Source organism: Chinchilla lanigera, unplaced genomic scaffold, assembly GCF_000276665.1.
Source record: "Chinchilla lanigera isolate Chin_1 unplaced genomic scaffold, ChiLan1.0 scaffold00069, whole genome shotgun sequence".
Classification (NCBI taxonomy): Eukaryota; Metazoa; Chordata; class Mammalia; order Rodentia; family Chinchillidae; genus Chinchilla; species Chinchilla lanigera.
This window is the reverse complement of record NW_004955470.1, coordinates 8,852,040-8,996,218: the sequence shown is the minus strand read 5'-3', so window position 1 is coordinate 8,996,218 and position 144,179 is coordinate 8,852,040. Positions and strand designations below refer to the sequence as shown.

The 144,179-nt window shown below is 39.5% G+C and overlaps 1 long non-coding RNA gene and 1 pseudogene across 1 annotated transcript; one reads left to right on the top strand and one right to left on the bottom strand.

Moving 5' to 3' along the window:
* Positions 1–46,964: 46,964 nt before the first annotated feature.
* Positions 46,965–105,482, top strand: LOC106150286. The gene is made up of 3 exons (XR_001237007.1): positions 46,965–47,056; positions 47,230–47,347; positions 105,115–105,482. It is a non-coding gene; the product is annotated as an uncharacterized LOC106150286 (long non-coding RNA).
* A 25,267-nt stretch (positions 105,483–130,749) lies between these two features.
* On the bottom strand, positions 130,750–132,361 carry LOC102003119 (annotated as a pseudogene).
* Between the last annotated feature and the right edge of the window lie 11,818 nt (positions 132,362–144,179).

The following is a 144,179-nucleotide window of genomic DNA, read 5'->3' as shown; positions in this document are numbered from 1 at the left end:
TCTGAGGGCACAGCGAAGAAATGACCATCCACAAGCCAGGAATAATGTCCTTGGCAGACGGTGATTCAGCTGGCAGGTGGTCTGTGCTATGGCTTCTACGGAGATGCTCCCCTAGTAAGTCCCAGGTAGGCCTTTTGGAGTGACTGGATCATGGGTGTGTAGTACCGATTAGTCTATTGCTTGAGCATAGTGTGGGTGATGCACTTGCTAAAGAGGAAAAACCCATCCTGTGCATGGGCGGCAGGAAACAATTGGCTGGTAGCCTGGGTGGAATAAAAAGAGAAGAAAGGAGTGAAGCTTGTGACTTCCTGTTCACCCTGCCATGGACTGTTTCTCCCCTGCCATGTCAACTGCCTTAGAACCAGCCAACTATGGACTGAAACCTCTACAATCTCTGAGTTGAAATAAATGTTTCCTCCTTTAACTTGTGAATGTTGAGTATTTTGTCCCAACAATGAGAAAGTAACTAAGAAAATCTGTGACTCTGCAGCCATTAGAACTGTAACAAAAGCCATCAAAATGGAATTAACCATACACACATGTTTATATATATATACATGGACTCGTGCATGTCTTAATCCCCTTTTGTGCTGCTGATAGCACCAGAGACTGGGTAAATAATAAGGAAAAAAATGTTTATTTTGGCTCATAGTTCTGGCTGAAAGTTGAGGAAGCACACCTGGTGGTATCCTTTAAGCTGTATAGCTCAAGATGGCACAGCTATCACGTGCCAGGGGATAGGCAGGGCATGAATCACATCCACAAACTGGCTGACTGAGCTCACCCACGTATCCATAAATCAGAGGAACAAATGGCCTATTCAGAAAGACAGAGCCTGAATCACTACTTACGTGTCTCCCCTCCTAATAATGTCATAATAAGGCTAAAATTTCAACAGAATTTTGAAGGGGAGGGAAAAATGATTCATTTGCAATAGGTCTATGTACCAGTTCCCAAAGATGAATGTAATAATCATATATTGCAAATAAAATCTAATAAAAGGAAAGAAGAAGAATGAAAATAAGATACAAAGAGATTCCTATTTGTCTCAAAATCCCACTATTTGTCTCAAATTTTAAAGGTTGTGATTCTCCCTGTATCTACCCAATTACATCTCCACCCACTCAGTTATGACTGCTAATTTTTCTCTCCTTTCTTCATTTGCTTTTTCCTCATAGATTCCCTACTATGAATTTCTCTAATAATATAACATTAGTTTGGGCTCCTATTTGATCTTACAAAATGTTTCTGGCGTCGTACTCTAACCCTGACATGTCCAGAACTCACCCATTCTCATGCTAGTCCATTCCGTTACTTCCACTGTCTACTTGTGTTCTGAGCACCCGTTGATGTCAATGATCTGTGTTGATGAACACAGGGGTTGTTTTACTGTAGGTGCAGTTATGAACTAGGCTGCTGCAAGCATTTTTGTAAGCACTGCTTGCTTTATGTGCATAAGAGATTTTCTAAAGGATCTTCCTGGGAGTGGAATGTTTGGGTCATAGTGGGTCTACATTGCCTGCTTTACTTTTTTATAAAGTACAAGTCTGTGTGTGCCGGCTGGTGACGCACCAAATGTTAGATGTCTCAAACTCCTCACCACACTTTACAGTTGCAGGCACAATTGCAAATCTTTGCTTAGGCAATTTGTAATTGCTAAATTGTGAAAGCAACCCATACACCGAGGATGGATCCAATCCATCCACTGAGGATTGGATAAGAAAATTGTGGTACTTTTATATAATGGAATATTACTCAGCTACAAAGAAAGATAAACTCGAGGCTTTTATAGGTGAATGGTCACAACTAGAGACCATGCTCATAAGTGAAATAAATCAGACCTACATGTGCAAGCACCTCATTGTTTCACTAGTGTAAAATCTGAAAGAGTTAATTTAAACTCACAGGTATGATAGACATTGTGAAATGATAGGAAAACACTCAAGGGTAAAGGGCAACTGGGATGGGGAAAAAGAGAAGGGAAAGAAGGAGAAATTTTGTATGTATGTATATACAGGATAGTTAACATAGTTGTTCTACTGTCTTCTATTTCTTTGCTGAAAGAAACTGTCAATGAGTCCTTGGTTGATCAATACTGCATATCTCTATCTATTTTCATGAGAAACCACTTTGAAGACATCAATATGTAATACAACAAGCATTATTAATTTCCTACCACTTTGTTTGTAACTCTGTATTGTCTGTACTGTTCTTTTGCTATTTTGTAAAAGGCTGTCTGTCTGTTAATGTTTTCCTCCTTTTATTTTTAAATAAACAAACAAACAAACAAAAACAAATCTGTGCTTAGGTTCCCCGCGCAAGTTAGTGAATTCCTTGAGATTCAGTGCTTCAGGTTCTGGATATATAAATTAGATTACTGTTTGTTGAGAGGAGACAGAGAGAGAGAGAGAGACAGACACAGATAGAGAGAGAGACACAGACACGGACACAGAGAGAGGCGCTGAGACAGACAGAGAGACAGAGAGAAAGACAATGAGTTACCGAGAACAGTGCCTGATGTTGAGTGACTGTTTTGTCAAGGTCCACTACTATTTGCAGGCAAAATTTTATTCAACAATTGCTACTTTATTAAGTTTTATGAGACTATGGTAATTTACTTTGTTTTTCAACTAAAATTCTCCCCATTTAGTGCAGCTTTTAAAGGCCTTTTCTCTCCTTCTCTCTTTCCTTTCTCTCCCTGTGTTTTGTTTCTTTGGCTTTCTAATATCCCCCAATCTTATTTCTCAGTCAAAACTTGATGTAACATCCTATGCACCATGTGAAATACAGTCTGTGCTTGTGGACTTTGCTTTCTGTTCGTGTATTTTTAATAAAACAATTTGGCTACACTGACCCAGTTGCTAGTATAAAAACTCACATCTGGAAGTTGCTGTCCTAGAATTAACAGAGTAGTTCAGGAAAAATAAAGATCCACTTGACTTCCAGCAGCTCTCAACTGCCTGACTGTGTGTGCATGTGTGTGCATGTGTGTGCGTGTGTGCGTGTGCATGTGTGTGCATGCACATGTCCCCTGCTCCCTCTACAGTGAAGCTAGAAGCCCACAGAGATGTTCAGATCTGTACCTGTGGTTGTTCTCTACTTGGACACATTTTGGACTAGAATTTAATAGCTCAGAGAAATAATCTTTCCACATCAGGATTCTTTTCTGTCTTAGTTACTTTTCTCACTGGTGACACAAAATACCTGACACCCAAAGTTAAAGGAGGGGAGGTTTATTTTGGCTCACAGATTGGAGCGGGTTCCGTCCATAGCTGGCTGGCTGCAAGGCAGGGTGGTGTGGCAGAGGAGACACGGTACATGGCACATCACGTCAGGCAGAAAGCAGCAAAGTAGCTTCTTTCTGTGCTTTTATATTCCATCCAGACAGTCCAAACTTTGGGTAGTGCCACCCACAGCTAGGGTGGGGCGCCCTTGACCCCAGGATCCTTAATCCCACCCTCACACACTCTACTCCATCCACCTTTGATACTCCCCACCTATGACCACATAAGACTTCAGGGGACATCTAGATACAAGCCATAATAGCCTCCAAATTTTAACATCCTTTCTTACCACTTCACATGATTAAGGATCATTGAGAACTGGGGTTAAACCACTTTCAGGAGACTTCCACCTACACTCACTCACTGTCTCCTGAGGAGCTACTGGCAGCTTTTGAGTGTGAGCTCTGAGCATGCCTGAGCAGCGTAGCAAAAAGGCATTATCTTGGCCAGTGATAGATGAAATGCAAGCACCAAATGATGCAATTCCTTCCTACATATTCTTGTAGCAGAATAGGGTCCAATCGCGTCTCCTGTGCATCTGCAACCTCCACAACATGCTGTCACTGGGAAGCAGATCTTTAAGATAAGATGATGATGATGCCATGCTGACTAGAGCAGCTTAAACCCCATGGGCAGTGTCCTTACAGGAAGAGGAGAAGACATTTGGAGACTAAACACAGAAGAAGAGGTGGTCTGTGGAGAGAAGAGTGTTGGGTGACAGGGACACCAGAGAGGAATTCCTGGAACTGCAAGGTTCTGGAAGGACCCAGGAATCTCCTCCGAGCCCCTAGAGTGAGCACATCCTACAACACACACCTTCCAGACTTCAGCCTCCACAGTGGCAAGGGAGCGCTTTTCCTTTGTTTCAAAGACACCCAGCTTGTGGTAATGTATTGTGGCAGCCTTAGGCGATTAATACAACCAGAGAGCCAACGAGGAAAGTTCTGAGAAAAGAAGGACATAAACCTTACCTTATATACTGTATATTATACACACATGCTTATATGTGAATATATTTACAACTGATGCAAATATTGTGCAATCTCTATGTTTATGCACAGTAAACACATATATTGAAATATACATTATACAACATAATTTGTACATATTACACTTACAATCTAAAATATTAATGTATAAATAATTATATACTCATATTCATTTCATGACTGTATATAACGAACTAGTCATGTAATATAGTGTGGGAGAAAGCTCTAAATTATGCATCTAAGCAGTGCGTGTTTGTATTATGCATATGTGCATGTATGTGTATGTGCATGCATGCATGTGTGTGTGTGTGTGTGTGTAGGGGCAGGGAAATGAGAAATTGCTTTTCATTCTGGACTTTGCTCTAAAGACCCCCTCTGACACCAAGGGCTGGCCCCTTCTTTGCAGCTACTCTTGCAGACTTGTGCAGAATGATTGTTTGCACTCTCAATGTATGTGTGCCACCAAGGCAAAAGATTTCCTTAAAGGATATCTCTGGAGTGTGCAGGCCCGCAATTCTCCCAAACTGCAGAGAGGTTGCATTCTCATTGTCAACAGCCTTGGAGAGCGCAGGTGTGCAGGTGCAGCCCTGATGCTGGTCCAGGGGGCCACAGGAGCTCAGCATCTGTCATCTCACTCCGCATGGACATCCTCACTTTCATTCTCTCTCTTTGAATGGTGACTAAGTTTTTTTTTTTTTGTTTTGTTTTGTTTTTTTTGGTGACTAAGTTTCAAGATAAGACCCACCACTAAGACTGGCACACCAGATCCACCGCTGTCTTCTTCCAGGTGGGCCCTACCTTAACAATGGTGTGCTGGGTTCAGGTCGTTCCCCAGGAGACCCTGTGAGCCAGGCCTGGACACCTGCTCTCATGAAGGCTGCTGGCACTAGAGATTCCAGCTGCTCAATGCCCCCTGGATCCCCTTGCAGGTGGCTCACTTGTCCTCACTCTCCACAGGATGGACTTGTAGAGAGAATAGATCCCTGTAGACCTGGGGATGTGCTACTTCAACAAGAAGTAAATTGCAACTAAGCGCCTCCTCCCCCTCCTGAAACTTTACCACACCACTCTCCGCTTTGCCTTCTTATTTCTTTTATGTCTTAGTTCCCTCTTACCCTTGTGACCTCTAGTATTCCATTATGGTTATGGGCTTTCTAATCCCTTCCTAACAGCTTCTACTCAGCAGGAAGGGGAAAAATGGACCATGTTATAAGCAACACCACGGTGGTGAGCTGTCTGGATGGTGGGGCTCTTCTGTGTGCCTCATTCTGACTCTCAGCAGCTGCAACCTGGACACCGTCGCCAGCAGGAGCATTTGCAAGTATCCAATTATGGGTCTGACACTCTACGAGGGAATTACAGTCCCCAGCACCTGTGCAAATCAAAAGTCTAGTTTCAGCATTTCTTGCAATTAGCAGAGGGCAGTTTTCTCCACGGTGTGTAGCCAGTTGGGGTGATGAGCAATTCCCACCAAAAGCCCCATGAGACAGCTGGTAACCATGCTGGGGATGGCACTGCCTCAGTGTGTGAGCCCATAAAAATGCGAGATGATGGTACCCATCTTGGGCAGTGTTCCCCAGGCTTGTCTGCTCTTGCTTTTGTCGAGAGTCTCAAGGGACCGCTAGGTTTGCACCCTCTTTCTTGAACAGTTCTTCCAACAGAGAGGCAAGTGCACTTACTCCAGCTGTCTTCTTCCATTGCTACACTTTTCTCAACGTAGATTCAGAATTATAAACACTGCAAATGTTCCATGCATTCCTCTGAGTGCCAGCACAGGCTGACAAGTTGGTAGAAGTTGTAGGGTGGGATGCACCTCACAAACGGGAAGGGGGGTGTGAAATCATGGTACAGGGGACAGAATCCTCCCTAGGGGGCACGTGGCTCTCTGAGCTAATCAGCTAGGAGGCCTCATCCCGTTTGTGCCCACAGAGGCTCTGTACCCACACTGCCTGTGCTCTTAGCAGTTGTGTGTTCAGTAGATGCACTCAGGTCAGCCTGGAATAGCAAAGTATCCCTGAGCACAGCACAGACTTTGACTTAGTGATGCCTGTATTGTCCAGGGCAATAAGGTGTCTAGCTTTGCTTTTTTATTAAAAAAATTGTCACCTCTCTGAAATGGGTTATTAAATGGCAAGGGTATTTTAGAAGTCAGACTGCACAGCTAATGACATTGGACAAGTGAGTTTTATGGCTTATATTCTTCAAGCAAGATGAGAGCACCCCAGGAGATGGTCCTTGAGCACTCCATCACTTGCGCCCCATCCTTGTAGTCAGTGAAACTCAGAACGGACTGTCTAGAGCCTCCAGAGAGATCAGTGACACGAATAGAATCTGCATGGCCAAGTAACCCATATTTTTTTGGCCATTTCCTGCCATGCAGCCCCCACTTCCTTTTGGGACAAGAAATTCAATTTTTGAGAAGCTAAACAATCAAATGACATTCCTTGTTCCAGTTGCCTTCTGCATCTCACTAGTCTACCATTTATCTAATTTGGCCTTGGTAATATTAACATACTTAAGGCAGGGAGTGGGACTTAGTGGTACAGCACTTGCCTAGGGTGTATGAAGCCCTGATCTGTACCTAGAACAGCAAAAGACCCCCAAATGCCCACTTTATTCTCATTTAAAACTCTCCAATACCTAGGAATGATAGTGATATCTTTTTATAGTCCCACGTCTTTCAGATAAAAGAACCTCATACTCCTTCATAACATGCCACATGATATCTGATTATATGCTTTATCTTTTTTTTTTTTTTTTGCCTTAGTAAAACCCTATTTGGTCATTATTGTTATTTAAACCTTAAGCCCTAAAGTAAGCTCAAAATTTCCTTCCCTTGGTTAGGATTCTAATACTTAGATGGATGCATCCTGATGTTATACTGACTTATCAATTTTAGTTCTAAATTTATAAATTTGATCATGGTTAGGGTAAAACAATGGAAAATGTACAAGGGCATCAAGAAGATAAGAATTTGTTAGGGTACTGCATCAATTATCTTAGAAGAAGGACCCCAAATAGCAATAGTTTGAGAGTAAGTTGGAAATTTATTTTTCTTCACATCAAACTCTGCATAGGTGAGTCAAGAGCACTGTGGTCACCAGGTATGAGAGGACCTTCGGTCATGTTCTGCTCTGTCACTGTGGACATCTATCTTCCTCCCAAATCAGCTTTGTAAGTCATTGTCATGAGGGCTTAACTCCAGTGAGCAAGAGGAGAGGAAAACAGAGAGATACAGGAAGGGATGGAGGGTGGGAGAGAGGCAGAGGGAGAGAACAGGTCCATTCCCCTATTTCATTTCCTTCCAAATCAGCTTCATTCACTATTGTCATGAGGGCTTAACTCTAGTGAGCAGGAAGTGGGGAAAACAGAGAGAGGGAGAGACAGAGAAAGATGAACAGGTCCATTTCCCGTAAGGGAGTATTCAAATAGCACTTATCTTCACAAGTCATTGCCAGAAGTTGGTCATAGAACACCAAGCCACAAAGTTACTAGAGTGGTCTCTTGCTGAGTGGTGAGGGTTCCGGCTCAAACTCTTCCACATTGGGAGGGGAAAGGTGATGTCTTAACAACTTTTATTAAGCATCGTGTTTTATTTTCCTTCAGAAAATTTTCTTTTTTCCTTTTGCTAGAAATAATTGGAATGATAGTCTGCTTTTTCTTCTACTCAACTGGTATTGACTTGGGTTGATGGAACATCATTTTCTGCAACACGCTGACAGCAAGCTTAACATTGAATTTTCCTTGTAAGTAATAATGATTTAATTGCTTATAGGCACTTAATTTTTTAAAACTAACCATATCCACCCCAAATTCATAATCGATATTTTACCAGTAGAAGGGATTCAGAACAATTAAGATCCTAGGAGTTTTCACGAATCTCTAAAAAGGAGAAAGTTTTTCATTTAAGAAGAATTTCCTATTTGGACATGTATCAATTTCTGTTCCCACCATATGTTCATTCATTATTTTTTCTTTATTTACTATTCATACATAGGATCTCAAATAAAAATGCTTCACCTCATTTAAAAGTAGAAAACTATACCTTATTTTGTTTTGAATTTTGGAGAGTTTAAAAATATCTCTAATCTGCACTTTGCCTCTGTCATGGTTTTGAAGGTATCACACAGATTCCCTGGGCCACGGCTCTTCTGGGCACCGTGCAGGGGTTCTCTTCCTAAATAAAGCATCAGATCTGCCTGTCAAGGCTGTTAAAACCTTGGCAGGGGATATTGTAAACTAACTGAACCTTGAAAGCCCTTTAAAAATATGTGACCGAGAATTTCCAGGGCTTCCCTCCCTCCCAACCCTTCCAATGGTTTGAAAGACCCACAAGGGCTGGGCTCAGACCCCATCCCTGCAGTACTGTTCTTGCAGGCTACAGGGAGTCCCCTCATCAGTATCCTCGCTTCTTAAGCCATTTTTTCCAAGTGTTTCTCCACTGACAGATCATCCTTTATTTGTTTGTTTTCTGTTATCTTTGTTTTGACTGCTACCTCCACTGTAGGATGCGCGTCTGAAAGTAAGAACTGTGTCTCTTTTGATGATGGCTGTCTCTCAGTCTCCTCGACTGGACTGTCATAGTAGACAGTGGGTCATTCTGCATGTTGGAAGACTATTACCTGTTGGGAAAAAAAATGGATTCATCCATTTTCTGTAATTATAATGAAATTCACCGGACTGGGCAATGTACAAAGCTCACATTCTAGAGTTTTAAGGGGGGTGGATTGTTTCACCATTCAGCGAGGATAGCTTCATAATAGCAGAGCACATTAGAGAAGAAAAGTTCACATATCAAGACAGGAAGCCCAAGAGCAGAAAGTAGCACTCTCGTGGCCTCCCCCTACAGCCTGCCTTTTACGGATCCCAGCCCTCTCCTCACTGCTCTTCTGGAGATCAGTCACCATTATTTGTTATAATAGTTTGAACAGGCGGCGTTCTGTGATCCGTGGTAGCCACACTCAAAACATGTCCAGCAGTGGCAGGTCACAGGCATAGGACACACCTTGACGGAGGCCTCCAAGGAACAATCAGATCAGAAGTTGGAGCAACATCTTCCAGCTCTGTGCCGGGGATCAAAGAGAAAAAAACCCACAGGACGATTCAGAAGCCAGAACTCACGCTGGGAAGCTGAGAGGGAGAAGACTAGATCGAGTTGAATTTGGTAATGGGAAACCAAGGAGGCTGAGCTGCGGTTTCAGTGCTGCATTTGAAATCACAAACTATGAGTAATGATGCTGAGAAAGCCGTGAAACCCATTCCCAAATCCTCACAAAGCAGCTTGATCAAATTCAGGTTATTCATCTTATGAAGGCAAAGGTTTTCCCAGCATAAATCTCTCCCTGGTGTTTCCCATGTCTGCTGTGCATATAACAAGTGACTACGAGAAGTCTACAATCAGATGTTTTCATTCTGTTAGTGAAAACATCCTTTCAACTTTCTGCCTGCTGCCTGGTACCTCATGGGTGATGACATTATCTGTCCCTTAGGTCTCTAAGATGCCAGCAGCTTCCTCCAGTATATTCTGTTGCATAATTTTCTGTTCTCCTAAAAGATGTATTTTCCCTTGCAAGCCTATTTCTTTTTTTTTTTTTTTTTTTTGCAAGCCTATTTCTTGACTGCACTTCTTTCTGTTTGCATTACGGTATCTAATTAAGGAAAGATATTCATTGCTATTCACCACTACCATGGGCAAGACAGGTGGGTATTTCATTACATGCTTCTAATTTTTTTGTATCTTCCTTGTTTTATGGACCCTTTGGGGAATAGGATTACTTACAATGTTCCAGGGCTTGGAGATGGTTTATAAACCCAAACTATTTTTCACTTTTTATAACTCTTTTCCTTTGAAGAGGCTGTGCACCAGAACCACTACTTTTCCAGCTTGCTAAAATGTTTATCCAGAAATAAATGAGTATTCGTAATAGATTGAAATTTTATTTGAGAAAACAGCCGTATAGAAATTAGGCTGTAGTAATTTTGACTCTTAGGGGTCATTAAAGTGGAGCTTGCAGCTATTTGATTTCATTTGTAGAAGCAGGGGCCATACCGACTTGCAGGCTGGAAGCAGTCATCTCAGCGTTTTCTCCCCGTAAATGCCTCGCTGAGCAAACTGATCTCAGATAAACACGGCTTCACGGCCTGCAAGCTTAACAGTGAAACAAAACGAGGTGAAGACATTTTCATAAGACATATTCATAAAAGTTTACTTACAGATATTTGGATTTCAATGACATTCATAAATAAATGAATCCTTCACCTCATTGGATACATTTTCTCATTACCTTTGGTCTTCAGTCTTGAAGTAGCATACCTATTTCTAAGGAAATAGGCCACAAAAGTTATTTTCCCTCCTAAAATGAAGGTATAGCGATGCCATATATTTATACAGACCATAGAGTTGGATCACAGCTACCTTCCTTATTAATTCTAATGATTTGCTTGTATAGTATTTGGACTTATCCATCTCGAAAACCGTATGATCTCTGGATAATTCCTTCTTCTTATCCATTCCAGTCCTTAGACATCCTACTTCTTTCTTGCTCCTCTGTGTAGGATCTATATTTCATTGATAAACAGAAGCGGTTGTTCTTTCCTTGCTCCTCTGTTATTACATTTTCACTATTCAGGGTGTTTCAGGTTCAGAGTGGGACAGAGCAGAGGGCACAGACGTCCTGCACACCCCTACGGCCCCCAGGTGCACAGCTCCCCGTTCGTCACCAGGCCCTGGCAGAGTGGTGCATCTGCAGTCACTGACGTGCCCGCCTTGGGGCACATTCCCCTGCTTTCCATTACTGTTCACTCTTGATGCTCTACTATCTGTGGGTTTACACACGTGTAGCATGCCATAGACTTATCACCGCAGTGCCAGGTGGAGCATTTCCCTTGCCCTGTAAAGCTCTGTGCTTCACCTGTGACACCCTTCCTACCTCCAACTCCTACCAGCCGCTGCACTTCCCACTGTCTGAGGCTTTTGCCTTTTCCAGAAGGCCTGCTTTCCAGATGGACTTCTTTGTTTCACCCATGTCTTTTTTGGAGCTTGACGGTTCATTTCGTTTAAGCCCTGAGAGAATAACTGTCCACGGCATGTGTGGCAGTCTATCCATTCACCCAACAAAAATCATCTTGGTTACTGTTCAATGCGTGCAACTATGAATAAAGCTAGAAACATCAGTGCGCAGGGTTTTATGTGGTCATAGGTTTCTAACTCCTCTGGGGAAAAGCAAGAAAGGCAGTTGATGGATTCTATGTCTAGATTGGTAAGAAACCCACAAACTGCTTCCAAATTTGCTGCACCATTTGTCATTCCCACCAGCAATGAACTAGAGTTCCCATCACACCCACCCACCCTGGCATTGCGGGTTGTTGGCATTCAGTCTGAGCTGCTTTATTCCATGTGCAGTAGGGTCTCACTGCTAGACTCTGTGCTTCTGTGATGTACAGGATACTTTTAAGTATTTTTTTTATTTTAAAAATAAAAGGAGGAAAACATTAACAGACAGACAACCTTTTACAAAATGACAAAAGAACAGTACAGACAGTACAGAGTTACAAACAGAGTGGTAGGAAATTAACAATGCTTGGGGCTGGGGATTTAGCTCAGTGGCACAACACCTGCCTGGCAAGCGAAAGGTCATGAGTTCGATTCCCGGTACCAGAAAAAAACAAAACAAAACAAAACAAAACAAAAAAACAATGCTTGTTGCATTACATATTGATATCTTCAAAGTGGTTTCTCATGAAAATAGATAGAGACATGCAATATTGATCAATCAAGGACTCATTAACAGTTTCTTTCAGCAAAGAAATAGAAGACAGTAGAACAACTATGTTAACTATCCTGTATATACATACATACAAAATTTCTCCTTCTTTCCCTTCTCTTTTCCCACATCCCAGTTGCCCTTTACCCTTGAGTGTTTACCTATCATTTCACGATGTCTATCATACCTCCTAGTTTAAATTAACTCTTTCAGGTTTTACACTAGTGAAACAATGTGGTGCTTGCACATGTAGGTCTGATTTATTTCACTTATGAGTATGGTCTCTAGTTGTGACCATTTACCTATAAAAGCCTCAAGTTTGTCTTTCTTTATAGCTGAGTAATATTCCATTATATAAAAGTACCATAATTTTCTTATCCAATCCTCGGTGGATGGACATTTTGGTTGCTTCTACAAATTAGCAATTACAAATTGTGCTGCTATGAACATAGGTGCACATATATTGCTGTGATATGATGTTTTTAGATCTTCTGGGAAAATACCCAGCAGGGTGATAGCTGGGTTGAATGGGACCTCTAGACCTAGTTTTCTGAGGAATCTCCAAACTGATTGTCTGGGTTACTTTTTTCTCGCTCCTGGGACAAAATACCTGATGCCCAAAATTAAGGAAGGAAAGGTTTATTTCGCTTACAGTTCATGGAGGTTTCAGTCTGTACTTGGCAGATTATAAGGCAGAGTGGCACATGGCAGAGAGCTACAGCTCATGGCGGCAGAACACAGCAAAGCAACAAACACACACCAGGGCAGAATGGGGCAGGAATGGCCTCAAGCACCCTTTTCCTCTCCCTTACATATGCAAACTATCCACCCCAGGGCGGGTGTAGCTCTCACACCCTTAATCAAACTTTAAAAGCCTGCCCCATGGCCGCATGAGGCTTTGGGGGGACAACCAGATACAAACCATAACACTGATTTCCACAGTGGTTTCACCAGTCTGCATTCCCACCAGCAGTGGAGAAGGGTTCCTATTTCTTCACAACCTCGCCAGCATTTGTTATTGGTTGATTTCCAAATCCTAGCCATTCTTACTGGGGTAAGGTGGAATCTCAATGTTGTTTTAATTTGCATTTCTCGAATGACTAATGATGTTGAACATTTTCTCATATATTTATTTGCCATTTTTATCTCCTTGTCTGAGAAGTGTGTATTCATCTCAGCTGCCCATTTTTGGATCAGGTCTTTGAATTTGGGGAGGCTGATATATTTTAATTCTTTATATGTTCTAGATAGAAGCCCTTTGTCTGAGGGACAATCAGCTAAAATTTTTGCAAGTTTGTGGGTTTTGTTTTTACTCTGCTGGTGATTTCTTTAGATGTGCAGAAACTTTTCAGTAAGATGAGATCCTAGTTGTTGATTCTTTCAATTGTTTCATGTGCAATTTGGTTTAGAGGATACTTTTAAATGATTGTCATCTGCATGCAAGTACCTGTATCTTCTTTGGTGAGATGCCAGTGAGGATTTTAGCTCAATTTTTAATCAGACTATTTTCTTTTTGTAGAGCTTTAAGGTTCTTTTTCCCCAATTTTCAATACCAGTCCTTTATCCACATGTCTTTTGCAGACATTTTCTCTCAGTCTATGGCTTGTCTTTTCATTCTCTTGATGGTTTTTATTATTTTTAAGCTAATTGCAAGGAGAGTGTTTCTAATATTTCCACATTTGCTGTCATGTTTTCATGAGACTTTATTCTATTTTGTTTTTCTAAGATAATTTTATGGAAGTAAGAAAATCCCTTCTGTTCCATCAAGATAATTGCTTATGTAAAGAATGCATGTTGAAAAGGACCAAGGGGTTTGTTTATATCTATTACAAATTCATACACTGCCCTTTTTAATGCACTAACATTAGAACCTATGTGATGTCATTTTAAAATACACAAATTGTGTTCATAAAACCATTTTGAACTCATTATGAAATATTTTCTTCTCTTTCTCTCTCTGGTTTTGGCAATCACTTGCTTAGGAAGGAGTTTCGCCTGTCACTTTCTAACTTTTCATTCACTTTCATTAAAGCACAATTTATAAGTAGTGATATTTACTTTTCTGAGATGTTCAGCTTTATGAGTTTTGACATATGTGTACAATTGTACAATTACCACTACAATACAAATATACAGTGTTTCTACAATTTCCCAAAGAAACATCCTCAAAATTTTCTGTATTGGGCCCATATCCCTGAGCCCCTATGTGGCAAAAGCAATCCTTTGTATCTCTATAATTTTGCCTTTCCTAGCTTTTTACATGTTATTATTTTATGGATTCATCTCTATGTAGAATTTTAAAGGAAACTCTTCACTCAGAGCAATGCTTTTGAGATTCATCATATTGGTGAATTATCAATTATTATTTCTCTAGTATTGCTCAGTAGTATTCCATTGGATAAATTCATTCATCTTTTAACTCCATGCCCCAGAGGACAGCAACTTTTGTTATTTCCAGTTTTGGGCAATTTTTTGAAACTGTATGTCCATTTGCACTTACAAGTCTGTGTGACATGTTTCCATTTCTCAGTGTCTGGGTTACTTTTTTTCTCATTTCTGAGACAAAATACCTAATGCCAAAAATTAAGGAAGGAAAAGTTTATTTAGCTCACAATTTGTGGAGGTTTCAATCCATACTCAACTGGCTCCAAGGCAGAGTGGCACATAGCATAGGGGGTCAGTTCATGGTGGCAGAAGACAGCAAAAGCAGCAAAAGCAAAAAGGGAAGAGGGGCAGCAAGCAGCCTCTTTCCCTCCTTTACACTGTAGGCAAACTACCCACCCCAGAGCAGGGGCAGCACACACACCCATAATTGGACCACGAATCAATCATAACTCTAGAAGTCTGCCCCATGACTGCATGAGGTTCTGGGGGGACATCCAGATACAAACCATAACGTTCCCCCCAAAGACTCATGTGCATCCCTTTAAGCAAAAGGTACTTTAGTCCATCTCTAAGAGTTGCCAAAATCCTAACAGCTTCAGCATTTCTAAAGAGTCCAGGTCTCAGGTCTCCAAGATGTTCGGCAAACTCTTAGCTGTGAGCCCCTGTACAAATGAAAAGAAAGTTAAACACTTTCAACATGCAATAATAGAAGATAAGCATTACCGTTCCAAAAGGTACAAATGGGGATACAAAGGAATGGGACCAAAACAAGTCCAAAATCCAGCAGGGCAAGCATTAAGCCCTGTAGTTCCACACAGAACATCTGAAGCAATCTATAGTAAATTGTGAGCTTCAAAGGGCTTACATGACTCTGCCCCTATAGCACTTCCAGTGCTTGTAGCTCCCAGGGCTTCTCTCTTAGGTGCATTCTGCTCATTCTTTACAGCTTTCTTTAGATCATCCACATCCCTGCTGCTTCCAAACTTCTGGGTTCTCCACTGTACCTTTGGCTTCAGACTCATACATTCACACACTGCCCTCTCAGGGGCATACACCTGGCCTGCTAGGCCTTGTGAAATCTAGGTGGAAGCCTTCTTAACCTCAGGACTCTTGCATTCTGCATGCACCTAAAACCAGTGCCACATAGATGATGCCAAGGTCTGGTGCCAGTCGGAGCAGTATTCAGGCTTTCTTCTCTCTTGGCTGTAGGGGTTGACTGCCTGAATCACTGAGCACTCTGAGCCTGATTTTGCAGAATAAATTCCCTATGCCATTGCCATTTTGGAATCTAGTGCGGCCGCAGCCACCATCCTGGACCATGGCACTCTGTGGTTTTCCCCTCAAAACAAAGTGTTTCACCTTTGCAGTTTTGAGGCTGCAAAGGGTGGGGACTTGCTGCTTTTTGTGATGCCCTCAGGCCACCTCTTGTCCTGTCCTTCTCAGCAATCAAGATTTCCTTAGCTCTATCTTTGGAATCCATAGCTTTACTGGAGCTATGGATTCCAAAGCTCCATAAACTCCAGAAGATCCCCACCATGACTGTGTGAGGTTTTGGGGAACATTTAGACACAAACCACAACACTCAGTGATGAAGCAGAAGAGAGGCACATCTGCGTGGGGAGGCGGTGTTCATCCACTCTACACACATCAAACCAAATTTCCATGTGACTCAACCATTTCCCATCCCAACTGGCAATGTCTTCTCCTCTACTGTAGGTCGGTTTCTTTTCAAGTGCCGTATTTTGTCACAGAAAATTCTAGAAAATGTGTGTGGCTCCACATTTAAACATTTAGGGTGTGGTTAATTTACCTCTGAGTGATTTCAATATCTGACTTCCCTAGGAGTCTGGTTTCATCAATTCAAAGTTGTGGTCACTTATTTCCACATAGGATTGATATTCTTTTCTTTTTTGGAAAAAAAAAAGTAGTTTCTCTTTCGTTATTCTGGGAAAAGGGCAAGGGCATAGATCAGGGTCGCCTTTTCCTGGAGAGTATGTGCATGCTTAGGTGCAGCCTGTCCCTGTCACAGAAGACTGCCTCTGCTTCTTCCCCACACATGTACATGCCTAGGTTACAGATCTCAGGACCAAGGTCTCCATATCCTCAAGAGGGACACTGCACTGCCCACCACAGTGCGCCTGGGTTTAGGTAACTGGGGCTGCCACTGCTACCTCCTCCTCCCAGCTCTTCTCCATTTCCTCTTGTTCTAGCCCTCGAGATGCCATCACCCACATTCCACATGCAGCCAACCTCCCCTGTCCGTGAAAAGATTGGATGAAAATGTCAAAACGAATCCTCGCCAGCTCCTAACAGACAAATCTGGAGCACTTGTAGTGTTCATCAAAACTACCTTGGAAAATAAGAAATTATTGACACACAGATCTCAGAGATACAACCCTGAGTAGGAGATCTCAGAAATAACAAGAGTGTGTATTACATCGCTCCATGGATAGGTAATTCCACATAAGACCACGCTGATGACAGAGGTAAGAGTGCTTGTTTTTGTGCCTGGTATTGGTTGGGAGTAGTGATACAAAGCCTTAGGTGTTACAGAAAAATTACCTTCTCTTCATCTGGTGGGTGATTACACAAGAATAAAATACATTCAATTTCATCAAGCTGTCACCTTAACATTTATGTACTTTACTCATGTACATTGTCTTAATAAAAATAATATAAAACCAACTAGTAGAAAGTCAAAATAACAACACACAAGTTAAAAATCTCTATATTTGCAAATGAATATTCAGTTGAAAACCTCAGTGATAAAACTATTTGAACTCCCTTGGTTTACCTTATTTGAATGTAAATCTGTGTCTGTACCATTTTCTTATTTCACATTTGAGACTCTTGTGAAGTAATTGTGGTTCTTTCTGCTCTGAAATGTACAGACAATTCTCAGAAGTACAAATGACCAATCAATATATGACCAAATGTTCAACATCTCTGGCTATTAGAGAAGTGTAAATTAAAACAACCCTGAGATTCTACCATACCCTAGAAAGAATAGTTATCATCAGAGAAAGGCAGCTTTTTAGAATCTGCTGTTCTAGCTCTCAAAAATATATACAGTTTGCTCCTTTTTCCCAACACAACTCTCAATGAAAGAGCTGCTTACCAATTTTTTAATATGGCCCAACATGGTACAAAGCCAGTCACAAAGTCACCATGCAGCCTTCCCTTCAGCTTGTCTAAGTGCAGTGAGCTAGATACTGATTGCTCCGGGCTTGCATATTTGGAACCCACAAACAGAAGGTCAGTTCCTAAAATATCCTGTTGTGACAGTAATTCAAACAATAACAAGTGCTGGTGAGACTACAGGGGAAAAAGGAACCTTCTACACTATTGTAAACTAGTACAGCCACTGTGTGGAAACCAGTAGGGAGATTCTCCAAAAGCTAAAACTAGATACTGTTTTTGACCCACTTTTCCCTTTCTGGGTTTCTTCCTGAAAGTGTCAAAGACATCAGGTTACATCAGGTTAAAAAAAAGCCCTTTGGAAAGTCTTTTGAAATACAACTAAACAATGAAGCCTCAAATGTGAAAAGAAATCAACACTGCCAGTTTGGCGAAACTCTGAGGATGAGAAAACTCATGCACACCCATGTTTATAGCAGTAAAATTCATAATAGCTAAATTTTGGAAACAGCCTATATGCCAATCAAACAACAAAGGGATAAAGATAATGCGTTATTTACGCCTAGTGGAGTACTGCTCTGTTATAAAGAAAAGTAAACTTGGGTTATTTATAGGTAAATGGATGCACTTTGGGACCATAATGTGAAGGGAAATAAATCAGGTTAAACACTGCATGGTTTCTTTTATGTGGAAAACCCAAAATACAAATAAAGAGCAAAATAAAAACTAAAGTAGGGGAATATTTTTCAAATGGGAAGGGGAAGACAAGACAGCAGGAAAGAAGATGGAGTGGAAGGAACGTGGTAAAAAAGAACTGAAAGGAAATGGACATAACGCTTTTGAAAAAGGAAAAGGGAGGACAAGACAGAAGGAGCAGCAGGCAGGGGAGAGGAGGGGACAAAAAAAGAATCAAGATGTACGGGCACATATGCCAACTCCCCAAGAGGGTAATCACCATGTACTGCAAACGTGGACCAATAACAATAAAAATTTTAAAAAGAAAGTGAATGAGATGAAAATATTCTCTATGAATTCAGAAATTTGGAAAATCATCTTTCGTTGGGAAAATGAGGTTTTTAGCCTTATGCGGGCCGCTGAGGAGTCCTGATTGCAAACTTCATTTACTTTATAAGGGGCCAGCACTGCGGGAGAGTCCTCAAACCAGAGGAGGCGGCAGAACACAGCTGCTGAGGGTTGCATGGCAGGAGGCACCATTTGGCCTCCACGGGGAGACTGAGATTTCCACAGGTGTCTTCCTCAGGATCTACTTCCCAGAGGGATGCTAAGGCCTAGCTAAGGAGGAGAACATGTACATTTCAAAGAATGCCTGAAATAACTTAGGTTTTTGCAATCTCTTGCAAACACTGTCAAAACTTAACAACAAGAATTTTAAAAAAAAGCCCTTTGGAAAGTCTTTTGAAATACAACTAAACAATGAAGCCTCAAATGTGAAAAGAAATCAACACTGCCAGTTTGGCAAAACTCTGAGGATGAGAAAACTCCTCTCTCCTCGCTGTCCATTTAATTTCCCCACTTTTTCTACCAAGTTGTTCCTACTGCTGTCGTGTGTTAAATGAAGAAAACATTAAAGTAATATTATTCCTGTTGAAACTTGGTATCTATAGCTTATACCTTGTGATGTTAATTAAAAACATAATTTTTATGTACTTATCATAAAGGAAATATCATTTCATTAAAATCCAATTAGATTCAGACAATATCTGTAAAGACTACACAATCATTGTTGTTTGAACACAGGGAGCTTTGTTCTGTTTTCATTACTTGAGTAAAAGCAACCACAACAAACAATCAAAGAAAAGAATTATTAATCTCTGAGGTTATAGACACACTTGCATTTTGAGTAGCATTTTGTTAGGGAGAAAAAAATAACAGGGATGATTTCATGTTTCATAAGCCACAACTTAGTTGACATTATTTTTCTCTAATTATTTATTTGTCTCCAAGGAAAATAACCTTCAGCATCTTTCCATATAAAAGGTTTTGCTGTGCATATAAATATAAAGACATTCTAGTTCAAAAGTTGTATTAGAGCTATTTTAACAAACACAAAATTGTAAGGCAATATATTTGTTTTTAAAATACAATGAAAATACAAGCCAAAACCAGGAACACTTTGTAGTGTTTGCGGTTTTTCACTCCGCTGGACTTGAGTCACAACAGGAGATTTTAGGAGCTGACCTTCGGTTTGTGGGTTCCAGGTACACAAGCCTGGAGCAATCAGTATCTAGCTCACTGCACTTAGACAAGCTGAAGGGAAGGCTGCGTGGAGACTTTGTGACTGGCTTTGTACCATGTTGTGCCATGTTATTAAATTGATAAGTAGCTCTTTCACTGAGAGTTGTGCTGGGAACAAGGAGAAAACTGTAAATATTTTTGAGAGCTAGAGCAGCAGATTCTAAAAAGCTGCCTTTCTTTGAGAATGGATGACTTTAACACAGCTGAAACCCTAGCTAGCTGCCTTGCATCAGACAAGTTAACTAGGTGTGTGTAACTCTACTGTCTTCATCTGCAAAATCCTGACAGTGAGAAGACCTATCACAAACAGGATTTGAGTATTGAGTCCAAAAATGAAGAGTGCCTAGAATACTAGCACAGAGCATCCAACTGCCACGCATGATTGGTACAACTATTTTGAATACTATGAAGCATGTATCTGTAAAGGGAAGTGGTAGATAGTCATGATCTAAGTTGCTTTTATGGGGTTTTATGCAAACCATCAAAAATAAGAAGAGCTTTGGAATTTTTTGCCTGAATTACTCAAACAAATATTTTAAGTAAACTCAGAGTTTGTTTTATGTTCCACATAGATATTATAGTATTCTTAAATCTACACTGTGTGTAGAGTATTTCTTTAAACTTAGGGTGAAAGGTGGTGCATGATATACATAGAAGATATTCTGATGTCTGAGGCATAGAGGAAGAGAGAAAGGTTCATTTTAAAATCAATGCAAATATTTCAGGTATTTATGTTAGTAAAATAGTCAATTGAGAAATATTAATTTTCTCTAAAAATTTCTGCCTTAAAAATAAACCAAATCTCACTTTTACATTGACAAATGATTGTGACACATTGTAGTTTGACTTCTTAAGGACTACATTGATTTTTTCCTTCCTTCCTCCCTCCCTTCTCCTCTCCCTCCTCTCTTTGTCTCTGTCTCACTCTCTCCTTTTCTACATTTATTACCTTTTTTTTTTTTTTTTTTTTTGGTTTTTCTCCGGTACCGGGAACCGAACTCACGACCTTGCGCTTGCCAGGCAGGCACTTTTGCCGCTGAGCTAAATCCCCAGCCCCTAGCTAAATCCCCAGCCCCTTATTACCTTTTAAGTAACTCCTAGTTCTGACCCAAACATTATTTCTCCCAGATTTTTATAAAAGAAAACCCACCCATGTTGTAACAGGTTTCTCTGAGGTTAGATCTTAGCTCAGCATTTAACCTGCACTTAAACATCATCATTTTTTTGCACACCCAGTGGTAATTGTGCCCCAGTAGTCATGATGTTATGCACAGGATTTATCCTCTCAGGATCACGCTCACATAGCTATTTCTTGCTGTGAACTTGCAGAGATGCCCTTTATTTCTGATGGCAGTTTTTGTTTATGACTTGAGTTTTAGTAGTCAGCTCTCCTCTTCTGGGCAGGTTTAGAAAGAGCCACCACTTTTCATGGTGAGGAATTAAAGGAAACAATTTGGCAACATTACCTGCCTGCACCGGAGTGGCTCAAACTCTCCCTGCACTCACGTGTTCCTGTGGTCACAGGTAACCGAGAGACAAGATGCCACACTCATTTCGGCAGGAATTGGGGGTTGCGTGCACTGTATCACAGAAATGGAGGGGAATCTGTCTGAGAAATGAAAATGTTCCCTCCTTCCTTCTTGCAAACCACTGCCTCCTACAGCTTAGAGTAGCCAGGCTGTGGAGGTGATGAGCAGCTCACCAGAGTCCTCCTGGGCTTGGTAACATCAACACTCGCCATTCCAAATGGACCACTAGCCAGAGCCTGAACCAATTCCTCCTGGCTCTCATAAGGCTTACTCTGCATGTGACGCTGTCTTGTTTCTTCTTTGACCGTTTTACAGTCTTGCTGTTCTCCCACGCACATTGCAAATACTTTCTCTGGGTCGTGGAACTCATCAGAACTTCAGCAGGAAGCGCAAGGACCACCTCTGAATAAAGTACTTACCCTGTCTTTGGCCAGATCCTCTGTTTCTTTGGAGGCAGTTATGTTTGTAGCCTTTGTTCCTTTCTCAGCTGCAACATCGTAGGTCAAGGATTTCTTCTGTTACATAAAGGGAAGGTTTGGGGAGTGAATAAATGTGTTGGCTGAATTAAATATATAAATGCTGTTTGCAAATCTGTGCCTTTCAAATGAATAATTCATCTCAGGGTCTAAATTTCTTTAAGTCTGTGTAGAATCAGGAAATTGTTAAAAATTAGCAAATATAATTAAGTTTTAAGAGGTCTCATACTTTATCTTGTTCAACTTCCCAAGTTTTCATTAAGAAATGGAAATGGGATTTTAAGTGGTTAACTCAGAGTCAGAAAGGTGACATTGCCTGTGAAGTATACAGACACAGGATACTCCTTGCGGATGACTGGGAAGTAGAACAACTCATTAGCAACTGTGAGACACATCTCACAGGAAGCAGGCAGGTGACTCGTTGGTACACCCCAGAAGTCAGACTGTCACCTGGGATAAAAAGATTGCTTGTGGAGGAGCAGTGTTCTGAAATTCCAGTATAATGAATGGGTTCAGTGGAAGAGGTGTAAGCATGACATGGTCATTGCAGCCCATTTTAGTTCAGAAGGAGAAATGGAGCTGGGTGAGAGGCTGAATGTTGAGAAGCTATTCTTTGTCCCCAAGACAGAACCCAGCCCAACACACTTCAACAGATTTTCCCCACCGCCATAGTAGTGCTCATAGCAGATTAGCAGTGTAGAGTGGTTTTCAATAAAATGTCAGCACATTTCCTTAGGGTGTATTCAACAATGCTATCTCACTCAAGGGAAATACTGTTACTCAGATCTCTAAGGTAAATATGGTGAAATGAGAAATAATACTGGCTGTTGGGTGGAAACATGCTGGTGGTGGGCTTTTTCCCTGCTAGTGAGCTGCCTTAACTGGGTTTATCCACCACTGCTCCTTCTCAGGGACTTGTATCCAGCTGATAGTTTCTCCCAACATTTTTACCTGGGTACCTTGATTACACTAACATCTCTGTGAACACTGAGAGATCCCAGTAACATAGAAAATGCAATGAATTTGCAGGAATTAACTGTGGTTAAAATTCCTGTGTGAGTAAGGAAGTGTTATGGTGTGTGTCTGGGTGTCCCCCCAAAGCCTCAGGCGGCCATGGGGCAGGCTTTTAGAGTTTGATTGATTATGGGTGTGAGAGCTGCACCCGCCCTGGGGTGGACAGTTTGCATATGTAAGGGAGAGCAAGAGGCTGCTTCTGGCCATTTCCTCCCTTGTGTGTGTGCTTGTTGCTTTGCTGTGTTCTGCCACCACAAGCTGTAGCCCTCTGCCTTCTAACCTGCCAAGTATGGACTAAAACCTCCACAAACTGTAAGTGAAATAAACCTTTCCTTCTTTAATTTTGGGCGTCAGGTATTTTATCCCAGCAACAAGAGAAAAGTAACCAAGACAGGAAGGAAGATGGGAATGAAATTCTTTTTGGAACAATAGATGTGTGTGTGTGAATAATTTAAGTAATTGTTACACATACAGAATATGGCACTGGTTAAACCAAGAGTAATATGATTAAAATTCAGTTTCTTTTTTTCTCAAATGAATCAAAATAATCCTGGAAAAATGTCATTAAATTAATGAAGTGATATGAAAATAAAATTGAATGTCATAAATTATTCAATCTGAAAACAAAATAACCTAGCTATAAACAGCAATTAGTGAATGAAATGTAACGGATAACAAAATCTTTACGTTGTCCTCTGGGGCCAGGTGGAATTGAGTATTTTTTTTCTAGCAGGCTTGTGTGCCTGGGGATGGAGCTGCTGGGATACTGTGTGGGTGTGTGACTGTGTGATCAACTCTACATGAAAACGCTAGTTTTCACAGTAGTTGTACCAAGTCGCTTCCTGCAGCTCTGGGTAGAAGGTTGTGTTTCTCCACATTCTTTGCAGAACTTAGTGTAATAGTTCATCCTTATTCACATTTTGCTTTCCATTGCTTCAATTTCCTGTAGTCAAATAGAATAAAAAAATCAGACGGAAATTTCTGGACAGGAACTATTTATGGGTTTTAAATTGTACAGTAGTGTGATGAAATCTTGAGTGTCCTCCATCCTAGGGGATAAGACCCCGCCCTGCGAGCACAATGCGCATGCTCCCTGCCGGCTGGGCCTTTGGTAGAATCCTGGCTCTCCCACCAGAAGGTCCACTAACGTATTACAGGTCTGGTCTTCAATAAGCCCGTGTTTTACATAAGAATGACCCAAAAAATGTAAGAGTAGAGATGCTGGCAATTGCCAAAGAGATGCCTTTAACAGAAAAGTGAATGTTCTAGGTTTAATAAGGGAAGAAAAATTCTGAGTTTACTAAGATCTAACGTCATAATGAAGCTTGAGATCCAGGGTTTGGCGCCATCCGATGGTTTCAGGGAGTCACCCGGGTCTTGGCATCTGCGCCCTGTGGATATGGCGCGACCACTGCATTGTTTGATTTTGCGATTCTGTAAATTACTAAATCAACCTGTATTTAGTGTAAATCAACTTGATTAGCAGTAGGAATGTGCTCTTTATCATGTTTGATAGCAGTGTGACTCTGTTATGTCTCTCTCAGCCTCAGCTTTATACTCCACTTTGTAACTAACTCCTGTTGCTCCCCTTTCCCCACCCTTAGTGATGGGCGGTCTGGTGAGTGCTGTCCTCCTTTTCATGAGCGTGGCCTCTCAGCCCCAGTTCCAAGAAAGGAAGTTCTGGGGTGGGCCCACAAGGCTACAGCAGTAATAAAGACTCTTGAATCCTAACTCGTTGTTCTTGACCTTGTTTTATTATTATTATTATTAATTATTATTATTTTTACATTATACATTTAAATTTCCTAACCAGTTACAGGCATGTCCCCTAGAAGAGCGCATAATCTAGAGGTGTAATTCATACATTGTCCAGCCCAGCATGCTTCAGTGGTTACCCATCATCAAATACTTTGATTTTGATTTAAGTTCCTTCCTATGTTGTAAGACACCCTTACGAATAAAATATTTGCTGCTCTTCTTACCATAAATTCTTCCCATATTCCCTTCTGCTGTTCACCCTTTGCCATGTCTAGAATGACAACTTTTTCATTACTTCTAGAACAATCTGGAACACCCTTTTGTTGTCCTACGTGGGCTTTGAGAGACATTTCAGATCCAAATATGGGACAGGAACATAGGGAAATTACATTAAATAATTTCAATATCATATACTGTGGTACCTCAGTTCACAAAAGCCTTTGTTTGCAAATAATTTGGCTTGCAAACAGATGCACTGGACAAAATTTTGTTTCTGTTTGCATATTCTGTTTTGTCTGTTCTCATTTTGTTTGCAAATCCTTCATCGAACAGGACTGTAGTCATCTTTCCCACACACACAAGCATGGCCATCTCTTCCAAAACGGTAAAACAAATTAAGTTTGTGAACCGAGGTACCAAGGTACCAAGGTAACACTATAAAGCAGTGGCACCTATGAATCACCTACTGTTTTTTCTTTTTTTCTTTTCTTTAAATTTCATTTTATTAGTACATGTTTGCAGTGCGTGTATTTTACAATCATCTTGGGGACTTTAACAGTTTGTAGGGTCCTGCCCTCTGGATAGTTTGTTAGGCCTCCTATCCTTTATCATTTAAATGTTTTTTTCATTTTTCCTCCAAATAATTTGTCCAAAGACACTTACTTCTCATACTAATTGGCAATTCTAGTCCCTATGTTCAAACACAGCTTATGCCAACCTTCCCCCAGCCTACTACCTATTGTACCAACAGCACATACTTGTTTATGTGTTCATACTCCAGCTTCTATTGCACACATAACAGCAGGCACACTTTATCTACTTCTCCTGACAGACTGCTGAACACTCCTCCCACATTCTCTTACATTCCCATTTCACAGAAAGAGATCAGGTGACCTGCTCACGTTCACACAGATGTCAGTGGTAGAGCCCAGGCTGCAGTCAGTCTTCATCCCCTAGAGTATTCAACTCTACTGTCCTTCTTTCTGTGTCACCAGGGTGATGTTACTGAGGTCCCCTTCCTGTCACTTCCCCTCTGTGTTGAATACATGAGGAGCATAGCCAAAAATTATCCCGACCACATCACCCCTGGCTTCTTGCTGTCCTCCATCTGATACCCAAATTCCTATCCAGTGGTTGACTCACTACTGTAAACCACCATCCTATAAATGCCTAAGTTTCTATCACATGGAATTTAACACTCAAATTCTTATGTTGATGGTATTTCCATGTAGGGCCTTTGAGAAAGAAAGAAGGTTCAATGAGATCATGATGGTGAGGCCTCCAGGATGTCATTAGTGCCCTTGTAAAAAGAGGAAGCAAAACATGAGCTAGAGTGCTTATCTTTTTGTCATATAATACCTTCACTAGATGGCAACACCTTGATATTGGACTTCCTGCTCTCCAGAATTGTGAAAAAACACTTCTTTTCTTCTTAACATATGCAGTCTCTGGTATTTTGTTATAGAAACAGAAAACAGGCTAAGACACGTTGGCCCCCTAGCATCTCCTGGACCTCAGCCATTTCAGAGAAAATACTTTCTCGATGGTGTCTCTGCCTCCTAGATTGATGGCTGCTGGCCCAACTTATTTCTGCCATAGTTTCTTATCTTCCAGAACCCTGTGTGATGTTTTGGTGCCTGATAAATTTGCCTATTTCTAAATAGCAGCTGTGGAATATGGTACAATTTATTGTGAGGATTCACTATCTCTCCTCCCTTCTGACACTTCCATTTGAGAATTATTTTAATTTTATGGAGAAAAGGTAAAACAAAATTTCATAACAGAATACTAGGAGAATAACAATAGTCACATCAATGAGTTTTGTTATCTTTAAAGTAGTTAGTCAGAGTACAAAATATGGACATAAAAAGTTCTCCAAATGATGTTAGCACAAACTTTTTTTCCAGTGAAGTAAGCGAAAACAGTATAACTATCTTGCATTTTACTTTGTTCCTTTTCTTTTCCTTCCTTTCCAACTTTGCCCCATCCTAGTTCCTTTGTCCTCTTGAAAAATTTCTTCTCATTTCCCAATATCTATTTTATATTTTGGACCTTATTTATTCTTTCAGGTTTCATATGCAGGAGATGATACAATGTTTACAAATGTGAGTCTGATTTATTTCTTAGGAGTATGGTCTTTAGTTGCATCCATTTACCTATAAAAGTCTTAAGTTTATCCTTCCTTATGGATGAGTAAAATTCCATCGTATGAAAAGGTCACATCTTTTTTAATCATTCCTCAGTGGATGGGCATTTGCGTTGTTTCTAAGATTTAGCTATTACAAATTGTGCCGCTATAAATATGGGTACACATATATCACTGTGATGTGATGTTTTTAATTCTTCAGGAAAATACCCAAAAGGGAAATAGCTTGGTAGAATAGGACCTCTAATCGTAGTTTTTTTTTTTGTTTTGTTTTTTTTTTTTGAGAAATTTCTATATAGATCTCCACAGTGCTTGCACCAGTCTGGACTCCCATCAACAGTAGACAAGCATTTCTTCTTTACCTCCAGGATTTGTTGTTGGTTGATTTCTTGATGATAGCCATTCTTTCTGGGGTGAGATGGAATCTCAGTATTGTTTTAATATGCATCTTTCAAATGACCAATGATGCTGAACACACAGATTAAATAACAGTTCCAGCTCGTAAAACAAAATTTTAACATTTTCCAAGTCTGGGTTTGAGGACACAAGCACAGGTCTGTAGTGATAGTGAAATACTGGATTCTAAATTCCCATCATCCTCATCCTTGTGTCTCACCATTCTATAAATTATACTTCTTTAGTGGAATCTGAATTAAAATAAGGGGTCTCTTTATCTAAAAAAAAAAAAAATTATAATCTCTCTCTTTTCCTATATTCTCTGCAACTGAATGTTACTCTAAGTTTAATTTAGTAGAATTAAAAATCGCTTTTTTGGAAGGGTTGATGTTTTAGCTGCAAAATTCATTAAACCCATATTGAGTAACCCTTCTTGGCAAAAAGAGACTTCAGTATAACTTTCTGTTCTCAGATGCAAAAATCGAAGCCCTTCTCAGCTTCAGAACCCAAATGATCCCTTACATTCCTTTGTGAAAGAAACCCTAAAAGATGTGAAACCACAGGGAAACACAAAAGACCCGACATGGCAAGTTGTCAAACCCTAAATCCAAGTCTGCTTAAAAAATAAAAAGTATTACTTAAAATTACTCTGTGAAGTTAATAATAAAAAGGAAAAGGAAAAGCATTTAACCTTCTGCAAGAAATATGAATCTGTTTATTCAGCAGAGAGGCAGACAAAAGTTGATAATACAAGTTAGTGGAGAGAATTCTATAGCCACATATAGCACAGTGACGATTTGGTTACCAATGGACCGCATATACCATATGTTTGATGGTGGTTCCATAAAGTTTCAAAGGACTTCCCATTGCCCTGTGACATCACAGTCATTTCACTTCAAGGCATAGCACATTAGCTGCATGTTTGGGGTGACACTGTACTGGTGTGTAAAACATATAGCACTTGCAACTATGTACTGAACAGAACACTTAGTCATGATGAGAGAAGACCGGTGACTAGTTCATGTATTTGCTGTGCTACACTTCCTGTTACTCTATAACATGCTCCTACTTACTAAAAAACAAAAATGAATGGCCACACCATCTGCCATATGACCTAGCAGCCTTCTTGTACATCCTGTATTTATCTTGTCTCTTCATTGCAGTACATTTTCTTACTTTTATTTCATCTTTCTTCATCATGTCCCAAAAGTATGCTTCATCATGATTGCACATTAATATACAATACACAGTCACATAACTGAGACAGAAACACTGCATTGTCAAGCAAGTTACTTTTTAAGCTTAAAGGTTTGTTTTCTCTTCACGGATTAAAGCTGTTTTCAGGCATACTATTTTTCAGCCCATGTCCCTGTCACTAAGCGACACAGAGCTATGAGGACACAGAACCCAGTTGCCACCTCCAGTGGCCAGATAGCCAGTTTAAATGCAACGCCATTGTTTATTAGAAGTTTTAATCCTAGACAAATCACTTGACTTTCTGTGCTCCAGTTTCATCATATATAAATGGGTAATCAAGAGTCCTGCCTCCTAAATTTGTAATCACTTTTCAACAAACTCCAATGAGAAATCCCTTGAAAATAATGCCTGGCATCTCCCTGAGAATCAAATATAGAAAACCCCAGAACATATTTAAAAGAAACTACAGATGGTCCCCAACTTAGGATAGTTCAACATTAAAATGTTCAGACTTTAGGACGGTGCGAAAGCAATACACATTTGTTAGAAACTGTGCTTTGAATTTCTGATGTAGATCTTCCCCTGGGCTTGTGGTGAGATGCACTGTGGGATATTCTCCGATTCTGCTGCTCGCGGGAGATCAAAATGACCCACGTGTATGTGTGTTCTGTTGCTGAGCTGGGACCTTCTGTGGCTTAGGGGTACTAAGTGAATTTTAACTTTGTAATATTTTCAGATTATGGTGAGTTAACTGGCATACAACCTCAAGATAAATAGAAGCAAATCCATACATCCTCGAGGCTCCTAGGGTCACCATGAGAGGAGGAAGGAACGATATCAGGCCAAAAGGAAGTGGAGCCTCTTGGGAATGAGACAGACGCTGGAAAGACACAGCTACGGTCTAAATATCTGTGTATTCCCCTGAATTTACATGAGGAAACTAAATCACCAACTGACAACGAACTAAAGGGAGTAGTTGTCTTATAGAAGACACCTCCTTCTGTAGAGTTGCCTCTTTTCCCACCACTGAAGTGCAGGCAGGGGGATCACCTGCTGCCAAGCAGGCTCCTGGACCAGGGACTTCAGCCTTCAAACCCCCAACAAACACACGCTGCCTATTTGCAAACTGCCCACTTCATGTTGTTTTACCAGCCTCAACTGACTAGGACAGCTGACTTAGAAAGAAAGAAAAGTAAGCTACATCATTTTCCTCATTTCTACTATCACAGCTGGAAAGGAAACTCTCTTGTGTAATATTTTAAGTCACACCTTGTAAAAGGACATTTTAAACAGTCGCTTATCACTGAGACAGAAAGACTGTGTACTGTCAAGCAAAAAACACTTTAAGCTTAGAGGTTCGTTTTGTCTTCACTGATTAAAGCTGTTTTCAAGCACTATTTTAAGATAGCGTTTTACGTAATAAATCCTGAACTGCACCATTAAAGTTCTGTATGCTAAATAATTCCATGCTTTCAGTTACAGCAATTGGAGGTAGAGCCCCAATCCCATTTCCCTAACAGTGGGAGAGACGCAATTGAAACCTCACTGCTGCTCTTTATCACTTACAAGATGAACTTTCATTGTCTCCTGGTCTCATATCACTTTTCATTTCATATGTTGCAAGAATCTAAAACAAGGTTAAGTCTCAATCAAGTGAACCAGATCGTCAGACTCTGAATTTCGCAGGCGAGCAAACTTGTCCTCACCACCTGTGTAACACTGTATTTACAAGATGCTGATGACTGTGATATCTGCGGCGGTTAACCTACTTTTCAGTGAAAGTTTAGCCCATGCAGGAATTAATAAATACAGTGATACACATGTAATTATGTAATTCCAGGGAGCAGACTCTTAACTGATGTGGGTTTCTGCTAGCATCAAAAAATCGCAATGAAAATGCATACAATTAAATACGTTTTTTCAACATAGGAAAAAACATGTTCCCACAAACACCATGGGCTGCTATTCAAGGGTGACGGCACACTGTAAACCCAGGTAGCAGAGCTGTTCTGGTTGTGGATAAACAGAGAATGAGAAACGTTTTCTGTGGAACAGCATCACGATGAGTACAAAAGGGGGAAAGCGTGGAAGCTTCCATGAGCAGAGTCTGGAATCCCCTCGGTAGCTATTCGTGCATTGAAACATCTCTACTTGCAATGTTTAGGAGTTTTATGACTCCCAAAGTACCTTTTGAAATTCAGCGTTGTTCCCAGGAAATGATTATAATTTTAGCCTTAACAACTAAATGTTTATTTAAGATGAAAGCAGATATTAGAATAATAGTTAAATATGGTGTGTGTGTGTGTGTGTGTGTGTGAGTGTGTGTAAGAGATATTTATATATACACTTTGAAAGGGGCATAAGAGAAAGTTAACTCTCCCCTTATTTTCTGGATAAACAAATTCTCAGCAGCTGAAGCAGGTGGATCACAAGTTTAAGGCTAGCCTGGGAAACTCCATGAGATCCTACATCAAAAAGAAAGCAGTCAATAAAATGTTGGGGATGTAGCTCTGCAGGGCCTGGGACAATCATCAGTACCACAAGAATAAATACAAACATATTGTATAAACCAAGAAAAGGAGCAAGAGGAGGAAGAGGAATAGCAGTGCTAGAGCTGGATAACTAACTTCATCTCTAATCCACACACACTGGGAGTAAGAGAGATTAAGTAAGGCTGCATTGCCAAAATAGGATGTGATGCCCACACACAGTGTCTTGGGCTGTTTGTCTCTGGGACTGGAGCAGATCCCAGTCAGTCACTAAGTAGAACAGGAAGTTGTGTGAGTTGGGAGAGTGATGGGTTTTCTGAATTTAAAATTTGACCAATTATTTTAATATTAAAAAGTCATGGTAATCTGTAAGTAAAACTATACATCTGAAATAGTTCCACACTCCTTTGTTTCAGGCCTTAACGCCACACTGAATGCTGTGTTGGAAGCTGTGGGACAAAACAAGGCACTGCGCTCAATGTCTTGGCAGTTATGTAAGAATTAATCAGTGAAAAATGACAAGAACAATTCAAAACCCCAGGAGCACATTATGTTTATCCAATGTCCAATATATACATAGTGAGATAGGCGCAGACTGGTTTCCTTGCTCCAATTTTGACTGGTTAATGTAACCTTGGTGAACCACTTCACAGGTAGTGCTGTCTGAACTCAGATTGTTATAAGCCCAAAACTATACAACATGTGAATTTAAGTATTAATATTATTATCATTTCAGTTTTATTTTAGTCTTTATTGTCAAAGTTGTAAGAGGTAAGATTTTTATTATTATCATTGATTTATCTGGAAATTTAGAGATTTAACACCTTTAGAAATGATACAAGTTTTCTGTGGGAATCTGGTCTTCCCCCAACTTTCCTATCAGGACCACTCCCTTGTCGGTTTTCTGTGAGTCATCTGTACCTACTACACCAATTAGGCAACTCTGCCCTCCAGTTCCTCATTGGAATTACCAACAAGAGGTGCAGGGTTGAGGCAGGACCAGAAGGAAGAGAGGCCAGTGCACGTCCCTGCCCTCTGCTACCTCTCTGCTATGTTTCCAGCTATCATTAGAAGCCCTAAAGGGCAACATTTTGTTCAGTGCTCCATTTTTTTTTTTTACTGTAGATTATTTCTTTTGTTGTCTTTTCAGGCTTTGTGGTGGTAATATTTTCCCAGTGTTTCTATGCATTAGTGAAGTTTCTTGTAGCTGAAAACAACACTGACAGCCATAAATTTAAGGAGAAGTTGAATTTGGCTCAGATTTGGGAGGGTCAGTCCATGGTCTTCTAGCCCCAAGGCAGGAATACAATGGTGCATAGATATGGTGGAGCAGAGCTGCTTAGTTCATAGTAGCTGGGAAACAGGGGAAGTGAGCAGGGCCAGTAGGAAGGGCTGAGGGCCTAGATTAGACCACAAGGACCAGGTTCCATGACCCAACCAGACACACCTGGCAGTGAGTACTGCCAATCTCTGGGGACAGATTCCAGGTCAATCAACTTGTCACTTTGCTCTCACTGCCACACCCTAGTGCCTAGGTCTTTTTTTTTTTTCATGTAGAGATACTATTTTTGTTTTTCTAAGAAACCACCATTCCATTTCCACAGAAGCTGCATTGTTTTATATTCTTACCAACAATGCCACATGGGTTATAATTGCTCCAAATCCTCCCTGATTCTTGGTTATTCTGTGTTTTCTTCCCAGTGGCTTACCCGCTGGTTGTGAGCTATCTCATTATGGTGTTGATTTTCACCTTCCTAATACTCAGTTATGGGAGCACTATTTGTCTTGCTATTGGCCACTGGTACCCTTTGGAGGAAATGCCTACTCAGTCCCCATGTCCATCTGTGAATAGAGCTATTGTTATTGATAATAGCTATTGATTTGCTGGAGGTCTGTCTATATTTTAGAGAATTTCTTATCAGTTGTATGATCTATAAAACTTTGTTCTAAGTCCATAGATTACCTTTTCATTCTATTAAGAGCTCCATTGGTAAATAAAAGTCTTTGACTTTTGGAAAGTCTAGTTTGTGTACTTTCATATTTGATGCTTGCTCCTTTATTGTGATATCCAAAGAGTCCTTGACACACTTAAGGTTGTAAAGCACTCACTCTAGGCTTCTCCTCAAAGTTGCATACATGTATGTCTTACGTTTAGACTTCTGGTACATTTTGAGTTTTTTTCTTTTTTATTTTATTAGTGCAGGATGATTTTACAAAATATTGGGTTTCGCTGAGGCATTTTCATAATGCACACAACACTGTGACCACAACCCTCTCCCATCAGCTTCCTTCTACTCCCTCCCCTGTCCTTGCTGTCCTTCCTCTTGTCTCACAGAAGTGTCTCTGGTGCTTTCATGTCTTTGTTGTTTCTGTTTCTTTATTCCAGGTAGTACGAAAACATACACGTTTGTCCTTCTGAATCTGCCTTAATTTGCTTAACATGGTGATCTCCTTTCCCATTTGTTTTCCTGCAAGTGACATAATTCTGTTTTTCTTTACAGCTAAATAACGCCCTATTGTTGCACCACTTATCATCGCTTCCCTTAACACCGCTCGCACCTCCATAAATAGCTTTTCAATCAAATTGTGCTCACCACACCCTCTGAGTGTGCCTTCCCCTTGCTGCTGCAATGCTGCGTGACGCCATGAGTAATTGCAAAATAGTCTCATATGCTAATATGAGAAGCGTTTAGAGTTGAATAGGGAAGACAGCAGCAACGAAAATGATACTTAGTAACTTTTGCAAGATTTTTTTTTTGTTAAGACCTAAAACTGTTTTTAGTAAAAGAGTTATTGTGCACCTGTGTGGAAATGAAAGTTTCCCTGCAGAACGCAGAAATCCCTAAATGTGGAGATTCTCTGCTCCTTGAGGCTTACTACTCCTTCCCTGGTGCTTTCATAGATGGTCTCAGTTGGTAGACACCCAATGATTTTTGAACTTGGTATTGAAAATTAAACAAAAGGAATGATGGTCCATTTCCTGGCCTTGAGTAGTAAAAGTTGTGTGCTCAGGTGTGAATATGAGTATGTTTTTCTTTGTGTCTGTGTTTTCTGTAGGTGGCTGCCCAAAAACCATCCCATTAAAAATACTTTCTCATAATGGGCCATTGCCCCTTGTCTGTGAGTCTGAGGCTGAGGAGCAAGGGTAGGGCCTATCACTGCCTGACCAGTGAGCACAGCAGAAGTGACAGGAGGCCGGTCTGGCTTTCACCCATGACTTCCCAGCCAGTCTCCGCTTCCTGCCTTGTAGAGCACAGAACTTCTTCTGAGGCCATCAGATGGCAAGAGAGATTCAAGCCACCACGAGACACTCTGAGTGCAAGGTGACCTGTTTTTTGAGGTGAAATGAGGGAAACCAGAAAGCAACCAGGTGAGTGAAGAAGAAGACAGCACCTCCAATGCAGCTCAAGCCCTGCAGAGCAGCAAAGACCAAGAAGCTCAGCCCTGCTCATCTCCGACCCACAAAATCGTGACACATGCTTGAATTAGGCAACAAAGCTTTGAGGCATTTTTATGTGACACCTCAAAATAAAACCTGTATGTTTACATATGCTAAAGTTGCCTTTGGAAATGATAAAGTTTACAGCAAGATTAGTGAAAAATACATCAACATAAATGAGTGTCAATAGGGATATTTATTGCATATATATTTAAAGGTAAATCCAACATGCAACTAAGATTGAAATGTCTTAGAATCCTTGAAGTACTAGAGTACAGCATAGAAGAATGTCTATGTAATTATCAAATTCCTGTACATGACACAGATGGCAACTGAAAAACACAGAAGTACTAAAACATTTTATTTATAAAAATACCACATAAAGAGCTAAAATATAAACAGCAAGCTGGGAATATGTATTTCAAAGAAGGGCTAATGTTCTAAAAATATAAGGAAATCTTTCTTAAAAATTGTTTTATTTTATGAAAAGATAAAAAATTTCATAATCAAATAAGAGTATAGCAATGCTTATTACACTGAAGTCTTCTAAAGGATTTAAAATTATGAATATTCTTTACTGAAATTCAAATAGGCTAAGTAAGTAATAGAGTAATTTATAAGTACCTTCAAGTGAAAAAATAGAGATGCATAAAAAAGCTAGGCTCCCCTTCACCATTAACAGAATTGCCAATCGTGACCCAATGAGATACGTTTTCTTTTGTGAGTTCAGTCAATATGAAAAAAGAAATGAAAAGCAATTCCACCATATGAACCAGGAAAGTTAAAATGGATCTCCTCAAAGCGAAATAAACAATGGTGCACAAAGAGAAAATAGGGTAATGATGCTATCAGAATTTCTGTTTCTCATCTTACTTCAGTCTAAACTTCATTCCTCTTTTCTTTTTAAGTTGGTGGTACGATGGAGAATACTGATCCCCATTGCTCTCTTTAATGTTTTATTAGTGCATATTTGCAATACAAAATGCCTACATTCAGCTTAGGGAGCAGGTGGAGGTACTTAATTCTTTTTGTTTCATTTTCTCTCTCTAACTTCCCTGTCTCTGTTGTTTTTATTTTTAATTTTTATTAGTATGTGTTTGCAGGACTGTCATTTAACTTACACTCATAAAATGATTTATTGCAACATTAAGATTAAATGATAACTTCAAAAAATTATTTAAATCTATAAATGTATTCAAATTTTTGGATCAAATCCCCCATGGGTTTGAGCAATCTCATTTGCCAAGCATGAGGACCTAGTGTAAAGTCTACAAACAGAGGAGAACTAGAGGATGATTGAAGAACAACACTTTTTAAATGGTTGTTAAGTAGTGAGTATTTTTCTGTAGCTCGGTGCAGATACTGTCTTTATTGGGAAGTGTTCAAAAAGGTCTGGTGAATGAGTTCGCAGTGGCTGACATGGCAAACAGTAAAATGCCAGCGGTAGAAATATTTCAAAGACCCAACTAAGTCAGTGGGCAGAACACTGGCATATGAGCTCCCAGAAGAACAAATATAAGGACATGTCTTTAAGAGACAATTGTTCCATCCACTCTCAAAAAGTACATATAACCAAAAAGTGCAAACATCAGCCCAGCAAGCTGCACTGGGAAAGATTTTTAAACCTGCTAAAAATATTAACTTGGCTAAATCACAGGTACACAAAGGTCGCTCGAAGTATCAGAACTGTCTGAGCAGGATGGTTACAACAGAGGGTCGAAGGGATTTCTGTAATTACAATGCTCATAAATTGCCCCTTGAAGTTCCCTATGCAACAGGCACAATTTCCCAGGGACTGACTGCATCAATGAATCTCAGAGAGAGCTTGTAGCTATCAAGAGAGAATGTTGTATGTATGATTTTAAATTCATTTCCACAACATATAACATTTTTATTAGTATCACTTATTTCAACATAACCTATGGAAACAATCTTTGAATTGAAATGTCTGCCTAAACAAAATTTGGGAATGGCTGCATGTATATTTCGTATTTGTAAAAATGAAGTAGAGGCACGGTCCTATCACTTGTCCAAGGATTTCTTTACCCAGATGAGAAGAAGAGAAACACCATTCTCTTCTGTAAGACTTTCTGCAGTGAGGCTCTGTAGCCTCAGAGCCCCCCAAAGTGACTATGATAGGAACTCTGCCTAAAACAATATTCCACTTTGACCTTATCCTGAATGTGTGTTTTCATTTTTGAGCCAAGTAGACTATATTTACATCTTTTTTGCAAATGTCTGCTTTATGTATAATTATCAATGCTTAGATTTTTTATCTGATTGTGTTTTTACTGCATGAATCTTGAATTTGCACAAATCCTGTAACTGTAAAATTCTTCTCGTTCACATTCAATACCTCATTAACAAATCTTCTTCTCCTTTTCAGCTGCTCAGAGGACTTTCTTCTAGAACTTTCCATCTGCTCTCCCCAAGTCCCCTTGGCTACTCTCTTAGCTCCCCCCCAACCCTGTCGAAACTTCCCTTTGTTTACGTTCTGGAAAGTCTTTTGTCTTTCATGTCAGATGAAGTTCATGTGTTTCTATTTCTAAAATGTGACTGATGACAGACATCTTCCAAATGCTGGCTGAGAAAGAATCTCAGTCATGGGGCACTGCATTTTCAGATTGTACAGTCTGAAAAGTATTTTATTCTGCCCTTCAAACTAAATCTCAATCTGAGCAGTGAGAAAATTACCTCAAAAGTTTGAAGACACTGTAGTTGATATCTCACCACCTTCACATGACCAGCAAGCACTCTACCCCAGAGCTATATCCCAGCCCTACTTTCACTGACTTGGTAGCTTTGTGTGTTGCTATTGAATTTAGTGCTTTGTAGACAACACTTATTTTTGCTTTGAAGGCTTTTACTTTTTTTTTCTTATTTTACCGTAAGTGTGCCTCAGTAAAAATATTTTCCTTTCATGATGCTGGGTACTCAGTGGATATTTTCAACCCAGAAGCAAATGTTCTGTGAAAACTTCTTGATTTCATTCTTTGCAAATCTGTTTCTATTGGTTTCACTTGTATTTTTCTCTTATTTTTCTAACATTTTACTCCCTATTATCCATGTTTTTGTTATGATTATTGTTCTGCTTTTAGACTATTCAATTAAAATGATTTTCAAACTATTCTTTTCCCTTTTGAACCTCATCATGCTCATCCCTATGAGCTCATCCCAAACCCCCACCTTCTCCTCCAGGTCACATTTCATCACTACAGTATCTTTTCCTCTCACCCTGAGAACACTGTTGTTTTTTAAATCACTGCCTTCTACAAAGGGCATTCCCATTTCCCCCTGATTTGTGTGTACTTTTCTTCCTGTATTATAGTCTTTGTTTTTGGTACTTCATCTTGGAGGTTTTCTCAAAGATCTTAGGCTGCCTGTTCAATGTGAGAAATGGGATATGAAGGTGGTGGTTGAATATACTTCCTCCATAGTGAGCTGGTCCATGGGTGTTTCACTTACATCCCTTCTAGCGGTGAAGTTTTGGAAGAACGCACAGCCTTTGATCGATGTGAGCTTTTTCTTTGGAGACATTCCAATTCCTGCAACCCCTTATTGGAAGAGAACTGTCACCTTGCACTTATGAAATGGAATTGGGGATGGCCGGTGGTCTGATTGCTTCAATACCCGGAGACTCACTTCGTCTCCCTGTCCCATCCCTGAGCATCTTCTCATTCCTCTTCTGTCCTCAGAGACACCACAGTCACATGTTCTTCCACTGGATTTCCCCAGGGAATGGCTTCCCCTCTCCCAGGAGTCAGTTTCCATTCTGGAAGAGGAAAGCAATCTTTTACGTGCTTTGCAATTGCATTTCCACCCAGTCCTCAGAACCCCTTCTGAGATCCCTGATACTCAAATTCTGAGTTTCTGTGCCATGAACCAGCTTCTTCTCATTAGTAACATCTTCCGCACACATTTAGATTTCATCTTTATTTCTGTTTCTCCACTGGCGTTCCTGTTGCTGCTGTGGGACCTAGGACAGTTAGACATTGACGCAGAATGTGGAGCTGGAGGTGTGTCTTTACCCTTGGGTTGGACTGGAAGGGCTCTGGGGATCCCTGTGGCTGGAGGCTCTGGCAGACAGGGGACAGCACGGAGACACAGGAGGGTCTGAGTTCCCGGGAGAACCAGGGCGCCTTGGCAGAATGCTGGTAGGCTAGGATGGCGTATTTCACCGAGTGGCACTTAGTTCTGTTTTCCTTGGGCTATTTTAAATGTGATCCATAATAATTTAAAAATAAAATTCCATTCCGTTTTTCTCAGATTGTAAGATGCAGCAAGATGATTTGAAAATTATATACCTTAGAGGTCGGTTTTGGTGGGGCACGCCTGTAATCCCAGCACTCAGAAGACTGAGGCAGAAAGATCGTCATGAGTTCGAGGACAGCCTGGGCTACACAAGCAAGTTCAGGGCCAGCCTACACTAGAGTGAGACCCTGCACCCCCTGCAAAAAAGAAAGAAAATTATATATTAGAAATGTTGTTTTTAAAGGATTTTTAAGAGGCTCTGACCTTTTTAACTATATCCTCTATTTTTGTATCAGCATGGGAACAGCCGTTATAAAAATGTATGAAATGACATACTATACTCTAGAGAAATTCTCTGGTTAAAAAAAAAAAAAGAATTTCATATATTTTCTAAAGATATGTTCACTACAATGGGTTAAACCAGAATAGTTGCTAAGGAAATTTTCAGTATAAAAATTGTACTGTATATTTTATTAAATAGAACTGCCTGGGGGCTGGGGATTTAGCTCAGCGGCAAAAGCGCCTGCCTGGCAAGCGCAAGGTCATGAGTTCGGTTCCCAGTACCGGAGAAAAACCAGAAAAACCAAAAAAAAAAAAAAAAAAAAAAAAAAAAAAAAAAAAAAAAAAAGAACTGCCTGTCCTCCAGGTCTTTGCAAAATATCATCTGTTAACAATATCTTCCCTAATATTTATCTTAAAATTTGAAACAAACCAAGTTTGTAAGTAAGCATAATAGAAAACATTAACTATTGCCTTAAATAACTTGGTGCAAGTCACTGATATTGAAATATAAATATTAACATATACTTGGTTATTCTTTGGAAATCTATTAAATATTAAATTTAACCTAATGTTTAATTCTAAATATTTGGTAGCTGATATGTGTGTGATGTCAAAGGCCTTACTCCTCATTATATATTAATGGTCTGCAAAGGATCTGTTAAATGGTATTATCACTTCATATCTGATTCAATATACAACAAAATAATTTCATCAAAGTTTTGGAAATTTACTTGATATTATCAAAGGCATACTGAGGCAGAACAAGGATTGTGTGAAGAACTGCATAAGTACTCTCTCTTTCTGAGATTCTCCCATTCTTTTTGCAAACTTTGAACAGTAATGAATTCTTCTACTTGAGTGTGAGGCCCTGAAAATAAGGATATTGCATGAAAATGCCTCACAGCACCCTGCTCCTGTGGACAGTCTCCACCCTTCTGCACCCCACAGGCTTGGTGACCAGCAGTGGAACAAAATGAGTGAGGATTCTCAGGATTCACCGTAGCAAAGAGAATCGAAGCAGCAGAAGCACTCTCACTGATGAAATTGGAATTTTTTTTAATTAACACTTCTAATTAGAATTTAACATCTCACTAGCTTCGTATGGGATTTTTCGCTTCCTTAACCTCACGGAAACCTATCTGTTGGCTCTAAATAGGCAGTCACTTACCGCACACCACTTGAGGATTTCAATTAATCCCAAATCCTCTGACTTTGCTGTGTGAACTTGTCTTTTTGCTCTTGCACATTTTGTCCTGATGGAGGATGCTCAAGAAAAGCCCTCTCAACAGATTCTTGCTGTCTCTCAGCTCCCCATGACTCCAGGTTCTCCTGCCCTTCTGTCTCCTGGGGAGAACTTCATCTATGATCATGACTGTTCAGGGTGATAGTAGTTGATGGCAATTATGGTTTCTTCCACTGCCAGGTGGGGTGATGCGTTCTGTATATTCCCGAGGGAAGGTCTACCTTGTGCTTGAATCTGTGTCAATCTGGCAGGACTTCACAAGGATGCTGCCTACAGCCACATTGTCCAAGTTGATGATAGAAATGTAAGCAGTGGATGCAAAGCTCTCAAAACTGTTCCTGAGTACTTTTCAAAACAATACAAATATTAATAAAAACTAAGGTCGTTAGTGACTTTCTCTTCTCAAGAATAAATAACACTTGATGTGTCCTGGGTAAACACCAAGCATCTTTGTCCAGTCGCATCTTGGAAATTCTTCTGGGTATCTACAAAGAGCAGTTTCTTCTCACATATTTGCTGTCTCACTTAGAATTGAAAACCTGGATGAACTCAGCTTGTACTGAAATTCAAAAAAAGACTCCGAGCATAGTAAAAGCTCAGCAATGTGCACATAAACATAGGACTAAGTCATGCAGCCTGTTAGTTTTAACCTAGGAAGTAGACTGGGGCCCAAGGAAACTAGGTCATCAAATGTGACACTTACATGGCCAATCAGCACCTCTGAATCCCTGGCAACTTCCTGGTATCTGGCCCAGCATCCACAGGTTTTTCTCGAGCAAACTTCGTATAATGATTAAGAAAAATACTGATCATGTGTTCGACCTTGATCATCTTGCTTATAAAAGGTTACTTAACCCAAAAGAGACAGGGACCACTGTGAGCCTTACCAACACGCAGTGTGAATGCACTTGCTATGACCTTTTAGAGCAGGTTGTTAGGGAGAAAGATAACCCTTGGAGCACAATTAGAAACTGTGACCCTTCACAGCCAGAGTCATCCCAGTGGGGAAGGTCAGCGACAGCAGAGGCCCCCGGAACCTTGTACCAGGGCTGAGATCCACTCAAGCCTGGAGGCATCCCTCGCTTGTACGCCAAGGTGATTAGTGCCTTAGGAAGAGATAAGGAGTAATGGGGATGTCACAGCCCTGCCACCGCCAAGCAGCTCTGAGAGCAAGGGAGACTTTTAACATAATAATTACAGCATAATCATTTAAACATAATAATTATAACATCTTTTGTGTGAGGTCTTTCTTCCATGGAGACTTGCCAGCATTCGTCACCATCAAAAGTATTTATTTAGCACCCAAATGTGTGTAGTTCTGCTGAGTGCTAGCTTTTGCTTTGAAAAATTTTATAACAACTTAAATGGGTAAAGAAAAGCAGGAGGAGGGGGAAATTTGGGGAAGAAGAGATTAAAGCAAAGCCTGGGCTATTTTAAAGCTCCTGTCAGTGACATTAGGGAGAGAGGACTAGGAAGACCCCAAGCTGGAGAGGCTTTTCCCAACAAAGGAAAGAATCGAAGAGAGTCCGTGGCAATGGTTCTATGTTTCTAGAAAAGTCATTAAAGAATCAATTTTTGGAAAGCTCAGATATGTACCACATTCCCTACTAGGAAGTAGGTTGTAGGACCAGCGCTTGAACTAACCGATCTCTATTTCACCCCAACTTTTAAGCGTTTCAAACATTGGAAAGATATTTGACAAAGTAAGAACTGTCTTAGTTGATGTTATTAAATGTTATCTTGCTAATTTCCTCAGGGTTGGCAAAGCCTTCCAACCGCAGGGAGGCTTTTAGATCTAAACGAGTTTTGTGTGAAACACTTCAGCATTTCCTATGCATACTTCCATGCAAAACACATGAAGCCAATTCAAGGCAAGGAGATTGTGGAATTATATAGATCTCGAATTATTTCCACAATTATTTTCACACTACAGCTTACACATATGTTGAAAAGTCTATTGTAGGATATACAGTATTTTGAAAATTCCAGAAGGACTGGAAAATAAAGTGTAGATATTTTGTAAAATACTTAACCAAATGGTTCACACAAATATAGAAGCAAACTGCGCACTTGGAGGTTCCCTTTTAAGCCCTCTTCACTGGAGTTTAACATATGTGTCCTACTTTTTTAAAATACCGAAAATATTTGCAAGTATGTTTATTGAAATGTTTCTAAATTCTTTGCCGTAGTCGTCCCATTTACATCCATACATAATTCCCACTCCTTTCCGCGGGCATGGTGAGCGAGGGGTGGAAGAACTCGGGTAATTATATCTTACGAGTTTGTAACATTTTAAATTTCCAAAGGAAAATTAGACCCATAAATTTTTTTTTCAGATGTGCAGCTGAGAAATACTTTTTTAAATCGCTAATTTCACTGCAGATTAACACTTTCCTTTCTGCCAAAAATCTGCCTCCTCCCATCCTTCCTTAGCTGCGCCAGCCTCTCTTCCCCTCCTCGCACTGCTGGGTGACGTCTTCTGGATTGAAAAACAAAAACAAAACAACAACAAGACAAAACACAGTCTTCTCCATGACAGGAGGGAGGGAATGTGGATTGTGCTTCAGTTGGCGAAACTCACCTTTCTCAAATTGGTAGAGAAAAACAGAGAATTAACTGAAGTGTCATTTAACCGGGGACAAAAAGGACAAGAATACGGCTTCAAGCATCATCTACTGTACTTGTGCTCCGGCTCAACAAATTCATTTGTAAAATCCAGACACTTAGAAGAGATATATTTGGAGTGTATTTATCCTTTGTAAGGAAAACATCTTCCTTGTACGGTTGAAAGAATAAAATTACACTTAACTTTTTTAGGTATACATCTTTTAGAAAATAAAAGCCTAATGAAAATGTAGCAAAATCAGCCTTGTTATAACACAAGCTGTAGTAATAAAACTAAATCTGATCATTGGCTTCTTCTGGAAGTAAAAAATATAGAATATAAATATAGTCATGGGTTATCAGAGTCTACTGTAAATAGTATATGAATGCAGAAAGATAATGACAAGTAGACCACGGAAGGGTTTTGACATCAGCCTGTGTCCTGAGATTTGATCTTTAATGCAAATCAATGTCAGATGAAATTATTTTATGGAACATATGAGTTACATATAGTATATAACACAAAGACACATCATGTTTGTATACACACACGTGTGTGTGTGTGTGTGTGTGTGTGTATGTGGGAGTGAGTGTACGCATTAGCCGATTCTTTGGGGCACAGATTGGAAAGCTGAGCAGACTGTGGAAACCATTCCCCATGGGAATGCCTCTCAAGGATAGTCCCACACATTGAGAAGTAATGTCTACAACGCACATTTTCTGTAGGGTTTGCACATGATTCCTGAGGGATTTAAACCAGTATTAAAATTTCCCTTGAATTGCAGAAGTCTCTAAAATAATCTTTTTTTATCCTTGCTGATAATTTATTAAGGTTCAATTTTTTAAGATATTATCATGATTGCCAAGTTTATCACTGAAGTCTACTTTTAATTCTTCTCCTAACAAAAGTAATCTTTAACAACCCCAAAGGAAATATAGTCTAAAGCATTGATTATTTGACTTTAATGGCTTAAAAATACTGAACATGGGAGTCAAAGTGCCTTTGAATTCTACCACAACTGCCCCAAATTATAAACTCATGTATAGTAATAAAACAGGGGCATGTGCTCTGCTGTTTCCTGCTGTGAACAGGCTACATGCAAGAGCTGAAAGCATGCCGAATCTAAGAACGCAGCTTAAACTTCTGTTCTTATGTTCTTGTTTTTCCGGATACCCAAATAGGAACCTCGGTAAAAAATGCAACTATCACAGAGAGCCAGCTAGAGCGAAGTTAGTATCCAGACTGAGAGGGACTGGCCCTCCAGGAAGTCAGCACAGAAGACAGGACATGTGAAGACTGTGGCTAGAGAAGAAGCTGAGGAGCCCTGGGCCTCACGACGGAGATGTAATCGCCTGGCCTGAAGCCTCCCCGGAGATGCACAACCGCTACAGATTAAGCTGCGATTGTCCAGTGGGCTTGGAGAGGCACCGGACACGTAAGGAGGTGACCAGAGCGTCTGGATCGTCCCTGTCCAAGAATGCCTTTTTCTTTCTGCACCCTGGACTCATTTCCCATGGCTGGAAATGAAAGAGGGAGCAGAAAAGCAAGTGGAAGCCGAGACAGAGAGAAGAGACAGGCTGGGGTTCCCGTATGGCATCTGGGGCTGTCCCCAGTGACCTGTGTTCTTCCACCAGATCGCCTCCTAAGGGGGAAACCCCTTGCCCGTAGCTCCATTGGCTGGAGAGCAAGCCTTCTCTTATGGCTCTTTATGGGGCATTTAAGAATCCAAACCACAGAGAAAACTATCTTCTATCACATAAGTTTTAAAAACCAGTTTAAGCAAAATCAAAGGAGATTCTCTGTGCCAGGGTTTACTGTGCTCCAGAACTTGTGGGCACCTCTAATCCCCCGGTAGGCATTTTATAGTGCAGACTGTTTCAGTTTTACTGGATCCTACAACATTTCTTGGACTAGGTCAGAGCTTTGGAAACATGGTATACTTGGGAGGAATTTCATGTCATTGATAAATGCACATAGGTGAACTGGGGATCTGACCTTGAGCTTGCACTATGCACTGCATGTGTATGAGATCCACATTTGGGGATTCTCTGTCTTTGTAATATTTGACACTAGTTAGCATTCTCCCCCCGAAGGAGAATTTAGAATAGCTGAGGGGAAGATTGGAAGGACAATAAAACAGGCCCCATCTGAGGACAGGCAGTGATCTCCTAGCACCCTCACGGACTTGGATCCTCATGGGTCTGGACCCTCAGGGTGAGAGGCAGGTTCAGAACTTGAAGGGACTGTGCTAAATGTACGTGAAAACCACAGTGCTTTGAGGTTCAGGGAGAGGCCACTTGGTGCACTGACACTGAGACCTGGCCTGGTTTCCCAGAGGGAAGGGAAAGGCACCCTTTCTCCCTTAGCTGGGTGCTGCGGGTGCTTTGGGAGCCTGGGGGAATGTGCGTGAGCGCAGCACTCCAGTGGGCGCCTGTGGGTACCCACAGCTGGCACCGTAGAGGCCCCTGTGCAGATGTCCAGTCGGGGCTGGATCCGCAAGCATGAAAGGACAGCTCAGGGGCGCAGGAGAGCCCACTGACCGCACACTCCAGGCGCCTTCAAACCTCAGGACTGTGCACAAGACTACACCATCTCCCCACATGCAGGGGCACAGGGATGGCTGAGATGTGGGTTTCTACCCTTAGGTGCCATTTGCTCACTTTCTTTTTGATTTGTTTTGGGACGTGGGGTGGCTGGGACTGGAACTTGAGGCCTTGTGTGCACTGCACATGCGCTCTACCACTCGGCTACATCCTCAGCCACATACGTTATTTTCTTAAAGGCCGCCATGTTTGGGAAGCTTCAGGTTTTGTATCTGCGTAATAGCAAGCCCTGTAGCACTCCTGACTGCACAAAGATCCTAGGGCAGTTCTGCAACGGTCTCTTTTATGTCCAAGATGATATTTGATTTACATAACAATTTCCATAAAAACAAAAAAGGAAAAATCATTCATTAAAGCAAAAAGACTCTCCTTATCTCTTGGGTTCTGATGCTTTCTAGAAGGGGAAGCGTGGCAGCTGCTCGGTGAGGTACTGGCCACCTGGTCCGCTAGACTGTAAATTACAACACCCGACACTGGCTGTCAGCACACCTCTGTGCCACTCCAGTAGCAGCTTACATTCAATTGCTGGAGATCTGCTCCCTGGCCCTGATATTCAGCCTAATGCATCAGAGAAGCCGTTGACAGAAAGGTCACGAATCCACCCTGGAGAGGAATCTAAGCTGTGCCAAGCACGCAGTGTGGGGCTGATGGAGTCTTGCACACCTCCTGCCTGTCCTGCTCGGCACACACCAGCTGGAGGTGATAGACTGGCCTTTTCGGTTGCCTCATATTGGGACCCTTCACTGTGAGCCTATCACCTTCCTTGCAAGGAGAGGAGAGCGTGGCTGCTCTGTGGCAGGCCACAGCCAGAGTCACTAAAAGCTTTCACCACCGCAATTCCCAGTCGCTTCAGGACAGATAGGGCCTCAAGAGTCCTCCAGGGATAGATGTGTCAGCAACAGCCAGCAGAAGAAGGCTGCCCTCTTGCAGGTAGCCTGGACATGGCTGAGATATAAAACAAGCACCTGGGTGGAAGTCTCACTTCCAGACTCATAAACTAAATACCTCTTGTTGGTATTTCAGGTTCAATAATAAAATCTAAGCCTCAAAGTTTGAATATCAAAAATACATAGTTTTTGTTCTCAACTATTGCAGTAATTACCACATATTGCATGTTTTTCTACACTATTTGGATATGCAAAGAGACTTTCTCAATGTTATTCATATGTTTAAAAACTGCCGCAGATACTTTTGGGTGTTGGCTAATACTATCTGAGACAGAGAAGACAGCGTGGATGACCTATCAAAGCAGCACATGATCCTGTGCAGATATGTCTATGTAACTGGGAAGGTGACTATTTTTCCCTAGATTTAATTTACTTTTTTCTTTTTTCATAGGTAAACTGATTGCATGGATCCTTCTTCGTAAAAATACGTAAGGTCTTTAAGTGCTGATTTTTGGCATTCTTTTCTACTGCGTATTCAGATGAAAGGAAGCTGAATTTCCCCTATTTGTTTATCTTGTTACTATGGCAGCAACTGTAGAAATGCTGACCTTTGACCCCAGGTTTCCCTTGAGGACTGCAGAGTTTGGTAACAGCCTGCACCCTTGTTTTTACCACCAAAGTACAATCTCTGTCTCAGGAGCAGTTAGGTATTTTTAAAGGAAACAATTTCAATAAGTTCATTTTCCTCTCCAGCCCCTAGAACTGCCTCCCCCAGAAAATCTACACTGATAAAAAAGCCATGACGCCCTGAGCACAGGGTGGAGGGGAGGGGAGGAAAGACGTCCGGACACAAGTATGACTTTGATTCCTGGTCCGCCAGGTGCTCCCTTGAAATGGTCAGGAGCCCCAGAAGGTCATCTGTCACCTGTACAACTGTTTGTCAGCTGAGCAAGGACACACACGCCTCAGGACAGGATGAGAGACCACCTGAGGAGCAGGTACCTCATAAATATTACTATTTTATTATAATGAAGGGGCTGTTAGTGTTCATTAGAAAGTAATGAGATGGGCATAAAAGTAAACCTTCTCAGTAACTAAAGTTGGGCTTTTCAAGTATAATTTTCAAAATTAACAACAACAACATCAACAGTCATTCAGGTAGGTTTTGCAGGTTTAAGGTCTGAAAATAACGTTGTGATTTCTCTTCTGCCTTGTATCATGGGAAGGAATGTTCAAGGCAGAGATAAACTTGCCACAAGGCGAAGGCCAAACTCATCGAACTCATTCTGTTTGTGTTAATCGTTTCCAGCTTATAATTTGATGCACATTCATTAATTCATAATTCTCTTACTAATGTTCTGGGTGGTCATTATGGAATATATTATGAGTTTTCACCCTGCGAAGTAAATGCACTGACAGAGGGCATTAGTCAGCTTTCCTGTCCCTCTCTGAGGTACAGCCTGCCTGTCTCTGGGATACGTGCAAGTGGGAAGGAAGAGTAGAAGGAACAGAGCTGGAAAGGAAGGGGCCAGGGGCCAGAGGTGGTACCTGAGCCCGTACTTCCAGGACTCAACCGACACAGCTACAAGTGTGCTCCAGCAATCCCTCGAGGGGCCCCCAAGCCACGCTGGTGGACACAGTGTGGCGTAGTACCCCATCCCAGCATGCACTGGGTCTCAGATTTTCAGCGTATACTCTCTGTGCTTGCTGCTCCCTTGAGTTGTCATGTTACCATATTCAGATTTCAACAACTTTTAGATATTGCCCAAACTGCTTTGCAGGGTTTTGTATGCCTTACATAACATAAATATATTCGTAATCGAATTGACATTGTCAGTTAGTCCATTCAGATCAATCTTTTTCAGATAAAATTGTATAAGAAATAACCATTATTATCCTGCCTCAAAATTTGTTTTAGATGTTTATAATGTAAAGTAATATATAAAGGGTGGAGAAGCAGTAAACTGGAAATCCTTGCTCAGTATGGAATTGTTTATTCAAACAGAAGCTTTGCTAGAAATAAATAAGATTCTCATTATTTAATGTCATTTGTATTGGGTAGAAAGGCCAAATGGGAAAGGCATGTGACTGAGGTTTTAGAACTTAAAAATCCCAAGATCTTCAGGGTTCTTTGGGCCCTAGGGTGGAATGGAGAAAGGTTCTTTGAACCTGTCCGTGAGGGTCTGGGCCAAACCCACTTCCACGAAGTGCGGGAGCAGAGGCTGAGCTGGAGGGGCAGGGCGGGAAAAGAGTGCTGTGGACCAAATCCTGCACCCTGTGCCTGGAGTGTGTGTTGGAAACTTCATTCCAACACAGGGCAACTGTGTTGTGGCGTGAGGCCCTGTGAGAGCCAATGGGGTCACAAGCTCTCTGTCCTCAAGACCAGATTATGTCACTGGTGCAGTGGAGTAGTTAACCTGGGAGTGGACTGGTCACAGAAGTGAGTTCTGCTCTTGCTGCCTTGCTCTTGTCCCTCGTGTAGCCCGGTCACAGGCTGACACACAGAGCACAAAGGCTCTCTCAGAATACTGGCACCACACTCTTAGACTTCCCAGCCTCTAGGCTGTCAGCCAAAGAAACCCTTGTTCTTTACCAGTTATGAGCAGCAGAAAACAGCTGGGATATCTTCCTGCTTAAAATTTGTATCTCTGTTGCTATGGAAATTTTCACAAAGGTGAAATGAAGTCACAAGAGTGGGTCCCTAATGTGACCCACAGGTGTCCTGGTAAGAAAAGGAAATGACACCAGGGCTGTCCTTGCAGAGTAAAGTTCATGTGAGGGTACCATGGGAAGCTGGGCATCTGCAAGCCACACAGAGAGACCTCAGGGAAAACAATCCTGCCAACACCTTCATCTTGGACTTGCAACCTGGGAAACTTTGACAAAATAAATTTCTGTTGTTGAAGGCATCCAGGTGGTAGCATTTTTGCTATGGTGGCTTCTGCTAACTAATACGTAAGAGTGTGGGGGGATTTTATCATAATAATAGTGACAAATGAGAAAAAATTAAGATGATAACTTGCTTTAATAGAGGTTTTGTATTGGGTTGTAAATTGGGAGGTGCATTTATGTTCATTCTTTTAGTTTGGTTATTGCTACTATGACAAATTGTCTCAAACATAGCTTAACACAACACCCTACATTGCTAGAGGTCAGAAGTCCAGCACAGCTGGGCCCAGCTGGTCCTCTGTTTAGGGTCCACAAGGCCAGGGTCATAGGGTTGACAGGACCATGTTGCTTTCTGAAAACTCACTCAGGTGCTGGCAGCATCATTTTCTGTCGGCTGACAGCTGAAGGTCTCTCTCAGCCCCGTGGAGTTATCGGCAGTGCTTATCATGTTTTCCTTCTCATTAGCAAATCACAAAAGGTATGTGGAGTCTTTCTTGTGCTTGAAGAATCTCTCCGAATTTCCCTCTGTGCCTCTTATCTCCTGCTTTTAAGAGCTCCTGTGAAGCTTGAAAACAGGTACCAGACACACTTAGAAGAAATAAGTGCCGGCGTCTCGCAGCACAGTTGGGTGATGATAGTTTATAGTCACATGTTAGATAATTTATAAAGAGTTAGAAGAAAGAAGTTCCTAGAATGCAAACACAAAGAAGGAAAAGAAGAGGCAGATGCTAATTGTCCCCAGCTGATCATTTGATCAGTGCTTGCTGTGTGCCTGTGCCGAGGTGCCGCAGTTCACCCAGTAACATCTACAAGTGACACATGTCCACCAAAAAATTTAAAAACTAAAGAAAATGAAATAGAGAGCTCATTTGATTAGATTGAGCCCTTTGATTAATCCAAGATGATTTCCATTTCAAATTCTTTAGTGTTAATTATATCTGCAAAATATTTTTTGTCATGTAGGGTACATAATCAAAAGTTGTAGGAACTTGAGTATAGATCTCTTTGAGCAGACAATCTGCCCTGTAAAATTCCTATTTTATGACTTGTGATATAGATGCATTTTATAAACTTTATGAAGTCCTTGGGAGAAAGGATCCAGAGGACAGGCAAGCTGCTTGGGCTTCATTCAGGTTGTGTGAATAAGTAGGTCGTTTGCGTGGAGGCTGTGCTGGGTCCCTTCATTCCTATTGGCCTCGGTTTTTATGTTAACATAGCATGAAGCTGAAAGCACTGTGCTGGTCAGGAGACAAAATAATATTTGTGGAGAGGTTTAGGAATCCCCAAGCCACTCCTCTGTAAATCTGTGTTACATATTACTTTCCTGGGCACGGGTGATTTCCACTCCTTACCTTTAGTCAGGAAAGCAAAGGCAGTAGTGTTGTGCAAATAAAGCAGTAGAAGCCAGGAGCAGAATGCTAAAGAATAAGTCTCCCTGTTGAGGCTCATAAGTCCTTGCTTTGTAGAACACTGCCAAGTGCATTATTCACATTCTTTCAAGAAAATAGAAACCATACTAGGCACCCATTGTTGGAAGTGGGGGGAGGGAAGTTGTGGTGACTCAGAGGTAAGTAGCAGTAGGATGTCTGGAGCAAAGTCCAGAGTACTGAGCAGGTGAAGTCCAGAAACCAGGGCCCTGCTGGTGCCACTGAAATCAGTCACAAGATATGATACTGGAACAGATCTGTTGGATCTCATGGTTGACATTTGACCACTCAAAACAGGTGTGGGACAATGGAACAGGAGCCATGAGGGCCACCCTGGAATCATAGAGGAACAGCTTCCCACCACCTCTGGCACCAGCCCGGGGGCAGAGAAGGAGGCCTGACTAAAGCCTGGGCTAGCATGGCATGGAATCATTCCAGTGAAGCCACAAAAAGCAGAGAAAGATAAAGAGAAAAGAAAGAAAGTCTTTTCTCCCACTTCTGATTGGCTGGACATAGATGGAATCTAGCTTTCAAACACTGCAGGAAGTCAGTCTTATGGAGCAGGAAGGAAAGACAGCCAGTAAGACCTAGAGAGAAAGGGAATCACAAGCGTCAAGTGCTTTACTTGGCATTAATCCTGAAAACCAGTTGTCACCATATTATTTCTTCATCCAGTTTGGGACTTTGCTGAAGGTACTTTCTTAACTCTGTCCAAGCACATTTTTTTATTCCTGTATGCTGATGTGGTGTTAGGAAGATTGCAGTGAAGATTAAATATGGTAATTATGGAAAAGATAGAGCAGAAAGGCTTTATTGAATGAGAATTCAATAAGAATTCAATAAAGCTTATTAGTTTGCTTTATGAAGATATCATGGATTTTCCATGTCTAGGATTTTATCTTCAAAATGATAGGTTTTTCCAGTGCAGAGAGAAGTAAAGCAGAATAAAATGCCTTTATTGTGGGGATGGAGAAGACCACAAGGAAAGAGAGAGACAGGCACGGAACTTCTAAGCATCTTTCGTGGGGTCCAAGGTTAAATTGCCCCAGGCAGAGGCAGGATTTAGAAGGTGGGCTGCCTGACATGGCAGACCAGGATTGGGTAGGAGTGTGGGAAAAGGGAACAGGACATTACAAAAAGGGAAGTAGGAAGTCGTAATTTGACTCAGCAGAAGAAGGGTGAGGCTTAGCATATGGCCTCTAGTGGCCAGCGCCATATTGGCTGGGTGCCATAGTGACTCAGCACCATACCACATGACCTCCAGCGCCATATTGGCTGGGTGCCATAGTGACTCAGCAGGAACTACAGTGGGGCAAGAAACCAATCACAAAATATGACTGAAAATTAGCCATTTGACAATTTATGAATATTTAGAGGAAATTGTTCAGAGTCTTATTGCTGTCCCCCTTCAATTTCATCATGTGATGGTTCAGAGGCCCTCACCCCTCCTGAAAGCCAGAAGTACCCCTTCTTTCTTTTGGCAGTTCAGCTGTAGATCACCTCCCTGCTTCTCACACACACCACACTTCTAAACAGAAATTAATGGCAAAGATGAAGGGTTAGTTTTCCCATGAACACCTCCCTATTCCAAATTGATACAACCTTTTTAAAAAAATAACAAATGCTTTTCCTTTACACCAAGAAGGGGATTTTATTGTGATTAAGGACGGACAAGTGAATGTATAAATATTTATGTTTGATGTTTTGGTTTTTTCACAAAAATAAAAGCAGGAACAGTGATTCAGAATTTCATAGTTTACAACAGAATCCTTTCACAAAAGGAAAAAATGAGTATGGAATTTATAAGGTGGAATATGGTTTCATAGGCAAATATTAATACAATGGAGCAGCATGCAGAAAAGTTAGCCACTGCAGTACACAGCGAATTATAATAAAAAAGACCTTGGGCAGAGTGAAGACACAGGAGAGAGAGGTGAAGAGGGAGTAAAGAGGTGAAAGGATAGGGACAGAGAGTAAAGACAATGAGGAGAAGTGGGTAGGAGAGAATATAATGGTTTAAGTGAGGATGCAAGCCTTCTAGGGAAAGATAGCCTGTAATATTTCCATTTAGTTTCCTTATATTGCTGTGATATCTCAGTTCTACCCCAAATCGAATCCATTTGATAAGGTATTTCTATGTGTAAATATCTGCTGATGCTCTCTTCATTCTATTCTGTTCTGTTCTATTCTATTCTATTCTATTCTATTCTATTCTATTCTATTCTATTCTATTCTATTCTATTCCTTATTCAAAATTAATGTGAAGGGGTCCTGTTGTGTGCCTAGGTCACCTAGGCACAGAAAGAGGCAAATAGCTGCCAGATGGGAGACATGTGAAATCCAGGTAGGCTGGGAACATTTGTTCAGAGATGAGAACCTAAAATATGAGCTCCTGAATTCAGCTTAGCTAGCGGTAGACCAAATAGACACAAACCACAGCTGATGCTAAGAGCGAGCTGAAAAGTTCAACAATTGTTACAAATAGATTTAAAAACAAAGGAAAACATCATAGCAAGGAGGTGGAGAGTCCAGCTCCAAATAACCAGGGGGGCCAAGAGAGGATGCGCTCAGCTTGAGAGGACTGCTGACCTGTAAGGTGGGGGTAAAGGTTAAGCTGTTTCTACACAAACAAGCAGAGCTGAGGGAGAGGCCTGGAGTGCTGGGCTGCACGCAAGGGTGCAAGGCCAATGGGGCCAGGGTCAGAGCAGCTCCACATAACTTCTTCCTAGAACTATGGTTAACCCAGCAGGAGACCCGGCCATCACCCACCCAGGGAAGTCTGACTGCCAATCACCTCCCTCTCTAAGTGGACTAAAATGGCTGCAACTGCCGTGGTTCCCAACTTGATACATCTCCTCAGCAAAAGTTAAGCAGATCTGGATGAAGGGATGACCACCCAGTGCTCTGACTTAGCGCTACACATGATCTTATTTTAATGCCCAACCCGTGTAAAAGAAAGTCACTGTGCGTAAGAGAAGACTTGAGTTAATGCACAGGGAAATAACAAATCAGTGAGACAGACACTGTGATCAGAAATATGACACAGGTTTGGAGATCGTAAAATGACCGAAACTAATATGTGAAATAAAAGCCTCAAAAGTTTTGTCAGAGTATAAATTATAAAAAGAAGAAAAGTAAAATTCTAGAACTAAAAATTATAAAAGTAAAATTTCAAATTCACCGTCCAGGTGGAATAGCAAGTAAACAAGAACTAGTTAGCAGATGAATCAGAAAAAAAAAAAGAAGAAATTCTTTAAAGTGCAAAATAGACGTCCTGAAGGATGGTCAGCCAATTTTATATATGCATCGTTGGGATTCCAGAAAGAAATGAGGATGAAGCAGGAAGACTGTTTGAAATATTTCTAGAAATGGCAAAATCCTCAGACTTCAGATCCCTAAAGCATTAAGAAAGCAAGACCAATGCAAAGACCCTCAAGGAGACGTGTAGAACTAGTAACGATGAAATTGAAAACAATGAAAAAAATTTAAAGGCAACAAGAGAAACCAGAGAGTTTGCCATCAGTGGACCATCAAGAGGGACACTAACTTCAATCCTGACAGAAGGCTACCTCTTTATACTGAAGGAGATAGACTCCAAGGTAGAATATATTTAAAAAATGGAATAAGCAAAGCAAACAAAACAAATATATTTTCAGATACACTAAAACAGAAACAGTTTATCATGTGCATAACCTCACTGCCAGTAATCTTCAGAAAGAAAGAAAATGTCCCAGTGTGAAACCATTGGTAAGAAATGGAAGCAGACAGGGGAGAGAGGGTCGCTGCCAGGAATCCATGGTGTCTAGGATCCTGAAGGTTGGAGTCCTCTTGCAGGGGAAAAGAGCTCCTGGCACTCATTGTGTCTAACGTGAAATGTCCTGTCTGCAAGCTGGACATGTTATGTTGGAAAACCTCTTATGGGTAAAATCTACAGTCAACAAAATTTTAGAAAAATGAAAAAGTCTGTACAGGCATAAGAATTTCCGAAGTTATCAGATACCCTACTTATTAGGCTATTCTTCACACTTTGGTTGAGAAAACCTATCTTAAAATCATTACTATTAGCTCCAGAAAAATAAAAAAAAAACTCTAGGGATGACACAATCCACAGAGTGTCTACTGATCTTGTGCTCATGTGTACGAAGCTGGATGTCTGTGGTCTGTTCTTAGAGCCAAGCCTTGCACGCCAGAAAAATCAACTAATTATCTCAGAATTAGAAGATCTTCTTTTGTGGCATTGGAGAGTTTTAGACTTAGGGAGAGTTTTTTTTTCTGGAGGTGGTGTTCTCAGAAATCAGGGGGATACAGTTTCATGGAGGAGTTCTGCTTCCATGAGAGAACAGAGTTTTACACAGCAGGAACCTCCATGTGACCTGGGGTGGGGTCCTGCCGTCAGATATGTGCCCTCAGCCTCCTGGGAGAGGACAGGCTACAGAGAAAACTAATTAAGAAACTGACTTTTGTAACTGTGTATGAAACAACACCCAACAATATCTCCCCTCCCCTAATTCTGAAAGCCGTAATTGCATTTCCTTATGAGAAACTTCCACTCCTTAAATAAAGTAAAAAGGGCAATCTCTTACATGTTCTCTTTTAAATAAAATTATTCTTTTAAGCATATATTTTAAATAACTTACATTAATTGTTATGTTTAAGTACATTTTAAAACATAATTCTATCAAAAGAATTTCACACATTCATTGGAGAACTATTTAATTTGATGCGTACATACAATGAAGCAACAATGTTTTCGCCTTGAACTAGGCGACGTATGTGCTGCTTCTGCAGGCATGGACAGTTAGGAATCTCCAGAGAGGCATCTAAACTCATGGGCTCAGACTTGGGCATCTCTGTGGACATGGATGTTTGTGACAAACATGGCAAATGTGGGCTTATTCTATGATCACAGAGAAGAAAGTCTATTGGGTGTCTAATTACCTGCAAAGCAGAAACAAGTCCAAAATGCACTTGAGACATGGAAAAAATGACCGTACAAAAATGAACTTTCAGTTAGGAATGGGAAAAGGACCATCCACACTAGGGGAAAGAATCACGGAACACACAGAGAATTTGTGTTTGTCTAAAGGTCTCAGCACAGTGAGTCCTGCCCTCAGCTATGGATCGCTGGGGGGAAGCAGGGCCGTGATGCCTTGCCAAGGGCAAAATTCACCGAATATTGTCTCTGTAGCCCCTCCCCATAGAAGTAGTCATTTGTGTGTAACCTGTATCTCTCCGCAGGTGCTAGAAATGACTTGATAACCACAGAACTCTGCACAGAAACACTTACTACCTGCCGTCCACAGTGCTGAGCACTCCCTCACTGTGAGGCAGCTACTGCTGGTCCCATTGGACAGTCAGGAAATCCATACTTACTCTGCTTCACAGTTCACCTGGTCTTGCTGCCACATGGCTCCGGGCAAGTTGGCGTCCTCCTCTAGGACAGGGTAGGTAGAGGGGCTCAGGTTCTGCACTCTCAGTGCATTTTCTGAGTGCATCATGTGATGCCCCAGCAGGGCACTCTAGTCATTCAGCTGTGCTTCTTATAAAGAGGGCCCTTGCCCCTGGCAATCCTCTCAGGTGCGTTAGTGTAACTCTGGACAAATACAAGGCATGGACAGGAATAAGCGCTGTATCCTTACGAGCCAGTCAGTATGTTGCTGGCTCCAATTCATCAACTTGTAAGTCTCAATTAATGCAAAAGTTTCCAGTGACTGAGCAGTTTTTTAAAGCTTTGGGCATGATACAGGCATTTTCAATTTCTTTTTGCATTTAATTTTCAAATTAAGAGATAAAGTATCTTTTTTAAAAAATGAGGAAAGAGAAGCTCGGAGAGGTGAATTATCATGATACCCAACCGAAAGTGGGCAGAGCAGGGGACTTGATTTTGAGATCTGTCCATTATCAAAAGAAATGATAGCTTTTCATATAGGAAAGGGAATCCACCCAGGAAGAGGTAAGTTCATTATGCAAACAGAGGCTGAGCAATCGCTTATGGCTATGGCAAAATTGACAGAAAGTGGACATATGTTAGAGAAGATGGGGGCTTCTTTTGGGCATCTTTCTGATTGTCCTATTGACTCAAACCAAAATGGAAAACACCATGAGTTCATCCTCCTTCTGGACCTATCTGCATTTCTGATGCTTTGGTATCTGGGCCCTTGCTGATTCTCCTCCCTCCCCACCAGGAGGGCTCCTGAACTCCTAGAGGTGGTGAATGAAAGTGTCCCTTTCAAAACAAATCAGGTAATGAACAGCCTGATTTAGAGCACTCACCCCCTGTCCTAACATCCGAGGGACAGATATCAGACAACTAGAGCCACTCCAGTTTCCCCAGGGCTGAAGTATTTAAACTATGAGGTCTTCAGCCTGCTTTCCAACCATGCAGTCCTTTTCACTGAGAACTTGAGGAGCCATGCCATGTATTCCTTTACTCCGTCTGTCTCATGGAAGTCCCTGGGTCTTCTGTGGCCCACACTGGCCTTCTGCTCTGGGGACCTGTGAATAGCACATTCTATTCTCCATGACATTCACCCTTGATCTGTTGGCCTCATCACGTGAGTAATAATACAATCTACATTTCAAAACATATTCTGGACTCCCTTCCCATTGCAAACTACTGTTTCTGTCCTCTCCTTCAAGGAAATTTTAAAAATACTGAACATTTGTTCTGAAATCATAAGGTGACGTAGAGGTCATTTTCCTGAAGGCAGTATATCTAACTGCTTCTTTCTTTTTGATATCTGCCTGCAGAAGCAGGGACTGCAGCAACCGAGTGCCGCATCTTCATGAATTTTAAACTTTTATCTCTTCAGGTGGGCTTTGTAAAGGTAAATATTACATAAGGAAGCAAAAGTGCTCTGAGGAAAGTTTAAGGAGACGCGAGTGGATTAGGTGTGTATCACTAATGTTTTCATGATTTTGTTTCCAGTAGGAATTTAACCATGCAAGAGATAACATGGTATTGAGAGCAGAAATTTGCTTTCCCAGGCATGCAGAATCTTTCTGTTTCCTTGCTTGTTTCCTAGAGGAGAGTTTAGGTGTTTTCAAATTCTCATAAACAAAATGTTTGTTTTACTGAAAAATTTATAATAAGCAATGATCAACTACCATAAGGTGATATAAGATGTATTTCTTTTATATTTTTACAATTTAAATGTTCTGATGAAGACTAGATTTGATGTCTTTGCTAATTCAGTATCAGTTATAATATAATATTAAGTAGCAAGTTGTAATTTAATCACATTATTTATTGAAAGGATTATATTAATTTCTGTCAATTCCCCTAAGTTAGCCTAATCCTCTAACGTCTGCTTGGATACATCATCTATTATTATTAATTTTTTGCAGATAATTTAAGTCTCATACAAAAATTATTATATAAGGCTTTAGAACAGATTGGAAATTTTAGAAAATTACATCCTGTTCAGAGACATACCTGTACCAGTTGTATCAAAATGGTGTTGATTAGAATTTATCAACATCATTAAAGGTTGAGGACTTAGAAAGGGTCAGATGGTAAAGCTATGTCTGTTTACTGGCTGAAACCTTTTTTAATCCCCTTCTCTCGCTCTGGACATGTTAGATTTGAGCATTCCAAAAGCCCTGCTTAATAATCCTGCATTGGCTGGCATCCAAAGAGAAATTATTCCCCCTCTAAATACCTGTGACACAACTCCGCGCCTGACGGGAAGAGTGCAAAGTGCTATTTGTTCTTCCATGCGGCAGCTCTGCGTTTGGTGCCTCCAAGCCTGAGATTTGTAATTCATATTTCCTTTGGTCAGAGGCATGGCGTGAATGCCCAAAAGGTAGATTACGCATACAAGAGGGTCCAGCCAATGTGCCCTCGGCTCTCCTTTGAGCACAGCTCTTCTTAGAGCAGCTTGTTTGTTAGCGAGGATCCTGTCACTTGTCCTGGTAGTTAAAATGTAGAAACAATCTCTCCTTGGACTGATTCTTTGCATTTTGAAAAATTGCCACGGCACATTCCCCAGCCTGCCAAGTTGGCAGATTCCAAGCCACAAGCTGGACCCCAGCCAGCCGTCAACGGTGCATTCCAAACCTCTGAGTCAGCATCCAACCCCAGGCCATTCTGTCCTGAGGGCCACGAAATCACCCTGAGCCAAACACTCAACTGCATGTTGGAGCTGAAACAATTCTCACCTTGTACTTGCATAACCTAGAGTGGGGAATAAGGGAAAGATCCAAATTCTGCTAAGCACTGAGAGGGAAGATTTCTCAGTAGAAGTTTGGTGGATATTCAGCCACCCTGTTTTTCAGAAAGTGAGACAGAGTTCTGAATAATTTTTTGGACTGAGTTGTAAAACACAGGTCCTGACCCCTCGTCGTCATTAAAGATCCCATGGGCTCTTTTGAAAGGACTAAGGGGGATTAACCTTTCTGTTCTGGCTAAATTCCTAATTGGATAATTGCGTTCTGCCTCCCTAAATTATCCCTGTAGCTCCAATTGGATATGGAATTTTCACTTCCTGTCATAAAAGGTTGTAGGGTGTTAGGACATTTCACCCCAGGGGTGATGCCAATTAAGTCGTTAGGGAGGTGAAATCTGTGTGTGGATTGTCTTTCTTTTCTCAGCACCCTTTCCCACCTCCTGATTTGGAGTTTCAAATTGTGGAAATCTTTCCATCACTCATTATGGAAAGGGATGCCATAAGTTAGTAATGCTGCTGATTGTCACATTATTTCTAAGAATATAATAAAGGCCACCAATAATTGGCAAAAAGGCCTTTGCAGAGAGCACTGTCCTTCTGAGGAGAACAAAAGAACATTCCTTCAATTGGCTCTGTCCAAACCTCCGGAAAGGGGGTTTACCACAAGCCCGCACACTGCATTTCTACTGGGGAGGTTGAGGGCAGCTTTGAGAGCTTTGCCTGCCTAGAGACCTGTGTGGGTCCTGAGCTCAGCAGTCACAGAAGCACGCAGGTCCCGGCCGGGGCCAAGGAGAATTCTTGCCTCTCCTGAATATGCATACGGGCATTAACGGCAGGCACATTGCACATGTACTTGATTTGCAAAGGAAAGGTCAGACATCAGTCTCTTCAGCTGTATTTATCCACATTGGAAATCATTGCCCACACTGGCACCTTTGAACCACAAAAGCAACACTGCCAGCCGCAGCCCTGCGCTGATGCTACATTGAGGGAAACAGTAAGAGTCAGCTTCTCTGTGACTTACTTATTTTCAGTTTTGCTTTCACAACAGCAAAGGAAGTGTTCTTGGGCCAACTCTCTCTGTATGTAACCTTTGAAATAGGCCATCTCATCAATAGTCACTTCATTAAGGATGTCATTATTTTTTGAGTTTTGTCAAAAGAATCATGGCTTAATTCTTCAGAAATGGGTATATAAACATATGTGTGGTAGATCAGTAGTCCCACCCTCCATCCTCCCACAATCTAACACGGTGACATGGGGAAGCAGATGAAATTTGGGATCTTGCTCATAACAGTGGGAAATAAATGGGGGAAGTAGGAATCCCACAGCAAAACAGAAATAAATTATGGAATGAACTTTGATTTGGCGGTTAGGACAAGAACTCAGGGTAGTCTCTGTAACATCTTCCATGTGTTATAAACCTACCCACACAGACTACACAGAAGCACATGAGAAAAAAAATCAGTGATTATCCCCAGAGTTGAAATAGTCATCTCAAAATTTGAAAAGTCACTTTCAAAAGTGGTGCTTTCATATCATCACCTTCTGTTTTAGGCAAGTTTCTTGGTATCATATAAACACAAAGGCTCAGTTTTGAAATATTCAACAGACTTTGATTTGATAACCAATTGATTCGTTGGTCTCTAACATAGCAGGTGACATCTGGCTGGAGCAGCTTCAATGCCCTTCTCTGTGTGTCCTTTGACTTTCTCTCCCCATTTCTCTTCCCGGAGGGAAATTTCCCCCATGAAGTCCAAATCCATTCCTCTGACTGCTCACATCTGAGTCTTGTCTTAAGATTTTCTAGCAGAACACCTAGAACTATAATCAAGAAGCTGCTATCATGATTATTTTCCTGTAAGTTGCTATCAGAGATGACCTTGTTCTCCTCTAGTGCACACAATTATAGGTCTTTGCTTTTAACCACTTAAAATTAATCATGGTTTGTGATGGTTTGTTGAGGGGAACAGTTAATGATCAAAAGTTTTTTTTTTATATATTTTGACCAATTTTGCATCTGGTAATCTGAGCAATTTATGTGACAATAACAATTTGCAGTATAATAACCATTAGTGAATTCCTCCAGTTCTGTCTAGTGAACTATGTATTGTCTCTAATATTCTTTTAAATTATTATTTTCTTATTTCCTTTAATGATTTCATCTATTCTTACCTCTGGTAATCTGAGCAACTTCATTGAAGATAGCAGTATGTAATATAACAACCACTGTTAATCCCTATCATTTGGTTTGAAACCCTGTATCATTTTTAATGTCCTTGCATTATTTTGTTTGTATTTTGCTATTGTTCTTTTTTGTGTAGTATTTTCTTTAAAATAAAAAAATTAATCATGGTGGGGTGCCTTATATTCTGTTTTCCTGTGGGCCTTTGTATCATTCGCAAATTTTATTTTCTAACCTTACATTTCCATCTCTGGAGACATTATCATCAAAAAAATCTTAGCACAAGATCAAGTGCTATGGGGCCCCTTGTTCCACCTTGATAGAATAGATTCTTAAAGCATTGTTTTAAGGGAGAGAGTTATAAGTTCTCAGAGTGGACTTGCATTTAACCTGTTTGCCATCTTGCCTGCCGGGTCTTTGTGCGAGTCCATGGGTGTGTGTTGCTGAGACTTGGACAGGCTTTCTAAGGGAGCCCTCTCATCTGTCCCCCCAGGTGAGGGACAGAATTATGTATGCAGGGATAACCAGAACTGATCCTGAGGACCCTTACACTGCTTTTCCAAATCATCTTGGGCCATTCAGTTAGTGATTCCCTACACACGTGGTGAAGAGTGCTCAGCGCAGAGTCTCACTCCCTACCAGGGAATTCATACTCGAAGAGCACAGATGACACCATCAGAATTGGGAAGTTTATATCTGCAACAATTCTTTATTCCTCTTTTTCCAATCTTGCACTAAGGTAAGCATAATTTCTTATACACCTGTTCATGAGCATTTAGCTAAAGGATACTAATGGAAGTGCTAAAAATTAAAAGCTATGATATGCTATTATTTTAGAGGAAGAAAGATTGAGACCCTTCCATGACCATGCTGGTTAATCATAATATCTTTCTCTCCAATCTTACTGCACCTTTAACCTTTCTTTATCAGAGAAAATATTCCACTATGATATAAAGAATGATGATTTCACACTTGCAAACACACATTCTCACATATACACAGCTATACCTAAACATTCTGTATTTATTCGTGATCAAGTAAATTATGAATCTACTTTCTAGCCAAAATGATGTTAATAATCTTATTATCATTATCTCAGGTAATATGTACTGTGCAATAGTTTGAGGATAATAAAAAAAATTAAATGGGGCTGGCCACTTGTGTCCCCTTCCACACTTTTCAAAGATTTGTTCTTTGAAAAAGGAGCTGATACAAAAGATGCCAGTTATTGGGAAAAATGCTGCCAACCACCAGGTAATGATCTGTCCCCCCATAAAGCAGTTGTGTTAAGTATTTAGCTTTTAATCTTAGGTACCTCTTCCAAGTTGCTCCCCTGAATGACCCAATCTACTGCCAGATTGTTGAGTTCCTTATAAGTTGTTTCAGTGTCCAATATTGTATCTGTCCCTCAATTCACATACACACACAATCCTTCAAAACACACACACACACACACACACACACACACACACACGAGATATATATTATTTAAGGTATTCAGATGTGTGACAGCATATTTTTGTGACATTGTTATGTCAGTATCAGAAAGTTATAGTACCAACTAAAATGTACTAATAGCCCCAAGTTATTATAATCATATGGAACCAACGTTAGAATAATTATATTTGCATGGTAATGCAAAGTCACATAAACATACTTCTGATAGGACCACAGGCTGAGAACATTTTGTATATACTCTGTACTATAAAATGTGCTGCTCCCTGGCAAATCGGCAAAAACCAGAAGTCATACCCCATGGCATTTGACCTTGACTGACCTTGTCTGAGACCAGAGTTATATCCATACCAACAAGATAACAAGGGAACCTGATGAGATAGATCATTCACCACACTGCCAGGACTGAGGTGACGCAGTAAATTGATATGATCTTCTGACCTTAATATTCATAACTTTACTCAAGTCCAGTCAATATGACTGTACTTAATTTTGGGGTACTTGATCTTAGAAAAGGAAGAAGGAGGATAGTGAACGCAGAAAAAAGATGCTGGACTGATGAAATTCTCTGCACTCATCTAATACTATATGGTGTCCTGTCTTTGAATCAACTGGAAAAGCAACTATGATTTTAGATTTGACAAAGGCAGGTTGACTACCACTTACTTGAAATGCTTTGGACCATAAGAAATTTTCAGGCTTTGGGTTTTCCAGATTTTGGAATATTCATATATTGGAAATCCAAACTGCTCCACTCTTCAATATTGTTTTGCATTTCGTGCAGACCTTCATAATCTTTTGGAGTTTGGAGCATTTTGAGTTCTTGGATTAGGTGCGCTCAACCTGTACTTGTTATTTATATCTTAAAAGTAGACAAAACTAGATTGGAAAAATTATACTGGTATGAAATGGTTGGCTATAAAGTACCATTTCATGAAAAGTTGAGAACTACAAGTAAACTCCTAGATATCATAAAGGACCCGATAAGGCTAACTCAATAAGCACCTCAGATAAAGCACTGCATTCTGTTCACATGAAGTAGTAGACAGAAAATTTAAGTACACCTGTGTTTTCTCCTATAATCAAATAGCACTCCGTGGTACAAAACAGTGTCTTTCCCTTTTCTTGAGATCCTTTTGCTTTCTGTTTACTTCGCTCCCTCAGATCAACCTCAGGTGAGTGAGCATAAACATGTTTATATTTAGAAATGCAAAAAAAAATTATACTTTGCTTAAGCACGCACCAGGAAAGCTGATTTCCTCTATGTCTTTATAGCAGACATAGTCTTTTCTTTTTCAGTATTTTAGTAAATCTTACTTGGCAAAATCACTAGCATAGAAGAAAATTGACTGTGTGCTTCTTTATGAACATTTTAAAGGGTGTTTAGAAAAATCCTTCACATAAACTAATCTAAAAGGATGCAGTCTTTGCCGACAAGCAGTAAAAGGAACAATGATGTGAATTCAAAACAGAATTTTTTTTGTTGTTCTTGTTGCTGTCGATGCAAAGAAGAAAGATGGTGCAGAGATCTTACGGTTATTTATTATGTTTTCTCTGTCAAAAAGATGAAGTCGTTTGGGGAGAGTAAGGGGTGCAGGAATTGGAAGAGGAATTGGAAGAGGAATTGGAAGAAAGGCAAATAGAGGACAGAGAAATAATGCTAGTGCTGCGAAGAGGTGGAAGAACAGGAGGAAGGAAATGCACAGGTGACAATTAATAAATCAGTGGTGTGGCTAATACAACAGACACTTCTGTGAGCCTCCCGCCACCCTGCCTCCCAGCCAGGCCCTGGAGTGTCTGACTTGGCACTTGGTGTGCTAATTCATCTCCAGCTCTGGGTTCCCTTCCCCTCATCCCACTCTTGCAAAAAGCTTTGGGAGTCCCTAAGCTCCCCGATTCTTTCCTAAATCGCTTCTATTTATAAGGTGCACAGGTAACAAAGTGCCAGAATCAACATTCTTTTCTAGTTAGCACAAACAGCTATGCAGCCTGAATGCGTAGTGACTTATAAGATGCTTAGTGAATGCGTACATAATTTGTGGTTGCCCATAGAAAGTAGGGAAATAGCAAGAGTCTGGCCACAGAGAGATACACATCTCCCAGAAAAGCAAGCCGTAAGCAAAGTGCATTTTGCTAAACAAAACTATAAATGGTTCCCAAAGCCTCCAGTTAATTCCAATATGGTAAGTGGCTTTCTTCGCCGGTGAGGGCAGCAGCCCCGGCTGCCAGCAGGATAAAGGCCAAGAGCACGCGCACACCTTTACAAGCCGAAGAACAAAAGGTTAAGCCTGGTTATCTCTGAGTGATGGGACCCTATCTGACCTTTAAATTTTTTTCTAATTTTCTCAGTTTCCAAATTTGCTCTTAAGAGTCTGCATGTAGTGGATATTGTTTCCAAGTCGGAGTTTGGTAGAGTTAGAAGAGCACTAGTGGGAAAAGAGAAAGCTTTCACGTATTCCACTTTCACATGCTCTTTCTCCTTCCAGTGTAGCACCACAGTTCTCACCTTTGTCTCCTGAAGGCCTTGCAAAGACACAAAGTGCCCCTTTCCGTACCGACCCTTCCCAGCTCTACAATACCGAGGCGGGCCACAGAATGTGTGCTTCTGTCTTACTTAATTTCTCAGTGCTAAGACATAAAACCAGAGACCCAAACTGTAAGGAGGCAAAGTTTATTTCAGCTCACAGTTTGTAGAGGTCTCACTACACAGTCAGCTGCATCCAAGGCAGGGCAGCCAGGCAGAGGAGAACCAGTCCACGGCATGGCAGCGGGAAGCACAGAGATCAAAGGAGAGAGACCCTTCCAGGGCACGCCCCCAGTGACCCACCTCCTCTCACCAGCCTGCACCCCCCAACATCCAGCCAGCCACGAACTCATCCGTGCGCGGATCCACCTAGGAGTGTCATCACCATGGTGCAGCCCCTCTCCCAAAGCCCCACCTAGGAGTGTAAGAGGCCTGGGGGGGGGGGACATCTAGGTATAAACCATAACAGCTTCTAAAACACTATCCACACTCACTTCCATTCTGAGGAGAACTGTGTGGAAAACTCTGGTTCTATAGATGTTTAGCCCACATTCACCCCCGCCGCCCCACATCACTTGGTCTGTGCTGTTTTTCTTTTTTCTTTTTCTTTTTTTTTTTTTTTGCCTCCCAAGACTTCTTTCCTGTGGGTGCTTGTTTGCAGTATGTAATGATTCTATTTGTCCTGGGGAGTCTGTGCATGCATGTGACATGTGGAATCCTTTTCTCAACCCACCTTTCCTCTTCGTTTCCTCTCTCTTGATGCCCATCCCATTTGCACAAGGTCCATCTCCCTACTCCTTATTATCCATCTTTTATGTTTCTCTTTATTTGTATTTTGGGCTTCCCATTTAAGAGAAACCGTGGCATACTTAAGCCTGTGTCTGGTTTACTTCGCTTACCATGACAGTCTTAAGGTGCATCCATTTCCTTTCAAATGACTCAGACGTATTCTTCTTTAGAGCAGAGCAAAACTCCTGTGTGTGGAAATACCACACTTCCTTTATCCATTCATCTGTTAATGCACATATAGGCCTCTTTCAAGGTTAAGCTATTCTGAATCGTGCTGCTATAAACGTAAGTGTGTACGGGTCACTGCAATGTGGTGTCTTTAACTCTTTCAGGAAGTTACCTAGAAGGGTAAGAGTTGGGTCAAATGGAATTTGTAGTTTTAGTTTTGAGGATTCTCCACACTAGTGTCCATGGTGATTGTACTAATGTACACTCCTGTGGTCACTTCTCACAGGTGGATTCTGTGACCTTCTCACCCCCCCCATTTACCACATACATCATACCACATGCTTCCTCTTGATGCAGTACATGTTTATTTGCTCATTTTTTTTCCTCTACAGTTCCTGGACCCAGTAAGTGTCCAAAAATATTAAGTAAATGATTAAACCCCAATAGGGAGTATATTTTGCATTAGGAATCCAAATCAGTCTTGTTTTCTAAACAACAGAGGAGGATTGCCGTGCTTAGAGTAATTTCAGGGATTCTGAGAATAATGAACTACATTTTAAACCTCATAAGGAAATAGTTATATGAAATTTTGTACTCATTATGTTTAAATGAACAAATATTTATAGAAACTGGGAATCTATGCTTGCATAGAACTTTATATTTACCTATTTATATATATTTTATTTTTCTGTTATCACTGCTTACCTCTTCCATTTATTTTAAATTGCTGTCACTAAGAAAATCTCCTAAGCTAAAAATGTGTCCATAAGCTATGCCTGTTTCCTCTTCATCATTCCAATTTTCTCTGTATCCCAGAGTGCTTGTGTGCACAGCACAACACATATCCTCGTTGAGTCTGGAGTTCACCCACCTTTGCTGACCAATCCCTGACAGATTTCCTGCTCTCTGTCAACTTCCTTTGCAAGGAGACCCCGGTGGTGCCAATTGTACTGTGATCCTTCTTGACTGGCTGAGGGGCTCAGAGGGGCAAAGAGACAAGCTGTGAACATGCAGGCAAAATGGTGAATCCACAGGCCTAGAGGTACAGCTACATCAAGAGCCAAAGCCAGGGAAAAGACACTGGCGGACAGGAAGCCCATCCATTAGAGCAGGACTGGGCCCCTGAGCTCTGCCGCGAGTAGGGGAGGCTGACCACAGAGCTGCACTGGCTGCGAAGGACACTGTCAAAGCTGCCCTTCGGTCTCAGGGTCCCTCTCCCTGAAACCAAGCCGAGGTCCCTGAAGATCACATCCTGCCTGACATTTTGTAGTTATCTATTTACTTCTCTCTCTTTCCGTTACTGACTGGAGCATCCCCAAGGGCACTGTGTAATTCATTACCCGTGATGTGTACTACAGAAGTGTCTGTCACAAAGTGGACATTATATGCAAACACACAAATATTTCTATATGTGTTTTAATGAATGGATAAATAAGTTGTTTGCTCTTACTATGAAAGATCTCTTGGTTTTAAAATCAGATCTAGGCTGCGGATACAGCTTAGCAGTGTAACACTTGCCTAGCAAGCACAAGGTCCAGAGTTCGATTTCTTGTACCCCACCCCCAAAATCATATCTAAAATGATGATTGAAATGTTAGATTTATTTTGGTCACATCATTCCATAGAGTAAAAATGGGCATGAACGTACATCATCATTGGACATGACTTTTACCTACTTTGTTGAGCACAGCTGATATTGCGGTGTTATACCTCAAGGATTATCTGTTCCCACACGTGTATGTACAATGCCAGTGACTCAACACAGAATATGCCCTTTGCAGTCTACTTCACCTTCACTTTTCTACAAAAGCGATAATGAGTGAGGTGACTAGGGAATCCTGCTGGTACAGAGAATGCGTCTGGATTTGTAAGCTTCTGTTGAGCAGATACTGACTAATATTGGGATTTGTTCATTTTACTCATAAAAGTGAAATAAGGTAACATTCGAGTCTATGGCCCCATAGCACAGTTTCAAGACGGCAGCAGGTGATTGCTACATGGTCATTATTAGAATGCATGGCAGAGGTAAGTGCTGGACCCCCGTCAGCTTTGCAGCACGGTCTTTGCCTGGTTTGATGAGCAGAATAAAGCAGGGCTGTTGGCGAAAGCATGTGATGAGGTCATAGTGCTCCTCATTATCGCACCCACTTTCGTAAATGAACACGCGAGCGCTTGCCAGCTTCTGAGTAACACCATTGTCATTGCTACCTATTGAATAGTCCTGCAAAAAAGTGAAGTTGTGCCCACCTCTAATGACTGTGATCTCTCTGGCTTTGTTTATAAATATAGAACTGTACAAATTGCACATGGTCACAGACAGTGAGGGATGGTGGTAAAGGATGGACTGGATTCACATCCTAACTCTGTTACCTACTGGCCAGAGAGATGGGCCAGGGCTACTCTCAGGGCCCTTGCACCATTGCGAGTCTAAAATGAGCTGTGAGTTCCACCTACACTTTAAGTTGTAGTCCAGATCTATCTCCCAGAAGCATTTGCTGACTCCTCCAATGGTATTTATGTAATGCTTTCCCATATTTTGATTAAAACATAGTTCTATTTTTATTAATTAGTGTTTTTACTTATCCATTTTTCCAGGAGACTTTACTGTTAACTTTAACTCTGCAATATTGAAAGATAATCAAAATTTAAAATGAATGAATGATTCATTCTTCATTTTAAGAAAATGCAAGAACTACATTTGAGGAGAGTTTAAAAGTTGGGAGGAGTTAGTTGTAATGTGTTTGTAAGTTTTATTATTCCATTAAAATATTCATATTGATATTATTGATCATGTTACACTTTCTATAACAACTTAGTTAATGGAAAAATCTAAGACAAAAACAAGAGAGAGCATAAAAGCATAAAAGGATATGACTAGCACACTATGTTCCCATCACAGGACTGGATGCATATTCATATAATTCAACAGGTGATCAAAATATACAGCAAAAGTTTAACTTTAGAAAAACTATTACAGCAAAAGACACCTTGGTGTGAACCTCCCTTGAAATACTCCCACTGAGTTCAAACACACTTATGCCTTTGTTTTTGCCACCTTTGGAATCAGTTCTTGAAGTCTTCTTTCATGAGAGTCGTTACAAATTTTAACAAGAAATAGATACCAAGCACCACCCAACAGAAATGTCTCCTTCTGAGGTATGTCATGTCAGGTCTTTTGTGTCTTTTTTACACAAGTTATCTTTTCCTGTTGATTTTCAAATTTACTTTAGGTATTAGTCTCTTCTCAGATGCACAGCCCCCAAACATGTTTCCCTTTTCCTGGTCTCTTCACTCTCTTCTTCCTTTGCTGTACAAAAGCTTCTCAAGTGTACACAATCCCCTGTATCTGTTTGTACTTGAGTTGTTTGTGATTGTTGTGCTATATTCAAAAATTCTTGGTCGAGGCCAGCATGAAGAAGATTTTATCCTATGTTTTCTTCTTGTTGTTTTATGGTTTTGTGTATTACACATAAGTTTTTGATCCATTTTCCTTTTTTTTTGTAGAATAAGAGGCTTAGTTTAACTGTTCTGTGGTTTTTGTAGCACCATATAGGAGACTATTCTTTCCCCAGTGTTTGTTTTTGACACCTTTATCAGGATTAATTCACCAGAAATGGGTACAGGACTTACATCCTGTTTGTCTATTCTGAGGCACCCCTTTGACTTCCAGTGTTGATTCAGCTGGCTGGGTGTGTATCCTCGTCTTCTCTCCATGCTCCAAAAGTTCCCACCCAAATTGGAAGTTTGGTCAGAGTCCATCCTTCTCTACCAGAGGAGAACCTGTGCCCCATCAAGATGCATGAGTTATTGCTGTCTCCAGGGAGAACCTCCAGACAAGCTCTCTATGTCTTCTTCAAAATCTTCTGACATTTCCTTAATAATGTTGAATATTGAACCCATTTTCTTTGATCTAATTACATAATTGTTCTACCGATGTCTTTCTCTGATATAAGAGGAATTAGGTGCATACGCATCACTTCTTACCTCTGCTTTGTACTTCCAACTCTTGCTTTTATTTTACACTTTATCTAATTGTATGTGCTTATACATATTATGAAATGTTTATGAGTTTTAAAATGTATTTTATATCTCTGCCATGCAAGATAAGAAATTATTAAAAAGTATCACTTCTTCTATTCTCGTTCTCCACCCCCTGCTTACTTTACATAACTAATAATAATAGTGAACATTAACAAAACAATGAGTACATTCTGTGTTTACTAACATAGGATACCTTTGATCTCTCTGCCCAACCATCCAATGATATAGGTGTTTTGCAGCACCCCCATTTATTGCATAAATTGACAAGTAGAGTCTTGGGTAAGTTAACTAAGTAGATCAAGTCCATATAGACCAGTCAAGGAAAGCCATGATGATAACCCTCCCAGCCTGATAGGAAAACTGAACATTCTTCATTTCCTGCCACATTCTGACTTTCACACTGTCAAAATAGCGTTCTGTTCTCTGGAACAACTAAGTGTCAGGGCTCCAAATAGGTGCTAGCATCTTAAAATCAACAATAGAAACTTCAACTGTTGGGGCTGGGGATTTAGCTCAGCGGCACAGCACCTGCCTGGCAAGCGCGAGGCTGTGAGCTTGATTCCCGTTACCGGAGAAAAAAAAACAGAAAAAACAAACTTCCACTGTTAAGGTCACATTATCTAATATAAAGAAATTACTGAGTTTAGGCATCAGAGATGGAAATTTTACCACAAGTATATGCAACTGAAATCAGAATTTCTTCCAATGTTAATGTTAAACAGACAGTCTCCACTTCTTTTTGGCTTTCTCTGTATTTTATTGGAAATGTTTCAGAAGCAATTGTCTCGTCAGATAAAATATTGTTCTTTTTTGCCTTTTATTTTTAGTTTTACTGGAGGACACCAAAGTAACTTTTGACAAAAATTCGGTGATTTTTAAACTTATTGAGCCATTAAATGTCTACAAGTTGATATATTTTATCCTCACACTAATTAGGCTGGGTAGATAATTCAAAAGTTAAAAGGACTGAGCCCATGTCCTGCTGTCCTCAGTACCGGTTTGATTTGCATTGTACCCTCCGGGATGCTCTGTGGTTGTCTCTTTCCAGGGGGATTTTCATTTTATCCTTGAGTTCGGAAATGGCAGCCACCAATTTCTGCATGCTCATATATATGTTAGTTTTGTTTTTCCTATTATCTCCTTTGTTCTGAAGTTCGGTACCTTTCTTTCATTATTTTCTCCTACCTGCCGATTCCCTTGCCCCCCTTTAGGGCTTGTGATAATGCGCAATGAACCTTCTGGACCTACATTCTGGGTGTCACCTGTTCTGTTACTCAGGCAATCACTAAGTTGCACATGGCAACACAATTTTAAAACACACTTTATATTTTAAAGCAGTTTAGACTTAAAGAAAAATGAAGCAAGTTTTGCTTGTATTGTTCATGCGCTACTTTGTAAATGGATGTTTGTTTGTTAATATGTTTTTGTTCTTTTATTTTTAAAATAATAAAAAAGAAAAAGTAAGGATGAAGCTGTTGGAGAGAGTTCCCCTCCCCCAACTTTTTACATTCTTAGTAACGTATGTTACCACATTTAATGACTGAAGCGTAAAAACTAATATTAATACATGATTATTATGGAAACGTCCAACTTTATTTGTATTTCACCAAATTTACAATTCCAGGATCCATTCCAGGATGGTTTGCTGAGTTTCTGTGTTACATTTTCCAGGTCCCTCTGGTTTGTGACAGTTTTTCAGTGTTTCTTTTGCTTTTCAAACAATAACAAAAAGAAAATATTGAAGAGTCCTCGCCAGGTAGGTCTCTTGCAAATGTCCCATAAACCAACTTTGTCCGATTTTTTTCTCACAATTGGACTGTGGTTATGATTCAGGGGGAAGAATCCATGGACGTGAAGGGTCCTTCTTGTCTCTTCTGTCTGGGTGACATCTCTGATATCTCTCCGTTAGTTAAGCTGTGTGATGTGTGTCAGGTGTCTCCACTCTGAAACTGCCCCTTTTCCCTGCTCTTTCACTGGGAGAGACTCAGGAATTCCAGCTGGGGTCAAAAGCAAGTGAGCTGAGAAGGATTCTGTCTCCTGGAGTTCAGAGCATCTTTCCAGAGCTGCTATAATTCCCCAGTGGCTTGGGGTTCCATCCCCACAGGGCCCCTGACTGGAGGTACTTTCTATGACTACATTCTGCAATTGTGCAGGCTCGAATCCAATAACCTAGGCTCCCTTGGGATGAGGTAGTAGGCCTAAGGCTCCAAGAAGTCCTGTCATTTGAAACCCAAGTGGTCCACCATGACTCCAGAGCCCAGGAACTCTGAGGCTGTGGTAAGTGCCCCCGCGCTTTTAACCTGAGCTGCCCTTGGGGTCATCCTGGCATTGTCTTTTAGACCAGCACCTGGCTTCTGCAGAGATGGCTGAGCCACATTAATCTCTATCAAACAGCAGCTTAGCTATAATCTCAGTGTTGTCATTGTGTACCGTATGGATAGACTGAGGATTTTCCAAGTCATTGAATTCTGCTTCCATCTTGCTTAACAGTTCCATCTTATAGTAATTTCTTATCACTTCTTACCATAAATGCAGGGGCAGAGCTCAGCCACACCTTCCACACTGTACTGTGAAAACTCTTTAGCTAGCAACCAGACTTCATCACTCAGAAGCTTGAACTTCCATGAACAAGCAGAACACCAACAAAACTCAGCCCTGTTCTCTGTGACTTTATATCAAAGGTCAACATTCTTCCATGGGCCAAGCACGTGTCCCCCAGTTCCCTCTGATGCTTCATCAGAATGGCCTTCGCCATCCATATTTCTGCCAACCTTTAATCCAGGTTACTTCCAAAGAAGTTTTACACTCTCTCCGCAGCTCTTCTCTTTGCCTTCTGAGCCCCAGCCAGAGTCACCCTTGAAGTCTGTTTCTCTGATGAATTCTTACACCCTTTACCCATCATCTCATTCCCACAAGTGTCTACAGATTGAGATGATTTTTCGAGCAGCACATCTTCTTCTTGGTATCAAAGACTGTCTTAGCCCATTTGTGTTGCTTTGATAAAGCTGCCAGAAATGAGGTGACTTGAACAATGAATATTTATTTCTCCTAATTCAGGAGGTTTGGATGTCCAATTTCAAATTCTTACAAATTAGCTGTCTGGTGGAAACCCACTTCCTTGGTCATAGATAAACATCTTCATGCTGTAAGCCATGTGGCAAAAAAATGAAAGATGGGTTCTTTGGGATGCTTTCATAGTCATGATTCTGTCTTGGTTACTTTTCTTTCATTGCTGAGCCAAAACACCCAAAGCCCAAAATTAAGGAAGGAAAGGCTTATTTAGCTCAGAGTTTGTGGAGATTTTAGTCCATTCTTGGCTGGCTCCAAGGCAGAGTGTCACATGGCACAGGGCAACCGTTCATGGTGGTGGAAGATAGCAAAACAATAAAAGCAAAAGGGAAGGGTGGTGGCAAACAGCCTCTCTTTCCCTTACATACACAAATTATCCACCCCAGGGCGAGTGTAGCACTTACACTCATAATCCCAGCACTGGATCATGGATCAATCATAAACTCTGAAAGCCCGCCCCCATGACTGCATGAGACCTTGGGGGGACATCCAGACAGAAACCATAACACATGTTCACGAGAACTTCCTCTTCTCAGTTCATTACTCGAAGGCCCTAGCTCCCTATACTGTCGCTTGGGGCCAGAGATCTCACTAAGTTTATAAATTTGGGAGGGGCTCAAGCATATAGCTTTTTGCTAACCAATTTTTAATTTCTGGACTGTTCTCATTTTGTACTTTCCATTGTAAATGTTGCAACTTTTTGAATATAATCTCGAGTCTTCTTGAAATTATTTAGTTCTTTGACTTTTCCTTTTCTGGTCTATTCCCTTTATTGTTTCTCTTTCCCTTGTATTTGAGTCTTTATCTGTATGATTATTATACTACTGAATTGCACTGTCTTACAGTCATGTAAGTGTGTTTTTCTCAGAACCTCTTACAGAATTAATGATTAAATATAGATTTGATTTAAGGTAGTAACTCATGACAGAGAGAACACTATCCCGCTGGGAATTCTCAGTTACCAAATTAAGATGTATATTTTGCAGAAATTAGAACTTCTACAACCATTTACTCCTCTGTGGCACTTCCTTTGCCTCTGAATTATTTCCCTCTCTTTTGCCCCATTTCATGCACACAGACTGGGAGATCCCTACTTCCCTCCATCTCTGATATTCCGTGTTTGTTTATTTGAGACTTTCATGTCAGTGGACCTCACGCTGAGCTCACGCTTGGTTTTAAATATCTTTCTCAGGCTTTTGATCCAAGGAGAACAGCCATAGCTGGGAAGAGGATGGAAGGAGCCCAGGGACTCCTCAGCCTCGCGCCCACGTTTTCTTCTTGTCGGTTGTGTATTTGCTTCTCCTCTGACCCTGCACTGGGAAAAAACTGCACCATGAATGTTTCACACAGTGAATGTCACAGCTGCTTTTGACAAATCTGAATGCATTTGCTTTAAAAATTCCTCATATTTCCCATTTTCCTAACATATTTCTTACTTTTGAGGAGTCTTATGCTGCAGCATCTCACAGAATACCCGTTAGAGTTCAGACACCGTGGCAGCATTTGCGGGGCCTGTGTGCAGACCTGGATCCGGATACACACACACACATTTCTGTGTAGGTGGGATATAGTCTATTCTCTCCGTCTGATTTTGGAAACAGGAAGTATAGGTTTAGATACAGTTTGCCATCTCGAACTAGAATTCTGCTAAAACATTTTGTAACCTGGGAATCATGGAAGAAAATGCAAATACCTGAAAACTTTGTCTCAGCACTGAAGGAGCCTGGAGCTTGGTAGCTAAGCTGTGAGCCCTGCAAAGAAAGCATCTCGTGCAGGAAGCGCCATCCAGAAGTGTGAGCATCCCATCTGCGTGAATTTGTTCTCAGACTCCTCAGCACGACCTTCTCTAAGGATCACGTGGATTTATCTTAAGACGCATCCTTTCCATGGCCACTTCTTTATCTTCCCCATCCTCTCACCAAGCTTTCCATCAAAAGGATCTGAAACAGAGACGGAGGCGTCCAATGGAGGCAGTACTGAAGGTATTTCATGGAGACAAGGGCGTATCGGATGTGAAGTTTCAGGCAATGGGAAAGCTGCACAAAAACCAATAAAAAGCCACCTTTATTAACATGCGAGGAGGAGTTGTTTAGTGAAGTAGTTGTTAAGCCACGGTTCTTCTGTTTATTACTTTTAGATGGACTAATTTTATTTTAGGAATTAAACCTAATAATTGTGCTTTGCTTTATTTGAGTATACCTTATTTGTAATGATTTCCCAGGCACTTGAGAGTGTAGATTTCATTAAGTCCAATGAGAGCATTTGTTTTAGTTTAGTAATGAACATGAGTCCCCAAACAGTAAGCTGCTTATATTTAAATATGATCATGTGAAGAAAACCATAATTGTTATAGCTCATAAAGCCATGTAAAAGTGGTAAAATGGGAGGAGTCCTTATTGATTCCTTATAAGCAAAAGCACAATACATTACTCTAAGAGGCTCAAATAGAGCAATATCTAATACAAAACTGTCCTACATTAGATTCCTGCCTCACTGAGTATACTTTAAATGTCTTTTTTTTTTCTGAGAAATGTCTACAAAAAGCATTTTCATTCTCTTCATTTTGAGAGCTATTGATATTACAGTATCTTGAAGATAATGCTTAGAACAATGAGATTATCCGGAATTTCAATTCCCAGCACTTATGTTGGGCGATCATTGCTACTTTTATTCCTTTTGTGATACAAATGAGATTTTAAGGAACTAGTTGGATAGTTTTACGGCTATTAGAGGACAGAGAAAATCAAAATCGAGCAGTAAAGGCCGCAATCCTGAGTGTTAAAAGACTTCCATATTTTTTAAAGACTTCCATAATTTCTAGTAGAATGCTTGATTTCTAATTCCTAATTTTAGTTTTATTCCATAAATCACTACCCACTGACAGATGACAAAAGATTGAAAGTCGGAGCCGGAAGTTGCAGCCGGTGAAAAGCTTAGTGAGAAGAACTGTGACCCGCTAGTCCTGCATCCCTCCCTCCCGTCACCCTAGAACTGAGGGATGATGGGAAGGCATGCTGACTTCTACAGGCCTCTCACATCTGCTGAACAGCACCCACCCCAAATCTTCTCTTGTCCACAGTGGCATACATTCAAGTGTCACAATTCTACTTTCCGGTTCTTGTAATACTAAGCTTGAGTTTGGTTCACAAGAGAGCATCATCGGCAGTGCGGCTTACTTGTCGGAGGAACTTCAGGCCCACAGTGCAGGGGCGAGGCAGAGGGTTGCCAGGAGATGATGGTATTTCCAAACCTTACCTTCCAAGGAAGCTAGCAAAGTCCCAGTTTGTAGCGGATGCCTCGTTTCCCCTGGCCTGCAGCTCTAGCCCCTGCTTTGTTGGTTTCTCCGGCATCTCTCCCAGGTGCACAGTACATTTGCCATGTTCTTTCTTGGTTGTCCTGACCCTGGGGAACCCCACGCTAGGATTTCCAATTGAACGAAGGACTCATGCGGCATTAATTGAACTTGGGGAGATGTTTTCCCTTTCGGTTCCTCTGGTCAACACTTCTGCTGCTCGTGTGCTCAGGTGGGGCCCAGTTGAGTTTTCCCACCACGGTTATTATTTTAAAAATATGTTCTTGAGGCTGGGGATTTAGCTCAATGGCACAGCGCTTGCCTGGTAGTGGAAAAAAAAAAATCAAAAAGAAAAACCATGTTCTTATAATTAGTTTTCTGTCCGCAGAAAATAAGACCATGTATTCAATGAATTATGGGCAAAAAGTCTGAAAAAATTGTATTTCCTGCACATGCATAGACTTTTAATCTTATTATTCCATAAAAAAATAAGTATTTACCTTGCACTTACATTGTTTTATACGTAATAAAAAATCTAGAGAAAATTTAAGTATGCAAAAAGATGTGCACAGTTTTTATGCAAATACTATACTGTTTTATATAAGGAACTTAGGAATCTGGTTTCTTCCAGGCCCTGGAACAAATTCTGTGTGAATACTGAGCAAGGACATTGTTGGCTATTCTCGCTTCTGTGTTTTACTCTTCCCAATCACTGCCACCCCGCCTTTTCTGGGATCATTTTCCAAAATAAATGACCTGCCTGGAAGTCCTTATTTTAAGAGCAACTCAAAGGACTTGCTAACAAGGGCAACAGCACAAAATACAACATGTGTTTGCTGAATTTGGGAATATAAATGATTCGGTTTGCTGTAATATAAAACTGTTGGTTGTTTGTCACATTAGAGTTTCAACTTTGAAAGTTCAACCACTTGAAATATTTAAGATTCCCAACAGGATCCTTTGACTGAAACTATTAACTCTTCAACTCACCATATTTACAAAATGAGATAAATAAATGGATATATATATATATATATACACACACACATATATTCTTTCTCATGACACTGGAGATTGAATCATCCAGGGGCTTTTTCACTGAGCTACTGGTATATATAAGATCTTATTTATTTATTTATTTATTTATTTATTTATTTATTTATTTTTGGAGACAGACTCTCTTTAAGTTGCTAAGTTGCCCAAGCCAGGCTGGAATTTGTGATCCTCCTGCCTCAGCCTTCCAGAGTTCTGGGATCACGTGTATATACCAACCTGCCTGGTTTAAAATGAAAATTATATCTGACATGAAAAGCCTGAAGGTAAAAAGACTGCAGTGTATGCTCTTTTAGACAGCAGTGTCAAGAGGATTTTTATCTGCCTTGAGTTAAAGGTACGATTTTCTCAGCATGACCAGGCCGATGGATGGTTTGAGCCTCCCGAGCACACTGTGTGGTTATTTTGTGCTGTCATTTCACTGCTGTGGCAATGACCCAGCTACCCGAGCGCACAGCTCCCACCAGGAGCAATTGCTACCTCTCCTCATGCAGAGAAAACCTGCTTTTCTACTTAGAACAGAGGCCCTTTTACAATTTGGAAGTCAGCTGAAACTTTGCCCAAACAGAGAGCAAGAAACAGAGCTCCAAGGTTTGCATCAACTCTGAAAAGCCCTCAGTACCTCAAGAGGAGCAGCAGGCAGATAGATCTCAAGGGTCCTGAGGACTAGCACAGTCCCACGAACGCCAGTGTCCACTCTGAGCGCCAGTTCTGCCCTCAGTGGGAACGCCAGACTGAGAGTGCACCCATTCATTCTCCACGGCAGGTCCGCGGCTTGGCTGCCTGCAGTCCTAGAGTCCAGCTAGCCCTAACTTTCTGTGCCCCAGTTACCATCCGGAAGGATGTCACTGAGCAGAAAACCCAGGAGGAAATCCAGCTCTGAATTTTTTGGGATTCTGTCTGATGCCATTCATCTTGGCTACTGTGGTAAGAAAGAGAGAACAGACAATTTCCGCAAAGAGTGAACAGGGAGCCTCTGTCCTATTGAATGCTCCAGGCTCCCATGCAGCGCTCTTGCAAAGCAGGGGTACTGTAACTTTTGAAGACTGTTTATAGAATGATGGAAAATTTACCTGTCAGTTGTATTTCTGTTGGGACACTTTTTTGTCCTTACTGTTTTGCTTGTAAGTAATAAAAGTATCTTGAAGAGCTTTGCAGAAAACTATAGTTTTGTTACTAAAATAAAAGTATGTGTACCTACTGTGCTGTATTAAAGTTATAAATAATGGCATAGAATTAGGAATATTAAAGTGAGAATATTGGGATAGTTCAAAGAATTGTAAGGGGCCTTGGGAACCCCAGGTGACCTCAGGCACATTGACCTGGACTTGGGAGTATGGTGATAACATCAGCCTGCTGAAGTCAGGAGAGGAGCAAGTGTCTGCAGTACCAGGGACTGAGCTGTGGTTTGACATTTTGTGGAGAAGCTGAGAAAAGTTTCCTCCAAATGTGAGACACCTTTCTTGTAGTACAACATAGCTCACCTGTTAGTTAGTTATCTTGACTAAATTATTTTATTAGGTTCAGCAGTTTAAATGGAGGACAGTCATCATAGGGCACAAGCAGGTGGGTTTAATAGTGATAAAGTGTGAATCGTCAGGGCACACACTGAACACTTATTGGTAGGAGGTTGTGTGCTAGCATTTTCCATGTTATCTAATCTTAAAAAACAACGTTAAGAAGTATGACTGGGCCCATTCCAATAATAATGAAACCACAAGCCAGAGAAGGCAAGGAACTTATCACAGTACACACAGCTGGGAAGCAGAGAAGCCAGGTTCTAACTCAATCTTCCTGACAAGCAGAGCTGTGCTCATAAGAGCTGCACCACTCAGCTTCCGTCTGGACAAGGATAAGCAAGGACGAAGACCAAATGTGTGGTGGAATAAGTGATAAAAAGGGGGCACACTTGGCCATATGTCTATCAGTGGAAAAGTGAATTTACCTGTCAGATCAGATCAGAGCACCATGCCCAGAAAAGTCACACAGGGCTGCATGAGAAAATCTGAGGGATTAATCAGGGTTGAAGGTAGAGTAAACTTTCTGATTGAAACCAAAAGCACAGAGTGGCCAATACAAGATATTGCTCCATTGAAATGCAGTTAGAAAAGGCAAGAGAAAGGTTAAGAAAACTGGTAGGCAGTGTAAGAGACTAATATCTCTAATACTCAAGCAGTTCTCAAAATAAAATGAAACAAACAAAAACAATCCAATAGCATAATGGGCAAATGTTGGACTGAGGATTTATCTCAGTTATAGAGCACTTTCCTAGCATGTGGAGGTCCATCCGCAGCACCACACACACACACATACACACACACACAAAAATGGGCAAAAGATGTGTGTGTACGCACAGAAGGAAAAATCCATAGCAGCAGACGTGGAATCATAAAATAAAGAAACAATGAGACATCATTTTGGTGCACATAAGACCAGGAAAGAAAGTAAAAATGGAAATAATAATAAGTTACTTATATTCAAATGCTATGTGCATACAGTCATCTATTACAGCATTATCTCTGTAATAGCTTATATCAGTAGCATGAAACAAAATGTTTGTTAGATTGTATAAGATAAATAATTAGGCATGAATCTATCATTAAACATGGAAAGCAAAGGACAGAGAAGTATGTATAAAATTATTCAATCTTTATACATATAGGTACACCAGAGAAGCAGGAAAAATATGTGTCAATACCTGGTAGGTCTGAACCAGTATTGTCTGAGCATTTCATAAACAGCCTCATGAAATGCCAAGCAAGAAGAAAAGAGAAGAAACAAAAAGTTGGAAAATAAATGCATGCATAACAATTTCACGTTTGTATAGTTATGGAGGTTTAAAAATTTTAGAAAATACTGATAATAGCTGGTCAATTCTCATTGTTATAGTTTACACCTATATGTCTTCCCAAAAGCTGCATGCTGTCATAGCTGGGGATTTGGAAGGTGGTTGGATCATGGTGTGTGATACTCATCCCTGGATCAATCCACTGATGAGTTTATAGCTAAATGTGATGTTAGGAGATGAAGCCCAGTGGGGAGAGGTAGGTCACTGAGCGTGTGGCCTAGAAGGGTCTATCTCCCTCCTCCTCCTTTGATCCCTCTCTGCATCTGGTCTACCCTGCTATGGACTGCTTCTTTTCTGTCTTGTCCCTCTGCTATGCCACCCTACCTTGGAACAAACTGACTGTGGACTGAAAACTCTACAAACCGTGATCCAAAATAAACCATTCCTGCTTACATTTGTGAGAGTTGAGTGCTAAGTCTACGTTACCTACTTTCCCTATCTTTGTTTAATGAATACAAATACTAGCTTTTATGTCAATTCCTTATATCAAAATTCCCTAAACCACATTAATGCTCCTTCTCTCCTACAGTCACCTTACACTGAAGTCTTTGTTATGGCATTTATAAGGATTGCTTTATTGCTCTTACTTATGTTTTTTCACATTTTATAAAGAGTAAGATTGGGACATCTATCTTGCAGACTTTTTAAAGAAATTTTCCAATCTGCATATAGTAAATGTAGAATAAGCTGTCATTCCAGGATTAAAATATTTTAAAAGAGTTATCCTAAATCGATTCTTTTGGCAAAATTCAGGCTAAAAGTGGATATCATTCAAGTGAGACAAGACAGTCTTGAATGAAGACTAACAGGAAGATGCTGATTCTTTTGTGTGATTTGATTTGTAAGACTCAAAAACTATTAATATAATGCATTGACATGCTGTTTTAATACTTCATATTTTGTAACCAAAAAATTTTGTTATAAATTCATTTAAAGTATGAGTATTCATAGATGTGTTTGTATGAGAATACAAGACAGTTTTTACAATATACAAATTATTAATATATATATTAAAAATTAAAGAGATTTGTATGTGAGACATCTGGATCTCCATTGGTAGAAATATGCAAGAAAAATTTTGTAAAACCTCATTGAAACCCCAAGTAAAGAAACCAAAATAAAATTTAATTAGCCAGTTTGGATTTCCTGAGATTTTGTTTGATAATACTAGAAATTTTATTTGGCTAGGGAATAGTGGTTGTTTTGAATTATTCAGTCTTATGTATCTAGACACTGGCTTAATGAGGTATTAGCTCGGGAAGGATTGTTACAAGTTTATAGAGTGTAGAAGATTACCATTAGGTAATGTACAGTGAAAACTGTAATTTAACAGACACAAACACAAAGAATAATTTTGGAAATCCTTTCCAAAATGGATACAGAGTAGCAAACATGTCTGAGGAGTTCCACACCAATTCCAATGACTTGTAGCTAGCCAAGGCAAGGAAGGGAAGACAGGAAAGCACAGATGATCCCTACTTGCAAGAATGAGTTCACAAAGCAATTATTTAGAAACAAGGGAAAGTAAAAAGATTTAAGATGTGTCAGGCACTCTTACCAGATACCTGCTGTGAATGCAAACATTACGTATTGAAGACATGGACTAAAAATAATAATAATAACATCAATAATGAAAATAGGGACAGGAGATTTAGAGATGGAGCCAGGGAGGGGAGTGGGGGAGAGGAATAACAAAGAATCCAGCTGTGTTATGCGCATGTACCTACTCAGGAAGATGGACATAAACTTCATGTGCAGCAAAAGTGTATCAATTAAAGGACAAGTTAGCAACCTCTCCCTCAGTTCAAAAACATGTCTGAGTTAACATCTCCATTATAATAACCCTGTGAGAAATTGTCCTAATTACGTTCTCTGAAGAAGAAGATCTTGTAGCATTCTGCGGCGCCAGGCCTTTGAATCCTCTGCTCCTCCACTTAAAACAACTGCAGTCTGGGCAAAGAAATGTAAATCTACCTACAGGTGCTCTGGCCTTTGATTGGCTGGTGGAGACAATAAAATGCAAATGATGGTTGTTTCTTGATTAGAGCAGGGTGGAGCTAACTGCTTGTCCTCTGGGAAAGAGTGCACTAAGGTCTTTAAGCCCTCTGTCATTCTCCCTTAAGGAGTCTGGAAAACATGAGGGAGTTCAGAGACACAGTGAGTGCTCAACTCTCAGCAGAGGCAGCAAAGCGGAGCGCAGTACCTGGCTGGTCCTGAGAAGGCCGAGGGAGAGGACCGTGTGAGGGATGGAGCCGGAGTGGGGGGTTTTGGCTTTCTCAGTAACACCTTGATTTTGTAAAGAGAACTTAGATTCATCTCTTAAACATGTGATGTCATTAACTAAGGAAATATAAAAAGAGATCTCATTTGGATAGGCTTAATTAAATCAGTGTGCAGTGTTTGCTCCATGCCAAACACTCTTCTAAACAGCTTGCATGAGTTATTCATAAGCAATTCCAGTGAAGTAGATAGATTTAAAGACAAGGAAACTGAGGCAGGAGACAGAGACAGAGTTTCCTTCCTACTAAGAGGCACACAGCTATGAAAAGCTAAAGTCAGAAGTAAAAAGCTTTATGGCCACCAAAGCTAACTTCAGAGCCTGCAGCCTAAACCACTGTGTGTGTGGCAAGGGTAGAGGCCATGGTACGAAAATTGCTAATATTCGTAAAATTCTTTCCAGATGGCACTCACATCCTCACAGCAGTGTGCATAATTTGCTTTATCCTGGAAGCTCCTCGTAAGTTGGTACTGAACAGCCCTATAGGAGAGAAGTAAAGTTACGCAGTGTCCTCACATGATACACAGGGCATCTATTTTGATGAGCTGATTTGTATCCCAAAATCCACATAATGGGAAACCCATAGTTCTCAACAAAACTTAGGGAGGAATCCCGATTTGGGCTCATGTTTCGCAGTGAGGAAGCATGGGACTTGAAGGCTAGTAGTGGCATTTCCTAACTCTGGGTTTTTAACAGCTTACTTAACGTGTATGAAGAAAATGTTACTCACACATGGGACTCATCACACCTACTTCCAACAGGAAAAGCGATACTGTAAATGCGCATCAACCCTCATGAAATCAGGCAAAGGAGACTTTGCAAAGGTTATACTTATTACGATGCAAGAAAATAGGGGCGCTGTGTAGAGGTCAGATGCACTGTCTGTTCTTGTCGCTTCCCGGGATTCACTCGTGGGCGTTGATTGATGGGCCAACACCGAGTGAAGGTGGCACTTCACAGGATGAGGCATAGAGCCCCTCCAGCACAGGAGCACGCTGAGGGCTGCAAACTAAACCCAGAGATGACGCCTAGGGGCAGGGGTCGCCAAACCTGTGGGAAGAGCTGGGCCTCCTCCACTCTGCAGTGTAATTTATCTTAATTAAGTCTGCATTGCTATTTCCATTTACATTATGAAGTACATTACTGTGCTTCCTAGTGCCGGTTCTGGTGATTTTATTCCACTTTCCCTGAAACTCTCAGAATGAAGAACTACCGACTCCATCAAGAAGAAAAAGAATGTAGTCTTTGAAAACTATTTCAAAACGCACTATTTGTTCCTCATTTAAATGTAAAGTATTTATAGAAATATGGAATGACTACCTTGACGGTATCAATAAGGCAGAGCTTAATTTTAAAAATCATTTAAAAATGCACCTAAGAGAACATTTTTGGTATGATAATGCAACCGTTAGGAAAAGATGGAAGTGCGTATCTATTAGAAGTACTGGCAGGACTGGCTTTATCTCCTGATCGTTTTGTTGAGCAAAGCTTTGTGAGTTGGCTATGTTTTGGAAGAGGAGACACTACCAGTAAAGGCACGCTCTTAATCCATGCATGACAATCATTAAGATGTATTTGCCCTTTAAGCGGATTGCTCTTCATTTTGCTTAGCAATAGAAGTCAATAACCTTCATGTGTTTAATGAGTATTATTCTATTACTGTCCTTATTATTGAATTAGAAATGATTTTGAGCAAAAATATAATGATTTCATTTATTATTTTATTTTGTATTTATTAAAAAAAACATAATGCATGAGCTTTACTTCCCTTAAGTAATAAGTGGAGCTAAATAGAGTATACAACTTATAGTGACTGTTTACAGTTTGACTATTTACATGGGATAAAGTAGTAAAATGATTGATACACGTATTAATAATTTCTTGACTTTATGTTGTCATTCTGCTTAAAAATATAGTTTAAAATCTTTAAGGTTTTTTCAAATTCAGAACACATTTTTAAGGATTTAGTATGTTTATTGCAGCCTACAATTTTTCTTAATATTAAAGGAATGGACTTTTGAAAATTGTTACAGTTGATTTTGTCCCATAATTCTGAGTAAGTATTACCAATATGAATTAGTTAATTTATCATTATTTCAGGAGTAGTCAAGAGCTTTAGTATGAGAAAAGCATCAGATAGAAGTATGAAAGAGAGAAATGCAGTATTTTCTTGCAAAATAATGTTTGGCTCAAGTCTGGAGTGTGTCTCTTTTGTAATGAGGTAGGTCTCTCTTACGAGACAACCTAGTCTATGTTCCCCTTCCAAAAGCTACGGTATCTTAACACAAACTCATTTCATGGGGATGACTGAAAGTAAGACAAGCATTTTTAATTCCATGGTCACTTGCCATGTAATTAATACTCCGAGAATGCGTGTTCTAGGAAAAAGCCCACTGATTCTCCACATTTTCTAGCCATGAACCCAGTGCCCCTTCTACTTTCTTGTTTGCACCGGCCCTCATGACCGAGTCCCTCGATGTTCTGGAATGCACCTTGCACACCATTTGCGGCCACAGCTCCAGGCACAGCACCAAACATAGGCACACTTTCAGCAACTCTTACCTTTATCCTTTATGAATGAGTGAATTTACCAGTACTGAAACAATGACTTCTTAGTGTCTAACTGGGAGATCCAAAACCATGCCTCTTCCAGAAGAAACCCCAAATCAGGTTTGCATTTCTAACCTAAAATCTAAACAAAAGTAAGTATTTGGAGGGGTTCAGGAAGAAGAAAACCCCGTCATATTGGGAAACAGAGCAAAGTGGCTTTCCATAGCATTTCTAAGTAATATTTGATGAAAACTTAGGTGATCCCAGATGTCTTGAAAATTGGTAGTTTAAATTGTTGTTGCAGATAAAATAACAAAGGTAACGGTAAAGGAATTCACCCTCTCATTGTGCTTTTACCCTGCAATTGACCTTACTAGTGAGATTACTTCTGATTACCTTGAAGCTTGGTATGCTCACCAGCTAACTCCCTGTACCCATAGCTCTGGTTGTACAAATGAGAGTGCATGAACTTTCCCTCACTGTGTCACAGGGATAGACGGTGGCTACACTGTTACCCAGTACTCTAGCTTTGCGTAGTAGCACAGGCGTATTGATTTCTCCCTGATGAGATGCTGTAGACAATTCCATGGATATTCTATTAACACAGTATTTGTCAGTTATTATTTAATAAATATGTAAGCACCAATTATGCACTAGGCCTGATTCTGAGAGGTGTGAGCATTGCAGGAGATACAAGAGATGAAATTTCCAGACACAGAATTCGTATTCTAGACATGTTAGAACCCCAGAATTCTGATCCATTATTAAGATAATTAGTTTTTCAAAACAATACATTTTGGGATGTTAAACAAATATTCCCTTTCCAGAATGAGTCCCATAGGTACAAGATATTTAATAGTTTTTTTATGCCTCTGAATTCTGTCTCCTAATATTGAAAATATTCGTATCTATATTCATAAGAGATTAGTAGTCATATATTCATAAAGATTCTATTTTTCTTGTGATATATTTTATTTGTGTGTCAAGTTAATATTTCATCCAATGAATGGGGATGATTTTGCCATGTTCTATTTTTTCAGAAGATTTGGTCAACTAGTAGTCTTTTTAAAATTTTTTGAAGAATTCATTAGTAAAGTCATCTGGACCTAGAGTTTATTTCTAATTCAACCTCTATACTTTTTCTAAATATCTGTAGATTTTCTAGTTATTCTTCATATAGTTTCAATAGTTTGTGTGTTTCTAGCAAATTTTCCATTTTATTTAATACCTATATGTTTACACATAATTATTCATATTATTCTCTTTTAATTCTGCATACTTCTGTAAAGCTTGATAGTAATGCCCTTATATTCCCGATATTACTAATATCAGGTCTCTCTCTCCCTCTCTCTTTCTCACTGAAATTCTATTCTACACAGAGTGATGTCAAATTTATTGATGTTTTTAAGGAACCAACTTTTGCTTTTGTTTGTCTTCTCTGTTGCTTTCTATTCCTTAGTTCATTGTGAAACCTTCAACATTACTTATTTCTTACCATTTTGGGTTTATTTTTGTTCAGCTCTTTGAGGATCTTAAAGAGTAAAGTTAGCTTATTGATTTGAGATCTTGTTCTTTCATACTGTGTGTATGTACCTTTACAGTTATAATTTTCCCTCTTACCACTGCTTTAGCTGCATGTCATAATTTTAGAATGTTGTGTCTTCATTTTTCACTCATTTTAAGTATTTCTGCTTTCCATATGATTGATTTTTTAACTGACTTGTTATTTTGGAGTGCATTTTTAATTTTGCTTATTTATGAATCCTCAAAATCTTTTTCTATTGTGTTACTCCATTATAGTTAAAAGAATATTTTGTATGATTTAAATTTTTATTTTACTGAGGTTTATTTTGTAGAGTAACACATCATCTATAGCAGAGATTTTTCCATTCATGCTTGAGAAGATGTGGAATGGTATAAAGACTTCTGCTTGAGTTAAATCCTGGAGTGTTCGTGAATTCCTACCATCTTGGTTAATGAAACTCTGTATCATTTCTAATGTTTCTCTTTTCCTCCTTTTTAAAAAATTCTCTTTAATGGTTTGATCAATCCTGTATTCTTACATCTTATAATCTGAGCAACTTCGTTGAAGGTAACGATATGTAATATAACAACCACTGTTAATTCCTATCATCTTGTTTTGAAACCCTGTGTCATTTTTATTGTTTTTGTTTTGTTTTGCTTTTGTCTATGTTGCCGTTATTTTATTATTTTTTATTCTCTTTAAAATGAAAAAAATCCTGGAATACTCAAGTTTTTTACTTCCTTTTTCATATTTACCTGGCTGTTGCACAAATTATCAAAAGTAGGATATTAAGGTTTCCAGTTTTTGTTATCCATTTTTCCCTTTAAATGGTTGTGTACCAACGTATACATGCTTAAAATTATTATATATTTCTGACTTCTTGACTATGTATGCCTAGAAACTGAAATTCTACTGACATCTACTTTGAAATGTGTTAGCTTCGTATTGGTAGAACTACTCCAGCTTTTCTTTGACTGCTATTAACCTGAGGTAGTAACTTGAACAGTGACCATCGAAATGTCAAATTCTAATCCCTGAAATTTACACATGTTACCTTAACAGGTGATTGAGCACAATGATATAGTGAGATTATCCTGGCCTATCCATGTGAAATCTAAATCTAATTACAAGCATCCTTGAAGGCAAAGTTAGGGGCTGCACACCAAAGACAAAGAGACAGCATGACCAGAGAAGCAGAGGTGGGAACTGTGTGGCTATAAGTCCAGGGCTTCCTGCAGCCACCGAAGGTGGGAAGCAGCAAAGAACAGATGTCTGCTCAAGGCCTCCACTGCTGGTTCCATCCAGCCCACACCCTTCTTTCAGCACAGTGAGACTGACCCCCAACAGCTGCCCTCCAGAGCTATAACACTAGATTTGTCTCTTTTAAGCCATCTAGTTACTGGTAATTTGTCATGGTACCACTGGGAAACAAATCCAGATTTTAGTACTAGGAAACAGCATGCAGCTGCACCAGATATATATGACAACAACAACAACAACAAACTAAAGATATAGAAGTGGCTTTGTAACTAGGTAATGTGGACAGGCTGAAAGTTTTGAAGTACACGGTGGGAAAAAAGTGGTGGCAATAACAGATTAACATTAGAAACGTGGCTGGTAGCACACTTCTGGTGAAGTCCTAGAAGGAAGTGGGGAGCATGGGAAAACAAGCATGTGCTGCATAATAAAGCCTGTGTTCTAGAGAATACATGTGCGCTTGTGGCCATGACGCTGGTAGAAATATGAACTTTAAAAGATGTTCCTAATGAGGTCTTAGCAAGAAATGAGAAACATTTTATTAGAAACTGGAGGAAAGGCAGTCATTTTTGTACAGTGGCCAAAAATTTAGCTGAATTTAGTCTGCAGTTGTGTAGGAAACAGAATCTGTTAGCTGAGGACATGGACAAAGAAATGTTAAGCACAAAGGAAATAACATTTCTTTATATGGGAAATTATCAACCAATCCACATTTAAAAAACACAACAGCAACAGACAAACACAATTAGATACAGTCACAGTTAGCAAAGTATTCTTTAAGGAGAAGCCAAAGATGTGGCTGGGCAACCTTCTGCTAGTGTTAAAGAGATCGTGATTCGCTCAGTCATCTCAGCTCAGACCAAAACTTGAGCTAAGACTACTGAGGAAAAACCTGTGGTGGACCTTCTGGTTGGTTTCAATAGCTTTAATACCCATTAGGAATATAAGAAATGTACAACATATATGAAAAGATTATATTAGCAGATACATTGGTGCTTGGGTATAAATGGGATGAGATGACAAAAAGTTTTAAGATTTGTAAATTTCTACAACCAGTAGAAAGTTTATAAAGCTACTGAAGTGCAAAATTATGATGTTTTCTTTAAAAGAATTTGTTGAAGGGAAGATCTTGGATCCTACAGGATGAAATTAGTTGTGAAAAGCAAAGCCATGACCTCAGAGGGCAGAGGTACAGACTCAGAGGATGAACCCAAAAGTTTGAAGATTATTCTAACTGTTGAAATCTATTGAATTCACCCCTTTGGATTTTTATTTTTAATTGCTTGGAGATAACTCCTTTCTACCTAAAATTTCCCTCATTTGTAGAATAAATATGTTCATCATTTATACTACCTCTATCCCATGATTGTATTTTAGAAGCCAATAAATTATTTTCTACTTTCACAGGAGATGATTTCTGTCCTACATTGACTAATGCCTGAAGTTGCACTCATATTTGACTTATAGGTGATTTATATGGTTGTATGGAAGTATTTTAAATGCATAATATTTATATGAGCTTCTAATGCTGAAATAGGTTGAGAATTATGAGAATGTTGACATGGGGTGTATGTTTCTGTATGTGGGGTGGGTGTGAACCCATAGAGGCTAGAGGAATGCTCTCAGTGGGCTGAATATTAGCCCCAGAAATTAATGACAGCCTGAACCCTGGAGCCTATAAATGTTTCCCTATCTGAAATAAGGTCTTTGTAGAAGGAATTAAGTCATCAACCTTAACATGAGAGGTCATCCTGGATGATCTGGGTGGCTTCTAAATCCAATCAAATGTCCCTGTAAGAAAGAGGTAGAGGAAGTTTTGACTCAGAGAGAAGGGAACAATGAGACCAAAGAAACAGTGATGGAAGTGATGCAGCCACAAATCCAAGATTCCTAACAGTTCCCTCCACCTGTAAAAGACAGGGTGGTTCCTATCTAGGGCTCTCTTATGAGTGTGATCTTCCTGACACTTTAGCTTCTGTCCAGTGAAGTTGCTTTTAGTCGCAGACAGAAATCTAAATTTATCATTCATAAATTAAATATAAATGGATTGAAGGATCCATTTGGTCCAGTGAAATTGATTTTAGTCATCTGATCTCCAGAACTTTGAGGAAATAAATGTTTGTTGTTTAAGACATCTAGTTTGCTTTAATATCTTATGGTAACTTTGGGAAACTAAAACTCATAATTTACATGACATAGCTTTGGTTCAAACCATTTCTACTTTGAATCTGGCATTCATATCTTGTGAATAGGATATGAATTGATTTTGTTTTTTATCCAATCTGAAAAATTAACTTTTGTTTGGGTTTTTCATTTCACTTACATTTAATGTTATGAATGATATTTTTGGATTTTTGCCTGCAAATTTATTTTTTATTCTTCATATGCTGTATTTTTTATTCACTATTTCTCTTCTAAGCATAAATTAAGATCTTTTGGTGTAACACTTTACTCCTTTAATACTTTTCATTTTTTGTTATTTACTTAGTAGCTGCTTTGGGACTCACGATATAGATCTTAATTTATTAGAATCTATTTCAGATTTACACTAACTAACTGAAGGAGGTCTTTATCCACTATGCATTATTACTGTGCATTACCTTTGTATAATTTGCAAGTTCAACAATCAACAGTATCTTTACACAATTTTATGTGTTTTAAAAAACCTACAGTGAGGAAGAGGAGAAACTATCATTTGATATATTCACTGGATGTGACATTTTAGATTTACTTCACTTTGTATGCATTCTTATGAGGTGAAACATCCTTATTAAACATTAGATTTACTTTCATGCATCTCTTTTATATTTTATTTTAAAAACATTACATTTGTAAATGTTATAGGTCCAATTTATTGTATGTTGTTTTCTGCAGCTATTTTTTGATTCAGCCACACAGAGAAGAAATATGCATTTGGGTAGTATTTTATCAGTTCACCATTTTCTTGCTAGTGGTATTGATTTTTTCATGTGGAATTGAATTAAACTAGATCACTGATTTTTAGCTGAAGTCCTTTCTAATGAGCGTTTTGCAGCCATGGTCTCTGGTAAACCTCCTGTCCTGCAGCTTAGCACAATGCCCTCACACAACTACCAGCCTCTCATTTAGGTCTTAACTTTCTCCCTCTATTTTAAATGAGGCTTCTTCACAGACTTGTTCTGAGGTAGAGCCTTTATTCTCCAAGCAAACTGGGACCAACACAGTCAGAAGTTCAGTGTTGTAATAACCCAAGTGACATTTCATGTATAAGAAACTTGTTAAAACTATGAATTTAAACACACATACATGGGGCTGGGGATTTAGCTCAGTGGCACAGCGCCTGCCTTGCAAGAGCAAGGTCATGAGTTTGATTCCCGATACCAGAAAAAAAACAAAAACAAAAACAAAAAATCAACAACAACAAAAAACACACATACACATAGAGGCATGTGTATACAAAGACTACTTCCCCAAGTGAGAATGTCACCTTTCATACTTCCAGACTGCTCTTTCTTAACAATAGACAAGATTGCTGATAATTCTGCTACACAATTTTTTTATGAAGAGCATTTTTGTAATAATATCTGAATGTTTCTTTCAAATGATTGAATTCCTAAACTGTCTCTATAAATTTGGACCATTTCGTTTTTAATTCCTTCATTTAAAAGTGAACCATTCGACACCTGTTATATGGCAGATGGGAAATAAAGATAGAAATGGGAGCTTCTCTCTTCATTTTGATATTTTCCTTTCATTTTAGAGACTCTTGCATTTGAAGAGACTGATATAGCACAGTGGAGTAGCGTTGTTTAGAAAATTCTGTTATTATCATGTCAGACTTCAGCCTGTCTTTTCTCTTTCTCCACCATTTCCTTGTTAATTCCATTACCACCCCTCTCCAAATTATAAATAATGCTGCAGAACCAGTATATTAACTATTTTAGAGTAAGGGCAATTAATAGAAATATAATGTGAATCATTTATAAATGTTTATGTTAAGCATTTTATTTTCAGATAACTCTAGACTCATCATTTTGTTTCCTTCAAGTGATGACACCTTGCAGAACTCTAGTACCCTTTCTCAACAAAGGTATATGCTTTACGTTACAACCCACCAACATTATTTAAATTCCTCAAATTTTACCTGTATCCATTTCTGTGTGTGTTTACTGAGTGTGTTTAATTTCATGCAGGCTTATCCCATGTAAATTCTTGTATTTACTACCAGTCAAGGTACAGAATATTTATATCACCTCAATGATTTTTTGTGTTTTTTTTTTTTTTATAACAGACCTACCTTTTCTATTTCTTTGCTAAGATTTTATGTTTTCTTTTCAAAAAATTTGTAATTAAATGTTGAAGCATTGTTATGATAACTGCTTCAAAAATGCCCATCAATAGATGCATGAATAAAGAAACTGTGGTATTTAAATACAAGGGAACACTGCTCTGCCTCAAACCAGGGTAAAATGAGACATTTTTAGGTAAATGGATATATCTAGAGACCATAATTTAAAGTGAAATAAACCAGATACACAAGTTGAAATATCACGTTATGTCTTTTGCATGAGCAATCTAAAGTGTAAATAAGGAGCCGGATGGAGGGTGCATACAGAAAATGAGGAAAATTTGTTTAAATGAGAAGAGGAATAAAGGGTGAGGAGAGGGGGAAGGGACAGAAGGGAAAACAGAGAATTGAAGGAGAAAATGGAAACAGAGATTTTGTAAATGAGAAGGGGAAGGAGGGTGGAAGGGATGAGAAGAGAATAAAAAAAGAATTATGCTATATTATGTACAGGTATAAATTCCCCATGATGAATGTGATCATTACGTATGGCAAACGTAATAATATAAGTAAATTAAGATAATTTACAATGAAAAAATAAAAGGGATTATCTTGTTTCAGCTAAAAAATAATCCCTCTTAGACAATTGTAACACTGGAATCCTTTCAGAGTTGGTATCGAATATTCAACTTTTTTTATTTTTTCCTAAATGTTTTAAGGTTATCTAGTTTGGTCTGATGAGGACTCTCAACTAAATTCTGCGTATTTTCACTATTGTATAAGAGAACTATGGGCCCAAATGAAGTTGCTTACTCCAGTTGGAACCCTTCAGCTATTGCTCTAAGTTTGTAAGTTTTAGTTCTAGTGGAAATTATATTTTCAGAGCTGCCATGATGCTGTCTTGTCTGCTTTGTATACGAGATGTGATAAAAATTAGTTAATATTGACGTTTTTGTTTTGATATGTATTACAGCAAAAGACATTGCCATTAATCATCCTCCAAATACTCTCCCCGGCTTCAAACCCACATACCACTAGTTCATGGCACTTTCTGAAGCAGTTCTGGAAGTGCTGGTTTGTGTCTTAAACTGTGCTGCCATAGCTGCCTCAGTGTTTGGAACTGATTCCAAGCCTTGAGCTTTCATGCTCACTTTGAGTCTATGGAAGAGCCAGAAGTTGCAAGGTACCAGGTCCAATAAAAAGGTGGATAAGGGCACACTGTAATGTTTATAGGAGCCTGCTTTGTCTTGGATGGCACTGACCAGGAACATTCACCACATTTTTTATCACACCTCATAAAGACACTCAAGAAAGACAGTTTACAGTACTCCTTCAGAAAGTGGCAGGAACAGTGGGATAAGGGTGCTTGAAGTGAGCAGGGGTACTTTCAGGGAGGTCGGCAGCAATGTGTTCTTTACTATCAAAAATATTCGATGTGTATATTTACCTTACATTTGTCTCACTTTGTGTGTTGCTGCTCAGCTCTTCCTGGTTGTCCTGGTCCTCTGCAGGAGGGGAAGGAAGTATCTGACTTATGCATCCTTCCCATCCTGGGTTGCTCAGGGCTGCTGTCTTCCAGTCACAGGTCTTTGGGTAATGTGGGAAAGTATTGTGTCCAGTAGAACAAGAGGGATTTTCCCACAGGGGTAGTTAATGATGCCCTTGGACAGTGTTGATGAGATCTCTCACTGTACAGAGGGGAGGAGTGAGACCATTTTTTGTCCCCTTCTACCTCTAGGTTGCTGTTCAGAAGTGCTGGAAGTGAGTCTTTTTTTTTTTTTGCTTAGGTGGAGTCATATGATCCAGGGTCATGATGTTGTAATTTCAGTGTTGGGATCCCTGAGGTCTTTTCCTCTGCTTTTTCCTTTCAACGTTGTTGCTTCTTGCACTATTTCCAGGTTTAAAATTTTACTTAATGGGTTAGAGTAGGGAAAATAATGAATACACCAACTTGTACAGAGGACTCACCTCCATGCACCAAGCTTTTAATTTATGATTGTGATGGTACAAAATAAACGGAGCAGGTGAAATAAATTTTAACACATTTTATTTAGCCAAATATATCCATGATATTGTTTCATCATGAAATCATAAACATTAAGACCATTTACATTCTCTTTCTGCCAGTATTTGAAAGTTAGTGTGTGTTTGACATGCACAGCTAGTTACAATTCAGAGGAATCTTGTTTCCTTCCTGTACTCAATAACCTCTTGTCACGAGTGACTACCATGTTCAGCAGTACAATTCAACACCTTTTAATTAATTATATGCACAGCAATTGTTATGGTTTTTAAAAATGGCTGATAACATTTCTCCTGTGTGAGACCTATTCTGATGACGATGGTGACACAATGCTCCCTCATCCTTTTCACTGCTAAATTTTAGTGGGCACAGATTTAAGCTTAATATTCCATTCTCAGGGGAGGCTTTCTCAACTCCCAACCTGAGTCAGATCTTCCTGTTAATTTCTCCTACCATGGATTATGTTGTTCCCATGTAACCTTTATTCTGATTTTATACAGTGTCTTTAACTCTGTAACTAGCTGTTTGTTGTCTACACTCCCTTTTTGTGTGCACTGCATGAAAACTGGATTTGATTTGTCTTTATTTGCTTTATCCCCCATGCCAAGTACATTATTTATTGTTCAATGAATAGTTGACTTTACTAATTCACATAATGAAGGCTAAAACAAAATGCTCCTTCTTTGAACACAAGATAATCATGAAATTTGAAAATGGTTAGTTTTGAAATTCTAAAGGAATAATTTCTACAAGTTACACTTTTGTTTAACACAGATCTGTTGCTTATTTTTTTGGTAAAATGAAATTTACCTAAAACATTTACATGATACATATTTTGTGTTCATAATCTCAAATTTTATGTTTGCAATAAAAATTTAAAAAAATGCATTCCCAGAGTGGCTCTACAAAAGGTGGGTTCTGCAGAAGAGTGCTTACTAATGTTAGATAATAATCGGAGATCAAGATGATTTCCTTTGTGGCTTTGTTCTTGTGTTCTCTTTCATCAATGATTTGAAACATGATGATTGAAACCATGTTAAAGAACTAGAAAGAAGACAAGCAAAAGCATCCCTGATTAGTGAATCTCAACTTTATTTCAATCAGGCTGTCTGAATTATTTCCCGTAAGGTTTGTTCTATGTTCTTATATCCAACAACTTCTTATATCATACTATACAGAAATGCTTATTTTTCACTAGATTTGTATGACTGTAGCAAAATAAATTCCAGAAATAATATGGAAATAAAAAAGTCTATATAACTTTTGTATCTTCAGCATGTCATCAGATCAGAAGATTTTATTTGGACAGCCTTGATAAACTTGAGTATGTATGCATTTGTGTTTGTTACTTTAGGGGGTCACCTTAAGTAAATCTGAATCCAGAGTGAAATTTTCCCATGCTGCTTAGCACATATGGAAGCAGCACTGGCACAAAATACCTGCCATTCACAACATAAAGGAAAAAGCTTTATTTTGGCTCATCTTTTCAGAGGGTTCAGTTCATGGTCAACTGGCTCCAGAGCAGTAACATCATGGTGGAAGGGTGTGGCGAGGCAGAGCATATCTGCTCATTTCATGATGGCCAGGAAGCAGAGAGATGGGGAACTGGGTCAGAAAGGAAGAGTTGGTAACCAGGTGCAATCTCCAAAGCTATGCTTCTCTAACACATTCAGACACACCCAGAAGTACGCTTCAGGAATCCTGCTTATCTTTCAAGTCGATCAAGTTGACAATCCAGCATGTCACACCACCATCCTACTTACATGAAATGAGATGGGATTTTAACTCCTTATAATCCTCTTTTCCCCACTTATATTTTCAATATCATAGTATCTTTAAAATTGTAAGCTACCTCATATCCAAATATCAGTGTGCTTTGATTAACTCCTATTTGTGGATATATGGATATATATATATATAACTAATATGTGTAAAGTTATTTACAATTAGATGTAGATACATGTTTTGAGAGATATAAATATATTATATAGATAAATATTCAACACTATATACTCTTTTATCTTTACACACATTGTTTTTCCATAGATTATCAAAATGAGAAATGCAATTCAGTATATGTGGATTTTTCTCCTGTAATTTAGCTCTCAATTTCTCCATGCATATTTTAATAATTTGTTTTTTTATTTTAAATAGAGTAGTAGATGAGAAACAAACAAACGAAGAAATAGAGCAGTAGCAGCATACCTGTATCACAAACATAAACAAATCAAAGCAAGAACATTCAAAGTGATACAGTCTCAAGACAAAATACTATGAATCAACTGTGGTTGCTACATTACATATTGCTATCCTCAACTACATTGCTCAGATTACCAGATGTAAGAATGAAAGAGTGCTCAAACCATTATAGGGAATAAGAAAATAATTCTTTGATAAAACAGTAGAGATAATAATTTGGTTTGTGTTTTTTTGGTAAGTAAAAAGGACCAGGAGGTGTTTTAATATACTGCTTGAGATATAACTTTGAACAGAGTAGACTTACCCTGTGACACATATGAGTTGATTTGGTATTTTTAGATAGTTCCTTGGTAATCCAGAATGTCTAAATTGATATTAATTATTTTTACATGATAATTACTAAAAAAGTTCATGATATTGTTATGGATTTGGTTATTTAAGCAAACAAAGTATGTTTTTTCTGTTATTTGAAAATCCTTATCCAGGTATATAATATCCTTACAGCTGGCAATATTCCCATTCACACACCATTGTAAAAGATCACTAGAAATGATCCTCCTTAATGAGATTTTGTAGCATGCCCATCAAATGCACACCATGCACTAGGCACACACCTAAGATAATTCCGCCCATTACTGGAGATAGGGTTCCAGTATGAGACGATAGTCTCTTCATTCCAAATGAGCTTACACTGAACTGCATTGCACCTGAGCATTATTTGGGTTCTTGGTACAAATCGCTTCAAGAGTATGAGCACAGTGGTTCTTTTTTATCATTACTTATTTTTAAACAATCTGAGGTGAAAGTACAGAAACTATTGAATATGCATTGGTTGTGGAAAAAAGAATCTCATTATCTGAACACATCTCTCCCCCAGTGGCCCCCAGAACTGTTGTTAGGAGGAATTAGAGGTCTTTCTTGTCCTTCTGGCCAGATCAGACGCATTTTTGTATCAGTGAAGTCTGTTTCAAGGGCACCTTGCCAAAATGATAATTTACCACAAACAAAATAAACAAGACGGAAGATGGGATATTAAATATTGGCAGAAGAGCGGAGAGTTTGCAAAGGATGAGTAAATTCTCTCCCAGCTCCACGATGCTGCCTCTGCCAAAGCAAACGCTGGTAACAAAAACCTCTGCCGGTTTGAAACACATGTAAAATAATTGATTTCACTTCAAAACATTGCGCACGTAGGCTCACAAACATATTTGTATATATCAAAAGCTATGGTTAAAACTTAACCTATCACCAGAGCAATTAAAATTTTCTGAAAAATAACTTACAATATGGCTTTTCCCTTCAGGTCTCAAGTTTTTCCAAAACGAAAGTACTCAAGCTTTCTCCCCCAGATTCAACATCATCTCTGGCAGCTGTCACCAAGAAAACTGCAGAGAGAAACATGCATCTTGCTTTTCAAAAATTCCTAGAGGCCAAAGTGATTTGATCAATTTAAAACCCAGTGGAGATACACCACTCGCAGCGTGCCTGTGTCAACTGCGGAGGTGTGGAGTGAAGAAGGGTTTAGAGGACTGGGATAAAGACATCGATGTGGCAGAGGCAGTTGGCAGGAGAGAGTCAGTGAGGTATCAGAGAAATTGACCCGAAAGGCACAGAATGAAAACCAAGCTCCTCCCAGCAGTAAAGGACCCTCCTGGGTGAAATCCCACATTACCCATTGCAAAAGTGTGCTATAGTCATGGGAAAAGGAGGGCGAACATATATAGGCAGGGAGGAAAGGCTCCACAGAGAAGGAAATGAAAGCAGTAGACACGAGGGAGATGGGTTTAAAACTCTGCCTCGCAGGAATGTTTATGACACGACAGACAAAATCACATATGAAGGATGGGCCCCCGCACAGGGAAGTGGGGAGAAATGAGAGCAGCAGGTATGGGTAAGAGGGGGCACGAAAGCAAAGTCAGAGATAGACGAGCTGGAGTGCAAATCCTCAGACAGGGTTGCCAAGAAATTTAATCAGAAAAAGAGAGGAGCAGAGAGACACTTAGAGAATGAGAGTGAGGAGTCCTGTGGCTCTCGGTGGCGCTCACTGGGAGAAGATGGAGGAAGGTAATGAGGTGTGGGCAGGGTAATTGAGAAGGGAGCAGGAGGGATCTAAAACACATGAATAACCAACGCAGGGTTAAGAGACCATTTGACAATTATTTTGTAGTAACTGGCTGGTGATAATTGGAGCTGGGAGGAAAATGGAATGCTGCGAGTACGCCTAGACCCCAGGCAAAAGAAACACAGGAAACACTAAAACAACTGTCACATTGCGGCTCGGTGGAATACAGGATGGAGGGTTTTATTTTTACGAACTTTGTTATGATTTTAATAACTGCCCTCCTTCTACATAGAAGCCTGAAGCTCAGACCTTAAATAGGAAGCACTCTTTCTCTTCGTGCCTTGGTGCTTCTGTGTGTGTGCACACCCACAAGCGTGTGTTCTCACAATCAAACTCGTACTGATATTCACATCATTGTGACACCTACTCAGGACGCAGTTAGGTTCTAGCTCTGGGAATGAAACAATCCTTTCTCCAAGAGACGCACAATGTAGGAACTGGGGAGATGGATACTTCGTAAACAGCCTATCAAGTAGGCAATTGCTCCCCTAGTAATGTAAACGGAATAATGAGGAAACTTATAGAATAGAAGCAATTATTCGGCTTGGGCAGGAAGTCCCATGCTGTCTCAGTTAATTAAATAATTTGTTTAAAATAAGGGTTGGTCTCTGTATATCATACCTTTATTACCATCTTAACCAAGTTTTACATCCCCAGCACTAGATCCTGGCATGGAGCTCTTTCTACCCAGGACTCATTGGAGGCCAAGTGTGGGGAGTTTTTCTCATACTACCTAGTTCACTCTCCAGACACCATCCCTATGTCCAGGAATTCACTTCTTTTTTGGAGCTGACCTCCTGGGGCCATCATAGACTTTCCAGATGAAGTGTTCAGCCCCCTACGAATGCCACACTTCCATGCCAACTGCAAGTCTCTGGCCTCTTGTATTTCTAGTGAATTGTTATAAAGTCAAAGGTCATTTGCAGGATTGGCTCACAGGACTCAGAGAGGCACTTTACTTATTATTACCTATTTAATATAAAGGATCCACTCAGGAAGAACAAAATGCAAGCAGTGCCTTAGCAAGGCACAGAAGGAGGGCACCATGGGACTCGTGTGCTCTCCTTGGGCACAGGACCCTCCCGGTCACATGGTGTGTTCCCCAACCTGCAGACTCTCTCAAACCATTATTCAGGGGATTTTATGGAGACTGTAACATGTAGACATTCAAATAGGGAGACTAATTCAATCTCCTGCTGCTTCCCCTCCCTGGAAGTCTAGGCTGGAACATAAAGTCTTCACCCTTGAATCCCATGGTTGGCTTTGTAGCAGCCAGGTCCATGCTGAACCCACCTAGGGGCCAGCCAGAGTCACCTCTTGAGTGATAACTGAAAAGGGCATTTTTAAAAATGACAAAATGTGATCCTCTTACCCCATCTCTTCCTAGGGAATTACACAAGGTTTGGATGCATCAGCTACAGGAGACAGAGACTGCACTTCTTATAATCACGCTGCCACTGTTGGTTCTGGAGTAATTGCCATCTCTTATTTCTCTTGTCCCTGCCCTCTTCCCTGGAAAGATCACCTTCACTAAGCTCCCTTCAGGCCTGTGCTGTTTCCAAGGTTTCCGGCATAGTGTGGAGGGACCAGTCTTCTCCTCCTGATATATTCAGATAATGCGCTTCTCTTTGCTTTGTGGCTTAAAAATGCATTATAACTAAGCATGAGCAGCAATAAACTACTTTTCCTTTTGTTCCTAAAATGCTTCCTATTTATAGGTAGATCACAGAACTCCTCCATTCCTGCACTTAGATTGAGATTTTATCAGCGGCCTGATCTCATTTTATTGTACTGTGTTGTGTCATATGGTATTGTATTTTGCATTAGATATAATTTACATTGCAGAGGGCAGAATAAGAAGTGTTAAATAAAAAATAGAATTGCTTCCAGGGCTTCTACTCAAATACATGGAACTCTTAATTTTGCAGTCCCTGGAAAATGTGTTTCAGGTGAATGCTGCAGCTTCTTAACTTTTCTTTGTATATCTCACAACAGAATTTTATTTAGTAAGTGACACCAAACTTACTAGTGGCAGTTTTGATAAACTGCTGCTCATAATTACATTTCCTTCACATGTTGAGTGTTCACGGAGCCAGGAGTGCTCTCTCAGGTGGAGCATATGATGAAAACTCTTACCCAAATAGACAGTGTTTAATATTAGCAGCACAGTTTATAGTCAGGTGACATGAACGTAACATGAAGAAAAGCTTTTAGTGTTATTATATGGTATGGATACACTACACATCTTACTGGGAAGTTCTTTCATCAGGAATGTGTAGCATGTATTTTGTTGTGTCAAAGAACTGGACACCAACAAATTAAAGGGGGAGAGGTTTATTTGGCTCACAGTTTATAGAAGTTTCCGTCCATAGTCAGCTGGCTCCAAAGCAGGGTGGCATGGCAGAGGAGAACCAGTCCATGGCAGGGCAGGCAGGAAGCTGAGAGAGACTATGGGAGGAGGAGGAAGATAAACCCCTCCAGGCCACACCTTCAGTAACTTACCTCCTCCCACAAGGGTTGACCTTCCTATTTATAGGTCAAACATAAATCCAGCTATAAACCCACTTGGGGACTAATTCAGTGACAAGTATCACATGCCCGTGATCCAGTCACCTTCCCAGGTCCCCACCTATGAGCACATGAGTCTTTAGGGGGACATCTATATATGAGCCACAACACCATGTCAAAGACCGCTCAGAATTCTCAAATAGCCCAGCTTTCATCTTTGTGTATTAAGTCTCAGGAAACTACAACTGTGCTGATATATGAAAGGCCTGCCCAGTGGAAAAACTTCAACATGCTTTAAAATATTTGGTAAGAAACAATTTTACATGTGACTGGAAAAGAAACTTGATCCTTCTCGTGTGTCATGACACACAGCTGAGCTTTTATTTCTTTTGTAATGAGATCAGCATCCTTTGTAGATATAATAAAAAATATTCTTCAGAGATTATGCTTTATGTGCAAACCTCCCTTGACAATAGTTTCCCATGTGTCCACTGGCTACTTTAAAGTGAACTAAAGCATATTTGCTCAGAGGAAGAGAATGAGAAAGGAGTGCTCAAGGTTTGGTTTTGGTGTCTGCCCATCCTCCTGCTCGGTCTTAACATTTAACTCACTATGGTCTTGGAATGACCTGGGCCAGGCCATTTTATTCTCTGAAATGAGAATGGAATGATGATGGTGGCCCCTACTATGCCCCATGGTGTGTTTAAAGAATCAAACAAGAACATTTTTCTGGAGGTGTCTTGGAATCCACCAAACTTCACCAATGTCTCGTTCTAGGACTTGGCTGGCTGACTTAGGCCTGGTTACCTCACTTCCTTATTCTTAACTTCTTTTTCTGGAAAACAGTGAGAGTAAAATCCCCTACCAGATAGGGCTTGCATGGGACTTACATGAGATAGCATGTGTGAAACATTTAGGAAATTACCTAATCTATGGCCATAACCCAATAAGTGTTTGCTGTCATTATTCTTTCTATGTGAGCATTTACTGTCCTCATGGGGAAGGCAGTGTAACTGAATCACAACCATTGAGTTTCTTTCAAATGCACACTGCATATACTGGAAAGGTGTTTATGGTTCTTACTAAACACTTAAGGCACATATATTTCAGCAGAGAGGATTGTTCTTTCATTAGAGTGTTACTTGAACAGCTCTTTCATAGCGGAGAGATCGCGCTTTGTTGATACATTATATTGAAACTCACTTCATGTCACCTTATGAAACAAATAGTACAAAACAAAAGCAAAGACAACTAATATGTGCCTTCCTCCTTGGTTGCTTGCCTTTGTTATAATCTCTCCAATTCACTGCTCCTGGCACAATGCAGACAATCTCTTAGGAATGCCAAGGCTAAAACTGCAGCGACGAAGGGAAACAAATCTCTGCTAAAAGTTTTAACCAGATTTTCTCCATTTAAAAATGATGATTTATGGTTACAAGTTCTCAGTTTAATATGCATTAAGAATTCAAATGCTGTTGCGATAATTTTTTAGTAAAAGCTGCTTTTTAGGACTACCTTTGCACATTTTCTTCACCAGCAATAATTCTTCATCTATGGAGTAATTTATTTCTTCTGGTTTTAATATGTTACAGATGAATGGTTGTATGTCTTTCCTGTTAGAGCATTACAAGACAGGCCACTTTTGCATTAGGCCGGTGCTACAACAGATACCTGTGGTGCTCTTCATGGTTCATGTGGTACTAATTTAAATGGGAAGTTGCACATATTTCATTGAAACACTTGGTGAAGCCGGCTTTCACAGAAGGGTGCAAATGATGGACTGTTCTCCGCGTGCAGCTGAACTGCTCTAAATGTGTCAGAGAGGGTTATGGATCATTTCATTCACCCATCAACTCTGGTCCGCTGTGTGTACAAATCACAGCGCAGTGTCATCCAACAGAACATTCCTGACAATACTAGAACATTTATAGTACTGCCATTTTTAATAGGAGTTCTGCAACCCAGTTTAAATAGTATGACTTCTTAACACTTTCATTCCTGTTTCTGTGACCTTCTGATCAAGCTGTTTCAGGACTGATCACAGGGTGGACTGAGGTTTCTGATGCCTGTTTGGTGACGAGGTGATAGTTCTGGGGTGATATCATCCCACCTGCTTCACCCTATTGGGTACTAGGGACACATCTTTCTTCCTTCAAAATGAAGCTACCAAGCCTTCCTATTTTTCCTTAGGCATCATCACTCATAACATTTCAAACAGTTTTAGTTCCCAACAAATATAAGTTGGCTAGAAATGTTTTTTGCTTACTAAATTGCATGTCTTACTTTTGCTCATTCTTCTTAGTGATGCAAAGTAAAAAATTTGGTTATGACAATTTTTTTCCTAATTCTGATATTCCTGCCTTTTCCCCACTTTGTGAAGATGTGAGAGTTTAGGAACCACAGAATATAACTGCACGGGAGTTTTTCTCAGCAGAGACAGGCATCTGAACTGCTGGGCAAAACCCAAATCAGAATGAGATTATGAAGATTCCACGTAAGTCCTTCCACATAGTGATATAAGCTTTATGATTATCTCAGCTGGTGTCCCCGTAACGATAGTAGTTAGGTTATATGTAAATAGGTGAAGAAAAGTGATTTATGAGTTAAAGCTTATCTCCAATGCCCAAACTCTAAGATAATTTGAAAGCAAAGTGAAATTATAAATACAGGGAATACTAACACAGCAATGTAAAGCAAGCTTAGGTTTCCTTGGTGTTCCACACAAAACCTTAATCTAGACCTTGTAACAATGCTATTTTATGAAAATTGAGTCACATATAAAAATGCAAACTTTGAAGGATTCCATGTTCTATATCTCAGCACAGGATATTTTAAATTCAAGTAGAAAATAAGCTGTATTTTTTACATAAATAGTCACGATCTTTTACTGGCCATTGTGCTTATTTGCTGGAATAAATAGGAGGATTGTGATTTTAAGAGGGACTACGTTTCTGTAACGTCATTCCAGCCTGAAGTCTCAGGAGCTGTTCTAGCTGAGCAAGACCGGAAAGACGCAGTTGCATGGAAAGTGACGTCAGTAAGGGGATCCGATTATGAGGAAAGGAGCAGACCCTGAGACAAAGCAACAGAACAGTTCCAGCTGGCAACGAAAATGCCTGGGTGACAAACCTTCCTCTGTGGAGAACATCTTCTTATGTAACTCATATAAACCGAAAAGTAACTATCGTTCCCTTCACAATTTGTGTACAGAGAAATGATAGGACAACTTGATATGGCTTGGAAGTTGGAAAATACTCTAAAGACCTAACAAAAACACACATTCTTTTGAATAAATGAAAACTCCACAGTGCAATGACTCCAAAGTCTACGGCACGTCTGGGCTCAGGGCTCTGGTGCTGGGTGTTTGAGCCAGCACGGCTCGGAGTGGAGGGAATTCCATGCACAGAGCTGCCTTGAGGACACACTGAGAGGTGAAGGTGGGCTGAGGGGCCAGGGATGGAAATGGAACCCACCTGACCTCTGTTATTCCTCCTTCATCTGAAGGGCTCAGGAAAAGGAAGAGACTCCGTTCTTGGCCCGGATCAGGGAAAAGGTGGACAGGATGGATCTCCAGAAGAGCCAGCCTCCAGCCCCCCTGGAAAGCTGCCTTAGGTACCTCCGATGGGCAGCCTGTGGCCCACCGATCAGCCCAGTGCCAGCAAGGTGGAAAATTTGGAGCAAATAAGTCTGACCTGGGAGAAAAAGAAATCAGAAAGTAACAAGCAATATGGGCACACAGGAAAACAATATACTGTACTTGCTTCTAATAAATAAAGTAACACTACCAAAACAGTACTCCCTTCTGGTTTTTCAACTTTCATATATAACTTTCAAGGTTATTTTTTTCTGCTGTTCCACTTTTAGAATTTCTTTATTATTGTTCTTCTGGATGTGTGTTTGTGATACAAAATATTTACATCCCTTTCGGGGGTGGAACTTAGAATCTGTGCATGCTGAACACCTGTTCTTCAACTGAGCTGCGTCCTCATCCCTCTACCCTTCCTCATGCCCCAAACTGAGGTACAGCGCCCCATTGAAAAGCCACACAGGAACCCAGGATTGTCCTTAGCAGGAGTCCTGAGCCCTATCATGCAGAAAATAATTTGAGGCTATTTTCTCTGTCCTTTCAAGGTGCACTACTAATATCAAGAAATTAAATTATTACACATGATGAGTGCTGCAGATATTTGGACCTAGCTTCCTGAAGGAACCCTGGGGAAGAATGGCAGATGCCCAGGATCGACATTCTGAGTCTTCCTCCTGGTCAGCCTTGCACTTGGATGGCCTCTTCTGCCAGAGCTTCCATTCATCACCATTGGGATCTGCTATGCATGGAAAAATGCCAAAGCTTTGCCACATCTTCTGAAGATTAATGTTTTCCATAGGCAGATCTCACTCTCCTTGTTCCTAAACGGAGCATGGAGCAGACAGTTCTTGGCACTTGAACAAGTGAATGGATAAAGGGGTAAATTAACATTGGGTGCTGAAAGATTAGTTAATAAAGCAACTCTCAAGTAGAAGGTGTCAGCTTCTTGAAAGGATACTGCTTATCTCTCACTTAGATGGGTTGATTTTTGGTGGTTTGACAGGCTTGCTAATTCAGAAAGGTATTTAAATAGTTCTTTAAAACAGGTAACCCTCAATACTGCCGATTTTCTAATGAACGTGTTAAGGATTTTGATTTCTCTTTTCTTTCTTTCTTTCTTTCTTTCTTTCTTTCTTTCTTTCTTTCTTTCTTTCCTTTATTCTGTTTTTTTTCCCTCCTGTGTCTTGAGTCAGTTAACTTCCTTAAATGGCCAGTTTTCTAAATCTGAGTGTCATTTCAATTCACGTATTGGCCACTTTCCCAACCCTTCTAAACATAAGCGCTCAGCTTTAATAAATTGCATGGCTTCCCATCTGTGATTTAATATCAAACTTCTAGGGAAATCAACATGTGAGGTATGTTCAATGCTGTAAGAAAACATGGCCAGATTCGGGTAAAAAATGGAAAAGAAGGTTGGAGGGAGAACCAGCAGGGAGAAGTCCTCGAGCCTGCTGGGCTGTCCTGTGTGTAGGCCGAGCTGTGGACGGCAGGAAAGGCAGAGAACACTGTCCCATTGAATTGGGCAGGGCATAAATTCAAGCTGTGAATGAGTGAACTGCATTGTCCTCTCTTTGTGAGCATCTCTGAATGCTACCCTGTTGTAAGCATTTAATTTCTTTCTATAATAATTCAGTTACACAGTCTTTGTCCTAGCTTCTTAGCATATGCCCCAAAGGCTTGCTTCATGCGAGCAGATGCCATTAAATATGTTTATTAAGCTTAAAGACAGAAAATACTTCCTAAACCTGCATATCTGTGGCAACACGGTTTCAAAATTGGATGGACTATCCCCTTAAGAAAGCATTGCATTGATTTCTATGTGGTATCAATTCATAGGCTTCTGTACTTTCAAGAATTAATTAAGCAGATAGAAAGTAGTGCCCGTGGCTTAATCCTGTGATAAATCTGTGTGAGCCTTAGATGCTGGGGTGTCTCTCCTTTGAATTTGCATGAATCCACAAAGTAAACTAAGTTCTGAAAGAGATACTTATTGTATAATTATAGTTTAACTATATGCACTAAAATAATTATTTCAATAAACAAGATGTACACTGTAAATGTTATTCCTTAGAAAGAATGTTCAATGAGCAGGTTAGAACTGGTGAAATTCCTAAGCAATGAGAAAATCTCTCACTTGTTTCCCATTGATATGCCACAAAAGAACCAAACTTGGAAACCAGTGTGGGTTTTTTGGGAATATCTGAATGGAACGCTCAGTGGTGAGCTGGGCTCGGGAGTTGGCAGGTTGTTCAGTTTTGTCCAATTATCAATAAGTGAGAGGGATTAGCTGTCGGTAATAGAGCAGTGCATAAAAGGCTCAGGTCATAAGCAGTGTGAATTTAGAAAAGTGAGAGTGTGCTTGGGGGGGAGGCTTTTCTAAATTAGCAATAAAATGAGATGATTAGGTTAACTCTTTAGTTTCTAACGGAGATAAACCCTGGCTACATGAATTATACCCTGAGAGGTATGTCAAGGTTCATCTTAGTTTTATTTTTTTTACTGCCAAATAATCATTTAAGCTTTCATCTAAAAGACAGCAGAAAGCTCTAGACACATTTTAAGAAGGCTTTGGAAATGGCACCAAATGACTTTGGAAAGAGAAAAGAAAAAAAGGCAAACTGAGGAAAATAAAACTCTGAATGGTTAATATAAAGTTTAGATTCAGATTAATGATTTTCTTTGTTTAAATGCCAGTGCTTGTATTCACATGAAAATCTGTCCTTAAAAGTACAGTTAGAAGGCATCAATCCTTAAATGCTGCATATCAGAGATAAATGAAAACTCATTGTACCCAAAAATGTTGATTTATAGCTGGCAGCAGCTGACTACTAGCTTTGCTATCATCCTTTTGGGTATAAGTTTAACAAGAAGAATATGCAAAGGTAAAGAAGACAAGCAAAAAAATGACTGGAAAATGCACTTTAAGACTTCTCTAATTACCTGCAATATTCACATTATATTAACTAAAATTAGACAGAAAATTTTATTCTATTCTTCAGTCATTTAAAATTATTCACAGGACTTGAATGGACTCATTTGTTCCTGGGAGGTGATCCAAAATTAATTTTGAAATTCATGAACAAAAGTCATCTAAAATATTATCCCAAGTCGTATCTAAAGTATTAACCATTGGAAAAGCACAAACCATGTATCCAAGAATATGCAAGAAATCCCAGTTTTGTGAACACCGAGAGAAAGTGCATAGTTAATATTTGCAAAAGCTTAGTAGTAGAAACCCAGCCAATAGAGCATTATGTGAAATCTGACATCATGTATTATGCAATTAACAGATAAAGTCCACCAGGCAGTCCCTCTTTTGTACTGGGTAAAGCATAACAGTAGTTGCAAATCCAATTCACGAGCTGTCTAAATGAGTAATTTGTGGGAGGAGTGAGCAGAAAGATGCTAGTCATGCAATATATTTTCATTTTAAAGTGCCAACTCCTTTGCAAGCTGGGCTCCTGGACATTGCTAGCTCCGCTTCAGTCCATGGATATTGATATTTCTGATTAGGTAAAATCTCTAAATAAAGCCACTGTCACAGAGATGTCCAAAGGCTGTTTTGCTTTTAAAAATAACTGGCTGTCTCCTACCCCATCTTTAGACCATGTCTCTGATAAGTGTGCCTAGCAGGGTGATCACAGGGGTTGTGCTTGGTCATGACATTTGATCCACAAGAGAAAACAATAAAATGTAAGGCAAATGGGGAATACTGTTTTATGGGAAAAGAAATCTCCTAGTGTTAGTTTCTGTATAGCTTTTATTTTGAAATTAATCACACTGGTGCTTGAAGAATAAATACATATTGACATCCTGTTATCAAAACCAGCCTGTCCCACTTCACATCACTCCCTTGGTCACCAGTTCAGTGATTTTTCTGTTACATGAATATTACACCTCATTATTCACTGGACGGCCTCATTTTGGCTACCTAAAATTTAAGTAATATTTTAATTTGAAATGAGGAGAGATTTACAGTGAAATAAATGTGAAATTAAGCCATATGACCTGGTTATACGGTCTGAGATACGGTTGGCATTTGCCAGGCAAGTTGTTTATTAAAACTACCTTAGGAAAGAGAGATTTGCAGTAAAAGTGAGAGGATTCAAAATGTTTGTTTTCGGGAGATGGGGGGGCAAAATGGCCTCTTAGTAATAAGTTCATTCTTTCAGTATGTACATTCTCCAACCAGAAACTGAAAGCCATTTTTGCCAGAAATCATACCAAACTTCACCTTTTCCAAGAGTCCATTCACTAATTGCAGTAAGGAGTATTTCACGGACACACATTCTTTGTGTACATATATCTGGTGAGCAATGATGTGAGCTACTGCATTGCAGGCCATCCCTGGACAGCTGTGACTCTTGTTAGATAAATGGGCCATATCATCCTGTACTGCACATGTCCCCTGCATCACCTCTAAGCTCCATAATTGCGCTGAAAGTAGGCACAATTGTAGGTAATTTTTATGTCAGGAAACTAAGGTTCTGAGCGCTTACGTAACATGCTCACATTCACAACTTGCAAAGCGCTGCTGGATTCTGGGCACAGCCAGTACTCACTTCCCTGATACTGCTGAGCAGTGGGACAAAATCTCTAGAGGGTCAAACTGAGAGGAAAAGCTTCTGGAGAGTAACTAAGGACCTTGTAGTTATTTCTCCAAAGGCAGAAAGCACAAAGCCTTTATGGTCACAGGGCAGCGCAGGAAGACGATGTTTTGATCAAGTTCTGTAGAATGAGGAGGAATCTCCCTGGAGTGAGGAGTAAGGAGCATTTCACGGACACATCAGCCACCACAAGGCTGCTGTATTTCTCTAGGATTTCCATACTCTGTGAGCCAAACATGCCTTATTTAAATCACGCTTTCTGAGAGGTCAGACAACAGCCAGAATTTTATATATACATGTGCTCAAACAATTAAAAACATCACATTTTAAATCAGTGCTGCCCATAGAGCTTGAGTAGGTATGCATGTCATTTTCCCACCATTTCTTTTCCCTGGCCTCGGTCTCCCTTTTAGCTCTCATTTTCCTGTTCTATTTCTGATACACCTTAAATTAATCACGTGTTGTCCTTTCCCCATGACACATGTCTAGATGTCCTTTCATAAATCCAGCAAGATAGGTAAGCTGTGTTGTTTTAATAGAAATCTAGTATTAGGATAATATATATTCAAAATTATTTTAGAGCTGTGTTTTGTTGTTCATAAATTTGTATTATGCAAAATTTTAAGTAGGTCCAAAAATGAACATGAATATAAGAAATTTTGTTTTTTTTTATTTTAAAAATAAAAGGAGGAAAACATTAACAGACAGACAACATTTTACAAAGTAGGAAAAGAACAGTACAGACAATACAGAGTTACAAACAAAGTGGTAGGAAATTAACAATGCTTGTTGTATTACATACTGATATCTTCAAAGTGGTTTCTCATGAAAACAGATAGAGACATGCAATATTGATCAGTCAAGGACTCATTGACAGTTTCTTTCAGCAAAAAAATGGAAGACAGTAGAACAACTATGTTAACTATCCTGTATATACATACATACAAAATTTCTTCTTCTTTCCCTTCTCTTTTCCCCCATCCCAGTTGCCCTTTACCCTTGAGTATTTTCCTATGATTTCACAATGTCTGTCATACCTCCTAGTTTAAATTAACTCTATCAGGTTTCACATTAGTGAAACAATGTGGTGCTTGCACATGCATGTCTGATTTATTTCACTTATGAGTATGGTCTCTAGTTGTGACCATTTACCTATGAAGGTCTCGAGTTTATCTTTCTTTATAGCTGAGTAATATTCCATTATATAAAAGTACCACAATTTTCTTATCCAATCCTTGGTGGATGGACATTTGGGTTGCTTCCACAATTCAGCAATTACAAATTGTGCTGCTATGAACATAGGTACACATATATTGCTGTGATATGATGTTTTTAGATCTTCTGGGAAAATACCCAGAAAGGGAATAGCTGGGTTGAATGGGACCTCTAGACCTAGTTTTGTGAGGAATCTCATCCTACTGAAAATTTTCTGCACATCTCAAGAAATCACCAGCAGAGTAAAAAGAAAACCCATAAACTTGGAAAAAATTTTAACTGACTGTCCCTCAGACAAAGGGTTTCTATCTAGAACATATAAAGAATTTAAAAATATCAGCGCCCCCAAATTCAAAGACCCAATCCAAAAATGGGCAGCTGAGATGAATACACACTTCTCAGATCATGAGATGCAATTGGCAAATAAATATATGAGAAAATGTTCAACATCATTAGTCATTTGAGAAATGCAAATTAAAACAACATTGAGATTCCACCTTACCCCAGTAAGAATGGCTAGCATTAAGAAATCAACCAATAACAAATGCTGGCGAGGCTATGGAGAAATAGGAACCCTTCTCCACTGCTGGTGGGAATGCAGACTGGTGAAACCACTGTGAAAATATAACAAATTTTGTTACCATCTCACATCATAGGTACTTAATTCTGACAATTAAAATTCATTTTCTCTCATTTCTTGAAAACCTCTCCTCTTTTCTTTCTTTTTGTGTGAATTTAAAGCCAATCTCAGAGTTTTCGTTCATGCAAACATATTTCAAAGTAGATTTTTAAAGAAAAAGACTATTTAAAGTATGACCACACTATTACTTGACAAATCATCAAATATTCACTGATAGCTACTTATTTAGTTGATAGTATTATTTTATTTATGTCATAAATGTCTTTAATAAGTTGATATTTATATTACATTTTCACAATCTTTTCATTATGATGATTATTTGTAGGGCTCAAGTGCTTTAATCTCAATTTCATCTTTACCTTTTTGTTTCCTTTTATGGCTGAATTTTTGCAAAAAATCAACAAACAAAGGGGAAAATAATCAAACATTTCCCTACAGTGGATTCCATAGTGTAGATTTGTCTTATTTTTTTCCATGTTGCCATTGACCCTGTACTGGTTACTTTTAACTTTTCTGAGACAAAATACCTGATGTCCCAAATTAAGGAAGGAAAGGTTTATTTAGCTCACAGTTTGTGGAGGTTTCAGTCCATATTTGGCTGGTTCCAAGGCAGAGTGGCATGGCAGAGGGCAACCATTCATAGTGACAGAAGACAGCAAAAGCGGAAGGAGTAAGCCTTTTTCCTTCCCTTACATTGTATGTAGGTGGCCTGCCCCAGAGTGGTGTAGTACTCACACCCATAATCCCAGTATTGGACCATGAATCAATCATAAACTCTAGAAGCCCATCCCATGACTGCATGTGTCTTTTAGGGGACATTTAGACACAAACCATAAATGACTCTATTGCTATGTCTTGCTATATACTGCTATAGCTTGTATGTAAATGTCCCTGCAAAGCCTTATATATGGGGATTGGGCTAATAGGTAGGGATTTTCAGAGGTGGCTGGATCTAGGGTGTATAAATATAGATTAAGGGTGTATAGTAATTAAATGGGTTTAGCATAGTTCTGCATATGGATAATGAAGTTCTACCCATTGTGTGGGTGGCATCAACCAATGGTTTTGTAGCCTGGATGTGATAAAGGAAAAGGAAGGGTGGCTGCTTGTTATTTCCTGCCTACCCTGCCATTTCTCCTCTGAGATGTCCCTCTGTCACGCTGTCCTGCCTTGGGACCAGCCAGCTTTGAACTAAAGCCTCTACAGACTGTGAACCAAAGTAAACCATTCCTCCTTTATCTTGTAGGCATCAGGTGTTTTGTTCCAGCAGCAAGGAAATAACTAAGACTGTATGTTTCCTACAAATTGTTGATTGCATTTAGAAGTCCCATTAGATTGTTTCACTGCTTTATCCTTGTCCTGGAAGTTTTAGTGGAGTCTCAAAGAGTCTTGTTTTATCATCAGGAGATAGGTTGTCTCTAATTTTGCCTTTTTGTGTGAAGCTAGCAACCATCAGTGAGTAATGTGAAATTCCAATATACATTGAGATTCAATATTTTTATTCTAATGCTGTCATTTCTCATTCATTTATTTATTGTTTAGAATAACTCAGTGAAAATACCTATAATTTCTACTTGTTTATCAGTAGCAGAATTGTATATCTTGGGGTAGATAAATTCTTGATTCTTTGCTTTATTTGTCAAATTCCAAAATAGTAAGTCTGTTCCCCACTGATCAATTTTTAATAGTTGTCATTGCAGCTTTATAGCCATTATGAATTCAGTGACTTCAGTTCATGTGTTTCAGTGCATTGCAGTTGAATTTATTTTTGCTGAGATCATTTCATTATGAGTAGGTGGGGCTCTCTTCCCCCTGTTAACTTGACTTTCTGTTGGGACTCCTTGTGATATTTGTTAGCTTCCTTATTATTCAGTTGTGCAAGGTGTTCATATTTATTGTACATGTTCCCCATTTCTCCCAGGAGCTCTGGAGATAGAGCAGTGTTACAAGACCTCAAGTTGAATGGTGGTCTTCATTGTAAATTGAATTTGTCACTTTTAGGCATGTGTAGTGGATAAACATAGGATTGAGATAAATACAGCACCATTTTACACTCACATTTCCAAATAAAATTCAGGGGCATAAACTCATTTTGTTCAACCCTCTCTATTTATAATATAGCTTGTTGTCTGCCCCTTGCCCAGAAATCCTCATTTGCATTGATAACAGGAAGAGCAGAAACAGTATCTTTTATCATCTTATTACTTTATCTCTTATTAAACACAGAATTGTCTGAGAATGACACTACTACTGTGCATATCAGCCCAGTCGCCCAACATTCATGGGTAGGAGCTTAGCTCCCATGGCGGCTGTGTGGACAGATGGTGGCACATTTAACAGTGGCATAGTGGGAGGTCCTTTGGTCAGTTAGGTGCACTTGGAGATGGAGGTAGTGCTCCTGGTACCTTGCTAATATGAGAGAGAGAGATTATAAAAGCCAGGTCATGTGCCTGCTGAGAGACACACAGAGAGAGAAAGACAGACAGAGACAGAAACAGAGACAGTGACAGAGGGACAGAGAGACAGAGAGAAAGAGAAACAGAGAGACAGAGAGAGACAGAGACAGGTAGAGAGAGACAGAGAGACTGAGAGAGACAAATACAGAGACAGAGACTGCCAGAGAGACTGAGAAGCACAGAGAGAGGGACTGGCCTTGCTTAGCTGCCCTGGACCCTCTTCTGAGATATGATCTGTTTTTTCCAGGTCAGTTTCCACCATTCACCCAAATCTCTCACCAGAACTCTCTCTATGCTGTTTACACTTCTAGCCTCTAAAACGGTCAGTTCAAGAGATCACTTCTTCATGGCTTTAGCCTACCTCATATACCTTGTTGTAGTCATGGAAAGGGGACTAATATACTCACCAACAATATGGTTGCAAGACACATTTTAAGATTATCTTTCCAGTTATTATTTTTATTTTTTGTTCTTACTGCATATTACAGTAGAGCTATAAAGTTAATCACTACGGGATATGATAAAAATACAGTGAATGTTCAAATATTTAAAGTTATTATACTAAGACACACATTGCCATTAACCCCCTCAGAAACCTTCCTCTGTTTCAAATACATGGATCCCATTGTTCTCACCACATTCTGAAGCAGCTCCGGACGTCCTCTCACGTGAATGTCTTTACTTGTGGTTCCTGGTTGCATTGCTGTCTTGAAAGAATTCAAACTATTTCCTTTTCCCAATTATTTTACTCTAAGTAAGAGTCAGGAGTCTCATGCTGTGATATTTGGGGAACAAGGTGGGTGAGGACACACCATAAAGTTTTCAATTGGCAGAAATTACCATAAATGTTTTGAATGGATTCAGGACATTGAGGCAAACAGAAAAGGACTCTTGGGGAGGGGACGTCCAGAAATGCTCAGAAAGTGGTAAGAACAATGGGATGAGTGTGTGCAAAGTGGGGGGAAGTAATTTGAGGGGAGTTAAAGGAAATGCGTCTTTTACTGTAATATTTAAAAAAAATTAAACCTTCACTGTGTATTTTGATCACTCCTTATATATTTTAAAGCTCCTGATGTTGGTGACTCAAATTCAATGTATATGGGTATTGTTTTGCTTTTCCTTTATTTTCATGAATTTCTTTACGTAGTTGAATTTTCTTTTATTGTTATATACTTGTATGATTCCCAACTCATATTTCTATAAAATATGTCAGAGTAGTCCCCCAAAGAAGATTCCTTCACTTTACAGGTAACTACTTCAAAACTGACTTTTGTGTTTATGGTTTTGACTTTTATTTTTTGCAAATATTTCTATTATCTGTGTACCTATCCTTTTCTCTCATCTATATCTACCAATCTACCTGTCCACCTATCCGTCATGCCCTTTGTTCATACACAGTGTCATAGAACACACACTTCACTATTATTTACGCTAAATACTATATCTCGGAGATTGCTCAATAATAGTACTTAGTAATAATCACCATTGTGTTTTTACAGCTTTCTAGGATGTACTGTTTGATTGTATCATAGTTGATTAAGCTAATCCAGTTTGACAGATAGATGTTGGAGTTGTTTTCCAGTCTGATGCCATTTTCTTTTTCCCTCACTGGCCAGCCTTGCATACAATCTCTCTGGTCCATTTGGAATTTATCCTGGTATCATGGGTAGAAACGCTCTGATGTCATCCCATTTACTTTCTCTGTAAATATTCAGTTATTTCAATATCTTTGAAGAGTTGACCTTTCATAGATGATTTAACATACACTAAGTGTGTGCATTTCTGGATTTTCTAGGAAGCTTAAAGTATATTTTAATATCTGAAAAGGCTACCTTTCCTTTTTGAAAAAAAGTTTCATCACCTTGTCTAGCTACAAACATATATGGTATTTTTTATCAGAATTACATTTAATGTGTATCTTTTCATTTTAAAGAGAAAAAACAAAAAATAATGATTCAGAATTTCAAAACAAGATAAAATGAAATTAACAATGGTTGTTATATCACATATTTTTATCTCCAAAATAGTTGCTCAGAACACAAGATATATGCATTTAAAATTGATCAGACAATAAAAGCACAATCCATTCTTTTCAATGAATTATTAGAAATTAGTATATAATTATCTTAGCTATCTTATGTATTTATATTTTTTCTTCCCCCATCCCAGTTGTTCTTTTCTTCTGAGCAGTTTCTTTCCCTTTCACAATATCTATTGTGTATTTTGGATCTTATTTACTGTTTGGGTTTCTTACACTAGGGATCCAATATGATGTTTACACATGCTAGTCTGATTTATTTCACTTATGAGTATGGCCTCTGGTTGCATCTATTTACTTATAAAAACCAGGAGTTTATCCTTCTTTATAGCTGAGTAGTACTCTAGCTTATGGTCAAATCACAGACTAGTGATCTCAAGTCTTCGTTAGAAGAGTGTCATAAGTCTTTCTCTTTTTCAGGTTATGTTTCTTTTTTTCTCTCTTTCAAGTCATTTCATAGCTCTCTCATGAAGATTTTATATATCTCTTTATGAATTTACATGCAGATATTTCATTTGCTATGAAAATTGAATATGCTTTGTATTACATATTTTACATCTATGGATGCTAATTTAATAATCATCCAGTATACTAAACAAAAACTGGATTTCTCAGATGCATCATGCAGACTTTTTATTATGTGGATAATTTTATTACTTCCTTACCATCCTAAATTAAGCCTGGAAACATAACATTGGAAACACCAGATACACATCAATGTTTACTCTCTGGACACAAGTGTTTGCAGCTCGGAATAGCAAAGTTAGTTTTCTGTGATGGTCAGAAAATTTGTTGTGCTTATGACTTGCAGGGGCCAAAGGAACCTATGGGGATGCTGCCGTGATCCTGTCTCTGATTTTGTTATTGCTAAAAAAGCATGTCTCATATACAATTAACATGTGAGCTATATAGTTATGAATTTTTGTATGTGTCTGCATGTGTGAAAAACCTTCTTTAACATTTAATAGCAAATATAATAAAACTTGAATTTGTTGATTCCTGCCTAATATTGTTTGTTTTCTCCCATTTCAGAAACACCAGCATATTATGTAAAGGGGAAATGCCAGGATCTTTTCCATTAAGACAAAAAGGAGGCAAAGATTGCCATGCACCCCGCTTCTCGGCATTATTATGAAGGAAGCTATTCTATTTTCTCTTCCCACAATGTACCAGGAGGCACGGAATACCAGCGTGATTTATCATTGGGAATATTAACTTTGATCACTTAAGTAAGAAAGCATCTGCCTACTTCCTCCCCTGTGAAGTTACTAATTTTCTCTTTCTACACTCTATCTTTCAGAAGGGGATCACTAAGTCCAGGCTTTCCTCACATATAGAGACATTAGCTTCTACCTCCTGGTGGGAGCAGCTTCAAAGGACTGGAATCGTATATTAAAATGACCACAACCATTAGTAAATGTAGAAGACAGACTTTGAGGTAATGCAAGTGTCCTATTTCCTTTAAAGTTTCTGCAACTGATTTTGATTTTGCCTGTATTAGTTACTGTGATGTTCTAATTGAGATTTTCCTTTACTTTTTCAGTTGTTCTACATTTATTCATTAGAATTCTTCTATGAGAAACATTTGTCTCCTTCATTTAGTTTTTATTCAGATATTTATATTTATGTAAATTCATTGATATTTACTTTGAATTTTGTGGTATTCTAATACTATCATTATAGAGCATGTTATTCTATGAATTTTTCTAGTTTTGGTCAGTGAGAGATATTCAGGTTGACCTCTGTACATATTTGATGATATGTCCCAGCCTTTTTACATTTTTGTTTGTTTGTTTGAACAGTTCCTGGCAGTAGAGGAGGGTATTAGATTTAGCCTTTTCCTCAAGGATGTTTGGGCTTTTACTGGAAAAAGATATTTGCAAACCAACTGGTGGGTGCTGAGCATAGTCATTCTTACTGGGGTTTGCTCTTCCTGGATCCTTGCAGGGGCCCCTGGTTAGACAGCGATGAACTTGTACATTGTGGGTGCACTTATCTGCAGTTACTTCTGCATCAAATGTCTAAACTATGTGTCCTTGTTAAAGAGGGATCCACTGGTGCTAAACTCCCAGGATGTCTGACTCCGACTCAGCGGCGAAGGTCTATTCTCCTCTTTATCTCCTATTTTGTGCAGCTACTTTCTTTGCCAAAGAAAAACCTGCTTCTCATCATCAGATTTTATTTTCAGTGTCTGCTTACTGCTCACATGCATGTTCCAGCACGGCTGACCTGAAATTTGAAGAAAAATATTTATTAACAGGTGAAAATATTTGTGTACTCTCTTTTTTGTCTTCAGCTTTACAAAATCAAATAAAGCATTGTTTTCTGAAGCTACTTAGTTCCACTTATTCTTTCTCCGTCATTTCAGTGGGGTTATGTCACTCACGTGCACCTCAGAGTCATTTGACACACTACGTGTCATCTTGGGGACATCCCACATGCTAGGTAATGTGTTTTCATTTCAACATGGCTAAATCATTTTTTTGTTGGGTATGAACCTCCAGGTGTTGACAAGCCCATACAGTTCAGTATCCACACAAACCAGTCCTTTCTTCCTAAACTTTTCATTTTTGACCCCTTTATATTCAGTACCTCACCTACTTCCTGCAGTCCACTCCAGAGCCTAATGTGGTTTTTTCCTTGATGTTCTGCCTATCTGCCAAATACCTTATGAATGCAATCATGAAACATGCACTATTGTGATTTAGCTTCTTTCCCTTCACACAATATATTTAACGTGCTTAAAGAATATTGTGTGACTCAATAGTTCCTTACTAACGAGGTATATAGTGGTGAACTTCAATTTTCACTTTCTCTGTGCAAACGCCTTGAAGTATGGTTATAGGCCACATGGTGTTTGCTTATCTTTAAGAGAGACTGATGTACCACCGCTGCAGGGTGACTACACAAGTCTGCACCCCCAGCTGTAATGAACGAATGCTCCCAGTATTCAGCATCTGTTGAAGGTTAAAGTTTGGATCCTGCTCCTGAGTTCATATGATCGCGTGGTTCTTTACAGAGATGATCAAGTCAAAATGAAGACTTTAAGGCAGGTCCTATCTGCAGATACTTTCCCTTAGAAAAGGGAAGGTAGAATACAGATACCTGTAGAGAGGGAAGATGATGGAAAGAACCAGGGAAGAAATGAATATTCACTGCTCAGGAGAGAGACCAAGCACAGGCTCCTCCCTGCAGCCCTCAGGGTGAGTGCCACGGCAGGGCCCTTTGGCTTTGGATTTCCGGCCAGAACTGTTGTTTAAGCAGCACCTTCACCAGGATCAGGTACAATCCGTTTTAATTATTTATTTTTTGATTGTTGGAACAGATGTGTAAATAGGGCCTCATTGTAATATTGATTTGCATTTCTGACATGATAAATAATTTCGAGCATATTTTCATGTTTATTTGATGTCTATTTTTTTTTTTCCTAAAGTATCAGTTCAGTTATTTTGACCATATTTTAAATTGAATTGCTCGGAGCTGGGGATTTAGCTTAGTGGCACAGCGCTTGCCTGGCAAGCGTGACGTCATGAGTTCAATTCCTGGTACCGGAAAAAAAAAAAAAATTGAATTGCTCTCCTTATCATCCATATTAAGAGTTATTTATGTATTATACACAGTTTATATCATATAAAAAATTTGTAAATATTCCTTCCAATGAGTTGCTTATTTTTTCTTCTTTTAATAATGTCTTTTAATGAGAAAAAATTTGATAACATAAATTGATGACTTTATGGATTATATGTTTGTCATTCTTTTTTTGGTCTTTTTGAGTTTTTGAGAAAAGGTCTGGATATGCAGCTCAGGCTGGCCTTGAGCTCATTTTGTAGCCTAGGCTGTTCTCAAACTTACAATGATCCTCCTGCCTCAGCCTCCCAAGTGCTGGGATTACAGGCATGTGCCACCATGCCTGCCTATTTTTGTCATTCTATTTAAAACTAAACTCATAAAATCTTAAATCATGCAGGTTTTTTGTGTTTATTTCTAAAGTTTTTAATGTTTTAGACATTTTATATTTAGATCTATGTTCCATTTTTAGTTAAGGTGTGAGTTGTGTATTAAATTCTTTGCTTTTATATATGTACTTGAAATTGTTCTAGCACCAATTTTCTCCATTGAATTATTTTTGTCCCTTAAGAGAAATCATCTAACTGTGTTTATATGGATCCATTTATGGGTCTTTATTCTGTTTCACTGATTTATGAGTACATTCTTTTACTCACACTACTCCAGCTTGACTATTACAGCTTCGCATCTTAAAATTGAATAGCACAAACACTCTTTGACAATTCTTTTACTTTTTCAGAAATGTTTCATTATTTTAATTCTCTTAGCTTTCACATTTTTAAAAAATGCTTGTGAGTATCTATAAATAAGTTTACTGGGATTTTTGATGAATTGATTATGTAGATCAAATTGTGGAGAATTGACATCTTCATAATTTTGAGTTTTCCAGTCCGTGAACATGATGTATCACTGGCAGTCCTTGGTAAAGTAATAATAAAATGAATTTGTCTATGGACATCACCTAGAATAGACCAAAGATTTTGAGAAAGAATAATTGAATGATTTTTGGGTATGGATATTTCTATTGTACATCAGATTTGGGAGTGTTGTGTCTGAGTATCTGCCACCACAATGAAGGCTACCAAAATTTTTACCTATGCAATTTTAAGAAAATTTTATAGTTTTGCATTTTAGACCTCTGAACCATTTTAAGTTAATTTTGTGAAAGGTGTAAGGTCTATGCAAAAAAATTTTTTTTCTGATTTTCTTTAGATTCCAATTAGTTTTTTGTTCCCCATTTTGTTTTATAAAGCAGAATTTAAAGTCCTTACTTTATTTTACTTTACTTTTTTTGCAGTACAAAGATTGAACCCAAGGCATCCCATACATTGGCCAACCTTGTCTATTAATGAGGTACAGTCCTAGCCCTTTCTAAAATTCTTATTTTCTGACAAGGTCTCACGAAACTGCCCAGGCTGGGTTCAAACTTGTCATCTCCCACCTTCAGTCTCAGGAGTAGCTGAATTACAGGTGTGGGTCACCGTGATGGTGCACACAGACCATTCCAGAAGAGGTTAGGTACAGTGAGGAAAATTCCAAATTCTTCTTTCCTATCTTTGTGACATTGCTGTCATGCATTTTGCTCAACTATGATACAGTCATGCCAGGCATTACTACTAATATTGTTTTAAAGAGTTATCTTTTAAATGAATTAAGAATGAGGCTGGGGATTTAGCTCAGTGGCAAAAACGCCTGCCTGGCAAGCGCAAGGTCGTGAGTTCGGTTCCTGGTACCGGAGAAAAACCAAAAAAAACAAACAAACAAACAAAAAAAAAACAAATAAATGAATTAAGAATAAGAAAAACTTATGTTATCTACAGGTTTTCCTTTCTCCAGCAGCACTAAGTTCCCATCATATATAATTTTCCTAGGGGCTGGGGATATAGCTCAGCGATGCAAGTACCTGCCTGGCAAGTGCAAGGTCCTAAGTTTGATTCCCAGCACAAACAAACAAACAAAAATACCTCTTTCCATCTAAAGAACATCTCTCAGTGATTCTTGAAGTGCCAGAGTATGAGGGAATCTACTTTTCTTGGTTGAAGTGCTTACTTTTGTTTTTAATCCTTACTTTCCTTCCTTCTTGAAGGATAATTTTGCTGCGCAGAGTTCTATGTTGGTGCTTTTTTCCCCAAATTTTTACATGTTTAACTGTTCTTTCCTCTTGTTTGTATAGCTTCTAGTGAGAAAGCCAATGTAGTTCTACACTCATTTGTAAGCAAAGTGGAATTTCTTCTGTGCTCTTTGGAAATTTTTTTCTCACTTTATATTTCTAAAGATTAATTATAACACACCGACATGTGCAATTTATCACACTCAGTGCTTTCTGAACTCAGGAATTTGAAATTTGTTTTCTAACATTATTTTTGGAAAATTCTCAACCATTATTAATTTAAATATTTTGCCAATGTTATGAACATAATACACATTGGAAATTCTCCCTCCTCTTTGTCTGTTTTGTTCAATTTTCTTTCATTATTTTTCTCTTTGTATTTCATTTTCAGAAATTTCCTTTCATTTGCTTTCAACCTCATTGAATCTTTCTTCAGTTGCTTGAGTTAACTAACGAGCCAATCACAGGCAATCTTCATTGTGTTTCAAAGTGTTTTCTTTCCAAGTTTTCCCTTTTGCCTTTCTCCAGCCATCCATTCTCTTTGCTGTTGTTGCTTATATATTTTCATATGGTGTCCAACTGTCCATGACATCATTTAAACTGTTAATCATAGTTATTTTAAGTATGCTGATAATTCCAACATCTGTACCATATTTGATGGTGTTCAGATGATTGCTTTATCTCACCAGAGTGTTGTACATGCCTACTAATTTCTTCTTGAAAAATGGACATTTTATACCTAATAAATGCAAGGGAAACAAACAGAACTTTAGGGTAAGGATTTATGCTCCTTGGACTAGCTGGGCTGTCTGCCTAAAACAGGCTGCCCACGCAATAAGTCCATAAGACTCCCACACTGCTTCTCCCCTTCCAGTCTGTGAGTGTCTCTGGGACTCCTCTTTAGTGTTTTCTTGCAGCTGTCCCAGGTGTAAAGCACCATTGTCATACTGGAGAATGCTGATTTTGTAGTAAAGGGTAGAAGAATTGGGGCTGCTGTATAATTTTCTGATTAAACCTCAGACTTCTTTCAGGTCTGTTCTTCAAGGCTGTTCCCTTCCAAGTGTTCCTCCAGTTTCCCCGTTAGCCCTTTCACTAGCTACAGTGACCCCAATCTATTTCCTTGATGTTCTGATCTGTGGAGACTGACTGTTCTCCACCTCCAGGTGAAGCAGAAATGTCTGAGGAGGCCACAGAGGAGAAAAAGATTTGCTCCAGCAGAAACTGAGCTGTGGTGTAGACGTTCCTTGCTGGGTAGATCTCTGGTATCTGCACGGCTCTAAAATATCTCAGAAGGATAATTAATCCCCCTTCCTTTGCCAGAGCCATGACGATCATGCTTAGAGCTTTCCTAGGAAACCCTGATGGGGTTCCTGGAGACAAAATCTGCAGAAGAGTGGAGCTTACTGAAGACTCTGTTCCCAGAAATTCCTGACAATCATGATTATTCACACTCTACCTGAGACAGTTAGTCAAAAGTAGCATATATTCTCCTAGTTTATGACATTGGCAACTTCTGTTCCAGATAAGCAGATCCGGACTGCACCTTTCAGGATATGCAGGCTTCTATTGGTGTGGTTGTTGATGAGTTCATGGAAGTTTGATTTTCACCTGGTCTAGCTTTTCTCCTTGAATGGGAGAGTGGATTTCAAGGTTCTTTATGTGTTACCAGTGAAAACAGAAGTCTAAAGCACTCCTTTTTTTCTTTCAGTAACTTTATTAAGTAGATATATATTTGTAGAATTCTGCCTTACCTTAGTTACTTTTTCTACATTGCTGAGACAAAATGCATGACACCCAAAGTTAGAGGAGGAAAGGTTTCTTTTAGGTCACGTTTTGTAGAGGTTTCAATTTACAGTTGGCTGGCTCCGAGGGTGGCGTGGCAGAGAGTCATCGCAGCGGGGAAACAGTTCATGGCACCAGAAGCAGCGAGTGGCAAGTGACAAGCAACCACACTAGCCGTCTTCCTGTCCCTTATATTTTATCCAGGCTGCTGACCCTTAGGCCAGGTAGTGCTCACCTGCAGGGTGGGGAGCCCTTGATTCTCCTTAGAACTGTGCCAAATCAGCCAGTGGGCTCATTTAGTAAACACGCACCCTTGATCTCAGCATCACACACTCTGGACCTGGCCTTCTCTGAGAAGCCCCACCTATGACCACATGAGGCTTTGGGGGACATCCAGACACAAGCTGTAACACATCTTTAAGTTATTTTGGATTTTTCTTGTATTGTCTTACCTCATTTTGTCATTTTATTGCTCAATATTTATGTCTAGTTTGAGAATCTTGGCCTTTTCCAAAGTCATGACTATTCTATTCTTTCTTTCTCTCTCTCTCTGTCTCTCTCTACATATAGAGAGATATATAGATATATAGATGGATATATAGATATATATAGACATACATATAAATATATGTCAATTATTTCTAAATCTACTAGGATAATCCCATGTTTTCATCTTCCCTTTTTATGTTAATTCAATGTATCAGATTAATTTTTCATAATCAGGTCAATCCTGATTTGGCATTGGTATGTTGCCTTGGTGATATAAATGCACTTTTATTTGTTAATATTTATCATGAAAAATAATAAAAATCTATATGAAAACTGATAAAAATCTATATGATGAAGGAGACTATGTTGAGTATTATCTTTCCTACCAAGCCCTGGGATTGTGATAGCAGATGATACTGCCCTAACATTAGGAGCTGGCAATGATTCTTTGGATATTTTGAAAAGGAGGCTTTGACACATGTGTGGTAATTATCCATGGAATACGTACTGATAAAAGTTTGTTTAAAAATTCCCACTAAAAATATGGATCATATAGACTAGGAATTTTTTCTCTTCATTTTAAATGCATTTTGAGGCTACTGTATGAGATATAAACAAAAATTTGTACATATTTTGTGTCTTATTCCCTTATTATTCTAAAATACCCTTTCTTAAGGTGAACAAATATTTTTGACATTGAAAACTAGTTTCCTTGTGATTAGTATAGCCAGACCTTCACCCTTTTGGTCTGTGCTCACTTGGAATGTGATATTTAATTTTTGCATTTAAACTTTCAAAGTCTATGAATTATAAAAGAAATACAGCTTGCTTTATCCTCTGTGACTATCTTTGGATTTCAAACACAGAAGTATTACATTTACATTTAATTATTGCTACAAATACATATGTATTCAAATATGTGATTTAGTATTTGCTTTATATTTTCCCATTATTCTAAATTCAATGAACTCTAATGCCTCACTTCAGTAAACCAAATGTACTTGATAATTCTTTTCTTACCTCATGTTTTCTTCTTAAAATTACCAGTTTTAACTATTGTTTAAGAATCAATGATCCCGGCAGGTCTGAAAGAAAAGTCTTTTGGGTGACAGTTTCCTCTGGTGCTGTAGTAAATAACACAGAGGGAGCATAAACCAATGACATTGCTGTAGCAAAACTTCTTCTATTTTCTTATGTATAAGTGAATTTTATCAAAGCTTCCCATGCTGGAAATAGATAAAGGGAATAATTGAAAAATAGAATAGAATTGAATTGAACTATTGTTCCTTAAAACAATGTTTATTCATATATCTATGAAAGAATTTAAAAATTCTATCTTAGTAGATTTGTGATGAAATTATTTTCCTTAAAATTTTCAATAAAAATATTCCTTCATTTCTCCTAACTGAATGTACATTTACCAATATTTAGCAATGAAATATATTTAACATGATATGTCAATATTTTAAACTTTAGAGTCTTAGGGGCTTATTTCTTATGGAAGTAAGGAAAAACTAACATTAAATTTTATTCCAATTTTATAGCAGGTATATTATAGGGTAATAAAATACCTCTAGGAATGAAATACATGAGCAGGGCAGGGGAATAAAATTATGACATTGCAAAGAGAGTAAATAAATTTAAATTTCTGACAAAGTATTCTTTATTAAAGGACGTATTAGTCAGTTTTGAAATTCTACAATGAAATACATGAGTCAGGCTAAATTAATCTAGAAAAGAGGTTTTCTTTGCCCACAGTTTTAGACACTGGAAGCATAAAAACCTTTCGCAGACTCTGGTGAGTGCACCTCAGCAAAGAGCAGAGGGTGTGTGGGAGGAGGGATCACTTTTCAAAGCCAGAAGCCAGAGTGGCTGGGGTCCCAGGGTCACACTGCATCCCAACACACGGAGACCTGGGAGACACACTGCATCTGACGTGTACGTGATATATGCCATGCCTATTCCTCCAGATGTCTAAATTATTATAAATCTCATTAGCCAAATGCCAGCATTTCACAGCACTATGGATGGTATGATTTCTGACTGCTTTTTCTTTAAGCTGAGCATTGTATGACTCATCATCTTCAATTCACGGCAGCCGCATGAGCCTACTTCTAACTCAGAGCTAAATATTGGAGACCTTGATTCCCAGTCCAAGGTCACAGTATTCTGAGCACCACGTTCCTAATCTTCTTGCTTTTTAAAAAATCAAAATGACGTACGCGTATTTGTGAAACTCACAACAGCAATAACATTCCTGTAGCAGCTCAGGATCACGGTGGCATGGGAGATTTTTTCAGGGCTTCTGGGAGATAAGATTTCCTGTTCAACAGAAGAAACCCTTCTCTCCTTCAAGAAAGAAAGCCTCTGAAGTCACAAACGAAGGCAACATTGGCCTTGGCCTGTCCTCCGTGAGGCAGAGGGAGGGGAGACAGACAGCGAAGGCCCACCGGGCCCCGTGTGGAGTCGGCTTACTCTGTTATTTTTCATTGGTGGGCTTTTGCATTTGCATCAATTCATTGCACCTCTGTCGTTCTTTTCTTCCTTGAGCATAAATTGGCTGTGGATTTATAGTTGATGAAAAAAAGAGTGGTGAAACTGCGGCAGTGTTACTGAATTTGGAGTTCTTTAGGGTTTCATAAGGGTCTATAATCTCATCCTGCCAGTCTACACGTATTTACACCTTCGTCATCCCTGCCCCGTTCCACCTGCTCGAACCCACTCCCCACTTCTAAGCCATCCCGCCCTGCACCCCTCTCCCCCAGCCCCTGCTCCCACCAGGACAGTACATGGTGTCAATTGCTGCAGGAGATTTCTGTCCCAAGGAGTCCACACAAGTACAGCTGCACCCCTAAGGCAGAGCAAGCTGTCTGCTGAAGGGAAGTGCTTCACTTTGTCACCCCCAGATCATTGCGCCAAATGAGATGGGCTTCTGTGCTTTGCAAGGATGCTGGTCAAAAATTCTGAGAGCAGTCACCTGTGTCCTCCCAGCTCCCCCTTTCTGTGCCTGTCAAGACGTGGACCTGCTCCATGTATGCACGTCTTTGTCGCAACTGATCCATGACAGACACTTCCAGGTGTTAAAGGGAGTGAGCGAGCTGTGAAGAATGAATGACTCAGAGCCATGCGTGGGCGCCAGGGCTGTCCTGTGATGCCTAACCACCCTGCCCACAAGGTTTTCTGAGGCTAGGAAGGATGGGCTGGGCATGCTGGCACAAGCCCAATGACCTGCTATTTCCATATTTCCCTTAAAAGGACACTAAGATTCCCTTGGCTTCCACCATCTCTCATTTCTAATGAACTGTCTCTCCATGTAGGAAGGTCGTTTGATTTTTTGTTATTTGTCAGTGAGAGAACTGAAATTCTAAATGAGAAAAGCAATAACTGCTGGCATTGCCTAAGACAGGTGGGTAGCCCTATGAAGAACGAAGTGTTCTGTTGGCTTGTTCTATGTTCTGTCCTAGGACGAAGGTGCCTCGGGCCATGCATCACAGGCTCAAGGCAAAAAACACAATAATAATAAAAATAGGTAAACTGGGGCCCATGTTTTAAAAGCAGAACAAAAAGCTGTTAGCAATACTGAAATATAAAGCTTCTACCCTTCCCCACTATCTCTCTCGATGTGTCACGGTGCTTTTGATTTATGTTCAAGAAACTTTACTGCGAGGCTATATTCATTTCAGGCACCAATCAGGAATCACAAAAATTACTTACAATTTTCAGGAAAATTATTGCATTTTATTTCAATATATACTGATTAAAAAACATTGATGACTCAAATATCATTCCTTAGCTAAAAGATTAAGTCTTATGGCTAGCTTTGACTTTTTATTTTTCTATTTAAAAAAGCAATCCTGACAAGGAAACTGATAAAATAGCTTGTATTTTTCACTTTGATTTGTTCTTCAGAAATTAATAAGCAAACAAGACCTGGCATTATAAATCTGTTTATCAGAATCACAAAGGGCAGAGTTCAGTAACTGGTAGGAGTTTGCATACATTTCAAGGTTATAAATAACCCCGTAGGAGACTATCATTAGGGTTAGTTCTGCATCTGAGAGTTAAAGAAAAGGTCAGGAAAGAGTATTATGGGGGTTAGCTGGTGTTTGAAAAAAAAAGAGAAAATCTTAATTTCTTTCTACATTTCTGTTCTTGTCTAGAAATAAATGTACCTTTGTGGAACTGCATAGTAATAAGAATGGCAGCAAAATATACAGAAATTACAATGCAGTTTAAGTGAAAATACATTCCCAGCAACACCACCGTAACATATGCTTACATTTCTGGTGTTTATCTCTTCCAATACCCAAATCTCAGCATCTGCACTAGACACAGGATATAACTTGCTACCTCATAAAAAATTATAGCAATGGACAATAGACCCCGACATTTAAACCAAAGGGATTCCTTTAAAGTCACTTCCAGGAGCATGCATGTATACATACATACATACACACATGCATCATGTCATTACCAGCTTGCTAAAGTAGCTGCATCAGATGAAGCTTCAGAGTACATTTCAGGGTTTTGTGGAGGAAGAAGACCTAGACTGACTTCTGTGGGCATCAAGGAACTAAGCCAAAACCAAGCTACTTCTGAGTGACCTGCACTGAACCAGAATTTCACACATGAGCTGCTCCAGAATCTCCTTGGAGCCCAGTCTCTGGCTTCAGTCCCCGGAGGAGCCAGCATTGGGATCTCTGCAGAGCTTCTGGTAGGCTGTGGTGACTGCTCTCAGCTCCGGAGTTGGCACTGGATGATGAAGGTGCCCAGCACCTCCCCTGCAACAGCAAAGAGCAGCCCTTCTCCAGGACGGCAACTTCTGCCTTCCCATGGACGCTAGCTCTTCCCTTCTTTGCGCAGAGTTCCGAGACACCCACACTTCTCATTCCCACACAGGACACCCGCCAGGGCAACTGGCAGATACAGGGTGCAGGAGCTCCTCTGTCACCACAGAGGTTTGGCCACCTCCAGCTCTCCCAGGAGGGTCAGTCTGGTCTTCCCACCAGCTAGGACATCCACCCTTGGCCCGTCCTCCTTTCCTTATTTATTTCTTCTTGGGAACACTGCCTGAAATCCTCATCTCTGGCTGTGCTCCAGGGGAACCTGGCCAAAATCAATTCCAGAGAGGATTAGAAAAAAATATAGATATCTTACCCATTCCTAGTGGCAACCACACTGAACCCTAAGCTGTGGGTGTTTTGACAGCAGGTGTTTGAGGATACAGTAGTCCTAAGTATTATTTTTTTGTACCCCTTTGCTTTATTTGAATTACCTTTTGATTACTTTTGTACAGAAAAACAACCTTACATTCTTTTTTTAATTTTACCTTTCTAATAATCATAACTTCTGTTAAAATAAGTTGTTGGTGGTACCTTTCCTATGACAGTATTGCTACTCATCCTTCAACTGAGTAGTATGCTATGATTACATTTTGTTCTGATCCACTATTTCTCTGTAGTTAATGTTTTATTTTTGTTGTGTTTCATTATGTACTTCCTATGATTTTACTCCATTTTTTTAAAATTCAAGATGTTCTTTTTAAGGTGACGGCAACTCAGAGTAAACTAAAGAACTGATGACTCTTTTTGAGAAATAACAGTTTTAGGTAGGCAATTGTGAGGAACATGGCTGTCATACAAACTAAAGCAACACTATTCTTCTACAAGCTCTGAGGTCGAGATCGAAGCCCTGATTTGTCACATGTTGTTCATGCATATTGCATAGCTGTTGCTACAGGTATCATTTTGTGTTGTACTGAATCCTGGACAGAAGTCTTGCCCCAAGATTTGTTATACTGCAAAGTGGTGAAGCCATATCAAAAATACTGAAGTACTGAAGTACTGTGTCATGAGACACAAGGAGCAATGGTTCTGAGATTTACCATCAGTTCTGAAAAGACCACCATAAATACAAGAGATATGGTCATGAGAAGTGTGGTTATGGAGACCTCATTCGGACCTGCTGCTGTGGCCAGTGCCATGGAGTCAGCTATATCAGCCTCTGGCAAAAGAGTGAATGCCACTGTGAAGAAAGCCTCTGTCACTGCTTTCAATCCTAACATAAAGTATACAACACAGGTAAAGATGCCACTCTGTATTATCCACTATATGCTCATGTCCGCAGTGTTTCTTCCACACTACAAAGAGCTCCACAGCCGACGAGACACTGAAACCCTGGCTGGTTGTCAAGAGGAACACTGCTCTATTCTGGATCCTGGTACTGTCTTTTTCTGTCCCACACTGAATGCCACCCATAGTCAGTGCCAGTATGACTGTGACAATGATCCTGGCTATGGTGGCCTGGGGATTGCCCAGTAGGATTTTGAATGAATGAATATGTTATGGTTTGTGTCTGGGGGTTCCCCCAAAGCCTCATGCGGTCATGGGACAGGCTTTTAGAGTTTGATTGGTTATGGGTGTGAGAGCTACACCAGCCCTGGGGTGGGTAGTTTGCATACGTAAGGGAGAGGAAGAGGCTGCTTGGGGCCATTCCTCCCTTTTAGTGCTTGTTGCTTTTGCTGTGTTCTGCTGCGCTGAGCTGTAGCCTTCTGCCATGTGCCACTCTGCCTTGTAACCTGCCAAGTATGGACTAAAACCTCCACAAACTGTAAGCAAAATAAACCTTTCCTTCCTTAATTTTGGGTGTCAGGTATTTTGTCCCAGTAATGAGAGAAAAATAACCAAGTCAGAATTTGGTACCAGGAGGGGGGGCGTTGCTGTAACTATACCTGATCATGTGGTTCAAGAGCCTTGGGAAATGGCTTGCGGGAAGAGTTTGGAAAGGTTCAGAGATGTGGCCTGAGAAAGGAGAGCTCAAACACCTTCAGCTGTTCTGTTTGGGAGATTCTGGTCAAAGCTCTGAAGACCAGAAGGCTGATAGAAATCCTGCCAGTAAAGACTGGCTTCGGAAGGTTTCTGTTGGGAAGAAGGACTCCATTGGTTGTTGGACTCCAGACAATTGTGTTATGGCTTGGTACAAAGTTTGTCTGCATTTTGCTTGTGTCCAGAGAGTTTGCCTAAGACTGAGATTAAGGGCAGCAGCGGACTGATTAATCTGGCAAAAGAAATTTCAAGGCAGTCAAATGTTGGGGAAGTGGCATAGCTATTGCTGGGGGCTTTTAGCCAGATTTATATTGAGAATCAAGAACAAAGAGCCCAGCAGGGTGATTTAAAATGTTGTGAGTTTGGCCAGAAAGGAAGCTCCAGTAAAGCTGTGGACTGCAAAGGTAGAGCTGAGGAGATCTCCATGGACCAGGGAGGAATTGGCATTGAATTCACCTGATTTGTGTATGACTGGATTCTCTATTAGGCTCTTCAGCCCTGGTGAAGGCCACAGCTGAGGAGTCTGCATTAATCACCTCAGGGTTGCTGTAGGGTTCCCCGCTGTAACTGTTGAGGCAAAGCACTGCAAAGCTTCCTGTGCAGGACCAGGAAGCCTTAATTTTCCTGCAGCCCGTAAGGTGAGGGTATCAAACAGCTTGAAGACCAAACATCAAGGCTGATGAATGGATGAGATGGTTGTTTGTCCCTGCTTAGACATACTTTTCAAGAGCAAAGGACATAATTTGCTGTGCTTGAGGCTAATCCAGCGGTGGGCTCATGCAGGAACAAGACACAAGGATCCGTGATTAACTCTGTTCCTACACTGGTCCTTTCTCTTTTGCTCCCCAGACTCACCACAGGTAAACCGAGTTCCAACCTTGGAATCCCTCACTTCAGCCAGACCTAGCTCTTTGATGACCATCTTAATCCTTTCCTCCCTTCCATGCCTCTTCGTGGTTGTTGGAAGCCAAAGAGCTGCTGAGAACTGTAAATTTTCTCTCCCTGTCAGCATGCCCATCGAAACGTCATCTGGCACCACATAACCTAAATTACATTGGAAACTGGCAGGCTGAGAAGCTCCATTTACCAAAGCATCTCCATGGATCTTTCCTTGCAGGCAAGATATCTAATAACCAAGATTTTTCTGAACCTCTGGGTCCAAGAAGGGTAGTGAGGCTGGGTCTCCTGGTCCCATTGATACTGGACAATATTTCTTTCTCCTCTGTTTTCTGACAAAGTAGAAACTCACTGTTCACTTTTTGTAAATAGTAGATATTAAGAAAACTTAACACAGCCCCTTGGCTACATGTCTTCAGGTCATTGGAGGTCAGCCATGGAGACCACTGGTGTTTCTTTGTGACAGTGAGACACAAAACTGGTCCTCATCAAAGTCAGTTTTTTCTTTTACATTTCAGAACCTAAGTAATTCACACGTTACCCATTTTTATTAGTGGCAACACAATTTGTTAACATGTAACTGTAAAACAAAGGTTCATCTTCTATCAAGTGATTCTATCGTATTGGATCATCATTTCCAAGAACTATGAGTCAGTCCCTTTCTAAGTGTCTGTATATGCTCTAAAACTTCCACTATGTTTATAGGACTTAGCAAAAAGTTATATTATACACAGTAGCAATTTTTACCTGAGTAGTTATTTTTGTTTTCTTGGTACTTTTTTTCAAGTTTAAAAGTGTAATTAAACCAGTATTTTGTGATTGGCTTTTGGTGTGTGTTTTGAAATTTTTTCCCTCTTTTCCCCAGTTACATTCATAATGATATGTTTAGATACTGAGTTTATCTAGAAATGCAATGATTTTGTTAAAGGCACAATTAATCCTACTGGTTGTACTTTGAAGACAGATTTTAAAAACAAAAAGAATTTAAAGCAAAAAAAAACACCAACCTGGAGAATTTCTGTGTGCGCGGGCAGGCAAGCGACGCAGTGCAGGTGTCACAGTGGCTTCTTCACTGCTGGTGGCCGCCTTGACCTTGAAAGCCAGGTCTTGGGCTCCAAATTTTTTCTGTTCTGAGTTTTGTTTGATTACTCTTCTATGTTTTTCCATATGGCCACTGTCAAAGACTCCAGGACCTGCCCTTCACCAGCGCTCCTCTCTGGTCCTTATCTTAATACCCCAGGCTGCAGGCGGCTTCTCTGTTCTCATATTGTTCATCATGTTCTGCTTCCTCACTTTCTTCATTCTACTGAGCTTCTCCGAAGCTTCCAAAGAAAGGGTACAGCTGAGATGAGCCCCCTTGAGAGCTTTTGTTCTACCTTCCTATTTCAGCCTTGCTTGAGGCAGGACTCTGGGGGACAGTTTCAGCTCCTCTTTTCAGAACGTGAAGTCCTTCTGAGTAGCATCTGGCTGCCGACCTCCCTGTGGAGTGTCTGGTGCCATTGCTGAGAGCCACTTGGCCTGTGGCATCCCCCTCTCAGGAAACTTCTCAGCTCTTTCTTTTATGTCCTCTGCGCTAATATCCTGGAAAGATGTCCCTGTATGTGATTATTTATTTTTTATTCACTTTGCTGATGGGCCTCTTCAACAATATGCACTATGTATTATTCACAGTGGAGGTAGTAGCCATTGGGCATCTTTGAGAGGAGGACTAGGAATTTTGAGTGAATTATGTGATGGAAATGTGACCACAGGGCAGAAATTGCAGGGTGAATTCGGAAACCCTAACCTCCACTGCACCCATAGCTTGTGTTTCTCTTAGGCCCACCACAAGTCCAACTAAATTTTGTCTTCTACACTACAACCTCTAGTTGGTTTCTACAGGAATTATAATAAGTATTTAACAAAGCTGAGCTAGTAAAAACTAAATGTTCTCCTCTTGCTCCAACCTCACCAAATATTTGTGGACACTGTGTCATCAGTTGCAGGAATGATTACTCTTATCTTGACGTCATAGCCAAACCTGATGAAGAGGGCACTGGTTCTTACTGATAAAAATCCTTCCCTCAGGGGACATCAGTCTGTCACTTGAGACTATTCTAGACGAGGCTGTGTTAGAAGAGCATGTTGCTTAAAATGTAGGCTTTGGTTTCACACAGCTGCGAGCTTAGAAACCAAACATTAAACGATTTCTTAACCTTACAGAGCCCCTTGTTAGGGAACATGGAAAAACGCCTACTTTAGAAAATGCTTTGAAAAGTTACTAATTTTACGAAGTTGAGTATGAATATCCAAGAAATAAGGATTTAAATGTCCAAAGAGATCTCAGAGGTAGTTTCATATGCATTCATAAGGTACGGAATAGCGTGAAGTAACATTTTGTGTTAAATAGTGAAGAAAATAATATCTACCCTCAAACTAATGAAGATGTATAATGCAAATGATATATGAATATTATCATATCAATTGTAAGAATTCTTTTCTAGAATCACCAAATTTCATTTTCTTTCAGATTAAAGAATAAAATCTGCAGCTTATCTGGCATTTGTAACAGCTTTTACTTAAAATCTTAAAAGAGGTCATTGATTTTGCAGAATTTTCCAACTACATAAAATTATAATAATGAAATCTTTGGTAACCTATAATATTAACATTTGAGGCAAAGAAACTTTCTTGTATATGTAAGAAGACATGGTACATACTAACCCTGTTATCATTATAGCTTTAACATGTCATGCTTGTAACGTGTTTGTAGGTAATTCTTACACAATATCTCAGGGATATGCTCTCATAACTAAAGCACACAAGTGAGGTAGTATCTAGAATATCACTGAGTCTGTGCATATTTGTGTATGTGAAGGAAGAGGCGGTCACATTGATTCTTTTTCCCTGTGATATCCAGCTGCTGCCTTATTATGGAAGTTACTTTGTAACTTCATGTAATTTTCCCATTTTCCCATTAAACACGTGTTTGGATAATGGCTTGAAAAATAGGATAGGAAAGAATTACGAAAATATTGGCTTTATATCTTATCTGCAAGGTCTATTAATTAATGGTGGATAATGTTGATGGTTCTTGTTTGCTCAGCAATGTTTATAAGTTTAAGTGGAATCAAGGGGAAATTTTCACAGACTGCTATCGTAGGTATCGCAAAAAATCTAGGCTAAATGCCCTAATATCTCTAACTGCCATTTGCAAATATTGTAACAATAGTCCTTACATAAACTAATTCCACTGAATAATTTTGCACATCAAAGCTGTCAACCATACCGTTTTGCCTTTGTACAGACCTTTCCTTTCATATTAATTCATCCTGCTTAGACCTGTAGTGGGTGGTGACCTGATCACGCCAGAGGTTGAGCTGAGGGAGAAGGCAAGGCAGAAGTTAACTCAGTAAATCTGCTACAATTTTGAGGATTAGCAACCTAAGATACACTAGATTAGGAGATTACAGTCTCAATTCAGTTTACTAATAAGCTTAGTTTCCAAACATGTAAAGAGAATCCACAGTGGAAAAGTAACAGTAGCCATACTTCAACTGTTCTGAGTGTCTATGTTCGCTGTTTTTCTACAGCAATGGCTTTAGTCACTTAGTCATGCAGAAGCACTGAGCACAGAGTCCTGAGGGCTGTGTGTCCTGTGGAAGGAAGGAAGGAAGGAAGGAAGGAAGGAAGGAAGGAAGGAAGGAAGGAAGGATGGATTGAAGAAGGGAGGGAGAGAGAGAGGAAGGAAGGAAAGGAAAGTGGCATTTTCACAGGACAGTCCCTACTCTTAGAAACCCCTACATAGATCTTGGGCAGACCCTGATGTCTTTCTGCTCACGTGTGTGAGATTCTGCTCACAGTGCTCTCCAGAAGACTTTCACATTTTCCAAATAATCTGTAGAAAGATTGGAGGGAGGGAGTTGAGAAAAAGGGCAGCTGTTTAAAAGGTTAAAGACTAACATCTGAGGAGTAAAGATCAAGAAAACAAACAGAAAAAAGTAAAACATCAAAGGAAGATGTTCATTCCTGATTAAACTCTCTAACTACTAAGGATTTCTCAAATAGGTCAAAGGGATTTGCATGAGAATTGACAATGTAGTCTCCTTTCTTTCCCATATACAGATGTTGTATATGGCAGAAATACATATAAAATCGTGACTATTAGAATTAAAAACTCCTTGGAATGAAAAATGAAATCTGCCCCACGTTTTTTCTGGCTGTCTTTTAAGCTTTTCGTTTGCCATAAGTAATTTAGAAGCATTTAGAGGGGTGGTCTCTTGTGCTAAGGAAGACACGCTCTGCAATGCTATTGATCCGTTTCAACAGCATGTTAGAAATGAAGCCATGTCTCTGGGGGGAGGTTGCCATCAACTTGACCTTGGGTCAGTGCTAGACCACTGACCCTTGGACCCAAAGCCCTACCTACCGGTTCCTGGTATCTCGCACACCAGCTGAGCAAGTCAGTGGGGGACAAATGTCGATGTGGCTCTTGCCAAATCAGAATTGACTAGCCAGTAGGCAGCCTGAGAGCAGCGGGAAATGTGGGTTAAAGGATGTCAATAATGTTTCAGAAGAACGATTTCTCCCAAGAATTGTAGCTGTTGGAATGTTTTGACATTTATTCGGTAGAGAAATGTAGCATGTTTTGTGAAGCACTTCAAGAGAGCTGCTGCTAACTGCTGGGGGGTATTGATCTTCCTGTTAAATTGCACGGGCACACTTGGGAGATCATTGAGATTCAGGCAACAGGACAGAAAGGATCGGCTGCACCCGATGGTCACTAATGGTAATTGGTTTCGATCCTTGCACTCGAAGAAGCCATGATTTACTTGGTTCGCTGATGAAATGTAGACACTAAATATTTTGAAAAGAAAAAAAGGAAGACCATTTTTTAAAAAACATTTACAAGGCAGCACCTCCATTCTGGAGTCCCCCATATATATAATAAATGCAGCAATGTAGAAAATATACCAAATATTATTGTTTAAAATGGTGATTTTTGTCTTGCTAATGTGGTTACCTCTTAAATACACCATTTGTTTGATCAGAGTTTTTTTCTCAATTTGTTCATAATTGAATCCAAGTCAGTCCATGGTCTTTGTGTATTTTTCTGTTACACTTTCTTTTATAATTGTAAAAGAAATACACATTCATGGTAAGAAAAAAAAAGGGTAACTAAGAGCATAAATAGAAACCAATTCTTTTTTCTTTCTTTAGGTATATTTTCAAGATTTCACTGCATTGTACAATATTTAACATTATAATTTAACTATTCCATGTTACTAGATTATTGATAACTCATCATTTTACTCATCAATGGTAAATAATAACATAGTGTTCATTTTGTGTTATCATTTAGGCAACTGGTAGGAATTTTATTTCTTTCATTAGTTTAAAGATTTTACCCCAGATCTAGATATACACAAAAACATACATGTAAACATATACCTGTGTACCTAGTTAGAAAAATATATATTTATATACATATCTATATTGTTTTATATACTTGTATGCATGCACAATATATACATATGCATTATTATGTGTACTATACAGGTAGTATATTATATGACTTATAATATATATAATATCTACTGATATACATGCTCTTTGTCCAGTTGTACGTGTTTGCGTGTGTACCACGTCTGACTGTTAGAATTGCTCAAACTGACAAAGTAAATTTAAAAGTATTTTCATAAATGCTGAGTACTTCTGCCAGTTTCTTTGGAGTACAATCTCCAAAGGTGCGATCATTTTAAATTTAATAAATGTCATCATATTTTCAATTTCAAAAGATTGCAACAATTTACATTACGTAGACTTATTTCGTAACACGACCTATTTCTTAATTATGAGAACATTAAAATAAATTTTGAATTATTCTATCATCAGTGATATACTTTTGAATATTAGAATGTTACGTAAATATTAAAATCAATTGAAACATAAAATTAATAGAATCATAATCCATAAATCAATGGAATGACTTAAATTTTGTACACATCAGTTTGTGATGTTTATTTGTACTATGTAGTCATGCTCACGTTCTGGTATTCATAATAATTTAATAATAAGAGTCATGAAAATGCTCTTCAATAAAATATGTTTGAAAATTGATGCAGTTGCTATATCTTTAACCCACATCAGGATGAGTAGAATATCTTCCTAAGTAGAAGCATCTAAAAAGAGGGAGAGTTTTTATTGGTTATTAAACTTAAGGACATTTTGCAAACTTATATTACAAAGGAAACTCCTTGCCTATTTCATTCAATTATATTCATGAGGAATACAAGAGTACTTAGTGGTCTCAATTGTGTTAAAATGTAAAACTATGCATTAGAACCCATGGGAGCTTTCAGCCATGAATGTAAATAACATTACCATTTCTTTGGAATCTCATTTTCCATTTCCGGAATGAGGATCATGTTCTTGAGCACCACAGGCAAGTGTCACAAGAGGCAGATCTCAGTTAACACCTGCCAGTGGGGCTGTGACAGTGAAATTACCTTACAGATTCTTGACAGTGTATGTCCATCTTGTTTTCTGGAGGGATCAGCATGAGCAGCCATGAGGGGATTATCCTTCTTGCTCCTCCTGTCCTCAGATCTGCTCCAGCCTGGACAATAAATGTGCTAATTAGGACTAACTGCTCTGATGGACACCAGTCTGCTAGGACCCAGCGGAGTCTCTCCAACCCGCTCCAGTCGGGGCTACTGTACTGCAGCTATGGATGCCTGGATTTCAACTCTTGGCTTCCCAGTGCAAGAGAAATGCAGTAAATGTCCAAAACTCCTCCTAAGATCTAACACCTATTTTCCTTGTGTTTTGAAAGAATTTTTAAAATAAAAGGATTTCTGATTCTCTTTATTATTTCACCAGTAGGAGAAAGTCTTTTTTTTTTTTTTTTTTTTTTTTTTTGGTACTGGGAATCAAACTCGCAACGTCGCACTTGCCAGGCAGGTGCTGTACCGCTGAGCTTTCTCCAGGGCCCTGAAAAGGTCATTTTCTACCGCAGCAAGGGAGCCATATATGCAGTACGACACCATCACCATTGCCGTGGGATTAGATGCCAAGTGTTCTGTTTCTAGTACGCCACATTCAGTTCTTGTCAGTAGTCCTTGCTTTCATGATATTCCTCACCCTGTATGCATTCCGCAGTCTACTGAAGATTTCTCAATCCTGCAGCTTCTAGGTGTCTTTCAAATCTTGTTGAGACAGTTTGTGAACTTGTAGCTACTTGCCTATATTTGGGCACATGGGTAAGGAGCTGTCCTCTGCCCATGAAATGGAATCACTACCATGCTCTGTTACCTTTTCCATTGAACTTACCTGTCAACATCACCCTCTGCAGAGACTCTGCAGGATTCCATTGCATGGAAATGTTACCCGTATCTTCCTCATCTCAGTTATTATCACAGTCTATGCCAGATTCTTTGCCTTTCCAGATAAGCACCAGCATGAGTTTGTCAATTTCTACAGAGGAACTTCCTAAGATTGTGAGATTGTGTTGAATCAGTAAGTGAACATGGGAAGAAACAGCACTGAACACTATTGAGTCTTCTTATGCATAAACATAGTTTCTCTTCACTTATTACAATGTTTTTTTCTTTCCACAGCACTGTCCTCTATAATTAACTCATCTTTGCTTTAGCTTGTGAAAAGAGGGTGCTTCAAAGAGTAGCACTAGCCATATTTATCCGTACAATAATTTTCAAATAGAATGGGAGCTATCTGCGGTAGAGAAAGTTGTCTGTCTGTCTGCCCTCTTTCCTTTCTTTACTTATTTATTTATTTTTATGGCCTACAAATTCAAAAGGCTTAGTTTTTATTTTTTAACCAAGGAATTATTTATTATTTATTGCTTTTCCTTAGTGTTTGTAGTACTATGTGGTAGTGTACCTATGGCACATGTACCTAATGCATCTTAATTCTTTTTGTAAAATCCTTTTTCCCTCCTGTTCTCTCATCCACCCATCTGTTGGCCCTCTCCCCAGTTCAAAAGGTAGGAAATAGTTAATCATTTATTTTCATTTATAATGCTACATTCTCACAATACAGTGCTCTAAGATCTGGTCAAAATCACTCACAGGTATTCTCAGCAGTGTGTGTTATAACTACTAGGAACAGGCTCACTACACGACTGAGTGTGTGCAGACACAACAATTTAAAGTTACTACTACTTTCTCACTCCTACTCAAAGTGGGATTGCAAGCAGCCAAGTTTCATGCTTTTCTGCTGCAGCCTAAATTTCATCAAGAGGTGAGAACAGCCAGAGAGAGAAAGGAAACCAAGATGGTGCCATCGAGATTTAGGATGAGGTGATCCTGTGGAACCCAGGAGAACAGATTGTGACCCTGCAAAATAAAGGTCGGTGAATCAGTTCTTCCAAAACTCTGAAAAAAATCTTGGAGATCACATTTATTATTTTCAGTGTTGAAGTATTGCAGCACACTGTGTTAAAGTACTGTACAGGAAAAATATTAGGAGACTTGAAAATGGATTGATCGTCATTTTAAGGATGCCACCCTCTCTTCCAAACTGCTAGTGTGAGCCACAGCACCTACAGCTGATTGCATACAGTTCACACTGGTGAAACATTAACAAATGTCAGATAACAACAATGCAGGAACAAATGTGGAAAACAGAAAACACACAGCAGGTAGCCTGAGGCAATCACTGATCAGATCCAATCTATGTGATCCTGAGCTTTACCTGAAAATCCTTTACTGAAAGGTGTCCATGTATGATTTTGAACTTTGGGGTTCACCAAAGGAAGGTACAGACTATTCCTTACCATCGGAAACAAGGGATTCAGTATTGAATGACAAAGGTTATTATCTATCACAAATTAAATTTACAGATTTGAATTACTGTCCTCATAGCAAGAGATCCCATCATCTGCTGTTGTAAGCAATGTTACAGATGAAAGTTCACATGACCACTTCAAAGGGCTGTGTGCTGTTAATCAAGCAATGCTGCTCCAGGGCCCGTGTTTGTCTTGCACTTCAGGCTATGCCGAACCACAGAGAAGAGGCTGAGTCCCACAGGTCCGCACCCCAGGAGTGCGGTTCAGGGGCCGCGAGTGCTCATGGTATTGCTGCTTACTGTTTAGTGCATCATTGGTTACAAAAACCAGGCACCGTACTGAATATACGACTCTTGTTTGAGACGTCATGCTCAGGTACGTGCACAAGCTTTCTATTTATTTGTTCTAGTCCGTGATGCAAACATTTTAGCTTATGAAACACAGAAAGAAAAGATGTAAATATTCAAGTATTGGTGGCTTTTCTAATCAAGAATTCATTGCTCAAATAATGACATCCTTGTAGTTCTCCAGGTTGCTATTATGAAAAGTTAATGTAACTTTTCAGTAATACGTTGAACTTACTCTTTTCATATCTATGTTCACTTACTATTATGTGAAATTCTTCACATTCTTCAGCCTATTGCTGAGAAAGTGGCATGTTACTTATGACTGAGCTAAGAGCACACGGCTAGGAGCTAGTGGAGTCCTGGATTCATAGGAAAATAGGTGCAGCAGAATCTGTGTCCCATGGTAATACAATATTCATTTCTTCAGAAACTAATATCTACTGAATGTGGATCTCACCCCTGACCTCAGGATGGAGCACACCCTTCCTTGAGTAGAGTGCCCGTCCTAGAGAGGCACCTATGCCTGCCAGCTGCTCTCTGGAGACCCCTGCTGAGGTCATCCTCGTCTTCACACTGCGATCCTTCCGCGAAGGCACGTCTGAGTTCAACTGGGGTTCACAGGAGCCCCAGAGGGGAGCAGGAGCTGAGTCCCAGCTTTGGCTGTGTTTCAGCCTGCAGTCCTGTGTTCCCAGCGTCAGGAAGGAGCCAGGCTGAGGATGCTGCTTTTGCTAAGAAGTCGCCTTTCTCGCTGCCCTTTCTTTCCTCAGCCCGGTCAAGCTGAAGCCAGTGGTTGAGATGGGAGGGAATCGTGGGTGATTTTGCCAGTTGCTTTTTTCTTCTTTCTCTGAACTGCTAAGATTGGAGGCTTAAATTTGAAAATTAAAATCTAGGAAGGATTGCTTATTTGTGCATTGCTTTAATCACTTTTGGCTTTTTTCCACCAGAGGCCACCTAGAAAACTGTTAGAGGAAATTGTTATTGTTAGAAGAATTGTTATAGAAGAAATTATAAAGTCTGTGTAAGTAACAAAAATTTTTCCTTGACTGTGTGCAAACGTGTTTGAATGCGTGTGTATGTCATGTGTGTATATATGTAAGTGTGCACCTCATATGCATTTTCTAAAATATTCAAAACATCCATTGTGCATAATAGTAAGTAGAGTTAATAATATATCATACATTTGAAAATTATTAGCATAGTAGATTTTAAGTGTTCTCACCAAAAAGCTGTATAAGAATATGTTAAATCACGTGGTTAAGCCATTCTGCAACACATGCATGTGTAACGTATGTTGCACTACATAAACACAATTTTAGTTGTCAATTAAAATAAATAAAAATTTAAGATGAAAGGTCATTTAACAATTGTTTTCTCCAGCTCCATTCTTTAACTGCTTGAACTAATTTTTGTCATTCAAAATAATTTTTTTTTTTTACTGTGAAAACATTTTGTTGTATAATACATGATTCCACCTATAGGAATGCTGCATTTTTAAATTTTAAGTGGACATTATTTATTATGTTTAAATTCCTTGGTGATATGCAGAAGCTCATTGTTTTTACCAAAGACTGATGCACTATGTATACCCAGGCACCAATCAGTAGTTAATAAGGGAAGATGGTAAAAATATAGGGTGAATGTTCAAAATTTTTAAAACTTACTGCATTAAGGGACACATGGCATCAATACCCCTCAAAGCACTGCCCCTTACTTCAAACACACTTCATCATTCTTTCCACTCCAGGAGTAGATCTGCAAGTCCTCCTGCCTGGGCACAAGCTGTGATCAGCAGTGCCCACAAAAGCCATGAATGATGCCACTGATTGCCATTCTGTGGAAAAGCAGAATTGTAAAATGACCATGATGGGACCTACTCCAACCTACTCACTGAATACGATAAAGTCTGACTTCTGGCTCTTCCCCAAAATCAAAATGTCCATGAACATGAAAGATAAAAATTCTCGGCCTGTTTCAGAATGTCGAGGTAGCTATGACCGCACAATGAAAGACACTCACTGAAGAGAACTTCCAGGACTGCTTTAGAAAGTTGTAAGGACTATGGGTTAAGTCAAAACCAAAGGGGAGTATTTTTAGGGGGATTAATAGCAATGTGCCTTTTACGGTAGTAATTTTTTAATGTAGACATTCATCATATCTTAGATCTCACCTTGTATGTACAACTTGTTCAAGTAAAGCAAAAAACGGCAGTGTATCTTACTAGCAAGATTTTTTTATTCTAAAGAGAATAATAAAAAAACAATAATATAACAACATAGATAAAATCAAAACAAAGCAAAAACAATAAGAATGATCCAGGGTTTCAAAACAGAATGATAGGAATTAACAGTGGTTGTTACATTACATATTGTTATCTTCAACGAAGTGGATCACTGGCGAGATCTTTGAGGAAGAGAGTGGACAGCACTATCAAACAGAATTTGAGAAGATTTAATCACTCATCAGTAGCAAGGCAAACACACCTACTGCTATATTCACCAAACTATTCAATGCTAGTAAGTAGATTCTTTGAAAATGTCACCAAAATTTTACAAACCTCATTTGTTTTTAATGCAAAAATCACAGCAGACTGTTACTTCTTCTTTAATTAAAATATTTTCAAGAACGTGAGTTATTTAAAAATGCCAATATCCTTTCAGCTGTATGCCAGATATTTTATAAAATGGAATTAATACTTTTCATTAAAAATGACTTCCAACAATTTCAATTTAAATGTTAAGAATTATACAATTTTTCTAGATCTCGAAATTAGAAGAAAATAATGTTTCCCATAATCATAAAATTCCTTTCCTTCGATATTATTTCTATGAAAAAATAGAATAAAATTCATTGATTTAGTATTTTCAAGTAAACATTGCCTGAAATATTCAGGTGTAAATAAAGAATATGAACGGATTGACTTCTCAGAGGACTGATTGAATATATATTGACTTCAACACAATACTTGGCTAATTTTGTTGATTTCTTCCAATCACAAAAGTTAGGTTTGCAATGATTTAGTGCACAAAGGGTGTCTAATATAAACTTTGTAAAATCAAGCTTATTGGCACAGTGTAAATATTCATAATGATCACATTCATCACAGGGAATTTGCATCTGTACATGATATATCTTGATTCCACATTATTCCCATTCCCCTCCCCTCCCTAACGTGAGTTTACTAAGAGCTCCCTTCTGAGCATGAGAGGACTTCAACAGTAGAAGCCATCATTTTGCTCCCTCTAGTCTGCGCCCAGCCTCAGAGGTGTCAGACACTGAGCACTCAGGAACTGTTCAATGAGAAAATGCTTTTCAATGGAAATGGCTGGACAGAGTCAGCGCCTTACGTGGAGGGAATACTTACTCCAGGCACCCTTGTTTAAATGCCTAACATAATTAATTGTAAAAAGAGCTAATGTAAAATAACTGAATCTACAACTTAAAATTGTAAAGTGATATCTGTGAAGAGCTAAATCTAATCATAATTTAATTTAGAGAAGCAAAGCAATTTGCTGTCAACAAAACTTAAATGTATTTAATTTGTCTTATACTGACTCATCGGTGGATACATATTAAAAGGTTTCAAAATTATTTAATTTCTTTTTTTTTGTTGTTTTTTTTTTGTTTGTTTTTGTTTTTTTTGGTTTTTCTCCGGTACCGAGAACCGAACTCACGACCTTGCGCTTGCCAGGCAGGCGCTTTTGCCGCTGGGCTAAATCCCCAGCCCCTCAAAACTATTTAATTTCTATAAATTGTTCTCTTAAAATACAACAAAAGGAATATTTTCATTGTTTACTAGAGTAATTTTTATATATGTTATATTTGACTTATTGTGAATTGTTTAATAATTTAA